Source organism: Bos javanicus, chromosome 2 (assembly GCF_032452875.1).
Source record: "Bos javanicus breed banteng chromosome 2, ARS-OSU_banteng_1.0, whole genome shotgun sequence".
Lineage (NCBI taxonomy): Eukaryota > Metazoa > Chordata > Mammalia > Artiodactyla > Bovidae > Bos > Bos javanicus.
In genome coordinates, this window is record NC_083869.1 from 103,611,843 (window position 1) to 103,756,021 (window position 144,179).

Genomic DNA, 144,179 nt, shown 5'->3' on the forward strand with positions numbered 1-144,179 from the left:
GTTTTACAATGAGAAACTAAATAGTAGGCTTAGTGTAAAGATTATGCCAAAATGAAACCATTTCTCTTCCTGGTAAAATGGGGGGAAAAGGTAGCATAGATATTGGCAACTTTGATATAATAAATGAGCAGATACAATAGCTCTTTCTAGACAGGAGCAATCTCCATTTAGATATGATTTAGACATGATTCAATGGAGAAGGAAATGGCAGCCCACTCCAGTATTCTTCCCTGGAAAATCCCAAGGACAGAGGAGCCTGGCAGGCTATATAGTCCATGGGGCTGCAAAAGAGTCAGACATGACTTAGTGACTAAACTGCCATCAACATATTAAAAATTAAGCAGAAATATAAAAACAATATGGAATTTGATGAGCTTTTGATAAAATCAAGGACTGCTGTATGATTTGGGCCATTTTCAGAGCCATAGTCTTTTTTATTCCCCAATAGGAAAAGCTTGATGTGTTATAACCCATGGCCCAACTTCTGATGGTTTGCATTATTGTGTATTTGATGCTATTAATTCAGCTCTCAGCTGTGTTTTACATACCATTTCGTCAGAGCTTCTGCTGAGAATACTTTTCAATTCAAACTTTATCAGTCATATTTGCTTTAATCCAGTTAAATAAGGGCATGTACATTGCCTCAAAGAAATACTTTATTAAGATGTTATGTATCAATTCATCTGCATGGGAGAAGCTCAGTAATATTCCTCCAGGGTCAAAATCCCATCTCTTGTACCCTCAACCCTAAATCTCTGAGCTGGCCTAGAAGCCAGAAGTGAAGAACAGTGAGCTCTCAGCATCAGGGGCAGAGGCGGAAGGCATATAGCTGGGTGTAAATTGGAGGCCATAAGCTTATAGGAGAGCAGATTTAAAAAGTACCACCAGGGACTTCCTGGTGGGCCAGTGGTTAGGACTCCATACTTTCACTGCAGGGGGCGCAGGTTTGATCCCTGGTCAGGGAAATAAGATCCTGCATGCCTGAAGGCCTGGCTAAAAAGTAAGAATAAATAAACAAAATAAAACCTCTGGTAAGGGGTGAAAAATATTTTTTTAAAAAGCACCACCTTTGACAACCTTACCTAAAGGCCTTCCATACTAGATATTTCACTAGAATATTTTGCAAAGCTTCTTTTAATATTTACCATTCATTCATTCATCATATTAAAAAGTTTTGTTTACTAGGTACCAGGCACTGTTCTATGCACTAAGGGTGCATCAGTGAGGAAAAACAGATATAGTTCTGCCTTATAGAAGTAGAGGCAAAGGGAAGAGACCAGAAACAATATAACCGAAAGGAGATAGCCAGGTAAGGAGGTCAGGAATTTAGGAATCGTAATTGACATTAGGGTCTTCCCTGGTGACACAGTGGTAAAGAACCTGCCTGCCAGTGCAGGAGACGCAGGTTCCATCCCTGGATCAGGAAGATGCCCTGGAATAGAAAATGCCAAACCATTCTTATTCTTGCCTGGGAAATCCCACGGACAAGGGACCCTAGAAGGCTACAGTCCATGGGGCTGCAAAAGAGTTAGACATGATTTAGTGACTAAATGACAACAACAGTTGACATTTAGTGACCTTTTTAATTAGACGACATTTGAAAAAAAACGGAGTTGAGGGAATGAGCCATGCATCTACCTCTTTCACACAGATCTATTGGGTCAATCAACATGTTAAAGTATCTCTGTCCAATGCAAGCACAGAGGTAATTTAAAATTTTGTGGTATCTACATTTTTAAAAGTCTAAAAAATAGGCAAAATTAATTTGAATAAAATATTAACTCTAACCAAATATATCCAGAATATTATTTTAGCATGTAATCAAGATCTAGAAAAACATACTAATTAGATACTTTTTATTCTTTTTTTTTCATAATAGGTCTTTGACATGGGGTATGTATTATAATTACAACACATCTCAAATTGGACTAGCCTATGTCAAGCGCTCAGTAACCACACATGGTCAATGGCTACTGTATCAGACAGTGCAACTGTTGAGTATGGAAAATTTGCCACTTTTAAAGAAAATACTTAAGGAGAGCATTAGGGCATTTCATTTCTTTTTTAGCCCAGTGATGCTGCTGCTGCTAAGTCCCTTCAGTCGTGTCCGACTCTGTGCGACCCCATAGACGGCAGCCCACCAGGCTCCCCTGTCCCTGGGATTCTCCAGGCAAGAACACTGGAGTGGGTTGCCATTTCCTTCTCCAATGCATGAAAGTGAAAAGTGAAAGTGAGAGTGACCCCTATTGTCCCCTTTGAATCAGCAACCCAACATAAGAGTCATGTTTAATCCTCAGATGTTCACATACATCTTTTGCCAAAACCTTCCTCTCTTTTAGAATTGTCCCACTGAGACACTGGTTTTGCTAGACTCTCAATTCAAGTACAAACTTTGGTGGTATTTTGTACATCTGTTGTGCTTTTGTGTGTTACATGTTTGTTGAATTCTGTATGTTTGTTAAAAAGGTAGCTGATAATGTTAAACTAGAAGTTAAGGATATAAATAGGGGTTTTAAGGATGCAATTGTATTCTAAATGCCTGCGTTCTAATACTGTGTTTATGAGGTATCAAGTTTAGTGTGAATAAGAAGAAATAAACCATACATAAATGCCATTTTTGTTTTCCCTAAAAATCAACTACCAGGGCAACTGTTTGATCCATTTCCCCTTCTTCAACTAGCCTGTAAGTCCCAAAGGATGGAAATCATATCTTTGTTCTTTTTCTTTTGTATCCTCCTTAGAATAGAGGGTTGTGCTGAGTACACAGTCTATATTTAATAAATATTTATAGGGGTCTGCAAACTTTTTTTGTGAGGACCACGTAATGATTATTTTAGTCTTTAATGGCTATAGAGTCTCTGCCACAACTACTCTCTCTATTTGCATCACAAAAACCACCCTAGAATAGCTTTTACATTTTTGTAAATGGTTGGAGAAAAATCAAAAGAAGAACAATGTTTTATGATACGTAAAATTGGTGTGTCCATACATAAAACTTTACCAGTTATATAGAAACTTGTGCTCATAAATAAAATCTTATTGGAACACACAATTATGTCCATTGTCACATGTTATCTAGGGAAGATACAAAAGAAAAAGAACACACACAGGAAATAGGCTGGATCTAGCTGTGGGCTGCGGAGAAGGCAATGGCACCCCACTCCAGTACTCTTGCCTGGAAAATCCCATGGACGGAGGAGCCTGGTAGGCCGCAGGCCATGGGGTCACTAAGAGTCGGACACGACTGAGCGACTTCTTTCACTTTTCACTTTCATGCATTGGAGAAGGAAATGGCAACCTACTCCAGTGTTCTTGCCTGGAGAATCCCAGGGATGGGGGAGCCTGGTGGGCTGCCGTCTATGGGGTCACACAGAGTTGGATACGACTGAAGCGACTTAGCAGCAGCAGCAGCAGCAGCAGCAGGTGTGGGCTGCAGTGGGCCAGTGTATGACTCATGTATCCTTATTTTTTGCTTCTTCCTTTTTCCTTTTTTTTTTTTTTTTGGTTTCTTCTCCTCTGTATTTCCTAATCATTCTCTCTCTCTCTTTTTGGCCTTCCTTCATTTCACTGTTATTCTATGTCCTCCCTTCTTCCTTATCTCTCTTTTCTTTCTTTAAAGATCATAGCCATTTTATTAGTTTAGCTAAATGCTTAGGTGGAACGATTTCTTGAAACACGGATTCAATCTTGGGGGGGGGGGGAATATATATATATATATATACATATATATGAGATTAAAACAATATTTGAAACATGGAGTCCTAAGTTATTATTTTATGGCCTGCTTCCTATTCCTTCATGGACAAAGTTCAACTGTAAAAGAGTAAAAATGACTTATAGGTTGGTATTGACAGAAGTCCCATTACTAATATGTGCAAGTATGTGGGTGGGTAATGGTTATTCCAGTCGGGCTATTTATTTTGCATTAATTTGTAATAATTGAGCCCCTCAGTTGTTTATTCTTTCACTCCTTCCTGCAAATTCAGACACCTACTTGCAAAAATTATCTTGACTCACTAACAATTTTGGCTATGCTGAATAATTTTTTTTTTCTAATTTCCAACCACTCCAATTCATAGCTGCTAATTTTAAAGATGGCTTTATTCAAGTCTTTTTATTTTCACAACACTCTCATAAACAATTTGCCTCAAATCTACCAGGTTTGAGCAATAGTCTTTAAAATTCAGTTACCAGGGGAATTTCTGAAAGTACAGACACTACAAAGACAAAAGTAGAGACACTACAAAAACAAAATAACCTCGACAAAAAAACCTCCTTTGGGCCTTGTCAACAAATGTTCAGAGCATGTTTTCTTTAAAACAAGCAGCATTTTCCCCCAATGCAGCACATTAGAGAAATTTCTACTTTTTCTTTCTTTCTTTACAAAATTACCAACTTAAAGAATATGATAGAATTTTACTATTGTCAGAAGTTGTATAGAATTATACCCATAAATCGAAAATGTTGTTGCTTTCTTTCTTTTTTTTTTTTTTTTGAGGTTCTCTGCTTAGGTGTTAGAATTAATGACCCTCCTTTTTAATAGATTTTTTTTTTTCTTCCACTAAGTAATGGTTTCTGAATTAAGAGCAGACAATGGTTTCTTCAGTTGGATTTACTCTTGTGTGAGTCACCTCATCTTCTTAAAACATTCCATGAATTTTTTTCCTCTTAATTCAGAATATTTGATAGAAAATGATATAGCTCAATCAGTGAAATCTAGATAAAAGCAAAATATTTACAAAAGGCATGGAAGCTTTGTAATTATCCTATCTTCAAATAAACACAGTATTGATTTGAAATACAGTCAACCCTCTTTACCAGTGGGTTCCACATCTATATGGATGAAATCCAGGATTGATTGAATCCACAGATTCAGAACCTGTAGATATGGAGGGCTGACTGAAATGAATTTGAGCGTACATGGATTTTTGGTAGCGATGAGATGGTTGGATGGCCTCACTGACTCAATGGAAATGGGTTTGGATGGACTCCGGGAGTTGGTGATGGACAGGGAGGCCTGGCATGCTGCGGTTCACGGGGTCGCAAAGAGTTGGACACGACTGAGCGACTGAACTGAACTGAACTGATGGGGGTTCTGGGACCAATCCTCTATGGATGACTGCATTGTTGGGGTTCTTGTGCTTTTTGGGAATCGACTGTCAATACACTGAATCTCATCAAATCATCTTAGTTGGTGTATATTGTCAACAAATGTTGACTATGGTAGAATCTGATTTATCACCTGCAAATTTAAAGATAAAATGATTATCCTCTAGTTGCAAAGGTTTTCTTTTAACTTTATCATATTTTCAACATTCCAAAGATATGAGGAAAAGGATAATAGCCATATTTCCAAACAAGAAAGCATAGGCATCCAGCAATTGTGTTTTGTAATATAATTTTCACAATATTATAAAGCTAATGAATCATATTAAAATTTATAACCTTTATTATAAATTTATATAACCCTCCATATAATGCTTCATATTTCCGCTTTAGTTCATTACAAAAATTATCTTAAAGACCACAGACATAAAATAAGATTTTATCTATAATACAAATAGCTGCCAAACATATTCCCTACAGTCTTTCAAATATTTTATATGGAGTTTTGCCAATGTTAGAGGAAGAGAAAAAGACTTAATCTTCTCTTTGAATCCAGAAAGGAGAAGAAAAAAGACTTTGATGGGCATCCTCAAAGCAGTAGAAACTGTGAAGCAAGTCTTCCTGAGAGTGGCATTGCTCTGATTGGGCGGACTCAAAAAAAGAGCAAAAAAACTAGTAGGCCTTTGTGGTTTATTTTTTCCAAAGACTGCTGCCAATGTATGTTCCATTCCATGTGCTCTTCTTACACTGGGGCATTGGCATTCCCCCTTTCAGAGGTGGGACCTACTTTTCCCCCCTGAACCTAGATGCATCTTTCTAACTGCCTCAGTCAGTAGAATGTGATGGATGTTACATTGCATGACTTCCAAGGTTAGGACAGAGAAGGAAATCCAGCCTCTGTCTGCTATCTCTCTCTGGCTCAGGGCACTTGCCTGTTTGGAATCAACCACCTTGTCTTGAGGAAGTCCAGGCCACATGAAGAAGCCACGTGTAGGTGTCTTGGTTAAAATTCTAGTTAATAGCTAGGCTGACAGCTCTCATCAATCACCACTTATGTGACTCAGTGAGTCTTCAGATGATTCCAAGCCCCCTTGCCTCTGAGGAGGCTAATGTCAAGTGGAGCAGAGATGAGCTATCCTTATTGAGCTCTGCCTACATTGCAGATTGGTGAGCAAAATAAATGTTATCATTGTTTAACCCTCTATATTTTGGAGTAGTTTAGTGTATACCCATAGAAAACTGTTACAGCCTTCAACAAGATAGTTGACACTGTAAGAATCACATTGCCATGTAATTTGAGTTCCATTGCATCATAAAAACTAATGCTTAGCCCTAACAATTCCTGGCATACTTAGAATGTCTCCCTTTTTATTAAATGTGGAGCTCCCTTTTTGTGATTGCTTTGAGAAGAGAAACTAGTGAGACCACTTCAGAACAGGAAGTGGCCAGAGAATTATTGTTTTATGATTTTTGTGAGTCCTTAGAACTAGAAAATAACTAATTAGCTTGTAGTAAAATGCTTCCTTTAGGTCTGCTCTTGGCAGAACATCTTGATAGTTAGTAACATAATGTCACCCCTGTGTACCTTTTATGAAGCAAGAATGAGCCAGATCTTACCTTTATCTATCCCTGTAATTCTAAAAAAATAATTTTTAGGGGGTAGATGAGTAAGCAATATACACAGACAGAGTATTAACTAAGTAATATTCTTATTTATTGAGCAAGTTCTCATGTGAGCTGAAAGCATATGGTTGCAGCAAGTTTAGAGTTATTTTCTCATTTGTAATGCAGTAGAATGGCTCATGCGGTTGACCTTGGAGTCACAGAATGAGCTGAAGAAATCCATCAGGATGTGTGGACTGACTCCTCAGATAAACATTTCAGTTAACTTATAGGTCAGCATCACCATTTCAGCTTGGCTTTCTCCAGTTTTGGCAGCTTGAGTAAGATTCCTGTCCACAAAAGCCCTTAAGCTTGATTAAGGTAAATTGTTTACAACAATCTATAGCAACTAGCTTATATGGCTGAAAGCTAATTCCAGGTGTTTTTAGAAGTCAACAACATAGTTCTTCCCCTAGTTTGGTCCTGAGAAATCCATAAGGACTACTGAGCAAAGATAATCCCTATAGGATAGAAGGAGGTTTGCATGCAGCAATGTAATCTACAATTGTAATATCTAAATCAATTTCAGGTCATCAGGCAAAACTTCAGGTCGAAGCTTTCAGGCAAATACTCTCTGAAAGTGCCCTAATAAGCTAGCCAAAACAACGTAATAACCATTTAGAAGAAATAGGCGTAGAGTAGACTATTTAATCGGAGAAGGCAATGGCACCCCACTCCAGTACTCTTGCCTGGAAAATCCCATGGATGGAGGAGTCTGGAAGGCTGCAGTCCATGGCGTCGCTGAGGGTCGGACATGACTGAGGGACTTCACTTTCACTTTTCACTTTCATGCATTGGAGAAGGAAATGGCAACCCACTCCAGTGTTCTTGCCTGGAGAATCCCAGGGATGGGGGAGCCTGGTGGGCTGCCGTCTATGGGGTCACACAGAGTCGGACACGACTGAGGTGACTTAGCAGCAGCAGACTATTTAATGGTATGGACTCTGGGACCAGTCTTCCTGGGTTCATTCCTGTATCTGACACTGGTTGTGTGATCCTAGGGCAAGTTTTTATTTCCTAGGATTAGAAAATTAATCTAGGGAATTCCTTGGCATCCCAGTGGTTAGGGATCTGTACTTTCACTACCAAGGGTGCAAGTTTGATCCCTGGTCAGGGAACTGAAATTTTATAAGCTGCACAGCACGGTCAAAAGAAAAAAAAGAAAGAAAATTTGTCTTTTATTGCCTTGGTTTCCTCGTTTCTTTAAAATGAAAATGATAGAGTTGCTGTAAGGTTTAAAAGTTAACTGATGTGCGGTGTATACAGCAGTTCTTAGTCTGCAGAACGTCCCCAAGAAAAAGAAATGCAAAAAAGCAAAATGGCTGTCTGGGGAGGCCTTACAAATAACTGTGGAAAGGAGAGAAGGGAAAAGCAAAGGAGAAAAGGAAAGATATACCCATTTGAATGCAAAGTTCCAAAGAATAACAAGGAGAGATAAGAAAGCCTTCCTCAGTAACCAGTGCAAAGAAATAAAAGAAAACAATAGAATGGGAAAGACTAGAGATGTCTTTAAGAAAATTAGAGATACCAAGGGAACATTTCATGCAAAGATGGTCTCAATAAGGACAGAAATGGTAGGGACCTAACAGAAGCAGAAGATATTAAGAGGAGGTGACACGAATACAGGGAACAACTATACAAAACAGATCTTCATGACCCAGATAATCATGATGGTGTGATCACTCACTTAGAGCCAGACATCCTGGATTGTGAAGTCAAGTGGGCCTTAGGAAGCATCACTATGAACAAAGCTAGTGGAGGTGATGGAATTCCAGTTGAGCTATTTCCAATCATAAAAGATGATGCTGTGAAAGTGCTGCACTCAATATACCAGCAAATTTGGAAAACTCAGCAGTGGCCACAGGACTGGAAAAGGTCAGTTTTCATTCCAATCCCAAAGAAAGGCAATGCCAAAGAATGCTTAAACTACTGCACAATTGCACTCATCTCACACGCTAGCGAAGTAATGCTTAAAATTCTCCAAGCCAGGCTTCAGCAATACGTGAACCGTGAACTTCCAGATGTTCAAGCTGGTTTTAGGAAAGGCAGAGGAACCAGAGATCAAATTGCCAACATCTGCTGGATCATTGAAAAAGCAAGAGAATTCCAGAAAAACATCTATTTCTGCTTTATTGACTATGCCAAAGACTTTGACAGTGTGGATCACAACAAACTGTGGAAAATTCTGAAAGAGATGGGAATACCAGACCGCCTGACCTGCCTCTTGAGAAATCTGTATGCAGGTCAGGAAGCAACAGTTAGAACTGGACATGGAACAACAGACTGGTTCCAAATAGAAAAAGGAGTACGTCAAGGCTGTATATTGTCACCCTGCTTATTTAACTTACATGCAGAGTACATCATGAGAAACGCTGGGCTGGAAGAAGCACAAGCTGGAATCAAGATTTCCCAGAGAAATATCAATAACCTCAGATATGCAGATGACACCACCCTTATGGCAGAAAGCCAAGAAGAGCTAAAGAGCCTCTTGATGAAAGTGAAAGAAGAGAATAAAAATGTTGGCTTAAAGCTCAACATTCAGAAAACTAAGATCATGGCATCTGGTCCCATCTTCATGGGAAAGAGATGGGGAAACAGTGGAAACAGTGTCAGACTTTATTTTTCTGGGCTCCAAAATCACTGCAGATGGTGATTGCAGCCATGAAATTAAAATACACTTACTCTTTGGAAGGAAAGTTATGACCAACCCAGATAGCATATTCAAAAGCAGAGACACTGCTTTGCCAACAAAGGTCCATCTGGTCAAGGCTATGGTTTTCCAGTGGTCATGTATGAATGTGAGAGTTGGACTATAAAGAAAGCTGAGTGCTGAAGAATTGATGCTTTTAAACTGTGTGTTGTATAAGACTCTTGAGAGTCCCTTGGACTGCAAGGAGATCCAACCAGTCCATCCTAAAGGAGATCAGTCCTGAGTGTTCATTGGAGGGACTGATGTTGAAGCTGAAGCTCCAGTGTTTTGGCCATCTGATGCTGACTCATTGGAAAAGACCCTGATTCTGGGAAAGATTGAAGACAGGAGGAGAAGGGGACAACGGAGGATGAGATGGTTGGATGGTATCACTGACTCAGTGGAGATGAGTTTGAGTAGACTCTGGGACTTGGTGATGGACAGGGAGGCCTGGTGTGCTATGGTTCATGGGGTCGCGAAGAGTAGGACACAGCTGAGCGATTGAATTGAACTGAACTGAAATGTTAACTGTAACTGTTATTTTGTGAATGAATGGTTGAGTGTCTTGAATTCTTCAAGAATTTCCCCTTTTTTACCATTGTAAAACATTTTAGGCTTCTGTGAAGTTAATCATGAAACTTGTTCAGGCAGAAGATATGCTTCAAGCACATTTTTATCATCAGCACCTTCTCTGGAAGTGTCACAGTCTCTCCAGGGATGTCCTGTGACAGCTGTGGACATTAAGATTCCATACTATTATTTTCGTTATACTCTAGGCAAGTAGAGAACACTTCATGACCACCAAGTATGTGTCTTCCACACTGTGTATATCGTGATAATGATAATCAAATTAGGTTTGTATTATATTTGTATTACTTCAAATGAGGTTTATATTGTGTTGGTGAAAAAAAGTAATCAAAAAATGGGCAGAAGACCTAAATAGACATTTTTCCAAAGAACACATACAGATGGCCGACAAACACATGAAGAGATGATCAACATCACTAATTATTAGAGAAATGCAAATCAAAGCTACAATAAGGTATCACCTCACACCAGTCAGAAAGGCCATCATCAAACACTCTACAAAAATAAATGCTGGAGAATGTGCGGAGAAAATGTATACTATTGGTGGGAATGTAAATTGGTGCAGTCACTGTGGAGAACAGTATGGAGGTACCTTAAAAACTGAAAATGGAGCTACAATATGACCCAGCAATCTCACTCTTAGGAGAAATCATAATTCGAAAGGATGCATGCACTCCAATGTTCGTTGCAGCACTATTTACAATAGCCAAGACATGGAAAAAACCTAAATATCCATCAACAGAGGAATGGATAAAGAAAATGTAGCACACATATACAACAAAATATTACTCAGCCGTGAAAAGGAAGAAAAGTGCCATTTGCAGAAACACAGGTGGACCTAGAGGCTGTCGTACAGAGTGCAGTAAGTCAGAAAGAGAACAACAAATGGTGTATGGTATTTCTTAAATGTGGAATCAGAAAAATGGTAGAGATGAGCTTATTTGCAATGCAGAAATAGAGTCACAGATATAGATAACAAGTGATGATTGCCAAGGAGGGTAAGAGGGGTGGGATGCATTGGTAGATTGGGACTGACATATATATTGCTATGTATAAAATAGATAACAAATGGTTAATTAGTTATTATCTATAATTATAGATAATTATATGTATCTATCATTATCTATAGATAATTATCAATAGATAATTATTATCTATCTAATTATCTATAGATAATTATTATCTATCTAATAATCTATAGATAATTACTATCATCTAATTATTTATAGATAATTATTATCTATCTAATTATCTATAGATAATTACTATCTATCTAATTATCTATAAATAATTATCATCTATCTAATTACCTATAAAATAGATAACTAATGTCCCTTGGAGTGTGAATATAATGTTCTGAGCACTCTGGGAAGAGTGCCAACAATAAAGCCCGCAGCGCTGGGGTCCCCGCTGGGGCCTGGCCCTACCTCCTCCTGGTTTTCTGCATCTTATCCCTGGTTATGCAGAGAGAGGGGAGATAATTCTCAACCTTAGAGAACAAGTGTTCATCATCAGTTACAAAGGCACTGGTTATCACTTTTATACCATCCTAGTGACTTTGCTTTTTAAATGAATGGACAACAATGTACAGTTTTTACTATGTGGCCACTGGTTTAAAAGATGCTGACTTTGTTTTTCATTCAGTTGCGGGAGAAGGGAACTTGTAAGTCTGGCTCCCTCAGAATCATGTCAAATGTGGCTAACAGTGTAGTTACAGAACTGTAGTTAGTTGTGCATTTGTGATTTTTATCACTCTGTTTTTGAGCACACACATTGAGCACACCACTCAATGCTCTATGGTGACCTAAATGCGAAGGAAATAGAAAAAAACGGACATATATGTATACCTATAACAGATTTAATCAAGAAACTAACACCACATTGTAAAGCAACTACACTTCAATAAAAATTAATAAAAATGAAAATAAATAAATAAAATAGCTTTATAATTTAAAAAAAAATCAGAAAAAGAAAAAAAGAAAATTGAGCAGCTGGGAGATTTTGACTTGTGGAATGAACTCATGATGTCAGTGGTATTCTTTGAAGCACTTCTCAAAGTTAGCCACCATTGTTATTATTTTTATGGTGCATAGCATCTTCACATAAGCTGAAGAATAATTAATAGGAAATTGTGGTTTATTCTTAACATAAGAGACCAATTTTGACTGGAAAGAGAATGATGATACAACATCCCAGAAAGCAACATTTTTCTGAGACCAGCCCCATAGAATGGTATTTCCAATAAGTTATGAAGCAACCCAGGAATGGCAGACTTGACGGTAGGAAGTATGGAGCCCCAGGGAAGGTCAGTTTTGCTTGGCTTTGGATCACATCTGGTGTTGCACATAATACTTCTCTCAGTTGGCAACATGCTGATAGCCGGATAGGGTAACCCAAGAAAGTGCCAATGGAAGTGCTCATTCCAAAAATTCCCTCATTATTTGGATGCCCACCATGCTCTCCTTTTATGAGATTATCAGCATTTTTTTCCCTTTCTTTAAAAGACATCAGAATTTTATCATTATCAGTGGTTATGGGAAACTGTGAAAACAAGATTCTTCTTCTCTACCTATTTATGAGTTTTTCTCTGAGTTCAGGCTTTCTGATTGAGCCCACGACTGACATATTGCTTAAATATTAGTGCCTTTCTCCAGTCATTTGTGTGTTTTGTTTTCAAATATATTCCCTGCCTTTCTACATACTGGAGGGAGTTCCACTTCTCAGATTCCTTTGCACTCTGCGACTGGAAGAGATTTAGCTGATAGAAAACACAAGTAAGAGACTGGAGATTAGGAGAAAGGGAGAAAATAAGATATTCTCTTCTCTCTCTGCTTTGAGCAACGTATCTGTCTCTTCTTTGTCTCTTCTATGGCGCTAGCTTCCATTGAGTTCCCCACCATGGTCCCACTGGGCACTGGGACTTGGCTTCGGAACTTCAGTAACACTGATATCTCCCTTTCTCCTTCTAGCGATTGTGGCTACTGCTTTTCTAACCTCTGGTTTTGTCACCATCCTTTACTTGCCTTCTGTGAGCTTCCATATACAGTGTGGCGATTCACTGTATTAAACTCCTCTTTTGGAAACATCTAGAGTAATTTCTGTGTTCTGATTGATATTTAGATATAGGGCCTTTGTAAGATCTCTGGGGAAAAAGCTCTAGAGTTCTAGGAAATTCAAGGATCTGAAAAACAACAGACATTCTAAAAAACAATTGAAACTACTTTTGGATCACTGATAATTTGTAATCTACAGCCACATTAATGATCAACTGTTAAAAGACAGGGCTTCCCTGGTGGCTCAGATGGTAAAGAATCTGCCTGCAGCATGGGAGACTGGGGTTTGATACCTAGGTTGGGAAGATCCCCTGGAGAAGGGAATGGCAACCCACTCCAGTATTCTTGCCTGGGAAATCTCATGGAGAGAGGAGCTTGGCAGGCTACAGTTACAGTCCATGGGGTTGCAAAGAGGCGGACATGACTGAGCAACTAACACACACGCACACACATTAATAAACAAGGCAAATTTTTGTTTATTATCTTAAAGATACTGAGAAGTTTATTAAGTACAAATACTACGTATGTGAACTTCTTAAGGTCTTTCTGCAGAGTCCTTTTATAATCTCTATAGAGTTGAACATGAAGCATTAGTAAGAGTAAAATTAGTCCATGCTGCTGCCAACAAGTGCTCAGTCATGTCTGACTCTTTGTAACCCCATGGCCTATAACCCACCAGGATCCTTTAAGCATGAGATTTTTCCAGGCAAGAATACTGGAGTGGGTTGCCATTTCTTTCTTCAGAGGATCTTCCCAACCCAGGGATTGAAATCAGGTCTCTTGCATCTGCTGCTTTGGCAGACAGATTCTTTACCACTGGCACGACCTGGGAAGCCGATAGTATGCACAATTTATTCAGTGGTACTAAGACCTCAAGTATCTCCTTTATATTTTTCTTTCGAGCAAAAGGTTCATCTCTAACTTGGAGTACTACAGTGACTGGACTGGATATAGGTAGAAAGACACATGCATACTTCTTAGTGCAATATTCAGAGATGTCATGAGAAATCCGTTACCATCTTATTGAAGCTGGACTTTTCCACAGCTTTGAATATCTCAGAAATTAACTCCCAATTTTATGAGATAGCATCTCTCCTCCACTATGTTTTAAGGAGAAATAGAAATATTTCTCTAAGCATAACATAGTTTCTGAGAATATAAATTATTCTGATCTCAAAGAATTATGATGAGTGGTTCTAGCGGTGATAGACCATTTCAATTTCTTTCAAGAAGAAATGCTTTTACAGCTTGTACATGATGCAAAGTCATTTCTTATTTCTTAAAAAGCATCTAAGTTTTGAACATCTCTCTCTTCTATTACTTACAGGATCAACTCCAGCCTCCTTAGCTTAGCATGCATAGCCCTTCACAGGCTACAGCTTCTTTTCAGTCTTAGCTTCTGTGCCATCATCCCAAATTCTGAAAGGACAAATGGGCTCGTTATTTTCTACACCTGACCCATCATTTATGCCTCTGTGTGTTTGCATATATAGCTCTCCATCGGTAATGTCCCTTGCCCTCCTGTCTGAGTGGCAGACTCCCAATTTATTCTTCAGAGTCCTATTCAAATACTATCCTCAAATACTATCTCCCAGTCCTTCGCCCTCATTCTAATAGGTTTTGAACAGCTTATGCTGTTTAAGTGGCTTCCCATTCTTGAAGATTCTGCCCTTCATATGCTAGAATTTGCAAACAAAGTGGAATCTGTCGCTCTACTACTTAGAGAGAGGTAGAAATATCTGAGATCCAAATTCCAAACCTCAAGCCCTTTCCTTCAGAACATTTTCTATAAGTTACCGTCCCCCCAAGTTGTCCTTATCCTGAACCCATCCTCCCCAGGCACCCTCTTATTTGGGGTTAGTGAACAAGGAGAGAAACAGGATTTTGGAGAAGGACAGTTGTCCCTTCTCACAACCTCTCCCTTTGATTTCCAAGGCAAATATTTATTCTAGATAGTAATGAAAATGTTGACTCCCAAACTGTTGGGGTGAGGGTAATCGTTTCTTTCTTTCTCTCTTCTTTCCTTCCATCCAGCCATCTACTCTACCATGTATCCAAGAGACACTGATTAGGATTCTACAAGTAGCTAGGCACCATGTCAGGTAACTTTATTTTTTGGTCCTCTATTTTTATTTGCTAACGATGCATGAAAGTTCTACTCTACGTGCATACCAGACTGCTGGTACCCAGGCAGAAATTCTTTCTATTTGTTCTAGAACAGTCACTTAAAACACAGGACCTGTTCCATTTCCAGAGCAGAGTTTATAACCTTTGCTTATTATTTTGTAGCACTGTCATTCTACAAAATAAGGTGATGGATGTACATCACCCAGTAGTCATTTTTTTCCACACACATTTCAAACCTCCCTTTCTCAAGTTCTGAAAAATTTGGAATAGCAATTTATAAAAAACTGAAGAAAAGTTGAGCAGGTCTACCACAGGGCAGTCAGCACTCTAAACATTGCAGTTTGGAAGCAGAAAGTCTCAGACTCTATCAGCCATAGTCAGCCTTTACCCACAACATATATGGGGATATATGTGGAGTCTCAGTGGGCTTCCCAGGTGGCGCAGTGTGTAAAGAACTGTCTGCCAAATCAGGAGCCGCAAAAGACATGGGTTCAATCCCTAGGTCAGGAAGATCCCCTGGAGAATGAAATGGCAACCCACTCCAGTATTCTTGCTTGGAAAATTCCATGGACATAGGAGCCTGGCGGGCTACAGTCCATGGAATCGCAAAGTCAGACACGACTGAGCACACGTGCTCAGTGAGCACAGGGTGTCTGAACCACTGACTTTGCCATCACATACCCGTCAGGCTGGCACCGTCTGGGTACCGAGTAGTAGTAGCAGTGATGTTGCTACAACAGGATGTGTGGTTGGTCTCTTTATCACTGGCTAACCCAAGCATGGCCTTCTACACTCATCAGAATCTGCGTTCACATTAGTTCACGGGCACCCTTTGTTCCCAAGTTTCTTAAGGAAAACATGTCTAGAACAAAAGTCCCAAAGAAGAAATTGGACCCACAACTCATTTTATCCTATAATTATACTGTAGTTAAAATTAGAAAAGTCACATTTATTGCCCTTCTCAGTTTATCAGATTGGGCAACAGGGGTTTTATTACATATGACCCCTTGGGTCATTAACATTTCATAATCATTAATGTTCATTACTCTCCCCCCCCACTCCTTTTTTTTTCTCAAAGCACAGAATGTTGCTAGAAACACCTGTGAAGTATTTAGGAATCTTGTATAAAATATATGAAAGAACACGAAACATATTTCTTTTTACTTTTAAGAGAAAAAAATCTATTAAAATGTCTTCTTAGTTTCCAAATACAATTTTAAACTCTTAAACCAGTCTTTCCTAGCAGAATGGAATTTGCCATCTTTCCTCCCCTATCTAGCATTCACCACCTCTTTATATTCTGGTATTTATGTGGTTGGCTGTGTCTGAGGAGCCAAGAGGATCAGGACATAAGATTTTATTGAATGTATTTGAGATTACCTGATCTCAAATAATCTGCATATTTGAGATTGCACTGTTTATTATATTAAGGCAAAGAACACTGGATTTTTCTAAATTGTCTGGAAAAATAGGTCAAACTCTTGAGGCATTTTTTGTGTCACACCCTCCTTTTTCCAGGAGACTGATTCAGGGACTTATTCACTCTATAGGTATGCTGATGGCCTCACTGAGTACACATCATAAGTTATATAGTCTGCAAAACATCACTTTTTATTCAGACCCAGGTCAGCAGGTTCATTGGCTTTATTTAGTACTGGCACTTGAAACAGAAATCACTGCCCTTTTACTGAAACATAATTGCTAGTGTATACTGGAAAAGAAATGTAAAAAAATTTTCTTTTCAGTCAGTATTTTCTGTTGGTGATAACTCTGACCATGCAGATAGAAATAAAAGTTTTCTGGATTTTCCTGGAAGTCCAGTGATTAAGGTTTCACCTTCTAATGCAGAAGGTGTGGGTTTGATCCCTGGTCAGGGGGCTAAGATCCCCCATGCCTTGTAGCCAGAAAACCAAAACATAAAACAGAAACAATGTTGTAACAAATTCAATAAAGACTTTAAAAATGATACACATTAAAAAAAAACTTAAAAAAAATTTTTTTTTTTCACAGAAGCTTTTTTTATATGACTAGTGAGTTCATTTTAAGGGAGTGCACTTTGAGCCTCAAATTAACCAGATGATGTTTGAGGCAAGTGTTAATGCCTAGTATCTGATGTTGAGGGATGGGAGAGACTTATGTCCAGTAGTTTATCCCCAAAAGGTCTGATTTTCCTCAATATCATTTTCTAATAACTGCTCAAAAAACCTTACACAAATCCCCTATTGGAGCTGAGAGACTAGAGTACAAATGATTGGCACTTTCTGGTAATGGTTTGCATTAAAGGGCAATGTTAATTCTCTTTCTATATCTTACACATTTTTTGATTATCTCTTTGTTCCCCTGAGATGAGAAGAAAGGTCTAGTCAGGAGAAGATGCACATTCATTTCTCCCTGTTACCTTTGACTGGTTTAAAAAAAAATGTGTTTGCAGTTCTCCTCAGAACCAAGCGGGCTTACTTTGGCTTATGTGTTTATTTGCTCTTTTTCTCCTCAGCTTTGCCTTCTTTGTGCCTGTTTTCCCCCTTTCCGCCTCTTCTGAGTCATATGTTGACATAACTTGGTGTGAAGCCTGGAGTTTGAAGAGACTTGGACACGGAGTCCAGGTACACAGAGATTTTTGTCTGATAACACCACAAACTCTCCGCCTGCAGTGCTTCCTATACTTGAGACATAATATTTTCAGACACCAGTTTGCCAAACAGGTTGGCTGTGAGTACCCAGCCTGCCCGTGGTTTGTCAGAGCTGAGGTGCCTCTCTCTCTTCTTCTGACTCTTGGGCTTAATTCTCACTTTCGCCACACTAATAAATAGAGCTTCTTTTTGAAGTGGAGAATCTAGGAGATTTTTCTCCCCCAGGCTGTGGAGAGAATTTCTTTCTTTTTCTTTTTAAATGGACTGCTTAATTCCAAACTTTATTTTTTATGAAGTACAACTCGACTCATCTTAGAAATATAAGCGTCTCAAATTTTGAACTGTTGGAAGATTGAGTCTGGGATTCTGTGACATTTTTTTGATGTCACAAAACTCCATTTCCTGTCTTCTCTGTTACTTCCTAATTATGTGCACTGAATACTAGCATCCTTATTTGACGTTTTCAAACGTAGACTGTGGCAACTCTCTATCTTCAACTAAAGCTCTCCTCCCCCACCCCACCCTCATATTTTTACCAGATCCTTTCATTCACAGTTGTTCTATGTGGATATTAGATACGATGAACGAGAGAGAGGGAAACTGAACAGGAATATAAAGGGACAGAGGGGAAAACGAAGTGAATGAGTTGAAAAGACAATTCAAAGGAGGTGAGCATCAAAGACAATGGGCAGAAAAATTAAAAGGAGAATGGAATAAAGTTCCTGCTTTAAAACATGGGAAATTTGGCTAGACAATTTGGCTACTTTTATGAAATAAAACAAATATGCCTGATATGTGTTCATAAGGAAACCATCTGCATTTTAAGACTGGCAAAGATAAACGAACAAGGAAGAACTATTTCAGTCTCTCCTTCTCTCTGTCTCTCCCTGTCTCACACACACACAATCCCCTGCCCAACAACCCCAACCCCTAGAGGAATTAGATAATCAGACTTTAACCATGTAAGAACAAGTGGTTTCAAAGATAATAATTCTGAGTCAGCAGAAAACCTCTGTCTTTGATTTAGACCAGACATTGTCTGCTATTTGGTTTTAGACTAGTCTTAAGGTCCCTTTTAGGAGTGGTCTTCACTGAAGCCAAGAGCTTAAGGCAAAAACAGGCAGGCTTTCTCGCCTTTGATGTTCCTGCTACTTGAGCGCCAAAATACACCCAGCCTATGGTGGCAGCCCCTCCACGATCACTTAACTTTAAATAGACAGATGGATAAATAGATGGTACTTTCTCTTCCTCAGCACTGGTCAGAAATTTATAAGAAAGTGCTTTCCAGTTTGGGGCCCCACAGCTTAAGAGAACTCTGACATTTTGAGAGGATTCAGAGATGTTGGTGATGGATGGAAGATGGATGTTGATGAAAGGGTTGGAAAATAGAACTTATAAGAAAGAGTTAAAGACATGGGACTTGCTTATCTTGGAAAAGGGAAGAAAGGTAACCTAATAACAGTCTTGCAGTGTTTGAAGGTATATAAATATATAATGGTTACCAGCTGTTTTCCATCTTCATCAAAGACAACCAGAGGCCAAGTTCTCACACTGCATAGATCAAATATAGGGAAATGCTTCTAGGCAGTGGTGATAAAAAGATAAAATGGTAACAGTTGAATTTGTAGAAACCTTTCTGGAGCCATTTAAATATAGAATTTTTTTTTTAATTAGGTCTTATATTTTCTGGGAATTGGAAGAGAAAATTTATATTATGGTTCCTAATGATGCATGATGATGTATAAATCTATAAGAATAGAGACTTATTTTAAGGAATAAGTATAGACAAAGGTCAAGAATCAGAATCTATGATCTACTGTCCACAGAACAAGGAGACATGATTTCCATAAGGATTTTAAATGTAAACTTTTTAGAATGATGCTCTATTTTCTCTGAAATATACTGCTGCGACCTTTATATAAGGAAAGGGAGTATCGGGAAACAGCAGAGATATAAAAATATACAATAGACAATAAAATTATGTAGGCACCAAGACCTTCAGAATTCTACTGGCCCAGAGAAGAAGCACAGACCTTCTTTTTCCTTTTTCATTCCAATTGGTTGATTCTTCTAATGGATTTACAAGTAGGCTTGCTGGTGCTGCTGCTAAGTCGCTTCAGTCGTGTCCGACTCTGTGCGACCCGATAGATGGCAGCCCACCAGGCTCCAGTGCGACCCGATAGATGGCAGCCCACCAGGCTCCACCGTCCCTGGGATTCTCCAGGCAAGAACACTGGAGTGGGTTGCCATTTCCTTCTCCAGTGCATGAAAGTGAAAAGTGAAAGTGAAGTCGCTCAGTCATGTCTGACTCCTAGCGACCCCATGGACTGCAGCCTACCAGGCCTCTCCATCCATGGGATTTTCCAGGCAAGAGTACTGGAGTGGGGTGCCATTGCCTTCACTTGCTTCTAAGCAAAATTTTCTGTGTGAACCAATATGATTTAAATATTTCTCCTTTTCCCAGGCCATAAGTGGCTAATCAATTCAATAATTAAAAAAACAAAAATGTCTACTTTATAGTAGCTTGTCATGTTGGTTATTTGATTATCTCCAGAAAGTCATAAAACTCACCCAATTCTTTGGAAATTTTCTATTTCTTTTTTGTACTAATCTCATAGAAACTTAGTTTCTGTTTATCTATATTTCAAACTGATAGAATGATCACATGACTTGGAATATCAATTTTCACATAATGCTAGCAAAAGTGGGATTAATTATTACACTTACCAAAAATAGTATTATACTTTTTCATCATGCAATGCAATATTTTTATGTTCTTCTGATTTTTATCATACAGATCCATTGCGTTCTGGTTTCACATGGTCTAATCTCATTGCTAGGAGTATTTCTTTATGCTAATAGAACCAAAAATGTTCACATAATTCTCTGTGAGTAGGCACAGAGAGTTTTGCTTTTCAAACTTAGTCAGAAAACAAGTCATCTGCTAGGAAAATGTGGTATTTATCATCTCCAGTGGAAGTATAACAATGCCAAAGGCTTCATATTAAATCACAAGAGAAAAGGTTTAGAGTTTTGCCTTTCACATTTCATTCTAAGAAAAGAAATAGAGAGTATTTGTTTAATATAGTACTGGCTTTGCTTATAGGGCTCCTTTTTAAAGTTATTTAATTTGGTGGAGGATGTAAAAATGTTTTTAAACTTGGTTATAAAGGTGTTTAAACATTCAGAAAAGTATATAGAATGGTATAATGAGCCCCATGTACCCGTCATCCACTATTCAACAGTTACCAATGGTCTACATCCTATTTCACAGTTACTGTCTCTCTTACCTGTTTTAAAATCTTTAATGGCATTTAAATGCACTAAACTTCCTTTGGGAATCAGCAATACTTTCGTCAGTACCTAAAATATATTTATTAGTCAGTATTCTTAAACATTTATACTCATTAACATTTTGTTTCAGAATACCGTTCTGTGAAAGTCGCTCAGTCGTGTCCGACTCTTTGCAACCCCATGGACTGTGCAGTCCATGAAATTCTCCGGGCCAGAATACTGGAGTGGGTAGCTTTTCCCTTCTCTAGGGGATCTTCCCAACCAAGGGATCAAACCAGTGTCTCCTGCATTGCAGGCAGATTCTTTACCAACTGAGTACCCCATTTTATTTATTTATTTTTTCACTTTTTATTTTGTATTGGGGCATGACTGATTAACAATGTTGTGATAGTTTTCAGGTGAGCAGCAAAGGGATTCAGCCATACATGTACCTGTATCTCCCCCAAATTCCCCTCCCATCCAGGCTGCCACATAACGCTGAGCAAAGTTCCATGTGCTGTACAGTAGGTTCTTCGTGTACTCTCCCATTTTATATAAGGGACTTGAGCATTCATATAAACATCTGAATGCAGAGTTCCAAAGAATAGCAAGAAGAGATAAGAAAGCCTTCTTCAGCAATCAGTGCAAAGAAATAGAGGAAAACAACAGAATGGGAAAGACTAGGGATCTCTTCAAGAAAATCAGAGATACCAAAGGAACATTTCATGCAAAGATGAGCTTGATAAAGGACAGAAATGGTATGGACCTAACAGAAGCAGAAGATATTAAGAAGAGATGGCAAGAATACACAGAAGAACTGTACAAAAAAGATCTTCATGACCAAGATAATCACGATGGTGTGATCACTGACCTAGAGCCAGACATCCTGGAATGTGAAGTCAAGTGGGCCTTAGAAAGCATCACTATGAACAAAGCTAGTGGAGGTGATGGAATTCCAGTTGAGCTATTTCAAATCCTGAAAGATGATGCTGTGAAAGTGCTGCACTCAATATGCCAGCAAATTTGGAAAACTCAGCAGTGGCCACAGGACTGGAAAAGGTCAGTTTTCATTCCAATCCCAAAGAAAGCCAATGCCAAAGAATGCTCAAACTACCACACAATTGCACTCATCTCACATGCTAGTAAAGTAATGCTCAAAATTCTCCAAGCCAAGCTTCAGCAATATGTGAACCGTGAACTTCCTGATGTTCAAGCTGGTTTTAGAAAAGGCAGAGGAACCAGAGATCAAATTGCCAACATCCGCTGGATCATAGAAAAAGCAAGAGAGTTCCAGAAAAACATCTATTTCTGCTTTATTGACTATGCCAAAGCCTTTGACTGTGTGAATCACAATAAACTGTGGAAAATTCTGAAAGAGATGGGAATACCAGACCACCTGATCTGCCTCTTAAGAAATTTGTATGTAGGTCAGGAAGCAACAGTTAGAACTGGACGTGGAACAACAGACTGGTTCCAAATAGGAAAAAGAGTACATCAAGGCTGCGTATTGTCACCCTGTTTATTTAACTTGTATGCAGAGTACATCATGAGAAACGCTGGACTGGAAGAAACACAAGCTGGAATCAAGATTGCCAGGAGAAATATCAGTAACCTCAGATATGCAGATGACACCACCCTTATGGCAGAAAGTGAAGAGGAACTCAAAAGCCTCTTGATGAAAGTGAAAGTGCAGAGTGAAAAAGTTGGCTTAAAGCTCAACATTCAGAAAACGAATATCATGGCATCCAGTCCCATCACTTCATGGGAAAGAGAGAGGGAAACAGTGGAAATAGTGTCAGACTTCATTTTTCTGGGCTCCAAAATCACTACAGATGGTGACTGCAGCCATGAAATTAAAAGACGCTTACTCCTTGGAAGGAAAGTTATGACAAACTAGATAGCATATTCAAAAGCAGAGACATCACTTTGCCAACAAAGGTTCGTCTAGTCAAGACTATGGTTTTTCCTGTGGTCATGTATGGATGTGAGAGTTGGACTGTGAAGAAGGCTGAGGGGTGAAGAATTGATGCTTTTGAACTGTGGTGTTGGAGAAGACTCTTGAGAGTCCCTTGGACTGCAAGGAGATCCAACCAGTCCATTCTGAAGGAGATCAGCCCTGGGATTTCTTTGGAAGGAATGATGCTAAAACTGAAATTCCAGTACTTTGGCCATCTCATGGGAAGAGTTGACTCATTGGAAAAGACTCTGTTGCTGGGAGGGATTGGGGGCAGGAGGAGAAGGGGACGACAGAGGATGAGATGGCTGGATGGCATCACTGACTCAATGGACGTGAGTCTGAGTGAACTCTGGGAGTTGGTGATGGACAGGGAGGCCTGGCGTGCTGTGATTCACGGGGTCGCAAAGAGTCGGACACGACTGAGCAACTGATCTGATCTGATCTGAGCATCCTCGAATTTTGGAATGCTCTGGAGCTCCTGGAACCAATCCTGCCTGGAATCAGAGGGAAGATTGTAGTAGGTATGTTAGTTTCCTTCTGCTACTGTTAAAAAAAAAAAAAAAAAAAAACCTGCAAACTTAGTTACTTGCAATAATGCAAATTTAATACTTTACAGCTCTGGAGGTCAGACATCTGAAATGGGTCTCACTGGGCTAAAAACTGGCTGTGTTATCTTCTGGAGACTCTAGTAAGAATCTGTAGATTTTTTTCCTTTTCTAGCTTTTAGAGACTGCCTTATGGCTCCTTTCCATCTTCAAAATCAGCTAGTGTCAATCGAGTCTTTCTCACTGCAACCCACTCTGACCCTCTCTCTTCTGTCTCCCTTTTTCTCTGATGAGGACCCTTGAGATTACATTGGGCCACCTGGTTAATCGCCATCTCTAGGTCAGCTGATCAGGAATTTTAACTCCTCTTGCCAATGCAACCTGATAACATTCACCAGTTCCAGGTATTAAGACATGAACATCTTTAGGGGCCATTGTTTTGTCTTGCACACTAGATATAATTTACACTGACTCATAAGTGTATACTTAAGTCTTTCATTTTAAGTAATGTAGATTTAACAGTCTTAGAGAAATAATAGAAGAAGTATTTTGCTCAATCCAGTGAGTTGCGCCTCTCTAATTCTGTGGATTGGTGATTTAACTCACTGTTGAATCTGAATAAACACGATGATGACTATTGTCTTGACCTTCCCTGGTGGCTCAGTGGTAAAAAATCCACCTGCAATGCAGGAGAAATGGATTTGATCCCTGGGTTGGGAAGATCCCCTGGAGAAGGAAATGGCAACCCACTCCAGTATTCTTGCCTGGGAAATCCCATGGACAGAGGAGCCTGGAGGGCTACAGTCCGTGGGGTCGCAAAGAGTCGGACACGACTTAGAAGCTAAGCAACAACAACAAAATTATCATCTCACAGGTAGTAGACTAAAGTTGAAAACAATAATAAAAACAGGGGGCTTCCCTGGTGGCGCAGTGGTTAAGAATCTGCCTGCCAATGCAGAGGGCATGGGTTCGATCCTTGGTCCAGGAAGATCCAACACTGCAGAGCAACTAAGCCCATGTGCCATGGCTAGGGAAGCCTATGTGCCTAGAGTCTGTGCTCCTCAACGAGAGAAGCCACTGCAGTGAGAAGCCTGAGCACTGCAATGAAGAGCAGCCACCACTCGTCGCAACTACAGAAAGCCCATGTTTAGCAACGATGACTCACCACAACCAAAAAATAAAAATAAATAAATCTTAAAAAACAAAAAACAATGAAAACAATCAACTATAGAACAGTTTATAGACAGATTGGGCCTTCTAACTTGAAATCTTAACATCACTATCTATAAATGTACTTATTCAGGGTATTTCTATAGCTCTGTTGCCTAGGATACCTCAACCATTTGAAATGTTAGGTACTCTCTGGATTTGCAATTTCTCTACTACAGACTGCCCTAGGCCTCCATGCCATATGCCCAAACACTCATTTTCCTTCCATTTTGTTCCCTAACACTATGCTCAGTGGGGAGGCCTCTCAGATTGGTCTAACAGTGGAGAGAGATGGTGTGATTTCACTGTGGCCACCAGCAGTAAAGTTGTAGACAGACTACAGATGTGGAGCAGATGTGTATAATCATTTAAAAAAGTCCGTCCATGTAGAGCTCTAATAAAAAAGGGACTGTGATAAACATTTATATGTTTGACGTTCATATTATTTAAACAAAATCATCGACTTGTTGCTCTTATGATTTCCCTTATATATTTCACTAAAAGCAATTTATTACTACATTTTTTTATTCTTTTGAGCTTTGGAGAATGATAGCTTTGCCCTCCTTCCAAAGTCATGATGAATTGGTTTCCCGTTTCCCTTTTCTGTTCTAGGTAGATTTTTTTTCCAAAAGGAAAGAAGAAACTTTCTTCGAAAGGGACATGTCCCAAGAAGGCAGCTTGAGCATTAGAATTAGATGAAATCTCAGCTCAGCCACTTGAGCTAGTTAATATTTCTGAGCCTTTGTTTCTCATATGCAGAATGGAGTTAACAATATCATTTATAAGATTGCTGTGAAGAAAGGTTGGGATAATGTATAGAAGGCAGCTAATGAGGTGTCTGGGGGCTTCCCTCATAGCTCAGTCAGTAAAGAGTGCCTGCAATGCAGGAGACCTGGGTTTGATTCCTGGGTCGGGAAGATGCCCCTGGAGAAGAAAATGGCAACCCACTCCAGTATTCTTGCCTGGAGAATCCCATGGACAGAGAAGCCTGGCAGGCTACAGTCCATGGGTTGCAAGAGTCGGACACAACTTAGCGAATAAGAGTGAGGTGTCTGTTGCATCAAATATCTGTTCTCTTCCTTTTCCTGAGAAGGTGAAGGTTATGTCACTGGAAAGAAACTGTTAGGACTACATAAACTTGTTTTCAAATAAAATTAGTTTTCTGTTTGTATCATGTGAAAATGCTTGCATAAGACTTTTATAAAAGTTATAGGATATTGTTTAGAAAGGTCTAATTTAAAACACATTATGGGGACTTCCCTGATGGTCCAGTGGTTAAGAATCCGCCTTGCAATGCAGGGGACATGGGTTTGATCCCTGGTATGGGAACTAGGATTTCACATGCTGGTGGAGCCCGTTCACTGCAACTAGAGAGCCCACGTATGGCAACCAAGACTTGAAAATTAAGTCTTGTTGTCGCAACTAAGACTTGACACAGCTAAATAAAAAACAAAACAAATCAAAACAGAAAAAAAAAATTACGTGGCATATAATGAAAATCCTTTTATTTGAGATGTCTTGCGACACAGCAAGTAAACAGGAAGTCTTCATCTAGGAGCTGAAAGTAGGGTTCTCCGAGGGTTCTAAATAATCATCATTTAGGAGAGCCCTCTTATATTTCAGTAATAAGCCATAGACAAGAGCCCTCTTATATTTCAGTAATAAGCCACTGTCCAAGAATCTGCCTGTCAATGCAGGAAAAGAAAGAGACGAGGATTCCATCCCTGGGTTGGGAAGATCCCTTGAAGTAGGAAATGGTGACCCACCCCAGTATTCTTGCCTGGAGAATCCCGTGAACAGAGGAGCCGGATGGACTACAGTCCCTCAGGTCACGAAAGAGTCAGACATAACTGAATGACTGAACACACACACACACACATAGATGAAAAATAATGAAGCACTGATTTCAAATAGGTCCTCTAAACGCAAAGTCACAGGATAGGTGTTCCGCCAAGCAGATTTGACTTGTGACCAAACAGCCTTTCAGGTGTGCCACTCTTTTGTGGATTTCTCTGGATAGAAGTAAAACGTGAATCTGCTTTTTTTTTTTTTTTAATGGATGATGATCTGTGAATGAAAGTCTTTCAAACAACCCTGGAAAACCGACATGAATTGTGTATTCTCTCTTTAATTTCTCCACCACCCATAGGTCATAACATTTACTGACTGAAAATGGTTATGGGCCATTGGGACCTTCCTCTGCACATGGGAAGAAATGTAGTCTTCTGGGGTGAGAGGAGATATAGAAACCGAAACTAAGAAAAATCTGATAACTAAGCCAGATGACAGAGAAGACAATGTTTACTGATAAGGTAAAGATAGTAACTTGGTAACAATTACACAAGCAGTTAAACAGTTGTTTCTGAGGCTAGGAAAAGACAGGCATTCTATGTGTTGGCAGGAATAGGAGTTTTAGATTTACTAACATGGATTTGAGAGCTTAGAGTTATTTGTGTTTGTGGTGAAGAGCTTGGACAGGAAGTCTTTGTATACTGACTGAAAATTCAATAAATCAATTTTCTTCTTGTCTTCTATCTCGCCCACAGACAATATCTTCTTAAATAGGATATTAGATTGCATGCATGAAGTTAAGCAAATATGGGGTAGGACAATTGCCTCATTGAAACAGATCTTAAGATGTCCTGAATTCACAAGAACATTAGGAAATTTTCAGAGTGCATCACCATTCGAGGAGATAAATATTTAAGGCAAGATTTCATGCTTTTCAAACCTCTGAGGCTGGAATAAATATTTTGAATTTGTGGCAAGTCCAGTAGAAGACCACCTCCCAAATCAAATCTGTACTGAGTGATAGAAAAAGAAAATGTGTTGAAGGACCTCAATAAATAGTGAATATTACAAAGACATCCTTGTGTAAATCAAAATTTAGTAACAGAGGTTTCTTCTGAATTTTACTTGGCTTTCAATAAAATACAAAACAAGGAAGAATGGGAAGCCTCTGTTACAGTAGGTAGGCAGGTTACAGTTTGGAAGATAAGACAATTTCACAAGCAAAGATTTTGAAAGAATATATGAGAGGAAACTGCAATAGTCAAAGAAGAAATGACTAAGGCATTTCCCAAGAATTTCAGAAAAAATGGAGTCAAAATACAGTTGCAGTCTGACAGCTTTCAGGAGGAGGTGGGGAGCAGATATAAAGTGGTAGGAAGAAAAAGAGGTCCAGGTCCAAGGTCCCCATCTGTTGTACAGACAAACCTTGCTTCTGGGTTGAGGGTGGGCTCCAGGCAGGGGCCATGAAGAGGGAGCATCTGTGTGAAACTGTTTTTAATTTCTATGGCCTGAAGCTGGATTTTTGGTGTAATTCAAGTCTGAGAGAATTCAGATAGAAAGCAAAGCAGCAATGACTCGTTCACCTCTTGTCTTAATCTGGCTTTAAAAATGAAATCTTATATTTGTCATTATTTTAAATGTATCCAAATGATTATTATATCCTTAATTCATATCTGTCAGTGATCCACTCTAACAAAGTTGTAAATGTGGCAGAAAGTGAGATGAGAGGAAGGCAGTGAATAGTCATAGACTGTGGTTCTATGGAGCAGGTGAATTTGGGGCTGAGTCTGGTGGGCAAGGTCAAAAGGAAATTTGGGCAGAGGCAACTCTTTCTGGAGAACAGTGACTATCTGTTGCCTACTCATACGCTACTTGATGATTAATATGTATTACGTCTGTAGTTCTAGAATGAGGTAATGTAACTGCCATTGATGATTGATACAACAAAGACTTGTAGGTGTTAATTTGCCGTTCAGTCAGTAGTGACGAAGCTAGAATTTGCATTTAGTTCTGTGTGATCCAAAATCCACATTTTCAAACTATGAACCCTGCCCACATTGCATTTTCATCATGTTCGAAGTGGTGGGTGTTATTGTTTACTTCATCCAAGTCAAGTGTAAGACAAAATTATATTTCAGTTTAATTTTTAGCTAATCTGCCATTTCACCTTAGTTATGTCACTGCTCCTTTCTACTTTTGAAAGTAATGGAGGTAAGTGTGAATCAGAGCGCCATTTATTTTGTTGTCTTTCATGAGTTCTGCAGTGCTGTTAGTGTATCAATAGAATGCCCTTTCATAGTTTGAAGGAGGTGAGCAGTATTGGAGAAAATCTAATGGCTGGGAATCCATCCCTGAAGCACTCCCTTTCTGCCAATTCCTGGACATAACATTAAGTTGGAAGAATTCCATGATAGAGAAAACTTTGAAAAATCAGAAACACTATTTAAAAATTCAAAGGATAAAACCTGCAGACGCTGTGATGGACCCATTCATTGGATGATTTGACTACACATGTGTTTGCTGCTGGGACAGATTTTTTGCCCTTTGAATGAAAACCCCTTTCTACTTTCTTGACTTTGATTACTTTGGTGTTAGGGTCTATGTGATTTAAACTTAGCAGTCATCTCTCAGTGTTTTCATAAGATAAGTCAGTTGCTCAAATCTATTGGGTAAATGGCATAAAGTTTTGGTTTTAGGCTATTACACACTTTAGTCAAAAATCCATGATACTAATGGAATAGGAAAAATCAGTGTTACATACTTTTACCATTTTTGATTAATCTTTCATCAGAGTGCATAAAACATTTTTGATATGTAATGAGAAACAAGAGCAAAAAGAGGCAAGAGACCTTTCAGTAATCTTTATACTCTGTTGAAATATTCATGACCAGCACTAGGATTAGGAGAGTAAGAGGTTTGTCCTTTGCACCTTCATTTGTCTTTTCCTCAGTCCCTCCCATCCAACCTTGTTGCTTTCTTGCTGTTGAGAGCCCCACCTTTTGGCTTGGCTACCAGAACTACCTGTTTTTTTTAGGGTAAACATCCCACACTCCAGAATTTGATCTTCTCCTTTTACTCTGCCAATTCTTAACTGTCCTGTTTTCTCAAAACCCAGTTAAGTGACTAATCTGTTAAATCATTCAATCTGTTAAACTAATTGTATAAACCTGTTTATGAGTAACAGGGACTATCAAGGGATCCTCCTTCCGGAAACCACACAGAAATGAATGACTCTTTAGCTAGAAGCCACCAGAGGAGAAGTTAGTGTATTTTCTTGGCACTATTTAAATCACAAATCTCTTGTCCCCATTACTCTGCCTGAGTATAGGTGGGAGAAACCATTCATAGCCCACAGAAACAGCAAATGAGCAATAAGGAAATTCGGGAAAGGGCTGCTGCTGCTGCTAAGTCACTTCAGTCGTGTCCAACTCCGTGTGACCCGAGACGGCAGCCCACCAGGCTCCCCTGTCCCTGGGATTCTCCAAGCAAGAACACTGGAGTGGGTTGCCATTTCCTTCTCCAATGCATGAAAGTGAAAAGTGAAAGTGAAGTCACACAGTCTTGTCTGACTCTTAGCGACCCCATGGACTGCAGCCCACCAGGCTCCTCTGTCCATGGGACTTTCCAGGCAAAAGTACTAGCGGAAAAGGGCTAGAGGGGCCCTTTTGGCCCTAAATCTACCTAGCACATGGGAGGGACCACTGATGCAGTCATCTAGAGAAGAAAGCAGAAGCTCAGAGCTCGCCCAGCCTTCAGGGGTGTAGTCATGATCTGACTTGCGGAGTGAGTTTACCCGTTTTGTTCATTCTTTCATTCCTTCATTATTTCACAGTTCCTGTGCAACTATTAGGGGTCAGTCATGACATATGGCTAAATGAATGAACAGCTCTGTCATTTTCATGGATGAAAAGATTAGTCAGTTAGCAACAGATTAAAACAAAATTAGGGATTCAGTTTTGTCTTAGATGAAGACATCCTAAGATGCTTTTTTCATCCAAGTGTGAATAATCTTCTATATTTATTTTCTTAAAACCAGGATAAAAGATAAAAAACCAAATTCTAAAAGCTGTATTTTTACAAATATACATCATTTGATTACCAGATAAATGATAGTCTTACATCATGAAGAGCTATCACAGATTTTGGGATAATGACAATAATCAGTATTAACATTTATTGAGTACTAATTATAAGTCAAGCAACTGTGCCGTTTGCTGAGCATGCATTTTTCACATTTACAACTCAAGAAAAAAATCCTATGAGACAGGTTCATTATTGCTTTCTTTTTCCAGGTGAGAAAAGAGATCTTAAAATGCTGATTTCCACACTTAGTATTTAGCGCCTGAATTTGAAGCCAGGAGCAGAGTCTGTAGTCTTTGATTGTCGTCAGCCTTCCTTACTCCAACTTTTATTTTAAAAATTGCAAACCATTTACTTATCATTTACCTAAATTCACTGAATGTTAACATTTTGTTATATTCTCTCTATATATGCACATATTGTTATTATTCAGTTCCCCAGTCATATCCGACTCCTTGTGACCCCATGGACTGTAGCTCACCAGGCCTCCCTGTCGCTTACCATTTCCCAGAGTTTGCCCAAGTTCATGTTCATTGCATCGGTGATGCCATCCAGCCATCTCATTCTCTGACACCCTCTTCTCCTTCTGCTCTCAATCTTTCCCAGAATCGGGGATTTTTCCAACGAGTCGTCTGTTTATATCACATGACCAAAATACTGGAGCTTCAGCTTCAGCATCAGTCCCTCCAGTGAATATTCAGAGTTGATCTCCCTTAAGATTGACTGGTTTGATCTCCTTGTTGTCCAAGGGACTTTCAGGAGTCTTCTCCAGCACCACAGTTCAAAGGTATCAGTTCTTTGGCTCTCTGCCTTCTTTACACTCCAGCTCTTACAACCATACCTGACCACTGGGAAGACCATAGCATTGACTATATGAATTTTGTCAGCAGAATAATGTCCTTGATTTTCAACACACTGTCTAAGTTTGTCATAGCTTTCTTGCCAAGAAGCAATTGTCTTCTCATTCCATGGCTGCGGTCATCATCTGCAGTGATTTTGGAGCCCAAGAAGAGGAAATCTGTCACTAGTTCCACATTTTCCTCTTCTATTTGTCATGCAGTAATGGGGCCAGATGCCATGATCTTAGGTTTTTTTAATATTTAGTTTTAAGCTGGCTCTTTCACTCTCCACCTTCACCCTCATCAAGAGGCTCTTTTGTTCCTCTTCGCTTTCTGCCATTAGAGAGGTATCATCCGTATATCTGAAGTTGTTGAAGTTTCTCCTGCTTATCTTGATTGCAGCTTGTAACTCATCCAGCCCAGCATTTCTCACAATGTACTCAGCATACAGGTTAAACAAACTGGGTGACAGCAGACAGCCCTATTGTACTCTTTTCCCAATCTTGAACCAATCAGTTGTTCCGTACAGGATTCTAACTGTTGCTTCTTGAACTGCATACAGGTTTCTCAGGAGACAGGTAAGATGGTTTGGTATGCCCATCTCTCCAAGAGCTTTCCACAGTTTGTCATGATCCACACAGTCAAAGGCTTTAGCGTAATTGATGAAACAGAGATAGATGTTTTTCAGAAATTCCCTTGCTTTCTCTCCAGCGAATGTTGGAAATTTATCTTTAGTTCCTTTTCCTTTTCTAAACCCAATGAGAACATCCGGAAGTTCTTGGTTCACATAATGCTAAAGCCTAGCATGAAAGATTTTAAGCATGACCTTACTAGCATGGGAGAAGAGTACAATTGTCTAATGGTTAGCATGTTCTTTGGTATTACCCATCTTGGGAATTGGGATGAGGACTGACCCCTTCCAGTCCTGTAGCCACGGTTGGGTCTCCCAGATTTGCTGACAAAATGAATGCAAAACCTTGATGTCATCATCCTTTAGGGATTTGAATAGTTCTGGAATTTCATCACATCCACTAGCTTTATTAACAGCAGTACTTTATAAGGCCCACTTGACTTTGTACTCCAGAATGTCTGGCTCTGGGTGACTAACCACACCATCATAAGTAATCTGGTTCATTAAGATATTTTTTTATACAGTTTTTCCATGTATTCTTTCCATCTCTTCTTGATCTCTTTAGTGCCTATTAGGTCTCTACCATTTTTATCCTTTACTGGGCCCTTCTTTGGGCAGAATGCTCCCTTGATATGTGTCTCTGTTTATAGATAATACATATATTATGTATATGTGTATTTTGGAAAAATCTTTTGACAATAACTTGCAGAAAAATTGTATCTTTAAGAATAATTGTATTCCTCTATCTAGGACCAAACGTTACATTTGGTTGCCATATTACTTTAGTTCTTTTAAGCTGAAAGAGTCTTCCTATCTTTCTTTGTTTTTTGAGATATTGATATTTTTGAAGATACTGAGCCATTTATCTTACAATATAAATTTATCTGATTGTTTTCTTATTATTAGAATCAAGTTAAACATTTTTATCAAGAATACTGTGTAGATAATGTGTACCTCCCATTACTTTTCTTTAAAAAGCAACATAATGCCAACTTATCTGGTTAACCTCAAGATCACTGGGTTGTAAAGATATCCTTTTCCCTCTTTCTTTGATCCTCAAACTGCACCAAATTTGGACAATGGAAACTCTTCCAAGCTAGTGCCTATGTTCATTTGAAACATATGTATTAGTGTTTGAGCATTTTGTTGCTTTTTTCCTCAACAATTATATTGTACTTTTCCTACCCTGGGCCTGTTATTAACCATTTCTTCAAGAAGTGTTCATTTGTTTTATCAGGAATGATATTAGAAACCAAGACTTGGGTTCCAATGTATTCTTTGACACAAGACAGTTACCAAAAACAGTTTTTTATTTCCTTTTAAAAAATTTATTTATTTTAAAGCACATAACATAAAGTTTACTATTGTAACTATTTTTAAGTGTGCAACAATTAGGGTTGTCATTGACTTTAGACCTTTTAAGAGGACCTAGAACATATATCGGAGAAGGCAATGGCACCCCACTCCAGTACTCTTGCCTGGGAAATCCCATGGACGGAGGAGCCTGGGAGGCTACAGTCCATGGAGTCGCCAAGAGTCAGACACAACTGAGCGACTTCACTTTCATTTTTCGCTTTCATGCATTGGAGAAGGAAATGGCAACCCACTCCAGTGTTCTTGCCTGGAGAATCCCAGGGACAGAGGAGCCTGGTGGGCTTCCGTCTACGGGGTCCCACAGAGTTGGACACGACTGATGCAACTTAGCAGCAGTAGCAGCAGTAGAACATATATGAATATAAATACAAATATGTGTGTATATGTATTATTTATATTATCTTAAATTATAAATTTATATGGCTTTTCCTCCCCTTCCCCCATCCATATTTGTAACTTACTTTTCTCACAATGAGAAGCTTGGTTGTGAACAATTTATTAATTGCTTTCTTCTATATTACACTTCCCAAGTGGGTCTGAGGTAAAGAATCCTCCTGACAATGCAGAAAATGTGGGTTTGATCCCTGGGTCAGCGAGGTTCCCTGGAGGAGGAAATGGCAACCCACTCCAGTATTCTTGCCTGAAAAATCCCATGGACAGAGAAGCCTGGCAGGGTACAGTCTGTGGGGTCACGAAGAGTCAGACACGACTGAGCACACACACATATTACACACAAAATAGTTTCAGTTACCACATCATATGTTTACCAACAAAAAATGTACTGTTTAACAGTTTTGCTTGTTTTTAGAATACATTTCACTAAAAAGGTGTAAAAACTAATTTCACTAAGAGTATACGGCCAGAGTACCATGTTCAAAAATTATTTAAATTATAAGCTCTGACTTTCATAATTGTCAACTGTTCATTTTCTTTTTTAATTTGATTTGATTTTTTGAACTGAAAAAACATTTTCATGATTCAAAAGTTATTCCCACAGAGCCTATATTGTGTAATTCATTCATTCATTAATTCACAATGAGGACCAGGTTTAGTTCTAGGCATTGAAACATAGCACTGAGTTGGGGAGCAAGATCTCTGCCTAGTTATGGATGGTCAACAGGAAACAAGGAAAGAAGTTGATTCCAGCAATTCTTACATTCAATGGAGAAAATCTGGAGAAAATCTGGATAAGTTGATAAGATAGAAACTAAGAATTGGAACAGAAAAAGCCTCTTCAGGTTGAGAAACTCAGAGATACCCTTTTGAAGTGGAGTAATCAGGCTTCCAAGCAGAGTAACTCAAAATACTCTAAGGCAACAGTGGTGAATGAGAGAAGAATAATGAGAGCGGTGAATGAGAGAAGGAGGAGAGCCAGGAAACTGTCCTGATGCCTCAGGGAGGGATGGAAAGGCTGTGGTAGACACTTAAGGTTTTATTCTGACAGTCACAGGAAGCCAGATAAATTGTGAAAGCAGAGGGGTGTAAGATCTGGCTAATTTTGAAAGGTCACTCTAGTCACTATGTGAAGAACAGATCACAAGTGTGCAGAGGTGGAAATATGTAGGCTTAGGTTCAACAGCAGGAGGCCCCTGGCTCAGACTGAGGCAGTAACAGAAAAGACTGAGAAAAGTGGCTAGAGGCAGGATATATTTATTACAGAGTGTCCTGGAGAGGAAAAAAAAAAACACATTATTTTGGCAATTTAATCAGAATGTTCTAGTTATAAGAAAATGAATTTTTTGTATTAAGATTTACGGAAGATAAATTTAAAAAGCTTTTCTGACTCGGAAACAATTATAAAGAATTTTTTTTTTCCTGCTCTGTACCAATTGGGAGAAAATTGGTGCCATGGTGTTTCATTGTGTATTTCCTACAAATAAGAATGTTCTCTTATATAACTATAATGTAATCATCAAATGAGGAACTAATATTGCTTTACTATGATACTCCAATTCTCAGACACCATTTAAGTTTTGCCCCAATAACATTCTTCTGTACAGAATATCCAAGTCAGAATTCCACGTTGGATCTAGTTGTCATATATCCACTGTGGTTGTTGTTCAGTTGCTAAGTCTTGTCTAACTCTATGCAACCCAATGGACTGCAGCACGCCAGGCTCCTCTGTCCTCGTCTGTCTCCTGGAGTTTGCTCAGATTCATGTCCATTGAGTTGGTGATGCTAGCTAACCATCTCATCCTCCGTCATCCCGTCCCCTTCTCCTCCTGCCTTCAATCTTCTCCAGCATTAGGGTTTTTTCCAGTGAGTTGGCTCTTTGCATCAGGTGGCCAAATTATTGGAGCTTCAGCTTCAGCAACAGTCCTTCCAAAGGATATTCAGGGTTGATTTCTTTTAGGATTGACTGGTTTGATCTCCTTGAAGTCCAAGGGACTCTCAAAAGTCTTCTCCAACATCACAGTTCAAAAGCATCAATTCTTTGGCACTCAGCTTTCTTTATGGTCCAACTCTCACGTTTATACATGACTACTGGAAAAACCGTAGCTTTGACTAGATGGACTTCTGTTGGTAAAGTAATATCTCTGCTTTTTAATATGCTGTCTAGGTTTGTCATAGCTTTTCTTCCAAAGAGCAAGCATCTTTTAATTTCATGGCCGCAATCACCATCTGCAGTGATTTTAGAGCCCAAGAAAATGAAGTCTGTCACTGTTTCCACTGTTTCCCCATATTTGCCATGAAATGATGGGACCAAACACCATGATCTTAATTTTTTGAACGTTGAGTTTTAAGCCAGCTTTTTCATTCTACTCTTTTACCTTTGTCAGGAGTCTCTTTAGTTCCTCTTCGCTTTCTGCCATAAGGGTGGTATCATCTGCATATCTGAGGTTATTGATATTTCTCTTGGCAATCTAGATTCCATCTTGAGCTTTATCCAGCCTGGCATTTCACATGATGTACTCTGCATATAAGTTAAATAAGCAGGGTGACAATATACAGCCTTTATGTACTCCTTTCCCAATTTGGAACCAGTCCATTGTTTCATGTTTGGTTCTGTTGCTTCTTGACTTGCATACAGATTTCTCAGGAGGCAGGTAAAGTGGTCTGGTATTCCCATCTCTTTAAGAATTTTCCACAGTTTGTTCCAGTTTGCTCCAGCATAGAAACTCCCATTTATATGATAATTTTATATTTGAAAAGGATGCCAAGAACACTCCATGGGAAAAGGATAGTCTCCTCAATAAATGTTGTTGGTAAAACTAGACAATCACCTACAAAAGAATGAAATTAGACCTTTGTCACAAAAATTAACAAAAACTAATGGACTCAAGACTTAAATTCAAGACCTGAAATTATAACTTGTAGAAGAAAATAGGGAAACAGTTCCTTAATATTGGCTTTAGCAACAATTTTTTTAATATGACAGCAAAAGCACAAAAGCAAAAATAAACAAATAGAATTACATAAAACCCAAACTATTTCTGTACAGCAAAAGAAACAAAAATAAAAAGGCAACCTATGAAATAGGGGAAAATATCTGCAAATCATCTGTATGACAAGGAGTTAAATGTTGAAAATATGTAAGGAATGCACAAAAAGGTGAAAGTGAAAGTCACTCACTCATGTCTGACTCTTTGCAATCCTATGGACTGTACCTGCCAGGCTTCTCTGTCCATGGAATTCTCCAGGCAAGAATACTGGAGTGGGTTGCCATTCCTTGCTCCAGGGGATCTTCCCCACCCAGGGATCCAATCTGGGTCTCTCACATTGCAGGCAGATTCATTGCCATCCGAGCCACTGGGAAGCCCTGAGCATTTGTTTACAAGTGAAAGTGAAACTTGATAACAAGAAAGCAAATCTATTTTAAGAATGACCAGAGAAACTGAATAGATATTTTCCTACAGATGTACAAATGACCAACATGTTCATGAAGAGATCTTCAACGTCACTAATCATCAGGGCAATGCAAATCAAAATCACAAGGAGACCACCTCACTGTTAGAATGGCTATCAATGAAAAGCTAAATGATAACTGTTGGCTAGAATGTGGAGAAAAGAGAAACTTGTGTACTATTTGTGAGAACAAATGGTGTTCTTAGATGCTTTTGATGACTATAAACTAATTATTTCATACAAAGTTGGTCAAAATAAGTTTGTCTGATGTTTTCTCATGATTAGATTTTCAGGTTTTGAGTTGTGGCATTAATATCATGAAAAAGAAGTCATTTGCTTTTCATTGCATTCTATCAGGAGGGGTGTAATTTTTATTTATCTAACTTCTAGTGCTACTTACATTAATCCTTCACTTCAGGTAGTATCTGCCAGACTTCTTTAGTGTAAATATAAGCTTACTATGGATGGAGAAATATAATCTCCATCCATGGGATTTTCCAGGCAAGAATACTGGAGCGGGTTGCCATTTCCTTCTCCAGGAGATCTTCCTGATCCAGGGATTGAACCCAATGTGTCTCCCTCATTATATGCAGACGCTTTACCGTCTGAGCCACCAGGGAAGTCATAAATATAACACAAGCAGATAACTTCTTCAACTCACTTGGATTCTATCACCTAGCTCTAGAAAACCACCCATTCTCCATATGGGTGCCCTCCTCCTTACCTGTTTGGATTCCAACACCCTGTAATGGGTTAGTCTTGTATGGACACCAACTCAGACTTTGATACTCTAAACGAAGTCAGTGATGCTAATCCCTCCAGCTTCTTCAGCTGTGAGCACCATATCCAACTTGACCAGACTCCATCACTATGAGTCAGTCATTCCCACCCTCCAGATCATGTAGGCACTGTCCTCCCTTGGGGCTCCATATGGAGTTGACCTCTTCATGGACATCCTTCTGACTCAGCTTAGGGTTTACTTCCCCGCTCTGGACTACCATTCCTCATGAGAACACACTGGTCACACTGCTCAGGCTCCTCTAAAATGCCCTAGAGGGCTCTGTATTTGCATAGGTGCCTCTCCCCGCACTCAGGCTCCAGCACCCTGTTGTGGGTAGTTGTACATGGGGATATCCTCATCTCCTTCTTAGGCTTTAGCAAGCTGCTCTGAGCCACCGTGGCTGCCACCTGCCCTAGAACACACAACTGCCTTGTTCGGCTTCACCTAATGCTGCTGCTGCTGCTAAGTCGCTTCAGTTGTGTCCAACTCTGTGCGACCCCATAGACGGCAGCCCACCAGGCTTCCCCGTCCCTGGGATTCTCCAGGCAAGAACACTGGAGTGCATTGCCATTTCCTTCTCCAATGCATGAAAGTGAAAAAATAAAGTGAAGTCACTCAGTCGTGTCCAACTCCTAGTGACTCCATGGACTGCAGCCCACCAGGTCCCTCCGTCCATGGGATTTTCCAGGCAGGAGTACTGGAGTGGGTTGCCATTGCCTTCTCTGGCTTCACCTAATAGTGCTCAGCTAAAATTGATCAGGAAGGAAAAAGGAGAGGGAAGGGAAGGGGAAGAATAAGAGAGAGAGATAGAGTATTTTGGAAAAATATTCTGAAGCTGGGTAATATCACACAGAGAAGGGCGATTTAAAAAAATCACATCCTAGAACAATCGAGTTCACAATGATTCCAAGGCTAATAACATAGAACAAAATGTGTGAAATTGAGGAGTATCATGATTTAACTGAGAAAAACCTCTGAAATTAAGCAAAAATCTTGGAGACAGTATATCTAATGCTTTCAATTAAACTTTAAAAGAGATTTTGTATAATTTAAAAAACACAATTTGCAAACTTTCAAAATAGTGTCTATTAAGCAATGAACATCTTTATTTTCTAACTAACGTGCTATGATTTTAAGAAAAAGTAGAAACACTTTTGGAATGCTTGCATTTTTCCAGAGGAAACCTAAGAGGAAAATAAATGTCAGTCTGATATAAAAACTGAGGAGTTTGGGCAACTGTTAAGGAGAAAAACACCAGAACCTATTACTTTTATTACCAATAAAATAAAGCATCATTTTTAGAATCAGAATACCCTCTCCATAATTGTAAATGTCACTTTTCTTTACTGTGTACTTTGTGTTTATACAAAGTCATTTGTAATGGCAGAAAGTGTCATTTCCGAATGTCCCAGCAATTCTAGGTACAAACATAACAAGATATATTTAAGAAAAGAGTTTCTTTCTGTATTCCAGAATTTTCTTTCACTCAATGAAATAATTAAGATTTGGGACATGACTAAAATGTGAAAGTAAAGAGAAAAAAAATACCACAATTTGGAAGTTATTTGTAAGTTGGCATAGAAAAGAATTAAACCAATAGTTTTGACTTGGAAAATTCTTTCTTGGTAATTAAATTCATATTCTCCAGGTCTGTCAAGCTCTGAGAGTAAAAAAAAATAGCATAAAATAAAACCAGCATGCAGAGCATTACTACAAATTTCAAAAGATTCTTATTTCAGATATATATAAGCCATATGAAGTAGAGAACTTAAAAAGTGATTTGAGGGACTTCCCTGGCAGTCCAGTGGTTAGAACTCAATGCTTTCACTGCCTGAGTTCAGTCCCTAGATAGGGAACTGAGATCTTGTGGCCTGGCCAAAAATAAATAAATAGATAAAATTAAAAAGTAAAAGAAGTGATTTGAATAATTTAAAACACATAACCTCAGATTTTTGGTATTTGTTCAGAATTCTACATTATTAGCGTAATCACCTTCTTAATTTTGCAGGCATTAGAAGTAACTCTGTTCCTAAAGCGTGATAGGCCTTCAGGGTCTTCAAACTACGCAGATGCTTCAGGGCTCATGGGCAAAATGCTCAATAGCATAAAGTGAACATCTCTTTCCTCTAGATACCTGTAAGATCCCAGTCTCAGAAAACTGCCATAATCTTCCTTAAAGTGTTAGCTGAGAGATGGGAGGCTTTAACAGAGTATCAGAGAGAAGGATAATAATTCAGGGTAAAAGGATATTTTTGATTAGCTTCCTTGATGACTCAGATGGTGAAAAAGCCACCTGCAATGTGGAAGACCTGGGTTCAATCCTGGGTTGGGAACATTCCCTGGCGGAGGAAATGGCAACCCACTCCAATATTCTTGCTTGGAGAATCCCCATGGACAGAGGAGCCTGGCAGGCTACAGTCCATGGGGTCCCAAAGAGTCAGACACAACTGAAGGACTAAGCACAAGCCCTCAGGGTTAACTAGAAAAGGGCCTGAGATGAGGATCCTTGTGCAGGGGGGAAAGCTAGAAGATCCAAGCCTTCCTTCCTGAGGGTCTTGCTCCTCTGGACATCAAGACTAACTAGGTCAGGGTCATGGCCGCTGACCACAGTAAAAGAGATGATTCAGTGACTCCCCTACACACATTCCCTTATGCCCCATTCTGTAGTGATAGCCTTACCTCCTCGCAATGTTCAGGGTTAACTTCCCTCACTGGTGTGTGATATTCTTTGGTCGCCTACTGACCTTCTGGCACAAGAAGTGTCCATGTAGCATCCAGTGCTTTAGGTTTAGAGTGAACCTTATGATGTCCTCCTGGTGGAAGCAATTCCCCTCCAGGAAGCAGAGACTAAAGTTGTTTGTTGATTACTGGGAGTGATGGCAAATGGGGTCATTCCTACTTCTATCCCTTAAGTGCTGGACCGATATTTTCTAGCTCCTAGGGACACAGAATCAATGCAGTAGCCAAAAATAGGTTATAGGTTAAATTCTTTTGCTGTGTCCTAAAGGATAGTGCCCCATTCTCACAAAATGTCATCTCCAGGCTGGTGTTTCAGCTATGTCTTTAAAAAGTCATTCTACTTCTTGTCCTACCTGTAGCTTCTGGATGGTGCAGTGTATGGCATGATCTGTAGACCCCAGGTCTATGTGTTCACCATTGCACCTCTTTGACTGTAAAGTACATCCCTTGATTCCAAGTAATGTTACGCAGGATTACTTAATGAACTAGACTGATGCTGGCCGAGGCACCGTAGATAGTAAAAGCAAGTCCATCTATGGAAGACATATCGATCCTGATCAGGGTAAATGATTGCTCCTTGCAGGATGGAGGTGTCCATCTTAGAATTTATTGCTGGTCTTGTCTTGGGAAGGAGGCAAATTCCTAGGCACTCCCAAGCCAAGTGGCTTCAAGTATTGTCCCAAGGATAGAACACTACTCCAGAAGAGGTTGCAATCGTGAGCTGTTACCAGCAACACCTACAGCAGCCAGTAAAAGAGATTTCCAAGCATCTGGACCTTTTAGCTCATCACATCATCTCATGATAAATAGGGGTAGTATTCTGAGATGGCCGCAGAGACCAGCCTGGTAAAGTAATTGAGTGAAGCATGGCCAACTTGAGAGCTAACGCCCAGTGGAAAAGGGAATTGCCAGTGTATTATTGCCAACACTGTTGCCAGATCTTCTAATTTCTCATGAGAATCTGAAAATCCAGATTTATTTTCATGCAAAATCTCTCAATTCTTAAATATTGATAATCATATCATCAGTTTTGCTAATAGAAAACAGATGGAATATCCAAATTAGCATAACTGGAGGAGGGAGAATGGTGGAGAGTGAATCTACAGGAGCATGTAGAAGATATCCAGGACAATGACCAATTCAGAATTTTAAAAAGCATTTTGGGTCAATAGCATGACGCACTCTCTTAGTCTGCTTGGGCTTCCATAACAAAATATCATAGACTGGTTGGCTTAAAAAATAGCAATTTATTTTCTCATGGGCTTGGAGGCTGCAAGTCTGAGATCATGGTGCTAGCATGGTTGGTTTCTGGTGAGGGGTGTATTCCTGGTTTGCAGTCAACCATCTTCTCACTGTATCTTTATTGGGTCTTTATTTCCTTGGGGTGTGCACATGAAGAAAGAGAGAGAACTAAAGGAGGGTGGGCTTTCTCATGTCTCTTTTGATAAGGAAAAGTTATGTTTTTCCTTATAAATGCATTTTTCCCAGAACATGCTAATTAATCTTACAGGATCAGAGCCCCACCCTTATGACTGCGTTTCTTCATTGGAGAAGGGAATGGCAGCCCACTCCAGTGTTCTTGCCTGGAGAATTCTATGGACAGAGGAGCCTGGCCAGCTACATCTGAGGGGTCACAGAGTCAGACATGACTGAGCAACTAACACATATACACTTCGTCACTTCTTCATCTCCAAATACAGCTACGTTGGGGGTTAGAGCTTTAACACATGAATTTGGGTAGCGAGGGGTACAGAAACATTCAGTCCATAACAGGTATCAAATAAAAAACTCAGATAAAATAAAACAAACAAAATGTGAATTCCAGCCAGCGTTAGAACACCAGTGTTTGATATAGTCATTGAACACCAGGGACCTCTGATATAACAGCAGCTAACTGCTTACATACAAGGTTGGCTCTAAGTCTGTTGCATTTGTGTGTGTCCCGAGCTGTGAGTCAGTTAAACAGTATGTGGATCACAACATTTGATTTACTGTTAAATTGATTACCCCAAGTTTTCACCTGTAAAAAGAAATAATGAGAAATCTGGGAAAATTGTAGAACTGAAATATGTTGCTGTGCTTTTCACTTGAGATGAATTTTCTGGTTCAACAAGTATTGACCTAGTAATTTTCTTGCTCTTTTTGATTTCAAATTGAGCTCCACATTCTAAAGCAATAAGCAGAGGAACAGAAAACTAAAAACAATGTAGAACTGAAAATAGATATCAGGCATGGTGTCTTGATCAGTGCCAGAATATGCTAAGATGTCTCCAAAATTTCTCTGTCCACAGTGGGTAGAAAAAGTGCACTGAAGAATCAGGAGAGGACTCCCTTGGCAGGCTAGTGGCTAATGCTCTGAGCTTCCACTGCAGTGGGCACAGTTTCCATCCCTGATGAAGGAACTAAGATCCAGCATGCTGCTCGAGGCTCACCTCAAAGAAAATAAATGAGTAAATAAATAAAAGGAGAATGTTTAAAAAAAAAAAAAAAGATGTCTTAGCTGCTGTATTTTAATATAACTCTCAACCAAAAACCACAAAGGGGCCAAAGAACTGAAAATGTCCTCCAGCAGCCAATACATGGATATCAAATTGTGGTCCACAGATAAACAACTTCAGCATCATCTGAGAACTTGCTAGAAACACAAAATTTAGCCCCATGAAGACACATGAATCAGAAACTCTGGGGATAAGGCTCAGTAGTTGTTTTAACAAGTCCTCCGGGTGATTCTGTTGCATCCAGCATTTAAAGAAATTTAGCTGTATATTGGGCTTCCAAGGGGGCTCAGTGGTAAAGAATCTGCCCACAATGTGGAAGACTTGGGTTCGATCCCTGGGTCAGGAAGATCCCCTGGAGGAGGTTATAGCAAACCACTCCAGTAATTTTTCCTGGAGAATCCTATAGACAGAGGAGCCTGGCAGGCTGCAGTCCATAGGGTCGCACAGAGTCAGACACGACTGAAGCAACTAAGCAACAGCAGCAGCAGCTCTATATTAACAAGTTGATGGAAGGAAGTGGACCTGGGAGGAGAAAGAGAAGGCATTGGCATTTCACTGTGTCTACAGTGTCCCAGGCATTGTATTAGGAGACCCAGTGACAGCATCAGAATATGAGACCAAGTCCATCCAACTCCAAAGACCATGTGCTGATTCCATTCACTCAAAATTTCTCCTTAAAATACATATTAACTATCTCTCTCTACTGGGCCAAGTTCTTCATAAGTGTTATCTTCTTTGATCTTTACAAAGATTCCTAAGAACTCTTGTATATTATTCCCATTTTACAGGCCAAGTAAATCAGGATACAGAAGTTAAATCATTTTCTCATTGTGGCATAGCTGGTCAGGGGCATAGATGAGATTTACACTCAATTCAGAATATCATAAAGCCCATGTTCTCAACTTACATTCCTATACCCAACTGTTTCCTTAGTTTGTTAAATCTTCCTTGGGTCGCCTCTGCCTACCTACTCATCATTTGTTCTCTGTGTTAGAAAATTCAATCTTTCTCAACTTGCTTGCCACATCTGAAGCACAAAACACAGGAAATTATTTGAGAGGATATTCTCTCAATTATTCAAAGGATGGCCCTTAACTAGTGCCAGGGGAGATGCATGGGTTGGGGCGGAAGAGCCAATTCATTACACACAATGGAAGCTTTTGGCATCAGCACACTTGATTCTCTCAACAAAACCCCGTTGGAGCAAGCCTAGAAGCCAGATGGAAAAGTATTATTATTAACCCATCTGGCAATTCACTTTACTCTTTTTCCCAAACTTCTCTTTGAATATCTTCCTTCAGTCAGAAAACTTGCCAAGAGAAAGCATGAAATAGTTGAGAAGAATTTCAAATGCAATACCTCTGGTAGATAGACATGCCTCACTTGATAATTCACTTCCATACCCTGGATTCTGTTTCTTCAACAGAAAGTGTTGTCTCTATTCATGAATGTTCAAGACCATTCTGTCCAGCTCTAACATTCTATGGTTTATGAAAAGAAATTAAGCACTTCTGTCCAATCACCCTTCTTAATTCCAAAGAGAGGGGGAAAAAAAAAAAAAAGGGAATATGCTTGTCTTTCTTGTAAGTATATGTGCATCTTTACATGTAATCACTTGGGACTTTTTGGATATCACTGTATGTGGTTTTCTTGATAGTGAGGGTTCAGGGCACATTATCCCTAAAGGTCCATATAGTCAAAGGTCCATATATGGTCTTTCTGGTAGTCATGTACGAATTTGGGATTTGGACCATAAAGAAGGCTGAGCATCCAAGGATTGATGTTTTTGAATTGTGTTGCTGGAGAAGACTCTTGAGAGTCCCTTGGATTGCAAGGAGATCAAATAAGTCAATCCAAAAGGAAATCAACCCTGAATATTTCATTGAGAGGACTGATGCTGAAGGTTCAATACTTTGGCCACTTGATGCAAAGAGCAGACTCATTGGAAAAGACTGATGCTGGGAAAGATTGAAATGGCAACCCACTCCAGTGTTCTTGCCTGGAGAATACCAGGGACGGGGGAGCCTGGTGGGTCTATGGGGTCGCACAGAGTCAGACATGACTGAAGCGACTTAGCAGCAGCAGGGAAAGATTGAAGGCAAAAGGAGAAGAGGATGGCAGAGGATGAGATGGTTAGATAGCATCACCAACTCAATGAACATGAATTTAAGCAAACTCTGGGAGATAGTGGAGGACAGAGGAGCCTGGCTTGCTGCAGTCCATGGGGGTCTCAAAGAGTTGGACACGACTTAGAGACTGACCAACAGCAACTCCCCAGATATGGCACCCTTGGCTTATTGAATATTTTAAGCTCAAAGTATATGAAAAAATAAGAGATGTAAGATAGTGACTCTGACTTCCCTTTCCTCCCCTTCTTCCCTGAAACAAAACCATCAGGTGAAGGATGGCCTCCAGGTGTCCAGAAGAAAGGAGCCACCTTACCTTTGAAGATAAGGGACCAGGAGGAATTCTAACAAGTTTCACTCTGTTACCCCCAATTCACTACATTCTCCTCATACATCTTAACCTATGTTATTCCTCTGCAACTGTCCTCTTTCTATAAAATCAGTATAAAAATATACAGGTTTAATTTTGAATCTTCATTTCCTTTTGAAAGCTCCCATGCCACATAAAACTCAAATAAATCTGTATGCTTTTCTCTTGTTCATCCTATCTTTTTTCAGTTTAATTTCAGACCCCGCCTACAACTCTGAGCATCAATGAAAACTTTTTCCTCTCCTAAAATATTCATGATTATTTCCTTGGACAAGTTTATGTAAAGATCTTTGTTTATGAAACATCTACATTTAGAATTCAAGTTAGGATTAAGGGTGAAGGTAAAGGTTACCCTAGTTCTTGAGAAGCCTTTATCATATCTTGAATCCAGCCTGTTTATGGTGACTCCTTTGATTCAGTTCAATTCAATATGATCTGTTTTAGTCTGCAGTGTTTTCCCATGTATATCCCCTGTAAACATTGCATTAACTCATGGAAAACTGGCTAGAAATTCTCTTCCAGTGGAAAAGTTAATGCCATGAGTGACTAGACCTGCTAATTAATAATTTTAGAGGTTATGATGGAATATTCCTTAGTAGGAAATTCCATTTTGTCTTGAGCAATATGTATGTTTAAAGCTTTTCATATCTCTAAAAATTAGATTTTGGGTTGACTTTTTAAAAAATATCTTCCCCAGAAACAGAATAGTTAGATATATTGCCTTTTATAATCTCATCATTTATCTAGTCCATACATCCATCAAATTAAAAAAAATTCTTTATAAAGAAAATCCAAAATATACTAATCAAGCAAATGTAGGCAAGTGTTGTAGAGGATTAGTCAAAGTAAGACCTGGAGAATACTCCAAATCTCTTTAACTGGGTTGTTTGTAGGTTCATCAGAAGGGAATTTAAATGGCCAAAGGGAGATGGCAGAGAAAAGTCCCCTAATGCTTAACTGCTTCCAGCTGCTATCTTAGCATCCAGCCAATAAAGATTTATAAACAGTACATTCTTTGTTTCATGCTGAGGTCCCTCAGTATGCAAAAAAAAAGATAAAATTCGACATGGTTGCTTTCAGCCTAAGACAAACTAATAATCTATGGAAGACAAAGAATGAGAAAGTACCACTCAGAAAGAATTAGTATCAGAATTAAATGGAGTAATCTCTTACAGCCATCCTGATGCTAATCAGCCATAATTTTGTTGTTGTTCAGTCCGACTCTTTGTGACCCCGTGCCTGCAGCACGCCAGCCAGGCTTTCCTGTCCTTCTCCATCTCCCAGAGTGTGCTTAAACTCATGTCCATTGAGTTGGTGATGCCATCCAACCATCTCATCCTCTGTCGTCCCCTTCTCCTCCTGCCTTCAATCTTTCCCAGCATCAGGGTCTTTTCCAGAGAGTCGGCTCTTCACATCAGGTGGCCAAAGTACTGGAGCTTCAGCCTCAGTGTCAGTCCCTCCGATAAATATTCAGAATTGATTTCCTTTAGGATTGATTGGGACTGATTGGTTTGATCTCCTTGCAGTCTAAGGAACTCTCAAGAGTCTTCTCCAACACCAGTTTGCTAACAAATACTTCTGCTAAAGCATTTAATCTGTACAAATATAATCAATAAAAGTATACTTTTTTTCCCCTAAAGTTGCAAATGTATTGATTTGCCAAAATTTGCTAAAGCTCTCCTAAATAAAATCAGTGCTCCTTCTCTTTTTAAGAATTGGGAGCAAACAACCTTTCAGACATGATTAACTGTGAGAGCCAAATTTTATAGATGTGAATACTAGGCATAGGCATATCATAGGTGTATACAGTTCCATTGTGATTAAGTAAAATCAGCAAAATTTGTTTCACATGTAGAAGATTAAGCTTCATTATAATTGGGTTAAATGATAGCTAGACATAAATAGCTACTTTTTAACTTTAATTACCACTGTTGGTATTTTACTATTGTTCTACATAAAGTCTGTTGTCTAATTTTGGCACTTGTTCCTTCATTTACTCACTCAGTAGTGTTTAACACTTTCCAAGTGCCATGCACTGTGTTAGACAATGAGAGTACAAACAATAGTGTAGTCAAGATCCCTGACTTCTGCATTTAAGTTGGGGAGACAAACAGAAAGACAAACACACTATTAACTAAGACTGCTGACTTTCAAACAGAGTTTCAGGATGAAAAGGAGTCAGCACTGTGATGAACTAAGGAAAGAACCTTTCAGGCAACCAGATATGACAAAGGCTCTTGTGACTAGACTTAGGTAAAGGAGGGAGGTGGGAGGAACGCTGTAAGATATGGGCAAGTTTCGATTTTACTGCAATACAATAGGCAGTCACTGAAAGGTTTCTATCCAAAGAGTATCTGGAGATAACCTCTGTTTAACCATGATTGTTTAGCAGCTATGTGGAGAATGGGTTTGAGAGACACTTTATTTCAAAAAAGTAATGATACAGATTCGATGAATATTTTAGTGATTCAGGTGGGGAATGTTGAAAAAGATAAATTTTGCAGATAGGAACACAGTATTTGTTCAGGATGGCCCCCAGATTTCTGACTTTAGTAATTAGATAGAAAATGATCCTACCAGGTCCCGAGGTTGTGACTATCAGGTCAAGATAAGGCAGATGAGAGTGGAGATATCTAGAATGCCATTTTGGATGAGTTATTCAACTTGAGATAACAGTAGGCAGTTGGTTGTTCAAGTCTGAGGCTCAGAATCAAAGTCCAGACTAGAGATATAAATGTAGAAATTGTCAGTATATAGATAATATTTAAATTTATGTGACTAGCAGAGATGAGCTAGGGTGAAAACACAACAAAGAGGAAAGAGGGAACAGAAAGGAGTCCAAATATTAATAAATGTCAGTATTTTTTAGGCCGAAAGAAGGGGGAGAGACCAGAGAATTAGACCAAGCAGGCTGAGCAAAGCTAGAACAGGAGGAGTTGTGAAGAAGTAGATTTGTGAGAGGAGAGTGTACACTTATTTAATATTAAACATGCTAGAAATTCTGGCAGATATAGTTGGAGCAGATACAGTTAGTGCCAACTAGGCCCAATCAAGTTTTTTTCTTCCCACTCATTTGTTATTTATGGTCACTATTAAAGCAAATAGCTTATCCTGTTTACATAGACTAATAAATTACCTGTATTGTCATCACACTTACACACATTCATACAAATCCATGCAGGTTCTGGGCCCTGCCATAATTCAGACTATTTTGCCTCTTCTTCACATACCTTCTCCAAAACTCAAACTCTTTGCTCTACTCATGTGTTCCACCCAGCCAATCTACTCCTTGTTTCGGTCATGATCCCAAATTATAAGACAGCATGCTATTTTTGCTGGCTGAGGAGATCTCTCAAGAGGTGAGGAACAGGTCAAGACTGATGGCATCAAATTTGGACTGCTACTGCTACTGCTAAGTCACTTCAGTCGTGTCCAACTCTGTGCGACCCCATAGACCGCAGCCCACCAGGCTCCGCCATCCCTGGGATTCTCCAGGCAAGAACACTGGAGTGGGTTGCCATTTCCTTCTCCAATGCATGAAAGTGAAAAGTGAAAGTGAAGTTGCTCAATCATGTCTGACTCTTAGCGACCCCATGGACTGCAGCCCACCAGGGTCCTCCATCCATGGGATTTTCCAGGCAAGAGTACTGGAGTGGGGTGCCATTGCCTTCTCCACCCAACTCCCCTTATCCCCTGCTAAAAAACAGCAAACATAAATGTTGCCAAAGAATAGGAGGAGAGACCATTTCAGGATGCATTTTAGTTTAGACTTTGTGTTCTCCCCAGCATGGATTAGAGAAGTCTGTAAAACTCCACCCAGCACAACAGAAAAGATAAAGAAGGCATTTTCACAGATTGGAAGAATGTAAAAGCTTCAGCTTTTGCAAGGATATGTGAAGCAGCAAGTGGGTGGGGGAGAAGACTAGTTCTTATAGAAACAGATGATGAAAACTCTGTATGTTATGTCTGAACTTTGAACAATTGGTTACAGACTGAGAATTCACATCTGTAACATGTCCAGTGTTGGCAAGGGAGTGATTATTTTTTTGTGGATTAGCACGAGAAATGGAAAAACACCAATAGATGACCCACAACTGGAGTGACCTCGGTAGAAGGTGACCTGAATAGGAGCCAGCATGGCCACACTGCCTTAATCACACTCTGCCAAGGACTTCATCAATACTTCAGCAAGAAGGGACAGGCACTGAACTCCAAAAGTAATGGGGAAGAGCTATGGAACAGCAATTCCCTGGGAACTGAAAAACAGTGGAAGCGAAAGGAGAAGCAGAAAAGGGAAGCTGGAGAAGTAAATGACAAAGTTCAAAGTTCAAAATCAGCATCATAATGTTATGTCTTAAAACCATGTTTTGCTGTTGCTTTGTGTGCTACATTTGTCCTAGTTCCAAAGAGATGTATTGTTCTTTAGTCACTAAGTTGTGTCTGACTCTTTTACAATCCCATGGACGATAGCCTGCCAGGCTCCTTGTCCATGGGATTTCCCAGGCAAGAATACTGGGGCAAGTTGCCATTTCCTTCTCCAGGGGATCTTCCTGACCCATGGATCGAAACTGCATCTCCTACATTGGCAGGAGGATTCTTTACTGCTGAGCCACCTGGGAAGCCCAAAGAGGTGTGTAGTTATTTCCAAATTGGGGGTAATGCTTCCTGCTTCTTTCCTTCTCCCCCATATAATCTATCCCTTACATCCTTTGAAGTCAAGGAGACCTAGAGAACCTATGTGGCTAAATACATGACTCAGGGGAAAAAATATAACTTAGCATTACAGTTTATCATTCAAGCACCCAAGCCAATTATATAAATTGATGCTAATGGACTGACTGAGGCTTATTCTCTCCAAGCTCTTGTAGCCACCATTATTACCAGTAATGGACATCCATGCCCTGGCTCTTTAGGGTGTCCTGTTTGAGGGCTTTATCCATAGGTTTGGGCTCCACCTCATCAGCTGTTAAGATGCCAGAGGTATTAGGCCTCCTGCTGGATTCTTCCTCAATCTTGTTCTCTAAAAGAGGAATCAAAAATACACATAAGGAGGATGAGGAGGAATCCAAGGTTAACATATGATAACCTGAGTGAATGACCCAAACCACAGATCCATTTATTATGTCCCTAGGTCCATAGAAAGGAAGTGTCTGGCAGGTCTACTTAAAAACTAGACCAGTGCAGGCTAGGAACAGTGCTTTGTTGGCATAAGATCATGTACTTAATAGAAGAAAGCCTCTCTTGAATAAAAAATAGAGAGTGACATCAACTATTTGTATTATCTAGCTACATTGCTTCAAGTTGAGATTTTTTTCTCCCAAAATCTTTTCTAAATTTTTTGGAATTAATTTGCATTATATTAACAAATGTTCTAACAATAAGCCAGCTCAGTTAAACAATCACATTGAACTATTAGGACAAATACAAACAAATGGAAAACATGTTGATCTTTTTATTAGCTACATAATTTTGTGGACTTTGCTCTTGGCTTTAGAAGGCTGTTAGTAATTTATATCTTAAATGAAGCCCACTGAACAAAGGGGAAAAGAATGGAAAAATGTCTCATGAAGTGAAGTGGTGTTCATAGTTTAGATTTCAAAACAACTTTCTGAATTCATTGTGTGTCTATACTATTTGAACACGTTAATCACGGACTGTCTTATATCTTGTTTTGTGATGTGTATGTGTGTTTGTGTATGTGCGTGTGTGTGTCTTTCTCCATAGCTCTTTCTTTCCCCCTCCCTCCCTCTCTTTCCTAAGCTGAATTCTTGTGATCTTTCTGATTTTGTCAAAACTATAAAAAAGGGAAATGCTCTAAAAGTATATACCTTTTATATAATTTTTTTTTTATTTTTACTAATGACTCAATAAGTATGTAGGTGGAGGATTTGGCTTTGTCTTTAATGATTCATATCTTTAGAATCAGCTGGTTCAGAGTGAAAATGATTGTGGGGGATTATTCTCATTTTCACATATTGAACCTACTATTCCAGAAGTTCTGGGTTAATTCCCAACTTGGCCGCTGACTCATTCAGCTCTATTTTCCCCCACAGGATGTGAGGAGGTGGTCTGTCTGGAGGCCGTGGACATCCCTAAGACATCACCCCACCTAACCCTAGGGCATAGATTGCATTTTCTGCAAAAGAGGATAAAGACTGACCCTTGTATTACTGCTACTCCCTGGAGAAGCTGAAACAATAAACCATTGTAGGAATGGGCATAATCTCTTCCTTCTCTTCAAGGTTGTACAGTTTGCTGCTAACTGGTCTCTCCTGCCCATGGTTCAGTTCATTTAATCACTCTTTCTACAATGAGAGTATTTCTAAAGTTTTATATGTTAGGATTATGCACCTGTGTAGATGAAGAAGTTTTTAGCCCTCGGAAAAGGCAAAAACCTGAGCTAAAAAAAAAGTATGTAGAAAATCTGTATTATAATCTTACAGAGTGACTATGACGGGCTAAATTGTGTCTCCCCCCAGCCACCCTGCAGATTAATATGTTCATGTCCTAATACCCAGTAATTCAGAATGTGACTGTATTTGGAAATAGGACCTTTAAAGAGGGCATTAAGGTCCTGCAGGTGGGCACTAATCCAATGTAACGGATGTCCTTATAAGAAGAGGAAATTTGAACACCCAGAGAGACACCAGAGATGTACCCACAGAGGAGAGGCCAGGTGGAAACAGTGTCAAGATGGCCATTTGTAAGTCAAGGAGAGAGGCCCCAGGGGCAACCTAACCTGCTGGCTCCTTGATCCTGGACCTCCCGCCTCCAGAGCTGGGAAAAGCTTAATTTCCATCGTTTAAGCCACATCAGCTGTAGAATTTGGTTATGACAGCCCTAGTAAACTAATACAGTAGTAGGAACATCTCAGCTTTGAAGTGCTGAAATCTGAGTAGACCTCTTAGCAGTAGTATGCTGCTGCTGCTGCTAAGCCGCTTCAGTTGTGTCCGACTCTGCAACCCCATAAACAGCAGCCCACCAGGCTCCCCCGTCCCTGGGATTCTCCAGGCAAGAACACTGGAGTGGGTTGCCATTTCCTTCTCCAATGCATGAAAGTGAAAAGTGAAAGTGAAGTCGCTCTGTTGTGTCCGACTCTTCTCGACCCCATGGACTGCAGCCCACCAGGCTCCTATGTCCATGGGATTTTCCAGGCAAGAGCACTGGAGTGGGGTGCCATTGCCTTCTCCGTAGCAATAGTGTAACCTTGGGACAATTGTTCAAACTCTCTTAACACCAGTTTTCACATTCGTAACTGAAGTGTAACAATAGCTACCCATTGAGGTTATCTTGAGGGTCAAATCAATGTACGTCAAGTGTCAGAAATAAAGCAGATAGTCAAGAAATATTTTAGGGAGGCTGCAACCTATTGGAGGAAAGGTATGTGGTTTTAGGAAACTAGACTTGTGTTTGAATCCAAGCTCTGCCATTTAGCTAGGCAACCTGAGGCACATTATTTAAAATCTCTAATCCACAGATCATGCATATGAAGCACTTGGAATATATTATCATATACATGTCAACAGATGTTAGTTCTCCTTGGAGATTCTCTTAAGGAGTCGTTATTCCAATTCTTTCTGATTATCAGGTGCTGCTGATGGTAAAGAATCCACCTGCCAGTGCAGGAAATGCAAGAGATGCAGGTTTGATCCCTGTGTCGGGACGATCCCCTGGAGTGGGAAATGGCAACCAGCTCTGGTATCCTGGCCTGGAATATCCTATGGATAGAGGAGCCTGGTGGGCTATAGTCCATGGGATTGGAAAGAGTCAGACCTGACTGAGCACGAACACACACACACACACACACACACACACACACATCAGAATCATATATCGACAGTATATTTGCCATGGGCAGATGAAAAGTGGAGAGTCTAACTGGAAGCATGAAGATGTGATTGCAATATTTCTTGTTTTGACCCTTTACTTACATTCACCACATGATGAACAAAAGCCTGTGGAATGGCCTTTCTGAGAGAAGAGCAATCATACTAGGGTGTAAAAGAGAAGGCTTTACCACCAGGTTGATAAAATGACTATTAATATCCTATCATCTAAGCACCCATGTGAAATTTTGTTAATAAACTCATAATTTCTACTTGAAAAAATGAGTAAGAGTGGGCTGAAATAAATAAATCTACTTCCGTAAGTTACATGTACTCTCTCCAAAAAAGGATAAAAGTTGTTATTAATTTCACCACTAAGAGATATTCTGAAGGAGATCAGCCCTGGGATTTCTTTGAAAGGAATGATGCTAAAGCTGAAACTCCAGTATTTTGGCCACCTCATGCGATGAATTGACTCATTGGAAAAGACTCTGATACTGGGAGGGATTGGGGGCAGGAGGAAAAGGGGACGACAGAGAATGAGATGGCTGGATGGCATCACTGACTCAATGGACGTGAGTCTGAGTGAACTCCGGGTGTTGGTGATGGACAGGGAGGCCTGGCGTGCTGCGATTCATGAGGTTGCAAAGAGTCGGTCACAACTGAGTGACTGAACTGAACTGAAACTGAAGAGATAATCACCATTAATTTGTTATAACTTTCCAGATCTCCGTATCTCTGTATGTATATTTCTATTTACAACTGTACAAATACATTCTATGCATAGTAGTTGGTAACTATTTTTTCCCGCCTGTCTCTGTGTCATTAACCTATTTCCATCTCATTAAATAGTGCACTTAATATTATTTTTCAAAAATGAATGCCGCTGCTGCTGCTAAGTCGCTTCAGTCGTGTCCAACTCTGTGTGACCCCATAGACGCCAGCCCACCAGGCTCCCCCATCCCCGGAATTCTCCAGGCAAGAACACTGGAGTGGGTTGCCATTTCCTTCTTCAATGCATGAAAGTGAAAAGTGAAAGTGAAGTCACTCAGTCGTGCCCGACTCTTATCGACCCCATGGACTGCAGCCCACCGGGCTCCTCTGTCCATGGGATTTTCCAGGCAAGAGTACTGGAGTGGGCTGCCATTGCCTTCTCTGAAATGAATGCTAGTCCATGGTTAAGTATACCAACATTTTAAAACAAATCATTCTCATCTGTCATTTAGACCTCTCAAACTTATTTTTAAAAATTATGATATTACACCTCTGGATGCCCATCTGATCAATAACTCAGAGGTGTGTATGGTAAGCTGAAATAGACTGAGTGTGCAACCACGAACTTGAGGAACGACTCGATGTCTACTATGGCTCTGGGTATTGGGCGGTGGGAGGGGAATTAAGGAAAGTGAAGCCTTGTGAGAAATGCATATCCACCTTAAACTTATTGAAATGGAAATATTTAGTCTTATGAAGCATCACTTACCTACACAAAGATCTATGTCCCACTTGGAACTGTGTTTTCAATATCGACTGATGATTACCATCTTGGGTTGTAGTTCACTGGAAATGGAGCAGAGTTTCAAGAGAATCTTTTTTAGCCTTAGCAATTGGACAGAGAAATGACTTGTGTACTTATGACCCATCGATGATTGTAAGAAAAGTGATCACAATTAAAAATAGGCATGTTAGTTCCTCATAGAATCATAGTGATCCTTTCTAAAGTTGATCTATATTTTACATACAGTATCTATTCATTAGATAAAAGATATCCATTTCATCTCTCACTCGTTCCTTATGCTTATGAAACAAAAGCACCTTCATAGAATCATATATATACCTAGCTAGGAAAATGTGTGACAATGACCAGTTCAGCTCAGAAATATGTAAAAGGTGAAGACTGCTTACCTTCTCAGAACTTTTCCTTTCCCTTATCCCCAGATCTGTGAGTCACTATTTTGTGTCAAATGTATTTGAAGTGACAGTTGTTCCTCAGCAAGTCATAGACATACTTCCCTATCTCCCTTATCTCTTTGTTTGTTGGAAGAATGCCTTGTAGAAGCACTTCATCTATTCCAGAATAATTTTTTATGCTTCTCAGGGATTGACTAAGCCTCTCTCAGGTGATTGTATAAATCCTACTACTTTATTTTCAAGAAAAGGGCTGCTGTTTATTTTCTTGGTTAGTTCATATTGGTAAATCCCATCAGTTTGGTTTTATAAAGAGAAACTCTTTATAAAGAGTCTGTAAAAACTTTATAAAGAGAGACTCTGACAAGCAATTTTATTAAGCAAATTGATTTAATATAAGGAGCCATGAAGAAAAATGCCTAGCTTAAAGTACTTAAAAAAAAATTGTAACCAGATAATATGCCATTTCACCAGGGAGTGTAAATACAGAATATCATAGTAATATCTTCTGAATCCATTGAGAAGATTAAAGCCATCAGTGAGAGAACTTTAGATTTTCTAATGATATGAAATGTTTTCATTAAGAATATATTCTTTATAAATATGCCCACTCATCTTTTTACATCCACATCTCCCTTCCCCTACCCTCCAGTGAACAATCAACTTTCTAACTAATATTTGCGTTTAAAATCCATTTGAATTTAAGGTAAGAACAGAGATTTTAAGTGGTTGTTAAAGTGGTGAAACCACCCTCACTCTTGCTCTAAGATTTAATGTTTATATTGCCACCGATCAGTTCAGTTCAGTTCAGTTGCTCGGTTGTGTCCAACTCCGTGACCCCATGACTGCAGCACGCCAGGCCTCCCTGTCCATCCCCAACTATTGCCACCATGAACTAGTATAATATTGGGGGAATTTTATTCTCTTTTTAAGTACCATCTTTATTCCATTTTTCCCCAGTTCTTAATGTCGAGGACACTTTTTATTTTAATTTGGTCCATTTTATTCAATAGATGTGTATTGTAGTTGTTTTGCATTATGTAGCATTTCAACAACAAACCTCTGTAGAAACCATTTTATTCTCAAGTGAAAGGAAAGTCGCTCAGTCATGTCTGACTCTTTGCGACCCCATGGACTGTAGCCTATCAGGCTCCTCCGTCCATGGGATTTTCCAGGCAAGAGTGTTGGAGTGGATTGCTATTTCCTTCTCCAGGGGATCTTCTTGACCTAGGAATCGAACCCCGGTCTCACGCATTACAGGGAGACACTTTACCATCTGAGCCACCAGGGAAGCCCTTTCATTCTCATGATGCTTCCAAATGACAAGATGATAATAAAATTATCATAGGTGCCCATAGCATCTGTTAACAATACATTTCATTGATGTGTTTGGGCAAACCCGCCCAGGATTCCTCTAATTAGCAATGATGACTAGTTAACAAGCAGACAAGGAAGGGTAAATAGTTCTATGTCCACATGCTTGCCTGAGGAAGTGGCTGAAGGGTGGAGTGTATATTTTGGTCAAGAGAATGTTTTAGTGATGCTTTCTTTTCCAAGTTGATTATAATTCAGTCATTCCAGAATCTAAATCTATTCAAGTTTTAAGTACTGTTGACTTTGAAAGATTGATATATATATATATTTTTTTTCCTGCTTATATAGCTAATAAACAGTACCTGGGTCTTCTTTTCTATTAAAAGAACCAAGGTTTATGCCAAAAAGAACTCCACTTGGGATTATCTATGTGTACTCAATATCAGGAGAAGAGAAAATTTATTTGTTTTAGGTAGTAAAATAATTTTGCATTCTGGGAAATTATTTTTCAAAATGCTTAATTTTCTAAACACATTGCCAAAAGATTCCAGGGATGGATATTGCAATATTGCTAATTACTGTTGTGTTTTCCTACTTAGGCTGAATGAAAGTCAAATTAATACATAGAAACTTATAGTGGTACTTGATAGCTTAAAACCACTTGCTACAGTTCACATTTAATTCATTTTTGTCATTGCAGGAGGAATACCTCTGACTCTTAACTGAAAATTTGCATGAAAGACCCATAGAATGTCCCAGGGGGTGTTGACTCACACCCCTTGGCTGACGATCCCTCCACATCTGCACTGGTATTCATGTAGCAGCAGGATGTGCAGGTGATTCGTGCTCTGTAGAACAATTTGAAGAACTGTCGGGTGTATAGCTGAAAAAGGAAAAAAAAATCACTCATTTTGGATGACATCCATGAAAGCATTGCCAATCTTGATGTCATGGTTTTTGTCAAGAAGAAAAAGGGGACACTAACAGACTGCTTTGTTAAAAAATATATATTATGGCAATAATAGATATTCATCAATTCAATACATTTGAAATTAAAATCAAAAGCACAAGTTCCCATTTTTCTTTGATCAACCTCATTTCCTAAAGGTAATTACTTTCAAGTTTGGCATATATATGTTTCTGAATATTTTGTATGACCTAAGAGAAAAGTATTCAGATTTAACAAAAGTGGGATTAAAAATGCATGCTTTTCTATAACTTAGTTTTTTTAAAAAATCATCTTAAGGGGTATATTATAGAAGTATTTGTCATGACATAGAGTCCTACCTCATTTTTTAATGTCTGCATGGTCTTTCATTTTAATGAATGTTTTACAAGGTGTGTAACATTTCATCTTGACAGACATTTAAATAATTAACTGGTTAGTTTCTGTTTGCCTGCCTCACAGATTATTCTCTGCCCTTACCTGATTTTCTCCAGGTCCCAGGAGGCTGAACCTTCCCTTCTGGCTGTATGTAGCCCATGGAAAGCTTGGCAGATTTGGGGTGTATGAAGAAGCCATGGCATTTTTCCTACTCCCTTTCTCTCTGAGCTGTATTATATAGAAATAACTGAGCTCTTCTGTAAAGATAGTTCCTGATGAATGGCTCCTCCACCATCTCTCCACTCCAGTTCTAGGGCCATACTGCTTTCCTTTAGAGTTGATAATGGCTTCCCACTGTTGCTAGCCTCTGTGTCTCACCATCCCTGTTTCCTCAAACCAGTGGTAGGCTGGTAAATTTTAGTATTTGGCAGTTCTAGGGGTGTGGGGACTCCCACAATGACTGATTTCAAGATACCAACCTGAAATGACTGAATGTAATACTGGGAAGAATTATGGACAGTCAACTCTTGAGAGGTGTTGTGAGCCAGCTCCAAAACAACACCACCCTTATCCATCCTGGCAACTATGTAAGTTAGTCACTTTATTAACTTGATCTAAGTGAGTTGATTTTGTTTCTTGCCATAAATTTGACTGCCACTGATGATTTCCTTTTTTCTTTCTTTTTTTATAACTATTAAAAATAACAGCACATTGGAACATAAAAATAATAATTACCAAGTCAAAAATATTAACAGCATGGCGGCAAGCATCCTTTCATATATATTTTTCATAATGTACAAATATTGTCTACATAGAATGAAATGTAGTCATAAAAAGAATGAAAATTTGTTGTTTGCTACAACATGGATGAATATTCATTGAAAGGACTGATGCTGAAGCTGAAGCTCCACTACTTTGGCCATCTGATGTGAAGAGCTGACTCGTTAGAAAAGACCCTGATGCTGGGAAAAATTGAAGACAGGAGGAGAAGGGGACGGCAGAGGATGAGATGGTTGGATGGCATCACCGACTCAACGGACATGAGTTTGAGCAGGCTCCAGGAGGTGTTGAAGGACAGGGAGGCCTGGTGTTCTGCAGTCCATGGGGCTGCAAAGAGTTAGACACGACTGAGCAACTCAACAGCAACAGCAACTTGGGTGGACCCAAAAGGCATTGCACTTAGTGAAATAATTCAGAGAAAGATAAATGTTGTAGCTTTTCGCTACTATGTGAAATCTAAGAAACAAAACAAATAAACAAATATCACAAAACAGAAACATACAGATAAAGAGAATTGGCTGATGGTTGCCCTCCTGTTCGTTTGGTTCCTTTCAGTTTATTCTCTTACACAGGAGTCAGATGATAAATTAAAGATCTAGTCGTGTCTCTTCCTTAAAACCCTTCTTTGTTTCCACGTGATCATGGGGTAAAGATCTCAATTCTGAGTGTGATTTATGAATTCCTGAATAACAAACACCTACCTACATCACCAACATCAACTTTTCCCATTCTCCTCATCATTCACTATGCTTCACCCTATGTCCTTCTTTCTGTCCCCAGAAAGCTCAAGTTCATTTTTATTTATTTATTTTTGGCTGTACTGCACAGCTTGTGGGATCTTGATTCCCTGACCAGGTATTGAACCATTCCCTCAGCAGTGAAAGCACAGAATCCTAACCACTGGTATGCTGGAGAATTCCCTCAAGCTCATTTTTAACTCAGACCTGTGAACATGTTCTCCCTGACACACTCTTCCCCTCCCTCTTTGCTATCATCAAGCTTCAGCTTAAATTCATTGTTTCACTGATTCCCCAAATTAGAATATATTCCCCTATTATGTGCTATAATTGTACTTTATTTTCCTTCCATTTTCATGACCCTTGTTGTCATTTAGTTGCCATTGCTCAGTCATGTCCAACTCTCTGAGACCTTATGGACCATAGCCCTCCAGGCTCCTCTGTCCGTGGGATTCTCCAGGCAAGGATACTGGAGTGGGTTGCCATTTCCTCCTCCAGGGGATCTTCCCGACTCAGGGATGGAACCTGCATCTCCTGGGTCTCCTGCATTGCAGGCGGATTCTTTATCTATTCACATCTAAGGTCTAGCAGAGATATTGGATTGCTTCTATCTAAAGCATCAATTAAGGGGTGGGAGTGGGGAAAAGCATATTAACATAATTATCTTTAAAAAGGCCCACATATATTTTAAACCCTAATATATAGTTGCATTAAAATGAGCTTGTTTACTTAATGGGTACCAAATAAATGGAGGTTTAATTTTGTATATAGAAAAACATTCACTTTGACTTTTACTTTTCAGTGTCTAGACCTCGTCTAGAAGCTTATAATAGAACCACTACAGTCCTTGCCCAAATATGGTGATACAGCACTTTAGGTTGAGGAAACTGGCTGAATTTATAGCCTGAAATCCAGACTGGATGTAACAAGATCCCAGTGAGTCAACATGTGTCATTGTTCTAAAGGTTTGGATGAAAGCCAGTTGTTCATAGTTTGCCATTTCAAATGAGATTTCAAAACATGAGTAATTCTAGCCTTGTCATTAAATAACAACAGAAAAAAAAAAGCTAAAACAACAGTAACAGATTCCAGTTAAATATATAAAATGTACATTCAGATGGCTTAAAATGCAATATCATCTACATCCACCTAGATTAGTTCTAATAGCGAAAATTCCATGTTATAAAATCTGACAGGACAGAATGCAAGGCAAAGTGTTGACTGTTAAAAGTAGGATATAGAGTCACAGCAACTTGTCAACATACTTAAAATTAGAATGTATATAGCTACCATTTATTTTTGGATTTTTTTCTCGAATGCCAGGCCAATATTTATAGAACCTGGGCTGAGCTGAGTGGCAGCCAATACCATGTGGTGTGTGGCTGTCTTAGATGGTGTTCCCAGGATGCTCTCCACACCAGCCCTTCCCCCCTAGCCGAAAGTCCAAGGCCTGGAATTTTACCATTATATATCAATATCTTTAAAGTCCTTCAGGTCAGATTATCCCGCCTACTATGAAAATCCAGACGTGGCCAGGAAAGGCAGTAACACATCAGTTTATTATCAATCCTGCCAAATACTTGGAAATAGACCAGAAGACTCATTCTCAATAATTCCTTCTTACCTACTCCAATTAAATTTTCTATTATTTAAAAATAAAGAGTATTTTTTTTCAGCCTACTTAATATTGATTGCTGTAGAATGCAAGTCACTTCTAAAGTGACTTGCAGTTTGTAAAGCACTTGAGCATGCTATCTTTTGAGACAGAGCACAGAATATTTTGAATGAAGGAAAGGAAGGAGACATGCCTGGGATAAGTTGCCAAAAGCCAAGAACAGTGATACAAGGACCTTGGGTGGTGGTCAGTCAGGGGCAAGGAATGAGGAAGAGAAAATGAAATGGAACATACAGAGGCCTCGAAATGGCCTTTGTCCATACTGTGGTTTTTCTTAAGAATTTTTCTGTTTTTTTTTTTTTTTCTTTGAATTTTTCTGTTTTTAACTGAAGCATTGTTGATTAAAAAAAAAATTCTTAGGAAAAATAGCAGTGTGGACAAAGGCTATTCATTTTTTTTTTTTAACTGAAATATAGTTGATTCTTGGGCTTCCCAGGTAGCTCAGGTATAAAGAATCTGCCTACCAATGCAGGAGACAAAGTTTGGATCCTGGGTTGGTAAGATCCCCTGGAGAAGGAAATAGCAACCCACTCTGGTATTTTTGCCTGGGAAATCCCATTGACAGAGAAGTCTGGTGGGCTATAGTCCATGGGGTTGCATAAAAGCTGGACATGACTTAAAGACCGAATAACAAAATAGTTGATTTACAATGTTTTGTTAGTTTCTGGTGTACAGCAAAGTGATTCAGTTTATACATATATATATTATGTATTATAGATAAATAACAAGGACCTACTGTATAGCACAAGGAACTATATTCAATATCTTATAATAAAGTAGGAGGAGAGGGATAAAGTAGGAATTTGAGATTAGCAAGTACAAACTAGCATCATTGATCACAAAGTTAAAAAATCTCACTAGGGTGCACATTGGAGATTGGCCAGTTTAATCATCCCTCAGTTGACTTATGCTCCCTTTAGCAGCAACTAATGGTGTTTTCACTTTGGATTATTCTTGTAGAGAATAAAAAGTAATATATCTATATTTTGATCAAACAATAATTTTCCAAACTGAAACTGATAGCTTAACCCTCTCAAGTTTCTGCTTATAAACTTTTATGTGATATCTCTAAAGAAGACTTATGCAATGATGTCATGTGTGCGTCTGGCTAAATTATGCTTTGTTACAACGGACCGGTTAGACCTAATTGATATCTGGCATTGTAGTTCTTAATTTTTGTTGTTGTTTAGTTTCTAAGTCATGTCTGACTCTTTGCAACCCCATGGACTATAGCCCACCAGGCACCTCTATCCATGGGATTGCCCAGGTAAGAATACTGGAGTGGGTTGCTAGTTCTTTCTCCAGGGGATCTCCCTGACCCAGGGATCAAATCCCTGTCTCCTGCATTGGCAGGCGGATTCTTTACCACTGAGCCACTTGGGAAGCCAGTTCTTAATTTTTAGTGAGCAATAGAATCATCTGGGATGTTCTTTTAAACACAGATTGCCAAGTTTACCATGGAGTTTCTGGTGCAGTGGGTGTAGGGTGGGACCTGAAATTTTATATTTCTCATAAGTTCCCAGGAGCTACTGATGCCAATGTCTACTGATGTAAATGATAGCTCACATTTTAAGAACCTCTGGTGTAGCAAGCTGTCATCTAGGGTGAAGGTCTGGGCAGAAAACTGGGAAAGGGTTTTAGAAAAGTAGAGAGAATATATGTCTTATATTGGCTGCAGGTGACAAGACAAAGAAACGAGTTGGTTCACTTTGGGTTTGTATCCAGCTATGAAGTGCTAATTAGGGTCTGTTATCATCTCATTATTTTAAGACATGTCCTTATCTTTGAATTTAAAGTCATGGGAAAAAAGTGCTAAATCATTTAGATGTTTATATGAATTTTTCTTATTTCATATTTTAGCACAAATTCTAAATACTTTTTCCTTTTTTCTGTTAGAAAAGAACTGGACACTTGACCCAATCATTTCATTCTCTCTAAAACAGATTAGCTATCTGTCTACAGACACCTCCTTGGTTTTTGATAGTGACTACCATCTGATACTGGGTAACTTCACTGTGACATTGGCTTCCTTTACCCTGAGTCAACCTAGAATATGTCTTCATTCTAGTCAAATTCCCTTTGTGAGGTTTGACATCTGATTGGAAGACAGAGATATATTAATATAAGTAAGGCTCTGTCCACACTTTCAAGAAAGTGTTTCTATGACTGCCACCCACTGCATGCACAGTACTTCCAGAAAAGAAGCAGCTTTCTCGTTACAAGTATTCAAGGGGCTAGGAAACTAGGCAGTCCCATACAGGCTATGTCTCCAATAAGAGCAGCTCTTGTTAGAGGCTTCAGAAGAGTTACCTGAAGGGATAGGGAGACTTTTAGAAAATTTGAATACACTTGACAGGTGATGGTGAGATAGTTCAGAATTATGAATTTCACAAAAGGTTACACTGCTTTTTTTAGTGCTGATGAATGGCAACGTTTAAACCCACCCTAACTACAACAGACATTTGGATGGATTTGACTTTGAGGTTCATTTTTTTTGCCACCCCTTTGAAACATAAAACAAAACATGTTCCTCTAAGATAAAGGATTCATTAAAGTGTGAAGGTTCACCCATGCAGCAGTAATTGATTGCTTTGTTTAAGATCTGAGAAGAAAAGGCAAAAATTGTTTTAGTCTTTATATAAAGGAGACTGTGATGAATGAAAATAAGCTTTTCCAAAACAAAACAAAACAACTTAGAAATGCTCTTGAAATAGAGCAAAACAGCTTAAAAAATAAAAAAGCATGGAAGACTGCATTAGAGTTACTCTGTCAAGCTGGTCCTGCTGGAAATTCACTGCTAACAAGTGGGAACAAAGTGTTATTTGACTTGGTCTGGTTATTAACCAGCATGTTTGGGAGCACAGGTTATAAGCAGTATGGTTATTTTTCTTTTTTGGAACACCCCACCTTTCATAATTCAAATTCAATAAAGGAAACACTTTCCCCTCTGCAGATGTCTTACAAAATGAGTCAACATTTTGCCCATTACAGCCACCTGACAAAAATAAACAAATGCACCCAATTAGAGGAAGAAGCTCAGAGACAAAATTAGTATGAATCCATGTGCCTGGAAAACAGGTGAGAATGGTCCTTCAGTCATGCTTGCAGCAGTTCTGCGGAAGACGTTCCAGCTGGGAATAAGATGATTAATTAGAGGTGTGCTTTTCACATCAGATGTACACACTTTTCTGGGAACAACTTGTCCTGGGTGCTTCTTGAAGGATGAGAAGAATTGCATGTCTGTCTCCAAAGACAGAATTCCAGTATCTCAGGCACAGCTTTTTGTTAGAACTCACGCCATCTTAAAGTAAAGCAGATGAATGAAAGTAACACAAGGTGAAGGCAAGTCTACAGTGCAATCAGTGCTGAAGAGTCTTGACTTTATCCGGTGGCTTTGCCTTTGGTATATAGGCGCTGAATAATATTGAGGCTCCAAATCTCAGATTGAAAATGGAAATCTTCCTTTTGAAGTGTATGATGCTATCAAATAAAAGGACTGAGTAGCAGAGGATTTTCAAATTTTAGTATGCCTGAGATTCTCTGGAGTCTGTAATTAAAGGGTAGATTGCCATGCCACCATCCCTAGAGATTATGGTTCAGAGCCCAAGACTCTGCTTTTTATCAGCTCTGCCCAGTGATTCTGATTCTGTTGGTTTAGGGCTATGTTTGGAGCCAAGTTAAGCACTACCACTGTTCATGCTTCTTCTAGGAAATAGAACCTGTCCACTGATAAATGTAGAAATCATTCATTTTATCCATTGGACAATATTCACTGAGTACCTAAGCCTGTGCTAGGCTACAGGCATGCAATAGTGAGCCAGACAATCAACCAATAATAACAGCTTAGAGCCAGGCATCTGATAGTCTCTTGTGGGGAGATAGCCATTCATCACAGTGTCAGACAAATAACAGTGAAATTACACCTTCGGTAAATTTTTATTAGAAGTGGTACACAATGTTATGAGAACCAATGTAACAGGATGCATCTGATTAACTCTACAAGGGTAAACAAAACTAGTTCTTAAGTTTAAATTCTGCAATGTTTTATTTCATGTCTTGCTCCTAGGAAAGCTTGTTTGTCAGCAAGTCACTCATGCCCTGCTGTGTTCCTTGATGCTAGAAGTGGCATTTATGTTCTACATGCCCACACTGAGATAATATCTAGGGCCCTATGCCACAGGCTGAAATCAGAAATCTTTCCTTTGAAGTGAATCATGAATCAAGTGAAAAAGCCCTGTGTTAGAATTCATAAGGCATCCAGCAAAGACTCACATATTTTGACCTTGAAGTATGATTTTCATGAAAAAATGATACACTTTAAAAGAACAGAATTGTGAGGACTTTGAAGCCTATTGCTAAATCCTTCTCACTCAGAAGGCCCAAAGTTGTTGGATATGCTGATGAGGAAGGAGGGCGGGAAAGTTGTCATGAATATTATGTCTGTCATGGGATGCAAACTGTGGAAATAGAAAAGCAGATTGCAGATGAAGGTGTTTTCAATCTAAACATTGTTGTAATGTTACTTAAAATCTGAAAAGTTGCCACACTAGACCAGCCCCCTAAAAAATTATCACATTGAAAATGGACAACACAAAATGGTTAAGATTTGAAAGAACTTGCAGCCTAGAGGCTGGTGATCCCAGAACTGATTCTTCAAACGTTAGCTGGGCACCTCTTCTCTGTCAGACCCTGGGTTAAGTGCTGAGAATGCAGTGGAAGGCAGAGCAGCAGGAAAACTCTCCCTCAGGAAGCTCATAGCTAGGGCCACATGAAATATCTACACCTCTCAGCAGTGACAAATGTCTTATTAAGCATTTATGATGTGCCAGGTGCTGTTAGGTTTTGAGGAGCAGAAGATGAGCTTAGTATGTGTATGTCAAAGTGTTAGTTGCTTAGTTGTGTCTGACTCTCTGTGACCCCATAGACTGTAGCTCTCCAGGTTCCTCTGTCTATAGAGCTCTCCAGGCAAGAATACTGGAGTGGATAGCCATTCCTTTCTCCCAGGGCTCTTCCCAACCCAGCAATTGAACCTGGATATCCTACATTGCAGGCAGATTCTTTACCATCTGAGCCACCAGGGAAGCTCAGTATATGAGACAGCATCTCTCAGTGATAGGAAATAGTCAGAAGAAAGAACATTGGATAGAAGCTGGAGAGAACTTGACTCAAATTTCAACTCTGCTGCTTGACCAGAAGGTGGTTCTGAGAGCACCATGAAGTTTTTCAAAGACCCAGACCATCTTCTCTGATATGGGGTCAATATTTGGCTTCAGAGGGGTAATCTATTAGCAGCAGTCCAGTGTATCATCCAGTCATGCTCAGGGTGCCAATTCAATCGCTCTTCACATTCACAATGAAGCCTGCACTCCAACCACACCATTTTAGTAGAGTGATTTTACTTAAAATTTGTATAGGAAATCGGAGGAGGGGCCACTGTATTTTATTTCCGTATTTTCCAAAATCATTTTTTTCTCTCTTGTTTCTTGCCAAGTATAGTTTGTAAATCTTCCCAGATCTTTACCATAGATTTTAGTCTCCCTCTTTTTAGTGCAAATTTATTTAACTTGGCCTGAGCCCCTCCAAGCTTGCCTACCCTCATCCTTCCATTGCCTTATTCCACCATCCATAGAAGAAGAAAAAAGAGAGTGATAAATATACAAGTGGTTATAAATAACAATTTTTCCTCTCCCAGAATGATTAGAAATAATGTACACAAAATACCAGAGTCTGCAGATGTTGGATAAATAATCCTGAAACTATCAGGACTTCAGTTGTCTCTCCTTGTTCTAAGGTTGTATGATCATGTATTTAGGAAATTATTCCATTTGGTTCAAAGCAATTCGTAACCTTTATGTTTATAATATAAAATAGATTCAGGAATAATTGTTTCATGGGCAAAAAAATTGTAGCACGGAAATATTAAAATTTTTAAGATCTGGTAATTAACTGCTCCAAGGGGAAGAATAAAGCACTATTTTGGTATCTGAGGAGGGTCATGAATAAGGAATGATAAGCTTCTATTAATAAATGAAAAATGAAATTCATATTAATTTTTAGGTGTTTATTCTCCATGATGTTAATTAGGCAGATATTTGGCTTCCTGAATCTACAGTCCAGATCTTTGCTTTAAACAGTTATTAAAATGATTTAATATTTTGAAGAGACCAATTACCTTCTTACTAACCTAAAAAAAATAAGTTTTTAAACTGATTACTATCAGTATGTAGTAATTAACTTCCTGTTTGTAAAAATTTCAGCAGTATAGCCCTTAGATCTTTAGTATATTTAGCATCAGATCCACCTTGAAAAAGTAATTATAGCTGTTCTTTCTGTAAAAACTAATTGTGATAAAAGAGAACAAATTTCTTCAATATCTTTTTGATGTGATCTGTTTGAGTGGTTCAAAATGCATGCGCTTGGTAAAGCAGATGAAAAAGAGAAAGAGAAAGAAAGAAGCTATTCAAGTTGAACCTTCACTCCTATAACTGTTTTTAAAAGCCCCTGATTAGCAACAAATCCTAGAATCTTATTTAATGAAAATAAGTCCTCTTTGATTTGATTCCCCTCCAGGATAGACCTTAAAATAATAAATACACAGCATGTGGTTTCTCTAATTTTATGAATTAGGGTCTTTCCCAAATGTATTTCCCCAAAGTTGGTGTTTTAGTCAATAGCCTCAGTCCCAAACAATCCTCCCATGGAAACTCCTTCGCAGTGGCTGTTTTCATGAAATTCAGCTTTGAGAAGGTACTGTGCCTCAGGCCCTGTGGAGGGGTAGTCTGAGGTTACTGTGTAAATGGTCCCCTGGAGACTGTTGGTGGCTACTGACAAACACTGTCCTTAATTGGCTTTATTTGTTGCTGTTGTTCAGTCGCTAAGTGATGAAGGTGTTTGCAACTCCATGAACTGCAGCACATCAGCCTTCCCTGTCCTTCACTATCTCCCAGAGTTTGCTTAAACTCATGTCCGTTGAAGGGGTGATGATGCTATCTAACTACCTCATCCTCTGTCACTCCCTTCTCCCCCTGCCTTCAATCTTTCCTGGCATCAGGGTCTTTTCCAATGAGTTGGCTCTTTGGATGTGGCCAACGTATTGGAGCTTCAGCTCCACATCAGTCCTTCCAGTGAAAATATTGAGGGTTGATTTCCTTTAGGACTGACTGGTTTTATCACTCCTTGGCCTTTTGGCTAAGATCAAGTGTAGGTCGGATCTCCTTGCAGTTCAAGGGACTCTCAAGAGTCTTCTCCAGCACAGTTCAAAAGCAACAATTCTTTTGCGCTCAGCCTTCTTTATGGTCCAATGCTCACATCAATACATAACTACTGGAAAAACCATAGGTTTGACTACATGGAACTTTGTTGGCAAAGTGATATCTCTGCTTTTTAATATGTTGTCTGGGTTTTTCATAGCTTTTCTTCCAAAGAGCAAGTGTCTTAATTTCATGGCAGAAGTCTCCCTCTGCAGTAATTGCTTTTATTACCTCCACTCTTTCTCTACCCAACTCTCCCTCATTAGAACTCCAATAATGATACCCTGTAGAATTTTTGCAAAATAAACATCATTGGGAAAGTCAGATGTAGAATATTTTAGAGTATAATTTGTAATCCATATGTAAATAGTTTTACATTAATGCAATAAGAAAAACAACCAGATAGTAAAATTCTTCATTAAACCTCAAATGTAAGACAAGTCATTAAATTACTTTTATCAATTAATTTTGTGTATGTGTAGCACCATGTGTTAGAAATTGTTCTAAACACTGTCCATGTGTTAATTCAGTTATTCACACAAACAGAAAAAAGAGTGTTAGGATTATCTCCATTTTACAGATAAAAAAATTGAGATATAAAGAAGTTAGATCAGCAAATAAGTGACAGGCTTATCCCCAGGTGGTTTGCCTATGAAGACCACATTCATCCTTTCAACAAGATGTCATCTCCATGGTTATTTTGTAATTTGTAGAAAAAAATATATAATGTTTAAAAAATATTTCAAAAGAATGAATGTTAACAGGTGAATCCAGTTAATTTTGCTTTCTGCTTTCATTATAGTAGCAAGCATTTCCCCCTGTGTTAAACTTAGACTTTCTAGTATAGACAAACTCTTTAAGACTAAACTTCAAGCCAGTAGAATACAATCCACAAATTCTTATGAATGGAAAAAACTCAACAAAGCAAGGTTGACTGGATAGAGTGCCTCCCATCCAGTAGGGCTTACTCTTCTCTGCCACCTACTCAGGGCATGAGCTGGCACATAGCTGTGTCCCATAATCAGTGGAAAAGTAGAAAAACAATACAAAAGGGTTTGAGGTGATATGCATTACTTTTAGTTGCTTGAATTTCTTATTTTCGGAATTTTTAAAAAAAACATTTAAAACTCGGTCCTTGAAGAATAACCAAACAAATGTCTGCATGGCTTTTAAAAGAAATTTAGATAGATTACCACTCAGGGCTAATTGAAGTAAGCCTGCCCCAAATCTACACCGTGTTTAGACCTTCTGGAGGTTAGCTTCATGATTCTAGTGTTTCAGTACAGCACAGCTCACACTAAAACCAAAACTGGCTTTCAGCATGATGAAAATAATATCTGTATAAAACACAAGACTGAATTAGCTGAATTTTCAAACAGATGAACCATGAATTCATTAAGGCATTTATACTTGGCAGTGATTGTGTGTTACAGTGATTCAGTGACTTTATGTTCACAATTCTCAACTGCTTCTCCTATACTTGGTTGTTCAATGAAACCAAAGGAAGAGAGAACTAGAAGATAATTGTTGGATTGAGTCCATTGGGTTTGGAGAAAGTGGGATAGTGCTTTAAATGAAAAAGGAGAAAATAAAACTAGTAAGAATGGGAAACTAAAACTAAGACATATTGTTATCCAATTTTTTGGCTTGGAAAATATTACTCAGGTTTAAAGAACGTTGTGTCTCTAGCCAGAATTTCTTGACTTCCTCCTGTGTGCTGAGGTGATTTATTATAAAGTTGCCTCCGATCAGATTTTTGTATCACAGCAAGATTTCAGGACAATGCATATAGGAAGACAGAGCCCCAGGAAAAAGTAGGTCCTTATGGGAAACACAAGTTAGAACTTGCAAACAGAGCTAACAGTGAGCGAGAGAGGACAGCATCTGCAAGTGAAGGAGAGGGCTTCAGAGGAAACCCAGCTAGCCCGCAACTTGATCTTGGATTTCTGACCTTCAGAAATGTGAAGGTTGTCTAAGCCACCTTCAGTTCAGTTCAGTTGCTCAGTCGTGTCCGACTCTTTGAGACCCCATGGACTGCAGCACGCCAGGCCTCCCTGTCTATCATCAATTCCTAGAGCTTACTCAAACTCATGTCCATCGAGTCAATGATGCCATCCAACCATCTCATCCTCTGTCATCCCCTTCTCCTCCTGCCTTCAATCCCTCCCAGCATCAGAGTCTTTTCCAATGAGTCAACTCTTCACATGAGGTGGCCAAAGTACTGGAGTTTCAGCTTTAGCATCATTCCTTCCAAAGAACACCCAGGGCTGATCTCCTTCAGAATGGACTGCTTGGATCTCCTTTCAGTCCAAGGGACTCTCAAGAGTCTTCTCCAGCACCACAGTTCAAAAGCATCAATTCTTTGGTGTTCAGCTTTCTTCACAGTCCAACTCTCACATCCATACATGACCAGTGGAAAAACCATGGCCTTGACTAGATGGACCTTTGTTGGCAAATTGATGTCTCTGCTTTTCAGTATACTAATCTAGGTTGGTCATAAGCCACCTAGTCTGTGGTATTTTGTTATGGCAGCCCCAGGAGACAATATCCAAAATAATCAAGTTCTAACACAGCATCTAATAACAGTATCCAAAGTAATTCTTACCAATTGAGAGCAGTCATCTTTTTTCTTCCAGAATTTATTTATCTTTAATTGCAGGATAAGCTCAGCCATTAAAAGGAACAGTCGCCTTTTTATATATCTCTATATAACCCCTGGGCTTCCCAAGTGGCTCAGTGGTAAAGAATCTACCTGCCAATGCAGGAGATGTGGGTTCAGTCCCTGGGTTGGGCAGATATCCTGGAGAAGGAAATGGCAACCCACTCCAGTATTCTTGCCTGGGAAATCTCATGGACAGAGGAGCCTGGCAGGCTACAGTCCATGGGGTCACAGAGTCAGACACGACTTTGCAACTAAACGACAGCTAAAATAACAAATATCATCCCTACTGCCTAGTTATACCTTTAATAGATGTTTCTTATAAAATATTTTATTTCCAATTTAATACTTTAGGGAGGAAATGTGAAATATTGATACGTTATAGGACTGTATTTTCATTGTATTGTACTTTTAGGAGTCACATTTCCTTTGAATCTTGGAAAAGTTGATGGAAAAAAGCACGAACTGGATGCTCCTGTCGTTTGTGTTGGTGGAATATCACCTTGTTGATTTGTTATTTAAAATATCTGGATAGATTGATTTCTTTTCTGAAGAGTGTATTGATTAATAACAGATCTCAGTTTAGTAGGGCAGCAGGGAGGGAGTAATCTTCAGTTTCGTAACACCAGCAAGGAAGACAGTGCCAAGTGAGAAGAGAGCAGTTTAGGAAGAGACCGTCTTCCTGGCTTGAATGTGCTCCCTCGAGAAATCAGACTAAAGGGACCAACCAACCAGTCTTGTCGATCGCCCTTAACTAGAAAAGTGAAGTGAGAGACCAACAGCCATTATACTCCATTTAATGTTCACCCAGCTCCTTTATAAGAGCTTCAAAAATGTGATGGTCAGGTCCAATTCCACTTTTAATAGCAGCATCATAGCCAGGACTTGAGGGCAAGACTAGGTTCAGTTTATTTGTTTCCTCTCCACTCAGAAGCATGAGAGACACTTGCTAACAGTTAGTACCCACTTGTCTGTGGAATTCAATCAAATATAAATAGGGAAATCCTTCCCATTGCAATGGTACTTCTTATTGATAAGTAGGTGTGTGTGTGTATGTGTGTAAATGCATAAATATGGGTATCCTAGGTATATTATTTCAGAGAAGGCAATGGCACCCCACTCCAGTACTCTTGCCTGGAAAATCCCATGGATGGAGGAGCCTGGTAGGCTGCAGTCCATGGGGTCGCTAAGAGTCAGACATGACTGAACGACTTCACTTTCACTTTTCACTTTCATGCTTTGGAGAAGGAAATGGCAACCCACTCCAGTGTTCTTGCCTGGAGAATCCCAGGGACGGGGAAGCCTGGTGGGTTGCCGTCTATGGGGTCGCACAGAGTCGGACACGACTGAAGTGACTTAGCAGTAGCAGCAGGTATATTATTTAAAACTCCCCATAAACAATGTACTTAGCATAGAGTTTCTTCTTAGTAAACTAAGCATTATATTATTATTTTGATCAGAAAGAAAGGAAAGAAGTAAACAGGACTTCAGAACCGAGTCATGTGATCAAATGGTTGCTCTGAGGCTCTTCCTACAGGCACTCATCAGTGACCCCCTGTCTTCCAGAGAGGCTGAATGACGGTGAGTTTCCAGCTAATTGCCTCCCGGTGTCTAGAGAATTAGGGCTGCATCACTGCCCTGGAATATAAATGAATGCTATTTCACCAAAGGACACCATAAACAGATGTTCTTCCTCCCCCTTGTTTAACTATAAAACACTTCTGCTGTTCTTCATGTTTTTAAAAAGGATTTGTAGTCATATTTCAAAGGAACTTTCATTACCTTTGGGGCAAGAGGATTAATATTTACTATGTGGTACTATTTGCCATGAACCTGGCATATGTTATCTCATTTAACTCTCCACGTAACCCGTCTAGCTTCCCAGGTGGCTCCGTGGTAAAGAATCTGCCTGCCAAGGTGGGAGACACTGAAGACGTGGGTTCGATCCCTGGGTTGGGAAGATCCCCTGGAGCAGGAAATGGCAACCCACTCCAGTACTCTTGCCTAGAAAATCCCATGGACAGAGGAGCCTGGCAGGCTATAGTCCATGGGGTTGCAAAGAGTTGGACATGACTGAGCACCCACCTATACTCCTTTGAGGCAGAAACTATAGTAGCCCTAGTGTAAAGATGAGACGTGGGAGGAATTTAAAACTAATTCAAGGCCACTGGAGGAGTAAGTACACTGTCAAATTTCAACCTGGGTCAGTAATCCTGCATAGTCCTTGCTCCTTCTACCTCATTCACTGCTTTCTAAATTCTCTAAGGCTGATTGTTAGAAGCTAAGCATAATCTATAAAAATTAAATTGCTTCTCTGTTTCACGTAACACATTGTGAAAAACTGGCTAGAGAAACTTTCATCAAATTTGGAGAGAATATATAGGATGGTCTGACTTTAAAAATAGACTATATGGCAATGGACCATATGGCAATCTGTGGAGGAAATGGAAGAACACCACAGGGATAACGTCGTAGGGCAAGTGGTGAAACAGGTTCTTTCCAGGATAAATAAAGGTGGCATCCAACAAAAAGGGCATCTGATGGTTTTCTAGAGGAGGGAGGCTTAATCAAGGGCAACTAAGAAGGATGCTGTGTTAATCTGCTTAGGCAAAAATAACAAAGGATCACACACGAGGTGGCTTAAACAACATAAATTCATTTTCTCACAGTTTTGGAGGTGAAAAGCCCAAGATCCAGGTGTTGGTGCATTGGGTTTCTTCTAAGATCTCTTTCCTCTGCTTGCAGATGGCCACCTTCTCACTGCGTCTGCCTGTGGTCTTCCCTTTGTGTGTGCACGTGGCCGTGTCCTAATCGCCTCATCTTATAAGGACACCAGTCATATTGGATCAGGGCTCACTTGTATGGCCCCATTTTACCTTAACTATGTCTTTAAAGACTCTATCTTCAAATATAATCACAGTCTGAGGTACCAGGCATTAAGACTTCAACAGATGAATTTTAGGGGAACACAATTCAGCCCATAACAGAAGTTCAAAGAACATCTGAGTGACAAAAAGGGAAGCAGTCAAGATTTCATCCAGAGCCTTTGAAAAGAAGGTTCAAAATATACCCATGCGAGGGCATGGAATGTTAAAAGGAGCCTGCTCTTTTCCAGAAAGGGAAACCAAAGCCTAGGACAACCATTTGGCCACCGAATGGGAAGGACATGCCACGTGTGTAAGATGTCATGGACAATGAACACAATGGTTTCAGTTACAAGTCCCAGATGAAATTATGCTAAGAAACCTAATTATCAGTTTGATGTCTGAAGTTTGTTACAGCTACTCAGACTGAAAGGGAGAGGTATTGTTAAGGATTATATTACTTGAGAGAAAGGTCCTATTGGAGCCTCAGCATGTCCACAATCTTCATCAATGAAACACGTGGGGTTCCGACACTATTAAAAATACACTTTCAGGAATTATAAGAGTGATTTTAATGTGGTGTGTTAAGAGGTAAGCAACTTAGAGCCCTGTGGATATCAAGGATTTCATTCAATTACTTTTTTACTCTGAGATCCCTAAGATTTTCTACAGTGTCTATTTCACCAAGAATAAATCACAAAGCCAACATCCCAAATTGCGGGTGCTCATTTCTAATTGATATGTTTCAGAAACTAACATAGAAGGATCCAAAGTAAGTGAGAGTAGAAGTTTTTCATATGTGCTCACCTTGTAATTAAAAATACAAGAGTTATTTAGATACACTTTCTTACACATTTGAAAAACACTTGAGGTTCTCTATCAGTCCTATCCAACAGAGATATAATGAACGTTGTGTATGTAACTTGAAATTTTCTAATAGCTACATTTAAAAAGTAAAGTGAAAGTGAAATTAATTGCAATAACATTTAATTCAACTCAATTTTTCCAAAATACTATCTTTTCAATGTATACTCAATATAAAAGCTATTTATGAGGTATTTAATGTTTTTTTGTGTGCTAAGCCTTTGAAATAATTTTTACTTACAGTACACTTCAATTGTCATTGGAAATACTTGATCTCCACTTAGGTTTCATAAAATTTACTGTTAGAAAAATAGATTCACATATCATTCTAAACCTAATTTTAAAATTCTTAATAATTTAATCAAGCATGTTTTAAATTTAAAAGAATAAAATTAAATCTTAAAAATTTAGTTCCTAGACACATTTCAAGTATATGTTAGCCTTATATCTCCGTGGCTACAGTATTTGACAGCCTAGCTTTGAATTTAATTGCATGAATATGATTAAAGAAATAACTATAATTAAGGAAAATCATTAATCTCAGCAGCATTTTTTTCTCATTTATATTATGCTTTAATGATGGTTAATGATTTTCCTGACCCAAACAACTCATAAGTAAGAAAGGAGGTAACACCGAGGCTCTGAATGACAGTCCTACCTGTGTCCCATCCTTAGCAGTGACCTTGAGCAAATCACCCCACTTCTCATACCCTCAGCTTACTCATCTGTGAAAAGACAGAGTTGGTCTAAATCTCTTCCAGCTGTGACTTTTTATAATCTAAAGTCACTGAGGAATTGGAGTTGGCTGGTATCAGAGTGAATCAGATTATGAGAAAAATATTTTGTTAACATTGTGAAAGCCTGTTTTCCTCTTGTTCATTACACTCACAACACACAGGATACTAGCAACATACTAAACTAAAATTTGTCAAGTTATCGATAGTTAAGCAACTGAAGAGCACATCACCAAGCAGCGTTAACATCCCCTGAGGCAGTAAGATATCAACCTGGTGAGTGGTGATTCCTTCCAGGGGAAACAAGCTGAGTTCTAGCCTCTTCCACGTCCCTTTCTGGAGGAGCCAACTGGAAGCCTGCTGTTTGGCTTGTTCTGAGTTAGGTGAGGCTTACCAAAGTGTCAAGATTAATTTGTTCCCGAGATAATGAATGACACTTTTCAATCTAATGCTTGCTTTAGCTGATAGCAGGTTTTATAGTAAGAGGTATCAATTAAGATACCTTAATTGGAGAAGACTCTTGAGAGTCCTTTCAACAGCAAGGAGATCAAACCAGTCAATCCTAAATGAAATCTACTCTGAATATTCATTGGAAGCACTGATGCTGAAGCTAAAGCTCCAATACTTTGGCCGCCTGATGCAAAGAGCTGACTCATTGGAAAAGATCCTGATGCTGGGAAAGATTGAAGGCAAGAGGAGAAGGGGTGACAGAGGATAAGATGACTGATGGCATCACTGACTCTCTGGACATGAATTTGAGCAAACTGCAGGAGATAGTGAAGGACAGGGAAACCTGGCATGCTGCATTCCATGGGGTCACAAAGAGTTGGTCTGGACTTAGCAGTTGAACAACAACAACAATCAATTAACTAAATATGCAGCAACTTATTCTTTATTAATCTTATGTTCTTGAGTATTATTTAATTTCTTGGCTTTAAAAAAATCCTATATTTTTCTGACTAAAATAGCAATATTGAGTGTTTTTAAAAATTTCTGAGAAAGGTATTCTTGTTCATAGTTGTATATGGTCTGCCTCATAGAACTTTCAATAACACTGACACTATCATAATTTTCAAGCAATTTTTTATTTGGCTGCACTGGGTCTTAATTGTGGCAGATGAGATCTTTGATCTTCGTTGCAGCATTTGGGACCTTTGGTTGAAGCATGTGAACTCTTAGTTGTGACATGTAGGATCTAGTTTCCTGACTAAGAATCAAATCTGGGCCCCCTGCATTGGGAACATGGAGTCTTAGCCGCTGGGCCACCGTAGAATTCTCTATCATAATTTTTAAACTTGCTCATTTAGTTAGGCAAAACAAGGACATCTTGTATTATTTCAATCTGTACTATGTAGGTGTATTGATGTGTGTATGTATATATGCACAGTATCTATAAAATATGTATATGCACATACATATATATGTATAAAATCACTAACTATCCTTTTTAAAATTTCAGGTGAAAATTTTCATAGTAGGCATGTCAGTCTGGGTTCCATCATGGAAACAGAACCAGTAGGAAGAATTTTCTTATTTACAGCTGGCCCTTCATATCCATGGTTTTCACAATTATGGATTCAACATATAATCACTGTTGTTCAGTTGCCAAGTTGTGTCCAAGTCTTTGTGACCCCATGGACTACAGCGTGTCAGGCTTCCCTGTCCTTCACTGTCTCCTGGAGCTGGCTCAAACTCATGGCTATCCAGCTGGTGATGCCATCCAACCATCTCATCCCCTATTGTCCCCTTCTCCTCCTGCCTTCATTTTTTCCAGGGTCAGGGTCTTTTTCCAATGAGTCAGCTCCTCACAATAGATGGCCAAAATATTGGAGCTTCAGCTTCAGCTTCAGCTTCAGCATCAGTTCAGGATTGATTTCCTTTACGATCGACTGGTTTGATCACCTTTCTGTCCAAAGTACTTTCAAGAGTCTTCTCCAACACCACAGTTTGAAAGCATTAATTCTTTGGTGCTCAGCCTTCTTTATGGTCCACTCTTACATCCATACATGATTATTGGAAAAACCATAGCCTTGACTATACAGACCTTTGTTGGCAAAGTGATCTCTGCTTTTTAATACATTTTATACTCTATGTTTTTTAAAGAACTTGAGCATTTGTAGATTTTAATATCTGTGAGGGCTACCAGAACAAACACCCCATGGATACTAAGGGACAACTGGTGTTTTCTTATCTATTTATTGCACAGAACTGGATTATACAGCTGTGGGAGCTGACCAGGCAAATCCCAGTTTCATAGACCAGCTCTCAGGAAGGGCAGGCAGGAACACAGAGCAGGAGTTGAAGTTGCTCTCTCCACAGATGAAATTTCTTCTTTGGGGGAACCTCAGTTCTGCTCTTAAAATCTTTCAACTGATTGAATCAGGCCCAACTATATTATTGAAGGTAAGTAATCTCCTTTACTTACAAGCAATTGATTATAGATGTTAGTCACATCTATTAATATTAAATATAGTCACACCTAGTGTTTAAATACCTGGATTAGATAATATCCTAGCCAAGTTGATGCAGGAAACTAACAATGGATTGGGTGAAATAACTTCACCCCCCGCCCCAAAACAAACTACATTCTTCATTGTAATTTTCAGTTTGATTTACAGTTATAACACTACTCTTCCAAATCTCAACTACCAGAAAGAGAAGATCTCAGTAGGTAAATGTAAAAATATTGTAGATGCAGAGCACCTGCACCTTGCAGTAATATTTTACTTGAAGCCTTCATTTCATCAAAATATGAGGAACATGTGCTTTGCCAAAAGCACCACGCTAGTAGGCTTTGTGGGGGATACCAAAATGAGAAAGCCACAAAGGAGATGTATGGTTTGTTATCAAAGAAGGGGAAAATGTGAAAGTATTCTGTTGAAACACAGTAAATTTAGTGGGTGTTCCAAAAGGGCAGTGGGTATATTTGACTGTGGCAGTGAGGCCAGGCTTCATGAAAGAGGAGACATTTCAAAAATTAGTATATTAGAGTTATTTGGCAGAGAAGGCAATGGCACCCCACTCCAGTACTCTTGCCTGGAAAATCCCATGGATAGAGGAGCCTGGTAGGCTGCAGTCCATGGCGTCACGAAGAGTTGGACACTGCTGAGTGACTTCACTTTCACTTTTCACTTTCATGCATTGTAGTAGGAAATGGCAACCCACTCCAGTATTCTTGCCTGGAGAATCCCAGGGACGGGGGAGCCTGGTGGTCTGCCATCTATGGGGTCACACAGAGTCGGACACGACTGAAGCGACTTAGCAGCAGCAGCAAAGATATATGGAGTTGGGCATTTCAGATGGAGGAAATATTAGTAAAAAACACAGAGCTAGAAACTTGTAAAAAACAGAAGCACATGGTACTGGAAGACAAATAGTGAGGAAAAAATAGAAAAGCTATCAGGACCAGATGTCAGAGTTTTAGATAATGCTAGGCTAAAAGAGGGGCTTCATTTCACAATCCACTGGGGAAGGCAGGGGTGCGGGCATTGGGGGAGGACTGGAGACTATGTTCACAGGGCTACAAAGTGCTGGGGACCACGGGGGTGGGCCCAGTGTCTGGGTCCTCAGGGTCCCATCTGGTACTGGAACTGGCTGGGAGCTTGGTTTTGTGGAAACCAGCCTGGATGCTAGCCCAGCGCTAGGGCGCCGAGCCTGGATCCTGGGGCTTCAAGAATCAATCTGTAACCTCAGTCCACAGAGCCAGTGTGGAGTCTAGGTCCATGACTGGTCAGGTGCTGGGATGGGCCCAGTGCCTGGGGCTGTGGGAGCCATCCTGGCAGCTCTAGAATTCCTGAGGTCTCCAAAGCATAACCAAAGTGCAAGAGTTCCATAGGCTATTGATGGACTCTTGTCACTTGGCCTTTGCCAGAAGAAAAGCTCTGTTGCTGCCCAGGGTCTTCTCAGGACAAGATCCCCCTTGGGAGGTTATAACTGTCTAGAACTGTGCTTTTTCCACCTGATGTACAGGCTCTGCTCTTGGAGATTCTAAATTGATGGGTGTGGTGGGGTCAGATGGACCACAAGCAGGAAAACTACTCCCCTAGCATCAGCCGAGTCCTAGAGTAGAAGACTGTTCCAAAGTAGAAGGCCAGAATAGACTTCTTGAGTCAGCCACCTAGAGGACCCTACCTTGAAACAGCTCTGGAAACTCAAATCAACATGGAATTTCAGGAGTGTGGCCTGAGGTCTGGGAGTATTTAGTCTGGGACTTTGGACACATACCTGTCTGGGGAAAAGGACAAAGTAGATTTGTGCTTGAACAACTTGGGTGTACTTGAGTTCATATTCTCAATTTGGGTATAGTTAAGATTTTAGGCATATCTTTTTATATTATTTGGTATATCCCCCACCCCTGGCTAGAAACCAGGTTTTTTTAAGCTACAGAGTGATTTTTCTCTAAGCATAATAGAAATTCATTGTTTATCATCTTGCAGGCTATAGACTAGATTCAAAACTACAGTGACAGAATTGACATAAAGGATTAAGAACCTTAGAACTCAGAGACATAGGTAAACTTTGATTAAGTAAATATGTCAGCAGCTTATAAGTGTCTTTTGGGGGGGAGGAACATAGATGAATGCAAAATGTATCTTGAATTGTAAATTAATGTGGTCTTTTTGAGCCCAGTAGAAACATATAATTGCTCTTGCTCAATAGTGTTTCTCAGTCTCATAACTGTTGATCTTTTGAACTGGATAACTCTCTGTAGTGGGGGCTTTCTTGTGTGTTGTAGGTTATTTAGCAATTCATGGTCTTTACCCATTAGATGCCAGCAGAACACTCATGCCTGAGTCATGAAAATAAAAAGATGCTTCCAGACATTGTCTAATGTCTTTTTGTGGGGCAAATTCACCCCCATTTGAGAAACTGTTGAGCTCCAGACTGCCTTTTCAGACTCCAGGTATCTGTTTGGGTTACTTAGAGGTGGCCACACTGAGGAAACCAAGGTAGCCCATCAGGTATATGTTGTGTTCTATTTCCAAATTTCATTTGATTAATAGGTGACTATTAAGACTTTTGGGCTTTCCAGGTGGCTTAGTGGTAAAGAATCTGCCTGCCAATAAAGGAGACACAGATTCAGTCCCTGGTCTGGGAAGATCCCCTGAAGAAGGAAATGGCAACCCACTCCAGTATTCTTGCCTGGGAAATCCCATGGACAGAAGAGCCTGGAGGGGTATAGACCATGAGGATTTCAAGAGTCACATACCCACTAAACTTAGCTATGACTAGCTTAGACTTAGCCACTAAACAACAGCAAAATCAAGACTTCCACTAGTCTGTGACATAGAGTATTGAGTAGGCTTTGGGCTATGCAAACACTCAGAAAATGTATACAACATTGAGTATAATTCCAAATACTGTCTTCCACCCCACCCTCAGTAGAAAATTGACAGCCTTATCAGCTTTTTACAGAGTTTCAAGACCCAAATGAGATCTAGAACTTGTGCTGTGGTGATTCAAATAAGCTAAAGTGTCTCAGAAAAGAATGAGAAAGGTAGGACTTATTAGAGATTGAATGCCAAATTCATGATAATATTTTGCTTGTAAAAAATAAGCTTCATACGTTTAAAAAATTATGTCAATGGTTAGTGGACATGCAGAAAGAATCACTGGTTAAATAATACCTCATGTATAAAGTCTTATTTTCATCTTTGTACAGAATAATACTCTCCATTTTAGAAGTGGGATATGATAAAATATAACCAACATTTGGTGTAAGACATTCTGCTAGGTGTTGAAAGGCATTATAAAGGTATCTCTATTGTCACATAGGCATTTTTCTGGAACTCTCTTGATGTTCCGATGATCCAGCGGATGTTGGCAATTTGATCTTTGGTTCCTCTGCCTTTTCTAAAACCAGCTTGAACATCTGGAAGTTCATGGTTCACATATTGCTGAAGCCTGACTTGGAGAATTTTGAGCATTACTTTACTAGTGTGTGAGATGAGTTCAATTGTGCAGTAGTTTGAGCATTGTTTGGCATTGCCTTTCTTTGGGATTGGAATGAAAGCTGACATTTTCCAGTCTTGTGGCCACTGCTGAGTTTTCCAAATTTGCTGACATATTGAGTGCAGCACTTTAACAGCATCATCTTTCAGGATTTGAAGTAGCTCAACTGGAATTCCATCACCTCCACTAGCTTTGTTCATAGTGATGCTTCCTAAGGCCCACTTGACTTCACATTCCAGGATGTCTGACTCTAGGTCAGTGATCACACCATCGTGATTATCTGGGTCGTGAAGATCTTTTTTGTGCAGTTCTGTGTATTCTTGCCACTTCTTTTTAATATCTTCTGCTTCTGTTAGGTCCATACCATTTCTGTCCTTTATTGTGCCCACCTTTGTATGAAATGTTCCCTTGGTATCTCTGATTTTCTTGAAGAGATCTCTAGTCTTCCCTATTCTATTGTTTTTCTTTATTTCTTTGCATTGATTGCTGAGGAAGGCTTTCTTATCTCTCCTTGCTATTCTTTGGAACTCTGCATTCAAATGGGTATATCTTTCCTTTTCTCCTTTGCTTTTCATTACTCTTCTTTCCACAGCTATTTGTAAGGCTTCCTCAGGCAGCCATTTTGCTTTTTTGCATTTCTTTTCCATGGGGATGGTCTTGATCCCTGTCTTCTGTACAATGTCACGAACCTCCTTCCATAGTTCATCAGGCACTCTGTCTATCAGATCTAGTCTCTTAAATATATTTCTCACTTCCACTGTATAATCATAAGAGATTTGATTAAGCTCATACCTGAATGGTCTAGTGGTTTTTTCTACTTTCTTCAATTGAAGTCTAAATTTGGCAATAAGGATTTCATGATCTGAGCCACAGTCAGCTCCCAGTCTTGTTTTTGTTGACTATATAGAGTTTCTCCATCTTTGGCTGCAAAGAATAGAATTAATCTGATTTCGGTGTTGACCATCTGGTGATGTTGATATGTAGAGTCTTCTCTTGTGTTGTTGGAAGAGGGTATTTGCTATGACCAGTGCGTTCTCTTGGCAAAACTCTATTAGCCTTTGCCCTGCTTCATTCTGTACTCCAAGGCCAAATTTACCTGTTACTCCAAGTATTTCTTGACTTCCTACTTTTGCATTCCAGTCCCCTGTAACGAAAAGGACATCTTTTTGGGTGTTAGTTCTAAAAGGTTTTGTAGGTCTTCATAGAACCGTTCAACTTCAGCTTTTTCTGCATAACTGGTTGGTGCATAGATTTGGATGACCATGATATTGAATGGTTTGCCTTGGAAACAAACAGAGATCATTCTGCCATTTTTGAGATTGCATCTAAGTACTGCATTTTGGACCCTTTTGTTGACTATGATGGCTACTCCATTTCTTCTAAGGGATTCCTGCCCACAGTAGTAGATATAATGGTCACCTGAGTTAAATTCACCCATTCCAGTCCATTTTAGTTCTCTGATTCCTAAAATGTCAATGTTCACTCTTGCCATCTCCTGTTTGACCACTTCCAATTTGCCTTGATTCATGGACCTGATATTCCAGGTTCCTATGCAGTATTGCTCTTTATAGCATCGGATCTTGCTTCTATCACCAGTCACACCCACAACTGAATATTGTTTTTGCTTTGGCTCCATCCCTTCATTCTTTCTGGAGTTATCTCCAGTAGCAAATTGGGCACTTACTCACCTGGGGAATTCATCTTTAAGTGTCCTATATTTTTGTCTTTTCATACTGTTCATGGGGTTCTCAAGGCAAGAATACTGGTTTGCCATTCCCTTCTCCAGTGGACCACATTCTGTCAGACCTCTCCACCATGACCCATCTGTCTTGGGTGGCCCCACATGACATGGCTCAGTTGCATTGAGTTAGACAAGCTGTGGTCCATGTGATCAGATTGGCTAGTATGCAGATCAGGAAGTAACAGTTAGAACTGGACATGGAACTACAGACTGGTTCCAAATAGGAAAAGGAGTATGTCAAGGCTGTATATTGTCACCCTGCTTATTTAACTCATATGCAGAGTACATCATGAGAAATGCTGGGCTGGAGGAAGCACAAGCTGGAATCAAGATTTCTGGGAGAAATATCAATAACCTCAGATATGCAGATGACTCCACCCTTATGGCAGAAAGTGAAGAAGAACTAAAGAGCCTCTTGATGAAAGTGAAAGAGGAGAGTGAGAAAGTTGGCCTAAAGCTCAACATTCAGAAAACAAAGATCATGACATCTGGTCCCATCACTTCATGGCAAATAGATGGGGAAACAGTGGAAACAGTGGCTGACTTTATTTTTCTGGGCTCCAAAATCACTGCGGATGGTGACTGCAGCCATGAAATTAAAAGATGCTTATTCCCTTGGAAGGAGAGTTATGACCAACCTAGACCGCATATTAAAAAGCAGAGACATTACTTTGTCAACAAAGGTCCATCTAGTCAAGGCTGTGGTTTTTCCAGGAGTCATGTATGGATGTGAGGTTTGGAGTATAAAGAAATCTGAGTGCAGAAGAATTGATGCTTTTGAGCTGTGGTTTGGAGAAGGCTCTTGAGAGTCCCTTGGACTGCAAGGAGATCCAACCAGTCCATCCTAAAGATCAGTCCTGGGTGTTCATTGGAAGGACTGATGTTGAAGCTGAAACTCCAATACTTTGGTCCCCTGATGTGAAGAGGTGACTCACTGGAAAAGACCCTGATGCTGGGAGGGATTGGGGGCAGGAGGAGAAGGGGACAACAGAGGATGAGATGGTTGAATGGCATCACCAACTCAATGGGCATGAGTTTGAGTAAACTCCGGGAGTTGGTGATGGACAGAGAGGCCTGGCATGCTGTGCTTCATGGGGTCACAAAGAGTTGGACAAGACTGAGCGACTGAATTGATTGTCACATAGCTTTTTTTTTAATCCTGAAACTGTAGTGACAGATTATTTGCCTGTTTGTTCTCCTGTTCTTCTCTGTATTGTAGGAAGCTACGTTTTTTAGCCTCTCTTGTCAACTGATTTCCAGGTAGATTTGACTAAAGGAAGGCATTGGAAACCTTTGAGTGGGAAAACAACTGTTCACCTGCATGGCAATTCTGGCTACAGCTGAGTCTCTTCTATTTCTACAGCTTCAGAGAGACAGCTATTTTCCCCATGACTCCAGATCCTATTGGATAACTTCCAACCATGCTTCTGGTCCTATGATTCTGGATTCTAGATTCTAACAATACTGCCTTTACCACCTTCTTTCATTGTCTCACAAGCTCCAAGTATGGGAAGGGCTTTCTGCTATTGTTAGTCTCTAGTTTGCCTCATTAAACCTATTTGTTTTATTAACTCTCTCATCACCTATGTAATAAAGTCCCTCTATTAAATTCCCTCTATTTGAAATACCTAAGTGGTTTGGTTTTCTTTAATGAATACTAACATACAACAGTATAGAATAAGTGTATAAATAATTTTAATATAAGGCAGGCTAAATGAGATGCAAGGAAAGACAAATTGTCTTGAGTTTTTAAAAGAAGGAGTGAGTATATCTACATATAGTGAGAAGATCCTTAGAAAAGCTTCCTGAAAGAGCTGGCCTCTGAAATAGTTTTGAAAGGATGGAGAAAAAATTGACAGTAGAACTTGGGGGTGAGTAATCGGAGAGGAGAAGCACAATTTCATGCCAAGAGAACAAAATAAGGAGAGGGATACAAACAGAAAACCAGAATTATTTTGTGGGGAGACAGGAATAATGTAGGTTTGCTGGAATAAAAGAAATATGTAATGGAACTGTACCAAGGAGGGTTTAAATACCAGGGGAATGAGAATGTGCTTTCTAAGTTCAGTATACTCTGGATTTTAATAAAAGATGAAATATTTTAAATTATGTCAACATATTTTTGTCAACATTTGTTTGCTCATTATTTCAATGACTATTTACTGAGTGTCTAGGTTCTGGAGCACCCAGTGAAATAAAAACAGATAAAAATCCCTTACTGAGATTGTATTCTACTAGATATATTTAATATTTGTGAATAATTTTGATCATCTATAGTTTTAATTTAAATGTAGATTAGGAAAGGCATGAGGAGATATTGGATGGATGCTAACTGGATGCCAGCTGAACAGGCAAGAAAGGCAGGACAGTACAGCACACTTACGTAGATGTATCCCTCTTTTGGAATCCCACTCTGAAATAATTACTAGCCTCAACTGGACCACTTTGTTTTAAATTACAGATGTTGCCTCCTGTAATAATCAAAGCCTCTCATGAAAGAAAGGTTCTGACAGGAGTCAGATCAAAGACAAGACTGAAATAAAATGAAAAGTTGTTCAATCTAAATAAATGCAGCTTTCCTTAATCAAAAATGTTGGTTGCAATTTTTGTCAAGATAGGAAACTGCTCTTTTTTTTCCATAGGGTGATAAATAATAGTACCAACTTCAGCCAAAGTTGAACAATAGGCAAGCTTTTCTCCCTAACACTCCAACTTCCAAATATTATATGACTTTACCTGCAGCTAGGTATTTTGGTTTCCCTACCGTCTCACCTCTGCTCAAGGTCCCTAGGGTCCCTAATTTATCTCAGAGAAAAATCAAGCCTTTCTAAAATGTCTTGGGGTGGAATTTTATGCATCTAGACTAAGCCAGGAGCATACCTCATTGAGATTTCTACAAAAGCCTTCTCACAGATTTTTCCATATCTAATTAACTTCATTTCCTTCTTGTATTTTTCCCAACTGTACTATCTTTAAATATATTTATAATTGCATCATACCCACCACCCCTTTAAATTCCTTTCATAGTTTCCCACAGCCCCTCTTGTTCTTCCAGAATCATCCTGCACCCTCTCCATCTCTTTCTCTTTCAACCCTTTTTTCTGACTAACTCAAACTTCAGCCTTCATTTAAGAGTTCTTTCCTTCCTTGGGGATATCTACCTTCCCCAACCCTTTGCTGGTTTATATCTCCTGGCCTTTCCATTATCACATATACTGCATCAAGTGTTAATCATTATTGTATGTCATCTCGCATTAAACCCTGTGCTCCATGATAGCTGTGATTGCATTTGTTTGATTCAAATCTATATTTGAATGTCAAGTAGAGCTATAGGGCATGGTAAATTCCAAATAAAGATATATTTAATTAATAACTACTACTTATTAATGAAAAAATGGGATTTTGTTTTAGGAATAGGGTTTGTGGGTCTCTTCCCCATATCTTGTATATTTCACACAGTAGGTGGTCTCCTACCAGGTTATAAAACAAGTTCAGGGAATAAAGATGGAACCTGAAACCACAGCTGAGAATTCTGTCTTAAGCATCTTTCTGAGCTGAGTTAGGATTCTGTATTTTCAGAGAAAATTGTTTAAATAATGTACAGTATTTTGAAAAATGAATATGTTTCACATTCTAAGTAGAAAAATTTCCTTTAAGTTAGACATTATTGGAGTCTTCTGTAAGTTTTTTTTTTCTTGAATGGCTGCATACAGGGCAAATGGAAGACATTCCTTGATTCTGTTTGGTTAGCCAGCCAGTCGTCTCAGCAGGGGTTGGTTAGCAAGAAATTTCTGCTGCGTTCTCATAATCTAACTAGTGCAGCGATGCTGAAAGGCTTTCAGTGTCTGAGAATTTTTCTCACCTCCCCTAAAGCATCTGAGTTTCCATCACAAACAGCATAACAACAGTGACTATTGCCTTTATATCTCAGCATTCTTATGTCCTGCTTTCTCTAAGGAAGGCTAAATTTTGTTTCACCTTGCAAAAAGCAGGTCAGATGTGTTAATAAATCAAGAGTAAAGTAAGATGATAATAAGATTCCTTCTTTGAATCAAGTAACATCCAGATACTGAAATCAGAACAAAATAATCCAGGATAGGAGTTATGCCTATAACACGTACATTGGATTTAAAACATAATATTGTTAATATCATTCTTTGGGGATGGGACTGGCCAATCAGTCATGATGCTCAAAGTTGTTTAAGAATCCCTTTCCTTCACATATCCTAAGGTGTAATCCTGTCACAGAGGGACTTTATACTCTGCGAGGCACACATAAGTAAAGACACTATTCTGAGTTGTGAAATTTTACACAGAGGAAATTTACAGGTTGAATGCGGTCAGACATAGAGTTTGGGGTTAAAACCCCAGGAATCTCTTTGGTTTTGGTGCCAGACAGCACTCTCTCCTTTCCTCTAAGGAAATCAGCCTTGGGAAAATCCAACAAGAAGGCCAGTGTGGCATCTCACTGTGGCTTTTAGAAGGATCCTCTTAAGTGGCATTTACAAAAGTGGCATTCATTTAAAGGTTACATCCTCAAGTGAACAGGTCTGCTAAAGAGGCCTTCAGTGATTTCACAGTGAAGGGAAGCTTTGGACTTTGCTCAGAGGTAATGGAATTTGAGCTGATTAGAACACTCTCAGCTGATCAAAATCAAACTGTGTTATTTGTGATTTTTGATGGTTTTCACAGAAGGAAGTTCACACTAAAATTACTTTAGAGGTTGAATTTCATAGCCATTATTGTTTTAATTATGGGTCGGCTGTCCACTGTCTCTCCATTAAGTCTTTTTGGAATTCACATCAAAGAGATGTAAAAATGGCACGTTGGAAATATTTTGACTGAGAAGTGGATAGTTTTAACTTGTTAGACCTAGTAAGTTTATTCTTTTATTCCCTCTTATTTTCTAAATGACTCAAATGTTCAACCAAAGGTATTGAGATATCCTTAAATTCAGACCACAAATTGATTTTTTTACTCTTTGTTCCTGCTTCAAATACATTTTATTTATTTATTTTTAGATTTTCGTTTCATCAGATACATTTTAATACCAGGGCTTATTTTTTTCTCCCCGTAGCTTTACATCTTTAAGTTACTTTGTTATAATTTTAGTGCTAAGAAAACTTACTCCAGAGACATAGTGAAATCAACCCTAAGGATGAGATTTGATCTCATTGTAGAAATATTAACATCATAGTGAAAGCAAAAAAAAAAAAAAGCTAAAACTGTATTACTTTTTCACTTTTCTATATGATTTAAGATACATGTTTTACAGAATGAGGTAACATATAACATAGGGTTTGGTAAATTTAAAAATAAAACTACCGTGATAAAAATGTAACTGTGTGATAAGTCGCTTCAGTCTTGTCTGACTCTTTGTGACCCTGTGGACTGTAGCCCGCCAGGCTCCTCTGTCCATGGGATTTTCCAGGCAAGAATACTGGAGTGGCTTGCCGTGTTGTCCTCCAGGGGATCTTCCCAACCCAGGGATCAAACCCAGATCTCCCGCATTTCAGGTGGATTCTTTACCATCTGAGCCACCAGGGAGCATCACTATTTCTTTTATAATATTAGTTTATTATGATATTAGTTTAACCATTAATTTTAATGTTGCATATTTAATATTAAAATTTAGGTGAGTCTGTCTTTTGGCATATATATATATGTATATATATATATATACTCACATGTATAATTTGCTCAGATTTGAGACCAGACTTTACAATAAAGGGGGAGCAAAAAGATATTTAGCCAAACCTAAAACTTTGTTTTAAAACTTCTTTGTACAAGTTCATAAAACTTCTCAAACCTAAAGAAGCACTTTATGGATTTATTGAGCATCAGCACAAACCAAATAGTAATGAGCTCATTTTCATAGAATGAAGCTTATTATGACTCCAGCTGTTGAGAACTTGCACAGCTGGATACTGGCTGCAACATAGAACTGTCATCTGTTAGTGAAAAAAAATTCTAGTTTAAGCTTAAAACAAAAGCCCCTTTCTATGACTTTGAGGAAACCATTTTCCACTGAAATACATGGTGTGACTTAGTATAAAGCTAAAACATGTCCAACTCTTCTTTTAATACATTTGTACCCATTTATTTTAAGAAAATTAAAGTCAGAAACAGCTTGACAACGCAGCTTATTTTGGTTAGAATATAGAGTTCTCCAGAAGGAAACCATATTTCATAGCCAAACCCTAGACATGGCAGATTTGGAGTAAATCACCTTGCACAAGACACTGAAGAGAGGGGGCTTGGGGCTACTATTTCAAGGATATTTGATGCTATGGAAACTTAAAGCAGGGAAAAGAAGGCATTCTGCTGCTGCTGCTGCTAAGTCACTTCAGTTGTGTCCGACTCTGTGCGACCCCACAGATGGCAGCCCACCAGGCTCCCCCACCCCTGGAACTCTCCAGGCAAGAACACTGGAGTGGGTTGTCATTTCCTTCTCCAGTGCATGAAAGTGAAAAGTCAAAGTGAAGTCGCTCAGTCGTGTCCAACTCTTAGCAACCCCATGGACTGCAGCCTACCAGGCTCCTCTGTCCATGGGATTTTCCAGGCAAGAGTACTGGAGTTAGGTGCCATTGCCTTCTCCGGAAGGCATAATGGGCACCTATTAAAGAAAGATTCATTCAATAGTATGAGACCTATTCTTACAATTGGAGTTCCCTGGTGGCTCAGATGATAAAGAATCTGCCTGTAATGTGGGAGACCCAACTTAAATCCCTGGTTCAGGAAGATCTCCTGGAGAAGGGAAAGGCTACTCACTCCAGTATTCTTGCCTGAAGAATTCCATGAACAGAGGGAGCCTGGTAGGCTATCGTCCACGGGGTTGCAAAGAGTTGGACATGACTGAGTGACTAACTCTGTCTTTACAAATTAGGTAAATCTGACAACCAGCCACAGCTCTTATTCATTCACTCATTCAGTCTCTCATTTATCCTGCATTTATTGAGCATCCACTGGTGTACGTAACATCTCGCATCTTGCTTTCACACTGCTTTCTGTGTTTTTATTCACTGTCAATGATAAGTGCTCACTCTGGAGGTCATCCTCAATTCCTGTTTTCTCCTACATTCTGAATCAATTAATAACACAACACCCAATCCTGTCAATCAGGTTTTCCTGCGACCTCTACCATGACCCCTTGGTCCACGCCACCAACCATCATGTTCCATGTGGAATACTACAACAGCCCTCCCTGGTCTCTCTACTCACCTTGCTGTAGCTAATTATGTAGTAGCAGCAGTGTTGCTTCCAAAAGCTTAATAGGAATATTTCAATTCATTGCCCCAAACTCTCCAATGGCTTCTTCAAACACAGGCATACGATTCAAAATTCTTACGGAGGCCTCTAAGGTCCTACTTTGGCCCTGGTTGTTTTGTCTCCCTGACCTCATCTCTAGCTACTCTCCCTTTCATTCTCAAGGTCCAGTCACACTGAACGTCTTGGCACTCCTCCAATAGATCAAGCCCCGAAAAACGTGTACATGCTCTTTCTTCTGCCTGGAATGTTCTTTCTCCCTATACCCTACCTCATATGGCCTTTCTGTGGTCTTCTAGCTAAACTTTTGAATTAGCTGAGGTCCTTTTGTGATTTTTTTTTTCCTTTTTCTTTATTGCCCTTTCACCGTCCAATCTGTCCTCTGCCTATTGTCACCAGAGTGACCTGTCAAAAGCTGGATTCTGACCGGGCCCCTTCCCTGCTTTACAATCTTTCGAGGTCTATCATGACTGTAAGAGGACTTAGACTCTTACATCCTTAACAACCTGATCCTGATTCTTTTTACTGACGGCTCTTCCTTCACTTCTCAACTTCTACTTATAATCCAGCCACACCACCCCATTTATCCTTCCCCTTACCTGCCACATGATCTTGCCTCTCTTCCTTGATTCATGCTGTGTATCCTGGCTGCTACGCCCTTCCTCCTCTCCTATGAAAGTTCTGCACAAGAAATTCTTAGCAAAAAGATGAGGAGAATAGCATTCTACTCTATTGAAGGTGGAAGAAGAAAGACTTAAATCAGATGTTGGGAGGGGAAGACATTGGATAGGTAAGAGGAAGGAAGGAAGGCTGAGACAGAGTGACACGTGACAAGGCAGAGCACATGCAGGGTAGTTCCTGAAGGCATCCTTCCTTGAAATCTCTGAGGCAATCGAAGAATGAAAAATAGAGAGATGTGACAGTAAGAATAGGAAGCGGTGTGGATGAAGTCCAATTAGAGAAACCAGACAGAGGCGTGGGAGAAGGGCTTGAAATGCTTCAAGTTCTACAGAATAGTATAAGTATTAAGTAAAATGGTGTACGTAAAATCCCTAGAAATATATCAGGTTCATAAAGTGCCTCAATTTGCAGGAATTGTTATGAGCAATAAAGATTTGTAGTAAGTTTGTGATCAGAGCAACCATGAAAGCAGAGTTTTCCAACTAGAACAGCTGGGAAATGTCTGTCCCAACCCCAAAGGCAAGGCATGTTTATGGATTGTTGACAATGCTTCTGAAAATATATTTTTTCAAATATGTCTGGTTCTAGTTTTAGTTAAACTAAAACACTTTTAGGGATTGTCTTACAAATTTTCTTCTTTCTGGGATAGTTTTAGGTTTGCAAGCATACCATATAAGTGATGATATTTAACATCATTTGTAATTTGCTTGAAATAGATTCATGACCCAATGAATGAGCTTAACTATGTCATATGCCCTTTCACTACCAACCAAAACAGATTATTAGTCCAACCTTAAATCTTCTGACAGAGGAATGAAGATGGACATTTAACCCCCAACTACCACATTGTAAATGTCTTTAAGATTTAAATGTAAGAAGTGGCAATATTCCTTGAGCAACAAAATCCTAAGTATAAAGAGCTCAAGTCATGGCAAATGGTATGTCTTAATGGATTGAAGGACATTTTCTGTGAACCTAGTAGTATACAGGTAGTATAATACAAGTGCTGGCAATGTGTCTGGAATGCTGACATCTCCTTAGAGTCTCACTACAGCCTTCAGACTTCTGAGACTGTAAATCCCCAGTATGTGACTTTCATTTTTTTAAAGAAGTTGACTTTACAGTTCTTTTGAGTACTGTGATTTCTGAATTACAAAGAGTGACCTCCCAAGTAAAATCAGAATCTTTTAAAATGTTTAGTGGGGTGGGTGCATGGTTCCTGAGAACTGCAAAAGTAAAACTTACCCTGCTTAGGAGAGTTACTGGGACTTTGTTTTTATTGTTGTTATTTAGTTGCTAAGTCAAGTCCAGCTCTTTAGCAACCCTACAGACAGTAGCCCACCAGGGTCCTCTTTCCATGGAATTTTCCAGGCAAGAACACTAAAGTGGTTTGCCATTTCCTCCTCCAGGGGATCTTCCTGACCCAGAATCGAATGCAGGCAGCTTCTTTATCACTTGCACCACCCAGGAAGGAATTCAATTATGATTTTCTCAACTAAAAAGTCAAAGATGATAGATGCACAGTGATAGCTCAAGTCCTCACATAGAAGTTTTTTTAGGGACAATTGAAGCCTAAAAAATAAGAGAGGTTGATATTATTTGGAGCTCTCTCTTATTAAAAAATTTTGGAGGATATGAGTTCAGTTCAGTCGCTCAGTTGTGTCCGACTCTTTGCGATCCCATGAACCACAGCACACCAGGTCTCCCTGTCCATCACCAACTCCCAGAGTCTACCCAAACCCGTGTCCATTGAGTCAGTGATGCCATCCAACCATCTCACCCTCTGTCGTCCCCTTCTCCTCCTGCCTTCAATCTTTCCCAGCATCAGGGTCTTTTCAAATGAGTCAGCTCTTCACATCAGGGGGCCAAAGCATTGGAGTTTCAGCTTCATCAGTCCTTCCAATGAACACCCAGGACTGATCTCCTTTAGGATGGGCTGGTTGGATCTCCTTGCAGTCCAAGGGACTCTCAAGAGTCTTCTCCAACACCACAGTTCAAAAGCATCAATTCTTTGGCGCTCAGCTTTCTTCACAGTCCAACTCTCACATCCATACATGACCACTGGAAAAACCATAGCCTTGACTAGACGGACCTTTGTTGGCAACGTAATGTCTTTGCTTTTTAATTTGTGGTCTAGGTTGGTCATAACTTTCCTTCCAAGGAGTAAGTGTCTTTTAATTTCATGGCTGCAGTCACCATCTGCAGTGTTTTTGGAGCCCAGAAAAATAAAGTCAGCCACTGTTTCCCCATCTATTTGCCATGAAGTGATGGGACCAGATGCCAGGGTCTAAGTTTTCTGAATGTTGAGCTTTAAGCCAACTTTTTCATTCTCCTCTTTCACATTCATCAAGAGGCTCTTTAGTTCCTCTTCACTTTCTGCCATAAGGGTGGTGTCATCTGCATATCTGAGGTTATTGATATTTCTCCCAGCAATCTTGATTCCAGCTTGTGCTTCCTCCACCTCAGCGTTTCTCATGATGTACTCTGCATATAAGTTAAATAAGCAGGGTGACAATATACAGCCTTGATGTACTCCTTTTCCTATTTGGAACCAGTCTGTTGTTCCATGCCCAGTTCTAACTGTTGCTTCCTGACCTGCATACAGTTTTCTCAGGAGGTGTATAGGTTCTCATTTAGTCCCTCCTAATCTGTCTTCTGGAAAATCCCATGGGCGGAGAAGCCTGGTAGGCTGCAGTCCATGCGATCGCTAGGAGTTGGACACGACGGAGCGACTTCACTTTCACTTTTCACTTTCATGCATTGGAGAAGGAAATGGCAACCCACTCCAGTGTTCTTGCCTGGAGAATCCCAGGGACGGGGGAGCCTGGTGGGCTGCCATCTGTGGGGTCACACAGAGTTGGACACGACTGAAGCGACTTAGTAGCAGCAGCAGCAATCTGTCTTCTATGTGTTAGACTACTGGTCATTCATAGAGCATCCTTCTCTTATTGACTCAGCATTTATAGAAACTCTGCAGCAGGACTGGCTGCATAATTTCAGGACCCAGCATAGTACAAAATTGTATGTTCCCTTGTTCATAGGATAGACATTTCAAAAGGGCAACAGTAGAGAATTAATCCAAGCATGGAATCCTTCTCATCATGGCACCCTGTGCAAAGGTGTAGGTTGTGTGCCCTGAAAACTGACTCTGATCTACAGTCAAACAGCAGTAAGAAAGGACCCAGCCTCACCATCATACACACTTTTTGCCAAAGTATATTCAGTAGTTTAATTAAGCTACAGAGTAGTACTTAACCAATACCACTTCCTGAATTCCTTAAACCTCATTCCAGTTTCTTCCAGCCAATAAACACTGCTTTTCCCCCCTAATTATAAACACTAATTAAACCACATTTAGGGGAGCAAAAGCGTGCTCTTTATTACTTCTGTGTAAGGGAGGACTGCCATAAAGATTTTATATTTGCTGAAAAATATTCCTGGAGAAGGAAATGGCAACCCACTCCAGTATTCTTGCCTGGAAAATCCCATGGATGGAAGAGCCTGGTAGGCTACAGTCCATGGGGTCGCAAAGAGTTGGACAAGACTGAATAACTTCACTTTCACTTTGAGAAATATTCTAGATATTAGTGATACAGTAGTGAACAAAGTAATGGCTTTGCTTTTATTCTAATGAGGAATTTTCATACTTCAGCAAAGACCTCTGTAATTATTATTTTTTTTGAAGAATCTGTAACTGAAAGAGCTTTTTCTTGAAATAACTGTTTTTTATTTTCAATGAGCTTATTTTATTTGGGCAAAAATAAAAGTAATTTTTTAAAGAAAAAAGTATGATGAGTTAAGTTAATATGACTTAGTAAATATCCTTTAATTAGTTTATATCATTTAGTGAGTTTAATTCAAGAAAAGAAGGAAACTATTGACCAGAAAATACATGAGGACCAGGGAACTCCATTAACATTTCAATTTAAACGTGTCAATAACTATTTAAAAATTATCAGCCTTTGATAGTTTTCTTCCTATGCTTTGTATCCAAGTGTTGGGTACTTTTTCTGAAGTTTTCATTATGTCTCTCTTTGATAGTGACCATATACAAAGAAGCAAGAATCAAACAACAAAGAGATAAAGGTATAATTCTTCCTTTTTTCTTCTTTCTTCTCTTTTCTCTCTTCACTAGTTCTTCCTTTTCATAGAACATTACTTCACTGTTTCTTTTGCTGCTCAATTTGGGAATATGTCCACCCATAATTTTTCATTTAGGATTTTCCGTAGGTACATATGGATTCTTGAGAATCACTCTGGCTTTGTAAGTATTTTATAATACAGAAAGGCTCTTCCAGAGTCAAGTGGGATTTCTTTTCCTATCATATATCCTCTGCATATGGCAAATATCCCTTGCAGGACATTTGGTCCTGTACAAAAGATCCATCAGACATTTGGTCCATAAGACATTTGGCTTATGCTGAAAGGTCCTTAATATTTGCAGAACCATTTAGTTCTATCCAAAATACCCATAAAACATTTGGTCCTCACCAAAAGGTCTTTGATATTTGGTCTTGAATAAAGTGCCCACAAAACATCTGGTCCATAAGACACTTGGTTTATGCCAAAGGGTCCTTGGTATTTTCAGAACAATTTGGTCCTGTCCAAAATGTCCATAAAACCTTTGGTTTATGTCAAAAGGTACTTGGTATTTGATCCTGTCCAAAACAATTTGGCATAGACCAAACATGCTCATGGAAGTTTTGGAGAGAACCAAATTTCAAGGACATTTTGGCAAGGACCAAATGTCTTATGAAGGTTTTGGACGGTACCAAATGTCTGCTAATCGCGGCCGGCCTACTGATTTCAGTCAACAGTAAAGTACTGAATCTATCAAAATAATAACTTTATTTCAGATATGCATTCTGCATTTAAACTTCACTCCCTTAGAAATATTGTATCTTCTTCCTCATTATCAAATTCTATATTCTGTGTTGCTGAGAGCATTACTTGAATATTAAGATTTGACAGAAATGTTACAGTTTTATTTTTGCCTTCTAAAAGTGGTTTGGAGTCTTGAAGTCTATAAAAGCAAAGGAATACCTGTCTGGCTATTTTTATGCTCATTTCAGTAAATAGTCTGTTCTTATAATTTGCAGCATTTCTTATCAGAAGGTGTAAGAAACAACCTCAATTTCTATAGCATTTTACTTCAAAACTGACTTTGTGGCTTATGACCATCTTGTTTCCTGCAAGGATAATCCAGGAATTCATTTTTAATAAAGGATCTATTCAACTTTTAGTTAAGAAGCTACAAATAGTCCCCCGTAAAACCTGCTGACCACAGTCTGAAAATATGAAATGTTCTTTGGAGGGTTTTGGGTGTGGATTGAAAGACACATTTTCGTAATATTCAGTGTGTCATCATCAAGTAATGTTTACGAATCCCAGTGCCCTGGGGATGTGTGCAAGGTTTAGCAAGCAGATGTTAGCAGTCAAGGAAAAATTATGACTGCTGCCTAAAAATATTCCCTCTTGTCTATCAGTTACACACAAGATTGTCAAGATCTCTTTTTTTTCGTGTGTGTAATTTGCCTGGCTTATAAGACAGTTAATATAAAAACAAATTTGAAAATTGCTGAAAGAAATCCTCTATAAATGACCATTCAAGAACCTCTTGTCCATTTTTGTGAGTTTTTTCTATTGAAAAAAACCTAGCTATGGGCACTCTAATGATACTGTTTTAATGATTACCTTATAATTAATTTTATATACACTAAATCTAGATTTTCCACTCTGCTTCTCCACTTCTTTGAAAATTAAGTTACTGAAACACTAATTGTATTACATGGCAACTGCAAAAATATATTAATTTCAAATTCTTAGAACTAAAAAATCTTTCAGTGGGAAAACAAGAAATAAGATGAGTGTTTTGCCTTGATGTACTGATATTTAGCAAATCTTTCCTTCTCTAGATAGAGTATAAGGGTTTTTGAGGCAAGTTGAAGTGGTGTTTTCAGAAAGACTAGTTAGAGCTATTGGATTATTTCAAGTGAGCAAACAAATTTTTAAAAATAACTTTAGTGATATTACTTTTGAACTTACCTTTTCCTAATAGAAAATCTAACTCAATAAAAATAAGTGAACAATTATTAAGATCTTTCACTTCTGAAAGAGCTTCATTGTACAGTAATTTTAATTGAATCTTAATAATTTACTTTCTTGGGTCATTATTTATATATGAGAAAATATCAGGGACAGAGTAATTATCAGCAGATCTAAGGATTTGAATAAGAATTATTCCATGCTGAAAAATCACCATTGCTTTCAATGGTGAGATGTGTATTGATGAAGCATGTGAGTAGTGATGGCTTTTTCTTTTTCATACTTTCTTTTGTAAAAAATTGTGAATCATTAGTCTCTGTAACAGGAAGGGAAGTTGAGGAAGAGAGAAATCAAATTCAAATCACTCAGATATATCAATAGACTAGGATAAGAAACCTAGAAACATACTTGATTACACATGAATATTTACGTATTATATTATATAATATACCCATATACTATAATATGTAAATATTCATGTGTAATCCCACTTCTAACACAAGCAGAAGATATTAAGAAGAGGTGGCACAAATACACAGAAGAACTGTACAAAAAAGATCTTCACGACCAAGATAATCACGATGGTGTGATCACTCACCTAGAGCCAGACATCCTGGAATGTGAAGTCCAGTGGGCCTTAGAAAGCATCACTATGAACAAAGCTAGTGGAGGTGATGGAATTCCAGTTGAGCTGTTTCAAGTTCTGAAAGATGATGCTGTGAAAGTGCTGCACTCAATATGCCAGCAAATTTGGAAAACTCAGCAGTGGCTACAGGACTGGGAAAAGTCAGTTTTCATTCCAATCCCAAAGAAAGGCAATGCCAAAGAATGCTCAAACTACCGCCCAATTGGACTCATCTCACACGCTAGTAAAGTAATGCTCAAAATTCTCCAAGCCGGGCTTCAGCAATATGTGAACTGTGAACTTCCAGATGTTCAAGCTGGTTTTAGAAAAGGCAGAGGAACCAGAGATCAAATTGCCAACATCCACTGGATGCATATGGAAAAAGCAAGAGAGTTCCAGAAAAACATCTATTTCTGCTTTATTGACTATGCCAACGCCTTTGACTGTGTGGATCGCAATAAACTGTGGAAAATTCTGAAAGAGATGGGAATACCAGACCACCTGACCTGCCTCTTGAGAAATCTGTATGCAGGTCAGGAAGCAACAGTTAGAACTGGACATGGAACAACAGACTGGTTCCAAATAGGAAAAGGAGTTCGTCAAGGCTGTATATTGTCACCCTGTTTATTTAACTTCTATGCAGAGTACATCATGAGAAACGCTGGGCTGGAAGAAGCACAAGCTGGAATCAAGATTGCTGGGAGAAATATCAATAACCTCAGATATGCAGATGACACCACCCTTATGGCAGAAAGTGAAGAGGAATTCAAAAGCCTCTTGATGAAAGTGAAAGAGGAGAGTGAAAAAGTTGGCTTAAAGCTCAACATTCAGAAAACGAAGATCATGGCATCTGGTCCCATCACTTCATGGGAAATAGATGGGGAAACAGTGTCAGACTTTATTTTTGGGGGCTCCAAAAACACTGCAGATGGTGACTGCAGCCATGAAATTAAAAGACACTTACTCCTTGGAAGAAAAGTTATGAGCAACCTAGATAGCATATTCAAAAGCAGAGACATTACTTTGCCAACAAAGGTCCATCTACTCAAGGCTATAGTTTTTCCTGTGGTCATGTATGGATGTGAGAGTTGGACTATGAAGAAAGCTGAGCACCAAAGAATTGATGCTTTTGAACTGTGGTGTTGGAGAAGACTCTTGAGAGTCCCTTGGACTGCAAGGAGATCCAACCAGTCCATTCTGAAGGAGATCAGCCCTGGGATTTCTTTGGAGGGAATGATGCTAAAGCTGAAACTCCAGTACTTTGGCCACCTCATGCGAAGAGTTGACTCATTGGAAAAGACTCTGATGCTGGGAGGGATTGGGGGCAGGAGGAGAAGGGGACGACAGAGGATGAGATGGCTGGATGGCATCACTGACTCAATGGACGTGGGTTTGAGTGAACTCCGGGAGTTGGTGATGGACAGGGAGGCCTGGCGTGCTGCGATTCATGGGGTCGCAAAGAGTCGGACATGACTGAGTGACTGAACTGAACTGAACTGAACTTACCCACGCCAGTGTTCTTGCCTGGAGAATCCCAGGGACTGGGGAGCCTGGTGGGCTGCTTGCTGTCTATAGGGTCGCACAGAGTCAGACACAACTGAAGCGACTTAGCAGCAGCAGTAGCAGCAGTATATAATATATAACACTACATGAAAAAAGTGACATTTCAAATAAATGGGAGAAAGAAGTTTTTGGTAGATGATTGGTTAGCCAAATCTAAAAGAGAAAATTGAATACTTTCCTCATACCATACATAAGGGTAAATTTCTTAGTAATCTAAATGTAAAAAATGAAATTATACATATCTTTGGATAAAACTTAAATGAATCCCTTAAAACTTTTTTACTATGATTTGAAAACAAAACAGTAAAAATTAATGGTAAATTTGACTGCATTAAAAATTTTTTGTCCAAAAATACCACAGGCAATATAAGAAGACAAATTATAAAAATTGTTTTTGTAATTTATATCACAGATAAAAATTTAATGTCCCTAACATATTCAGATCACTTAAGTTTTGAGGAAAAAAAGACCAACCATTTGGTTGAAAATGAGTGAAAAATTTGAACAGAACTTTCACTGATAAAAGAAACACATCTGACCTTTAAACATAAGAAGGACACTCAGTCACACTCATAGTAGGAGAAATAAAAATTTACAATACTTAGATATACCATTTCTCATCTATCAGACTGATCAGAAAGTAAAATATTTGATAAAACACACTACTGATGGCAGTAGGAAGATAGATGTTCCCACACACTGGTACATTGGAAAAAATATAAAATGAAGTATGGACAAGGCCTTTATTACATGAGAGCTTTTAAGAGGAAAAAAGGCTTAGAAGGAATCCAAACATTCATCAGCAGTGTACAGCTTGAATAAACTCTGGTACTTTCATACAATCATGAAGAAGTGAAGTCGCCCAGTCGTGTCTGACTCTGTGCGACCCCAAGGACTATAGCCTATCAGGCTCCTCCGTCCAAGGGATCCTCCAGGCGAGAGTACTGGAGTGGGTTGCCATTTCCTTCTCCAGGGGATCCTCCCTACCCAGGGATCAAACCTGGGTCTCCCACATTGTGGGCAGACGCTTTATCCACTAAGCCACCAGGGAGTCCTTTGTAAATAGATATTAAAAGGAAAGAGAAAGATCTCTGTATACTGCTAGAGATCATTCTCCAGGATATTTATATTAAGAAAGCTAGGTATAGAAGATTATGAATGGTATGCTTTCTTTTGTATTAGAAAAGGGGTTATAAATAATGTATATATTATTATTTTTAAGATTTCAAAGAGAAGCAATTGAGTAACAGATCAAAAATTAATTAAAATGTTTACTGACATAGGAGGAAGAAAATGAGTGGGCTTAATGAGCAGTCTTATTATAGTGATATGATGTAATGTCATAATTTTGACTTTGAATTATGTGTTTTATAAAATTAAACAAAAAAGGAATTTCTATAAAAAATAAAAAAGCAAATAGAAACAAATTTGATTTCATGTCAAGTTGGTAGCATTATTTTACAGATAAAGAATATTTCAAATCCCTTTAAAACATAGTTTCTGACTGTTCTAGGTAGGGTATATGCGAGGGCAAAAAGATTTGCATTCAGGAGTCTTATTAGTAAAAACATTGGTATCTTTCTTGAAACTCTCATGATAAAGAGAATAAGCAACTAAAATAAATGTCGTGAGCATAGGTGAAAAGAGGTATAAATATCAAATAAAAATTAAAAAACAAACCTTGTGATTTCCGATTTTGGTTGTGAAATACTCCTATGAAATCATTTTTTAATAAAAATAGACATTTCTGTGTTTTGTACATGTAAAAGTCCTGGAAAGAGTGCCAGTTCAGGAGCAATGACTCCCTCTTGCACCTAGATTATGCTCTCGCTATACTCTTTTCTACTCAAAGGAATCAGAGCTCCTTAGGGAAATGCTTGATTTCAAGTCTGGGACAGGAATGTATTCTCTATTCTGGTACGTGTGACAGAAGTCAAGGAAGCTACTGAAGACTGCAGGATTTTGTCAAAAAAAAATAGGACTTAGACTTTCTTAGTGGTCCAATAGTTAAGAATCCCCTTTCCAACTGAGGGGACGCAGGTTTGATCCCTGATCTGAGAACCAAGATCCCTCATGCTGCAGGACAATTAAGTCCACACACCACAGCTACTGAGCCCGTGCGCTCTAGAGCCCATGCTGCCCTAGAAGAAGACCCTGCTTGCTGCTACTAAGACCCAGTGCAGCCAAATAAGTAAATTTGCTGTTCAGTCCCTGAGTCATGTATGACTCTTTGCAACTCCATGGACTGTAGTCTGCCAGGTTTCTCTGTCCTTGGGATTTTGCAGGCAAGAATACTGGAGTGGGTTGCCATTTCCTTCTCCAAAACAAATCTTTTTTTTTTTTTTTTTAAATTTTAACACAATACAGAACTCAATGCAAAAGGATTCCCACTGCCTCAAGTTGGAACAGTTTGAGCATTATAAAGATATTGACTGAAAATGACTGGAATACTTCAAATATTTTAAAATTCAATGAGTTTTTAGTGATATGAGCAAAACAACACATTGGTCAGTGGTAGTGGCTAGAACACCAACTCATTCTGGAAAATAAAAAAATTAAGCATTTATCTCATCCTTCCTGTGCTCACTCTTATGTCAGGATGACTAAATAGCTGATGAGGAAAAAAATCCTTTTATAAAAATTCCAGTCAACAAAATACAAAAGAAATAATAAATAAAATGAGATAATCATCATTCGGAACAGCTAAGGAAATAATGGATTGAGGCAGTGATTATCCAGAATCCTTAAAACCATTAATTGAAAAGTTGATGGGAAATTTTATAAAGGATGGACCAGTCTGAAACCTGGAACCAGCTGTTGAGTATGGATAACTTTAGGAAGGGGACAGTCAGGCATTCAGTCCCTACTGATACGATGCAGTAGTAAGTGTAGAGTGCAACCTGCAAGATGCTCTGACCTAAAGGTGCATGTACATCTATTAAGTCACTAGGTCCAATTACCAGGTAAGAGGAAATAGAAGACATTTGGGAACATATTAGATGGCACCATAAGTACACAATCAGATGGAGTCCTACACAACACATGATACAATACAAAAGGTGACCAAGAGCCCCATGGCTGGTTGGTTGTATAACATGTTTGCTTGTTTAATAAATTAACGGCATATGCAATGTAAGATAAAGAAAGGGAAAGTAGCATGGATAAGATTCTTAAAGTTATATCAGCCAAATGCAACACATTGCTTGTTTAGGTTTGGTATAAATAAGTCAACCCTAAAAACACACTTTTGAACAACAGAGGAAAACTAAGCATAGACTATGCCCCGACCAGTAATGCTGAAGAAGCTGAAGTTGAATGGTTCTATGAAGACTGACAAGACCTTTTAGAACTAACACTCCAAAAAGATGTCCTTTTCATTACAGGGGACTGGAATGCAAAAGTAGGAAGTCAAGAAACACCTTGAGTAACAGGCAAATTTGGCCTTGGAGTACAGAATGAAGCAGGGCAAAGGCTAATAGAGTTTTGCCAAGAGAACGCACTGGTCATAGCAAATACCCTCTTCCAAAAACACAAGAGAAGACACTACATATCAACATCACCAGATGGCCAACACTGAAATCAGATTAATTCTATTCTTTGCAGCCCAAAATGGAGAAGCTCTATACGGTCAGCAAAAATAAGACTGGAAGCTGACTGTGGCTCAGATCATGAACTCCTTATTGCCAAATTCAGACTGAAATTTAAGAAAGTGGGGAAAACCACTACACCATTCAGGTATGACCTAAATCAAATCCCTCATAATTATACAGTGGAAGTGAGAAATAGATTTAAGGGACTAGATCTGACAGATAGAGTGCCTGATGAACTATGGGCGGAGGTTCATGACATTGTACAGGAAACAGGGATCAAGACCATCCCCAAGAAAAAGAAATGCAAAAAAGCAAAATGGCTGCCCGAGGAGGCCTTACAAATAGCTGTGAAAAGAAGAGAAGCCAAAAGGAAAGGAAAAAGGAAATATATACCCAGTTGAATGCAGGGTTCCAAAGAATAGCAAAGAAAGCCTTCCTCAGTGATCAATGCAAAGAAATAGAGGAAAACAACAGAATGGGAAAGACTAGAGATCTCTTCAAGAAAATTAGAGATACCAGGGGAACATTTCATGCAAAGATGGGCACAATAAAGGACAGAAATGGTATGGACCTAACAGAAACAGAAGATATTAAGAAGAGATGGCAAGAATACACAGAACAACTGTACAAAAAAGATCTTCATGACCCAGATAATCACGATGGTGTGATCACTCACCTAGAGCCAGACATCCTGGAAGGTGAAGTCAAGTGGGCCTTAAGAATCATCACTACAAACAAAGCTAGTGTAGGTTATGGAATTCCAGTTGAGCTATTTCAAATTCTAAAAGATGATGCTATGAAAGTGCTGCACTCAATATGTCATCAAATTTGGAAAAGTCAGCAGAGGCCATAGGACTAGAAAGGTCAGTTTTCATTCCAATCCCAAAGAAAAGCAATGCCAAAGAATGCTCAAACTACCGCCCAATTGCACTCATCTCACACGCTAGTAAAGTAATGCTCAAAATTCTCCAAGCCAGGCTTCAGCAATATATGAACTGTGAACTTCCAAATGTTCAAGCTGGATTTAGAAAAGGCAGAGGAACCAGAGATCAAATTGCTAACATCTGCTGGATCATCGAAAAAGCAAGAGAGTTCCAGAAAAACATCTATTTCTGCTTTACTGACTACGCCAAAGCCTTTGACTGTGTGGATCACAATAAACTGGAAAATTCTGAAAGAGATGGGAATACCAGACCACCTGACCTGCTTCCTGAGAAACCTGTGTGCAGTCCAGGAAGCAAGAGTTAGAACTGGACATGGAACAAGAGATTGGTTCCAAATAGGAAAAGGAGTACGTCAAGGCTGTATATTGCCACCCTGCTTATTTAACTTATATGCAGAGCACATCATGAGAAATGCTGGGCTGGATGAAGCACAAGCTGGAATTAAGATTGCCGGGAGAAATATCAGTAACCTCAGATACGCAGATGACACCACCCTTATGGCAGAGAGTGAAGAGGAACTAAAAAGCCTCTTGATGAAAGTGAAAGTGGAGAGTGAAAAAGTTGGCTTCAAGCTCAACATTCAGAAAACGAAGATCATGGCATCTGGTCCCACACTTCATGGCAAATAGATGGAGAGACAGTGGAAACAGTGGCTGACTATTTTTTTGGGCTCCAAAATCACTGCAGATGGTGACTGCAGTCATGAAATTAAAAGATGCTTATTCCTTAGAAGAAAAGTTGTGACCAACCCAGACAGCATATTCAAAAGCAGAGACATTACTTTGTTAACAAAGTTCTGTCTAGTCAAGGCTATGGTTTTTCCAGTGATCATGTATGGATGTGAGCGTTGGACTATGAAGAAAGCTGAGCACTGAAAAATTGATGCTTTTGGACTGTAGTGTTGGAGAAGACTCTTGAGAGTCCCTTGGACTGCAAGGAGATTCCAACCAGTCATCCCAAAGGAGATCAGTTCTGGGTGTTCATTGGAAGGACTGATATTGAAGCTGAAACTCCAATACTTTGGCCCCCTGATGCGAAGAGCTGACTCATTTGAAAAGACCCTGATGCTGGGAAAGATTGAGGGCAGGAGGAGAAGGGGATGACAGAGGATGAGATGGTTGCATGGCATCACCTACTCAATGGACATGAGTTTGGGTATACTCTGGGAGTTGGCGATGGACATGGAGGCCTGGCGTGCTGTGGTTCATGGGGTTGTAAAGAGTTGGACATGACTGAGCGACTGAACTTAACTGACACATAGACTGAGCCCTAAATAATATTAATGAATTATTGTTATTTTTGTTGAGCATAACGTCACTGTGATTATGTTTTTAAAAAGGAAGTTGTTAATGGCACTAGGTACCCATAAATGGGATTTTCTTAAATACCAAGAAAAGCTGTTGGAGTTGCTGGGATAACGGAAATAAAATGGCAGAAGATTGTTAATTATTGAAGCTGGGAGATGGTCAAGCACAGATCCCTTATGTTACTTGTATTTATTCTTGTATCAACATTAATATTAATATATTTATAATATTTGTTGTTTGGTCACTCAGTCATGTCGACTCTCTGCAACTCCATGGACTTCAACAGGCCAGGTATCCCTGTCCTTCACCATCTCCCAGAGCTTGCTCAAACTCATGTCCATCGAGTCGGTGATACCATCCAACCAACTTATCCTCTGTCGTTCCCTTCTCCTCCTGCCTGCAATCTTTCCCATCACCAGGGTCTTTTCCAATAAGTCAGTCCTTTGCATCAGGTGGCCAAAGTATTGGAGTTTCAGCTTCAGCATCAGTCCTTCCAATGATGCCTCCAAGACAATTTCCTTTAGGAAATGGTGTTGGAGGAGACTCTTGAGAGTCCCTTGGACTGCATGGAGATCAAACCAGTCCATCCTAAAGGAAATCAGTCCTGGATATTCATTGGAAGGACTGATGCTGAAGCTGAAACTCCAATACTTTGGCCACCTGATGTGAAGAACTGACTCATTTGAAAAGACCCTGATGATGGGAAAGATTGAAGGCAAGAGGAGAAGGGGATGACAGAGGATGAAATGGTTGGATGACATCACTGATTCAATGGATATGAATTTGAGTAAATTCTAGGAGTTGGTGATGGATAGGGAAGCCTGGCATGCTGCAGTCCATGGAGTCACAAAGAATCAGACATGACTGAGGGACTGAAGTGAACTGAACTGGTGTGGTCCACACAGTCAAAGATTTTAGCGTAATCAATGAAGCAGAAATACACGCTTTTCTGGAATTCTCCTGCTCTTTCTATGATCCAATAGATGTTGGCAATTTGATCTCTGGTTCCTCTGCCATTTCTAATTCCGTCTTAAATATCTGAAAGTTCTTGGTTTGCATACTGTTGAAGCCTAGCTTGGAGAATTTTGAGCATTACTCTGCTAGCATGTGAAACGAGTGCAATTGTGCTGTAGTTTAAACATTCTTTGGCTTTGCCCTTCTTTGGGATTGGAATTAAACCTGACCTTTCCAGTCCTGTGACCACTGCTGAGTTTCCCAAATCATTACTATATATATATATAATAGTTATGCATTTGTACTTGTATTTAAACACTTCAAAGCATACGTGTATAAGTTTGAAAAGATTCACAGTAAATAATTAAATCAGTTAATTCTTTTATTTTGCTATATAATAAAATTTGGAGACAGCTAATCTAGAGTCACTGATCTCTTTTCCTTTAAAAGGAAGGATAAGAACGTACGTCCCCTCCGTTCTTATGAAAGCATAAACATGAATTTCAGAAAGATTTTCAGCAGAGAACTAAAGCTGAAAGTTGAAATTTGAACTTTCCAACAATTAGGAAGTTCATCTCATTAGAACACCGCCTGACATTCTCTACTTTGTAGTTAAACATTCTGTAGCTTTTTAATTAGATTTGTCTTGCAAGAAAGGAAAGTCATTTCTCATGTAGTTTTATCACATGTACTTGCTCACAGAAAGGCATTTCCTGTGTAGTTAAACTTTGTCCATACTGGAGTGGGTAGCTGTTCCCATCCCCAGGTCTTCTGAACACAGGGATCGAATTGGTGTCTCCTGCATTGCATGCAAATTCTTTACCAGCTGAGCTACCAGGAAAGCCCAATTAAACTTCAACCATCCTTCAAGACTTTTCTTTTCTCTTCTCTGGTATCAGTTCTGAATGCATACATATATGATGGCATAGTTGAGAAAGGGAGGGAAATGTGATTTTACTGAAGAAATTAAAATTTTGCTAAACCAAGAAGAGAAAGTGTTAGGTTTATAGAACTCCCTTCCTTTTGAAGTAAACCTTGAAGGGTTCATATTGGTTTACCTTTGGCATAATTTCACTTAAGCCTAACAAACTTACAAGTATAAATGCTTCTTTGATATTATGACCCACACTAAACTGAGAGTGATGAATCTGAATGAATGTAAAATAGATAGATAGAAATGCTAATTAAATACACTATTCATACATTAATCACTAGTGGTTAGAAAAAAATGTTTTACCTTTCAGGTGCTTGGAGGAAAAAAAATGTGTGAATGTTAAGTTATTACATATGGGTGGGGGGAAGTTTATGAAATCCAAAACATTTCCAAAACTCAAATTTATGCAGATTATAAATAAGTTCCTTTGGAATCCAAAATAACTGGGTTTCAAAAGTTAAGTGATTCTGGTGGGCAAAAGTAAACATTCCAAGGAATGTGGTCACATGCTTGTTGATGCTCAGACTGTGATTTCAACGACAACCTGATCTAAAGGAAGAGGATGGATTTTTTTAGTAATGAAATCCTTCTTATGTATGACTTGCCAGGAGGGCTGTACATCTCTGATTTGTGTAAGAACACAGTTATCTAAGACTTGCCCCCTTCAGAGCAAGTCAGGGACTGCTGGTAGACCACCAGAAGTCTTGGCTGCTTTGTAGGTTGGCATCAGAGCAGAGGTTATGACTACCTGTCCATTCAGTAGGACACCTTGGAACCAGGCTCTTTTGCTCTGGCTTGTGACTAGGAGGTGCAAGTCAGGCTCTTGAAAGCCATTCAGGGCTGCTTCCTGAGCCACAGTCTCTTTCCTTGTACCTATTGATTTATATCCACCTGCTTATGAGTGGATAAATAAATTGGTATGGCCTTGGCCAGGATATTTTTAGATACCTGAATGCAAAAATGGGGCATGCACACAAGGTTTCAGAAAAAGTATAGCTAGGTAGTGGAGGAGGAAATGGCAGCACACTCCAGTATTCTTGCCTGAGAAATCCCACCAACCGGGAAGTAATCCAGAAATTCCACTGACAGGGGAGCCTGACAGGCTACAGTCCATGGGGTCGCAGAAGAGTAGGATATGACTGAGAACACAGATCACATACATGTGGTCAGAAGATCAGTGTGAGTACCACTAGCCAGGTGGTAACATGTTCAGAAGTCAGTATGGTAAAAACAGGAGTCCTAAGAAACTCCCGTTTTCCTGATTCTGGCCTTTCTTTCTTTCCTTTCCTATGATTAGAAGGGCTTTACTACTGTGCTTAAACCTACATTTTCCTCTGCCTGGCATGCATGTGGAAATTCAATTAATAAAAATTAGTTTGATGGAGGAAAATGGTTTCATGCTTAAAAATGGAAAAAAAATGTAAACGTAAGGATACAAACTTATAGAAAAAACATTTTAGCTCTGCTGCAATGCGCACTGGAAACTATGATGAGCTGGATCATTCAAGGAAAAATTCCAAGCCAATTTTTAAAAAGTAGACAGTAACTGAGAAGATTGGTTTCTGGTTAACAATGTCAGAGATTGTTTTCAAAGTACCTGTGGATCAACAGAGCATTATGTTTAAAAATCACTCAAACATCAGATTGACACAGCAGGCATCTTGATGGCCTAAAGAACGCTAAATATGTTCTTTCCTTGAGAGTACAGATAGCATAATTACTGTATATTTGGAGTAGCTAAGATGGCCTCTAGTCTCTTTCAATTTAGTATGGTGACTTTATTTTAAACGTTACCTGAATTGCTTCAGTCATCAAGCCCAGCCTCAGGAGTAGACACAATAGGTAATTAGCAATGTTAAGTAATTCTAGAATTATCTAAAAGGATTCCAATTTGCCATTGCTTCTTCCTGCCCCCCTCCAGATGCCTGAAATTCCATCATCTAAGCTTCATTCTGTTGGCTTAAAGCTTTGATCTTTGTCAACATTCAAATAACCACTGAAAGATTAACACAAAGCTGTCATCAATCATGTGTACTGGTGTTTCTCAAACAGAGGTCCACAGACCCATAGGAATTCTCATATATATTCTTTACATACTGTAGTTTTACTTCTGAAATCATATAATAGTTTTTTGAGTTATAAAGTCAAAACTCTTTTGCTCTGGTGCATGTTGTTCCTTCAGTCATTTCCAACTCTTTGCAACCCTGTGGACTGTAGCCTGCCAGCCTCCTCTGTCCATAGGATTCTCCAGGCAAGAATACTGGAGTGGGTTACCATTTCCTTCTTCAGGGAGGTCTTCCCAACCCAGGGATCGAACCTGCATCTCCTGTGTCTCATGCATTGCAGACGGATTATTTCTTTACCCACCGAGCCACTGGGGGAGCCCTCTTTTGCTCTGGTAATTGGCATCTATTTTTTTGGAAATGGCAATTTTTTTCTTTTAAAGAGATTTTTTTTTTTTTTTAATGGTTTTTGAATTTAGAAACACAGGGCTGTATGCCAGTATCCATGGATGGTCTGATGGCAGGTTTTATTAGAAGGGCGGGGGAAGTCCCAGGGAGAAAGTCAGTGGGGTAAGAATAAGGAAGATACTGAAGGCCGATGTCCCTTCTTCAGTGCTGCATGCAGGCTGGCCTCATGAAGAAGAGCTAGGTTCTCTGACGACTGCAGACAGTGGGCTAACAGCAAATGGAAAGCTGAGTTAAGAGTGCAATCAAGAATAAATGTAGGACACAGGGTGGGCCCTGAAGCCAGGCATGGGACCATAATCCATTCATCATGGATGAATGGACCATCCTTTCCTGTTTGGAAGTGGATCCTTGGCATTCTTTCCTTTAAGAAAATGATCTGTGCTGTCTCTCAGCAAAGCATTCATCTTGGGACTTCTGTGTAGCCAGCTGAATGGAACGTGGGGCCAAGAAAACAGAAAAGCTGAGTCACCAAAGGTCATGTCACTTGCCTGGGATCACACACGAAGTTTCGGCAGTGTCAGAGTTGACAGACCACAGGGTTGTCCTGGCTTCCTGCTCACAGTTTTGGCTCTCAAACGTTTCATTGTCCTCGGCTGCATCTCAGACGTGTGCACCGTGACCCAGGACTATCCCATCTGACCTCAAAGGAAAGGTTTCATGCCTTTCAGTGGTTTTTCTGTTCTTCCTCCTCCTCATTTCCTTCAGGGTTTAGGTTCTTAATGTTTTTATTTATTTCTCTTTTTTTCCTCCTGAGGGTAGAAGTATTGTATAAATCACCTTTGTCTTCACAGTTTCAGTGAGATTATAACTGAACCTTCTTTTTTTCCTTTCTGACGTACAAGAAGGATGGACTTCAGGCAAGATGCGCTGCTGTCCCTCTTCACCTCCATCTCCACTGATTCTTAACCTCTTCTGTGCCACTGACACCTTTGACCTTCTAAGGAAGCCTGTGGATGCCGTCTCTAGATAATGTTTTGACATGCTTAAAGTAAAAGACATAGAGTTACATAGAATCACAAAGCAAACTGAGTAACAGTTTCTAACACATTAAAACACCAAAAGAAAACAACAGAAATAGAAAAACCCCACTAAAACACTAAATTTTTGATATAGCAATATATGTGCTTCTTTATTAATTCTTAAATAACAAGAGTGGCAAGTTTAATAAATGTCATAATTTCAAATTGGTGATAAGAGTAAGTGGGTTGTGAAGATATCTACAACTACTGCAGTGTGATAGAAAAGTATCTGTGATTTCTATTACCTACGATCATAGTAATGAGAGAGTCAGTTCCTAGGCAGGTTGATAGGGAGTCTAGGGGTCCCCAAGGAGAGAGGGGTCTGGAATTCTCAAGGAGGAAGAAAGGACAAACTTTTTTTCTTTCTCCACATTCCTTAGGATTATATAACAATAATGTATCCTGCCTGAGGACAGTCTCTGGATTAAGGACAGTCTTTGGATTAAACCTTCTGGCTAATTCTGTTATCTTAAAATGTAAATTATGGGAGTAGGTCTGATGAGGTCTTTACAACCTCCAGACATTCTTTGGATTCACTGGAGAGTATATAACTTCATTGTTAACACTAGCAAGCGGGTACTCTTTCTACCCCCTTCTGATGCCTATGTCAGAAGCTTTCTCTATCTCCTTTATACTTTAATAAAACTTTATTACACAAAAGCTCCGAGCGATCAAGGCTCGTCTCTGAAATTCTTCTCCTCTGGGGGCCAAGAATCCCGGTGTATTCGTGTGATTCAACAACAACCTTTCAGTAACGGTCACTGTACTGGTTGCTTAACTTCATAATTGAAGGAAATAATAAATTGCAATTCAGGGTTAGTGAAAATAAAGACGTCTTTTTTTTCCCCTATGATTCTACCAATCAGTCTTATTTTTATTGTTTGACTGCACCATAGGGCATGTGGGATCTCAGTTCCCTGAGCAAGGATTGAACCCACGCCCCCTACAGTGAAAGCACAGAGTCTTAAATGTTAGACCTCCGGGGAAGTCCCCAGGATGTCTCTTTTTAAAGTCCCAAGTTTACAGACTCTGAATTCTATCCAAGGACCTTAGCTAGAGAATCTCTGGCCAAGAAGATTTGATGGATTCTTGGATCTGATCATTTTTTTATTGTATAATTATGAGAACAGGTTTTGGTATGGAAGATTCAACTGAATTTCCAAACACTTCCTCCCAAATTTTCCCCTCAAATTTAATTTTTTTATATGCAAAGGTAGACCCAAGCAAGCTCTGATGGAACGCCAGAGAACTGGCAAGGTTGATGCCAGTCATAACCTTGTTTTCCTCCATTCTCTTGATGTGTTAAACATCAGAGAGGCTGGAATTGGTGCTGCTGCCTTAGCCAAGGCAACTGAATGGCCTCTGTCTTGGGAGCTGGATTCCCTACTTCCTTTGGCAACTCTAAGCAAGGGAGTATATATACCACGCTGTTCCCACATGTTTATATAGTTTTTCTTCAAAGGACTTCTTAAAACAGATGTTGCCTTTCCATGAGAGAAGCCTCTGGATTCTGCTTCACAGAGAACAGATCATGCTGTTTCTGACACTGTGTTTTGGGGGGAGAAAATCCAATTCTACTGATGTTGGTTTTTCCACTGGAATTTTTGACCACAGTGTACATAGACATAGGTATCTATCCACCTAATTTTATCTTTGGTCTTTCCAAGAATCTATTTTGAATAAATTTACTCTACATTTCTATTCTAACCATTCCTATTAATCCAAATGTGGTTTCACTTATTCACTCTTGGTTTATATGGACAGTTCTCTTATTAGCTAGGTACTATTCTTGACACCTGTGTGAATCAGAAGCAAAGGAAAATACAGGCAAATATATTCTTGGGTTTTATGACAATGCAAAGTTGTTCCTAGGGAATTGAGGAACAGTTACTGTGATGATATATCAAGAAGTAGATCGATCAATCAAAACATATACCTTGAGTATAAATTGGGTTTTGTTCATTTAAAGAATTTAAATTATTTAAATTCTAAATTATTTAAATTAATTTTGTTTAATTTGAAGAGCTAGCACATTTCTTTTTTTTTTTTTACTTCTCTCATATTTTTACTGGAGTATAAGTGCTTTGCAATTTTGTGTTGGTACAGTTTCTGCTGTACAACGAAATGAATCAGCTATGTGCTGTGCTTACTTGCTCAGTCGTGTCCAACTCTTTGCAACCTCATGAACTGTAGCTCCCCAGGCTCCTCTGTCTATGGGGATTCTCCAGGCAAGAATACTGGAGTGGGCTGCTGTGCCCTCCTCCAGAGGATCTTCCCAACCCAAGCATCGAACATAGGTCTCCTGCATTGCAGGTGGATTCTTTACCATCTGAGCCACCAAGGAAGCCCAAGAATCCTGAAGTGGGTAGCCTATCCCTTCTCCAGGGGATCTTCCTAACCCAGGAATCAAACCAGGGTCTCCTGTACTGCAGGCAGATCCTTTACCAGCTGAGCTACCAAGGAAGCCCAAAGCAGCTATATATATACATATATCCCCTCCCTCATGGATCTCCCACCCTATCCATCTAGGTCATCACAGAGCGCTGAACTCAGCTCCCTGTGCTATTCAGCAGCTTCTCACATATTAAAGCATGTATGTGGAATCAAAATGTATTGTTTTAACCATTTTTAAGTATATAGTTCAGTAGTGGTAAGTATATTCAAATCTAGCACATTTTCTTTTAAGCTTGACTCTTAGCAGTGCTGTTCTTTGCTGTGAATGTGGATGTTGCTTCATATAGTGTGTATTATTACAACTCCCATCTTGGCATCTTTGTGTCACAACTTGCATGTTGTGGACATTCAAAGATATGTTCTCTTCACCACACTGCTTTAGCTGGCCAGCACTGAGAGACTTGCCAGGGGTGTGCTGGTAAATGCTTGACAACTGGCTCTCCAGAGGAAACGAAGGCCAGGTTTGTAACATTTGCCAGTTTTCATGGTGTAAATCTTCCCACCAAAAATGAGTTCAGGCCACTCAAATGACTTCACTGAACAACAGTGTTGGGAAAAGATGAGCATCAGTGGCTTTTGTAAGCCAGTGCAAACCAGCTCTAGCATCTCATTCCAGACTCACTATTCCTAATGACAAAGAGCTATAGTTTTCTATATCTGGGTTGTTTTTTTCTCTTTTTGTTCATACTCAATTATCCAGCAGTGTTAGAGATAGAGACAGGGGATGCGAGGGAGGTAGGGAGAGGGAAACACACACATCCAGATAAAAACTGTTCCTCTGACACTTCCTCTCCAAGTTGATCTCTGGGATTTCAGTTTTGGTGATAGCATTATATGGCCTCATTATAGGCAAATTTATGTTCTGCTTTAATACTACTCATTATTACTGATGTCACCTACTAAATGATTCCAGAAGCTAAATGTGACATGTTAGAGATTCAAGTCTTACACCTACATCGGTCCAAGTCTCACACCAGCTTTTTACAGGCCACACATATTCCACTTAACTAAGGAAGCCATAAAAATTTCATCTGATGAAGCAGGTTCTGTGGTTCTTTTTCAGTATTCACTTAAGTATTATCTAGAATGAGATAGTCTTCAAGCAGAAACATTTCATCTTTAAAATACTTTTAGTGTACTGAATCCTCTTAGTTGAAATCAGGGTACATTATGTCTACAGAACTCCCCCAACTGACCAAATCTGGCAAAAAGGAACTGGTTGATATAGCATGGATTTCCACTGGCTCTTAAAGCTTACCACAAACTTTCCTAAATGTCTGTAAACTCTTTATTCTGGAAGTATAAAAAGGATGCTGAGTAATGGCTTCTAGAATCCAACTCTTTACTCTTTCTTTGAAAATTAGGACTTTTTGAGGTGACATGGTTAAGTTGCCCAATTGTATTCAGTTTTTCCTCATTTATAGAACACTGCTTCAGACTCTAAGAGGGTAATTGTATATCTGGATGCAATTTATACACCACACAATTCATTTATTCAAAGCGTGCAATTCAGTGGTTTCTAATGTATCACAGAATTGTGTAACCATTAGCACCATCAATTACAGAATATTTTCATCACTGAAAAGAAGCTCTGTATTCATTAGTAGTCATTTCCCATTCCCTCCATCTTGTGGGCCAAGGAAACCACTAATCTACTTCTGTCTCTGTAATCTGGCTATTCTGCATGTTTCATAGTAATGAAATAATACAATGCATAGTCTTTTGTGACTGGTTTCTTTCTCTTAGCATATTTCAAAGTTTACCTAAGTAGTAACATATATTAGAACTTCATATATTCTCCAGTATAATTTGTAAAAATTTTCTCCCATACTATGGCTTGTGTTTCCTCTTCCTTGATAGTATCCTTTGCAGAATAAATAATTTTAATTTTGATGAAGTCCAGTTTTTTAAAAAAATTTTCTTTTGTACATGTCCATCCCAAACTCCTAATCTATCCCTTCCCCTCATCCTTCCCTCCAACTATTTAAAATAGATAGCCAACAAGGACCTACTGTATTGCACATTGAACCCTGCTCAATGCTATGTGGCAGCCTGGAAGGGAGCAGAGTTTGGGGAAGAATGGATATATGTATATGCATGGATGAGTCCCTTCACTGTTCACCTGAAACTATCACAATATTGTTAACTGGCCATACCCCATACAAAATAAAAAAAAATTTGTTTTAATAAATTAAAATATTTTCTTTCATTGCTTGTGCTTTTGTGTCATTTCTAAGAATCCATTACCTAATTCGAGGTCATGAAGACTTCAGCTTTTTTTTTTTTTCTAAAAGTTTTATAGACTTAGCTCTTACATTTAGGCCTCTGATTCATCTTGTATTAATTTTTTTTAACATAGTGTAATTGTGATCCAACTTCATTCTTTTGTATATAAATATCCAGCTGTCTCAGCACTATATGTTAAAAAGATGGTTCTTTCTCCATTAAATTGTCTTGGCATTCTTGTTGAAAATAAATTGAGTAAAATCTTGATTTAACTAAGTGGAAGTCTTAAGGAACACTGGATCATCACTCAGGTGACTAATAGCAAGTTACTTTACTTCCATTTCTCTAAATATCATTAGGTTAATTTGAATCCACATACCACAAAGTGAGGAGTTGTGTGTCCCTGTCAGCCAGCGAGAAAGTTCTAATGAAGTGCCTGGGACATTGCTCTTGACTTTGTTCTATTTAGCATTTTGCTGATGATTTGAATGGGAACACATGTTTACTAAGCTTTCAGAAAACTCAAAGCTTAAAAGAGGATAATTCAATACTGCACGTGATAAAAAGGAATGCATTTGAGTCAGTTCTAATGAGGTGGATGACCATAGAGCCTATTATAGAGTTAAGTGGGCTTCCCTAGTAGCTCAGTTGGTAAAGAATCTGCCTGCAGTGCAGGAGACCCAGGTTCGATCCCTGGGAAGGAAAGATCCCCTGAAGAAGGGAATGGCAACCGACTCCAGTACTCATGCCTGGAGAATTCCATGGACAGGGGACCTGGTGGACTACAGTCTGTGGAATCACAAAGAATCGGGCACAACTGTGCGACTAACTTTCCTTTTCCTTTATAGAGTTAAGTAAGTCAGAAAAGAAAAAAAAATTGTATATTAATGCATATTTATGGAATCTAGAAAGATGGTACTGAAGAACCTATTTGCAGGGCAGACTTGTGAACACAGTGCGGGAAGGAGAGGCGAGATGAATTGAGAGAGAAGCTTGGAAACATATATTACCATATGTAAAATAGACAGTCAGTGGGAATGTGCTGTATGACTCAGGGAGCTCAAACTGGTGCTCTGTGACAACAAAGAGGGGTGGGATGGGGTGGGAGGTAGGAGGGGTATTCAAGAGGGAGGGGACATATATATACCTGTGATTCATATGATTCATGCTGATGTATGACCATTCATGCTGAAACCAACACAATATTGTAAAGCAATCATCCTCCAATTAAAAATAAATTAATTAAAAAATGCTACATGTGATAGAATCAAAATTCAAAATACTCTTCATGGGTCAGAAAACTAGATCACAATGAACAAAAAGAAGGCAGCCTGAGATAAATAGGAACACTTAATTTCAAGAATTAATTGCTGAAGTATTGGGTATTAGACACTTGCCTGGAGGCTTTAGTTAGTAGAATCATAGTTCCTAGATTTGGGGGTTAATAGTCCCATCGTACTCTGCATTACTTTCTCCATATATTCAAGCAGACCTTTATGCAAGCCCCAGAATCCACTTGATATCCTGTCATAACTTGGGAAGAAGCTTATGTAGCTAATAGGTTTCTAACTATTATTTCTGGGTAAGGTGTACCAACAAAAGTGTCTGTGAGAGACATTATGGAAGCATGTCTCAAACATGGGGAATGTTTGAAAAAAAGATGAAATGGTCTAGCCTGGAAAAGAAAAGATTAAATAAGATATGGTAGGTATATTCAAATATTAAAACAGCTACATGCTTCATAGAGGAATACATAATTTTTTAACTTTATGTTTCTGAACATCAATACTAGGAACAATGGATGTATTGTATTTTTACTCAGGTGGGAAAAAAACTTTCTTACAACTGCAACTCTATGACCCAAGAAAGGTCTGACTTGTGAGGGATGAATACAATGTCTATGTCCTCTAAAGCAAAAATGGAAAGTTTACCTATTGGGGATACTATGAAAAAGATGGGGAAAATGGCAGGGTAAGAGCCCTTTCAAATAGTGATGTGAATAATTGTCTCCATCCATTGTTGCCTTAAAGCTGTAGACACCTGGCTCTGAACACAGATTTCTTTCTTCACAGAAATTCAATGGACCCAATGATAGCATTACATTCTGCTCTGCCATAGGATATACAACAGGGCATCTCTTTCCTAATTCAGCCACAATCCATACATGTATGGTTTCTCTCCACAATGAAGCTTAGTCATCTTCACCAAAACCATTTTTTTTTTCAATCAGTTGAACATTTGGTCTTAGTTTAGAAAAAACTTCGCCTAAGTTTCTTTTGCACATTAGTTCATTGAAGAAAGCCCATTCCATTTCATAAAAAATTGAGCAATCTAGATCAGGTGCTCCGTTAGTGAAAATTTGTCCTCTTTTTTTCTTCCATTTATAAGGTGCCTTCTGGCGACCACTTCTTGGAGGCCGGGTGATCAGTCTACAAACACTGCGTCCTGATGTTAAGTTCTCCATTGCTGCTCCCGCTTTAAATGTGCAGTCAAGCCTATATATGGGAATACTGGTCCCCAACAAGCTGATGGTAGAAGCTGCACAAGCAAAATACCTGCTTCTTCCCGAAATATGTTACCGGATGAGAGCGAAATGCCACAGTAGAACATCTATTTGGGGGAATTATGCCTCAATTGATCTAGACCAACAATGCCACATCTAGGAGTAACACTTATATCAAAACTTTCATGTTCTGATCTGACCAGTCTCATGTCATCTGATTGTGAACAGAGTATAAAGGAGAATACCTCTATTCTTTCTTGTTCCTAGGCTTGTTTTCATTTTGAATAAGGAATTCTGTAAGTCTAGAATAATCAAGTACAAGTGGTAGTCTACAGATACACACACACACACACACACAGACACTAGCAACTCAGTAACAGTGTGGCTTTTTTGTTATTGTTTTTTAAAATTTGAGATGTCAGATGTCATATATTGATTAATTTTATTATAAATATTTAGTTATTTATTTGGCTGTGTCGGGTCTTAGCTGTGGCACGCGGGATCTTCACTGCATCATGCAGGAGGTTTCAAGGCGGCGCCCTGACTCTAGCTGTGGTGCAGTCTCAGTAGTTCTAGCACATGGGCTTAGTTGCTCCAAGCCATGTGGGCTCTTAGCTCCCTCACTAGGGATGGAACCCCCATACCCTGCATTGTAAGGTATATTCTTAACCACTGGAGCACCAGGGAAGTCCCATATACTGATAAACTTTAAAATAACTCTTCTAAACTTTTTCTTTCTTTCAGGTACCCCCAATCCTTCTCTCTTAAACATGCTACATAAAATACTAGTAACAGATTAACAGCTGAAAAGAAAAACTCTACCAATATTCCAGTGCTATTATCATGTAACTATAATGAAACGTGTTGTATTGGAGGAATCAATATTCCCACATGCCTTTCAGTTGATTTGGTTGAAAGGAAAATGGCCAATTCTCACATTTCTCCCTCCTTCTACTATCACAAAAAAAGCATTGAGTAAGAGACATTTCAACATCTTTCAGTTGCAAGGAGGAAAGTTGGCATGTCCTAGGCAGTTAATCTCAAAGGATGGGTAAAGTTTAGATAAAAGGCCCAAATGATTTCCTCCTTCAATCTTAAAACAGCCTCTGCTGAAATAAATATTTCCAAAATTCATAGGGCATGAACCAGAAAGGAGATAATGCTTTGAAATATGGGAGTGTAAATATGCATCATCAGTTTAATGGTTCCTCTTAAAAAAGAAAATATTTTGAAAACTCTTGGTGAGATTCAAAGAGTTTTAAATTCTCTGCCCAGCACTGCTAATTCCTAGCTCTGTGTTATGGTACAGGTAACTCAGCCTCACAGAGTCTTAGTTTTTTCATCTGTACAATGAAATGTCATTCTAAATGTCACAGCATCATAGTATTGAAAAGATTCAATAAATTAACATGTATGAAGTGTTGAGCATCATATTGGACTCTGTAGGTATTCATCTATATTCAGCTAATAGAAATGTCTGTAATTTTTTTAAAAAGTAAATTGGAACTAGTCTGTTAATTTTTAAACATTTTCATGATTGAATATATCATTTTAAAGGCAGTGCATGCATTTTTTGAGACAAAAATAATACTGTACAGTTGCATGAGTGTATGTATTTATGGACATACCCACATATTCATATGTACACATATAATTCATTTAGTAATCAGGAAAATAGTGACACCCAATAATTATTGAAGGCCTTCCCATGATTGACTTTTAATTTCTCCAAATTATCACATCATAAACTGTGAAGTGTAAAATTTCACCCCATAAGCTCTCTAGTCCCACTGGGAAGTCCCATCTGATACTGGCCATTAGGAAGTTTTGCTTTGCTGACAGGTAGCATATGTGGGTGAGTTTCAGTTTTAAGTGACCGCAAATTAGTCCATCAGATCTAAAAAGCTGGTGAGTAGTCAGTGAATAATTCTTTGTAGAAAGAATTTTGGAATCAGACACAGCTGGTTTGGGAAACTGGGGGTCTTATTAGTTGTTTAATCTTGAAGGTATTGCTTAATTTTTCTGAATTTCCATTCTCTTATTTGGCATGCTGCAGTCCGTGGGGTCACAAAGAGTTGGACATGACTTAATGACTGAACAACAGCAACAACATCTATCAACAAATGCCAGGTCATTTGCCTAAAATAAAAACAATAGTTATCTCTGAACAATTTCATACTTGCTGTTTCTACTTCAACTTCACAGGTCTTCTTTAAGCTCTTTAAATATACGGAGCTATTTTTCCACCTCAGGACCTTTGCACACACTTCACATTAAGTCAAGAACTTCATAGGTAAGAGATAAAATTACCTGACCTCCCTTACGACTTTCCTGTCTCATACCACATATTATCATTTACAATCATTTCATTTGTTTGGTTTAACTATAACTTGCTGAACTACCTTACTGATATACAGGTTCTTTGAAGGACCTGTCTTGTTTATTACCATATTCTGAGTGTCCAGTAAAGTGCCTGATAGGATTCAGTGAAAAGTGTTGCCTGAATAACTTAGCATTTGCAGGGTTGTTGAATGAATTAAATCATTTATGGCATAGTCTACTTTTTTGATAGTAAAACTTTAAAAAACTAAATTTTAGGGCCACAGTTGGCACAAGATGTATCTAGTTCATTTGTTAAAGTAGTTTTACTTGAATGCCAGAGCCCCTGTCTGTGTGGAGTTAAAGTCATTGCTGATCCACTGAGGGCCAGCTTCTAGAGGAAAATCCCCATCAGACAAAGTGTGATTTAAAAAACAAAAAGAAGTAGAAAAAAACAAATTTGAAAAAGCAGACAAGGTGTCTCCCATGGAAGATATTCTCAGCTTGAGAAGCACCAGGAGGAATTTCCAACACTTTCATTTTCTGGATGCCAGTAAAGACTTTCGCATTTACTCAAAGATAAGGTTTTCTTCACCCCACTTAAAGCATGGTGATGTTGTCATTACAAATCTGGTTGTGCACCCCTAACCTGAGTTTGAAATATGTGGGCTTCTCTTCTCACTTTTTCTTAGAGCAAAAGAAAGCTGCTTCAGTGAGCCGCATCTGTATTTTAAATAAAACTGTAATTTAAAACCCACTGGAAAAGATTAGTTAAGCTATTGAAGGGTGCTTCTACTCTATTTTTCCAACTGATGACTTAAGTCCAGGTCTCTTTAAATGAATCCAAGCAGATCATGGGAGAAAGGAGGGGTCTCCAGATGCCTTCTTAAAATCGGACAAAAGCCAGTAAAAACGAATGATCTAACAACAAACAACTGCCAATTCTGTGTCACTGAGTCATCTTCTGTTGGGAAGTGTTTGTATTTCATTAGGCTTTTAAGTACCGAAAGCTGATTTATCATCTTCATCTTTATTTTCTTAGCGGGTTGTCATGAAACTTCACATCATTAATGTGAAGAATAAAGTGCCAAATAAGCTATAATTTCCTAGATGAGTACAGTAATGATGATAATAATCACTGAAGGCTCTCACATTTATTTATATCAACTGAACTCCAAGATGGTACAAAAGTCACCCTTCAGAATATTTAATCACCTCCTTCCTACTCCATCTTCCCATCTCTGTTCTCATTCTGATCTCTAGCAGGTTTTGCTTTTTTTTTTTTTTTCTCATGATACTCAACCCACATCTAATCTCTAGGCTTGGCCTTCTTTCTAACATTGCTCATCATCCTTATATTCTGTCCCCCTTTTTTTTTTGTTGTTGGGAGTTTTCTGTGCAATATTTATTGTGCCATCTCTAAAGATACCATCAAGAAAATGACAAGTAACTTCTGACAGGGAATTAAATAAAATCACATAGAGAAAATAAAATAAATTTCCTTATTTCAAGGCACTACTCAAAATGGAAAGTTTTAAATATTACTTGAGTTTTTGTATGTTTTTTTCTAATTAAGAAAGTTATTCCCTCCTGTATGTCTTCAATTAATATGTGCTACTAGCTCTCCAGATGGCCATGCCTTTATGTTAGTGTATGCCTACTTTCTTAGTGATGAAAGATGCTAAATTGTTACATGGTTTGGGAGAAATTATTTGTAAAGTTCTTTTACCCAATAAATAAAGACTCCAAGAGAAATGTACCATGTCCAGTAATCTAAACAGCCTAATTAATTATAACCTCATGCCTCAGAAATTGAAACACTTAGATTGGTGTACAATAAGATTACAGATATTGGATAGGTTGCTGTGTTATTGTTGTTCAGTCACTAAGTCATGTCTGACTCTTTGTGACCCTATGAACTGCAGCATGCCACGCTTCCCTGTCCTCTATCTCCCAGAGTTTGCTCAAACTCATGTCCATTAAATTACTGCAGAGAATATTGAAACATAAATTCAGGGAATTTTCAATCCTTCACCAGCAAGGGTGATCTGATTCAAGTGAATGTCCAGGCAAGCATTTTTATAATTTTTTTGAAACTATGACCCAAAGTAAGAAATTGATATTATATATCGACCCCAACACACACAGCACACACATCATAGCTACAACTAAGTTCTCATGAAATTATAGCCTCTTTGTATATGACAGGTGAGTGTGCTTGTTCTCTTCCAGGTGTAATAAAGAGTCAACGTGGTCAAAGCAGAGTGAAAGAATGGTGTAGGGGATGAGCGCAGAAGCATGCAGGAACCAGGTGATGGGAGGTGGGCCATTCTAAGCATGTGATGGGAGACTTCTGGCAGATTTCTATAGAGAAGGGACATCTTATGACTTGGTTTCAACAGGATCATCCTGTCTGCTGAATCATCAACAGGTTGTAAAAGGTCAATATGGAAGCTGGAGACCAGCTAGGAGCCTCTTCTGATAATGAAGGTGAAGAACAATGGAGATGGGACCAGGGCAGTAGTGGTGAAATAGGTAAAAACGAAACAGTTAATTTCTGGATAGATTGTAAAGGTAGAGGTATCTTGAGAAACTAGATGTATGATGTGATAGAAAAGCATAAGAATAGGGATGACTCCCAGGTTTAACCTGAGTAACTTGAAAGATGGGGATAAGGAGAAAAAAAACAATTAAAGGAATAAGAGTGTATTTATAAGCTGGTAACCACTGTTACCTAAAAGATGATGCTCTGAAAGTGCTGCACTCAGTATGCCAGCAAATTTAGGAAACTCAACAGTGGCCACAGGACTGGAAAAGGTCAATTTATTCCAATCCCAAAGAAAGGCAATGCTGAAGAGTGCTCAAACTACTGCACAATTGCACTCCTCTCACACACTAGTAAAGTAATGCTCAAAATTCTCCAAGCCAGGCTTCAACAGTACGTGAACCATGAACTACCAGATGTTCAAGCCAGATTTAGAAAAGGCAGAGGAACCAGAGATCAAATTGCCAACATCCACTGGATCATAGAAAAAGCAAGAGAGTTCCAGAAAAACATCTACTTCTGCTTTATTGACTATGCCAAAGCCTTCGACTGTGTAGATCACAACAAACTGTGGAAAATTTTTCAAGAGATGAGTACCAGACTACCTGATTTGCCTCCTGAGAAATCTGTATGCAGGTCAGGAAGCAACAGTTAGAACTGAACATGGAATAACAGAGTGATTCCAAATAGGAAAAGGAGTATGTCAAGGCTGTATATTGTCACCCTGCTTATATAACTTATATACAGAGTACATCATGAGAAATGCTGGGCTGGATGAAGCACAAGCTGGAATCAAGATTGCTGGGAGAAATATCAATAACCTCAGATATGCAGATGACACCACCCTTATGGCAGAAAGTGAAGAGGAACTAAAGAGCCTCTTGATGAAAGTGAAAGAGGAGAGTGAAAAGTTGGCTTAAAGCTCAACATTCAGAAAATGAAGATCATGGCATCTGGTCCCATCACTTCATGGCAAATAGATGGGGAAACAGTGAAACAATGTCAGACTTTATTTTTCTGGGCTCCCAAATCACTGCAGATGGTGACTGCAGCCATGAAATTAAAAGATGCTTACTCCTTGGAATAAAAGTTATGACCAACCTAGACAGCATATTAAAAAACAGAGACATACTTTGCTAACAAAGGTCCATCTAGTCAAAGCTATGGTTTTTCCAGTAGTCATGTATGGATGTGAAAGTTGGACTATAAAGAAAGCTGAGCCCCAAAGAATTGATGCTTTTGAACTGTGCTGTTGGAAATGACTGTTGAGAGTCCCTTGGACTACAGGGTGATCCAACCAGTCCATCCTAAAGGAAGTCAGTCCTGAATATTCATTGGAAGGACTGATGTTGAAGCTGAAACTCCAATAATTTGGCCACCTGATGCGAAGTGCTGACTCATTTGAAAAGACCTTGATGCTGGGATAGATTGAGGGCAGGAGGAGAAGGGGACAACAGAGGATGAGATGGTTGGATGACATCACTGACTCAATGGACATGAGTTTTGAGTAAACTCTGGGAGTTGGTGATGGACAGGGAGGCCTGGTGTGCTGCAGTTCATGGGGTTGCAAAGAGTCGGACATAACTGAGCGAATGAATTGAACTGAGCTGAACCATCGAGGACAATTGAGATTGGAGGTCAGTTCTACCTGGGATTCTCTGAGGGACCGTATAGAACACATTTCCTAATTTTCCTGCCAAGTAGTGGGAATCCATAGTATCTATTCTGAAATTCCTGTCTTCATAAGCTGAAGAATTCTTCTGAGGGCTTAAGTCCCTAACTGCTTGAGGTCCAAGGAACTGGAGAAAGTCCTTAGGCAGAGAAACAGAGAGATGGGCCTGAGGACATAGGACAGGACACCCACAGGTGTGAAGACTGAGCCCTGCTTGGTGATTCAGAAGATGAGGAACCTGAGAAGGAGTGGCCAGTGTAATGGGAGGAAAAATAGAATAATTTGGTGGCTGGGAGTTGAGAAAAGTAATTCCAGAAGGGAATGGTACCAAACAGTAGTTAGAAGACTTTGCACCATAGAATTTGAGAACCCTTTCATTGCAGTAGGTCAGGATGGAAATTTAGTAGCATTAAGTTCAAGAGGAAGAGAAAAGTTGGAGACAGTTTGAGAAACTTACCAGAGCTTTACTGTAAAGAGGAGCAGAGGAAAAGGAGGCTGGAGAGGCAGCAGGATGTTCTTACTGTGAAAGCCATACTAGGGTGGGATGAAAAGCAGAGATCTGATAGACATGTCTGAGGCTTCTGGCATCATTCAGAGGAAGGACCCTTTGGTTTGGCAGAACCAGTGATAAATGACTCTACCTTTAGGGTCTAGGATTATTGACCTTAGCATGAGTCGCACTGGTGACCTTCTCTCTTTCTAAATCTAGAGGATGAATAGGTTCAAAATCAGATTTAAAACTAGTCTTAAAGATTTGATAAAAATGTCATATTAAGGTGTAGTAACACTGCAGAAAATTCTGAAAGAGAAGGAAATACCAGACCACCTGACCTGCCTCCTAAGAAACCTGTATGCAGGTCAGGAAGCAACAGTTAGAACTTGACATGGAACAACAGACTGGTTCTAAATAGGAAAAGGAGTATGTCAAGGCTGTATATTGTCACCCTGCTTATTTAACTTCTATGCTGAGTACATCATGAGAAACGCTGGACTGGAAGAAGCAAAGCTGGAATTAAGATTGCTGGGAGAAATATCAATAACCTCAGATATGCAGATGACCCCACCCTCATGGCAGACAGTGAAAGTGAACTGAAGTGAAGTTGCTCAGGCATGTCCGACTCTTTGTGACCCCATGGACGGTAGCCTACCAGGCTCTGCCGTACATGGGATTTTCTAGGCAAGAATACTGGCATGGGCTGCCATTTTCTTCTCCAGGGGATCTTCCCAAACCAGGGATCAAACCCGGGTCTCCTGCATTGCAGAGAGACGCTTTACCGTCTGAGCCACCAGGGAAACCACCGGCAGACACCAAAGAGAAACTAAAAAGCCTCTTGATGAAAGTGAAAGAGGAGAGTGAAAAAGTTGGCTTAAAGCTCAACATTCAGAAAATGAAGATCATGGCATCTGGTCCCATCACTTCATGGGAAATAGATGGGGAAACAGTGGAAACAGTGTCAGACTTTATTTTGGGGGCTCCCAAATCACTGCAGATGGTGACTGCAGCCATGAAATTAAAAGACGCTTTCTCCTTGGAAGGAAAGTTATAACCAACCTAGATAGCATATTCAAAAGCAGAGACATTACTTTGCCAACAAAGGTTCGTCTAGTCAAGGCTATGGTTTTTCCTGTGGTCATGTATAGATGTGAGAGTTGGACTGTGAAGAAAGCTGAGCGCTGAAGAATTGATGCTTTTGAACTGTGGTGTTGGAGAAGACTCTTGAGAGTCCCTTGGACCGCAAGGAGATCCAACCAGTTCATCCTAAAGGAGATCAGTCCTGGGTGTTCATTGGAAGGACTGATGTTGAAGCTGAAACTCCAGTACTTTGGCCATCTCATGCGAAGAGTTGACTCATTGGAAAAGACTCTGATGCTGGGAGGGATTGGGGGCAGGAGGAGAAGGGGACGACAGAGGATGAGATGGCTGGATGGCATCACCGACCTGATGGACATGAGTTTGGGTGAACTCCAGGAATTGGTGATGGACAGGGCGGCCTGGCATGCTGTGATTCATGGGGTCGCAAAGAGTCGGACATGACTGAGCGACTGAAGTGAACTGAACTTAAGAATTTGATAACAATGGTTGTATTTTAAACTAACTTAGCAAAGGTTTTTCAGGCTATATTAAAAGAACATGGAGCATTTCATAGAACTTAAAGCCAGTCTGTGTATATGTATATTTACGTGTGTGCATGTATATGAAAGAAAAACTTCAAATACAGTTAAATAAATTCTGAAAGGCATTTAGTATGATTAGACCATTCAGGTATGACTTAAATCAAATCCCTTATGACTATACAGTGGAAGTGAGAAATAGATTTAATGGACTAGATCTGATGGACAGAGTGCCTGATGAACTAGACAGAGGTTCGTGACAGGAGGCAGGAATCAAGACTATCCTCAAGAAAAAGAAATGCAAAAAAGCAAAATGCTGTCTGAGGAGGCCTTACAAATAGCTGTGAAAAGAAGAGAAGCGAAAAGCAAAGGAGAAAAGGAAAGATATACCCATTTAAATGCAGAATTCTGAAGAATAGCAAGGAGAGATAGAAAGCCTTCCTCAGAGATCAATGCAAAGAAATAGAGGAAAACAATAGAATGGGAAAGACTAGAGATCTCTTCAAGAAAATTAGAGATACCAAGGGAACATTTCATGCAAAGATGGGCTCAATAAAGGACAAAAATGGTATGGACGTAACAGAAGCAGAAGATATTAAGAAGAGGTGGCAAGAATACACAGAAGAACTGCACAAAAAACATCTTCATGACCCAGATAATCATGATGGTGTGATCACCCACACTCACCTAGAGCCAGACATTCTGGAATGTGAAGTCAAGTGGACCTTAAGAAGCATCACAACGAACAAAGCTAGTGGAGGTGATGGAATTCCAGTTGAGCTATTTCAAATCCTCAAAAATGATGCTGTGAAAGTGCTGCACTCAATATGCCAGCAAATTTAGAAAACTCAGCAGTGGCCACAGGACTGGAAAAGGTCAGTTTTCATTCCAATCCCAAAGAAAGGCAATGCAAAGAATGCTAATACTACCACACAATTGCACTCATCTCACACACATGGAAAGTAACGCTCAAAATTCTCCAAGCCAGGCTTCAGCACTATGTGATTCGTGAACTTCCAGATGTTCAAGCTGGTTTTAGAAAAGGCAGAGGAATCAGAGATCAAATTACCAACATCCACTGGATCATCGAAAAAGCAAGAGAGTTCCAGCAAACACCTATTTCTGTTTTATTGACTATGCCAAAGCCTTTGACTGTGTGGATCACAATAAACTGTGGAAAATTCTTAAAGAGATAGGAATACCGACCACCTCACCTGTCTCTTGAGAAACCTGTATGCAGGTCAGGAAGCAACAGTTAGAACTGGACATGGAATAACAGACTGGTTCCAAATAGGAAAAGGAGTATGTCAAGGCTGTATATTGTCACCCTGTTTATTTAACTTCTATGCAGAGTATATCATGAGAAACGCTGGACTGGAAGAAACACAAGCTGGAATCAAGATTGCTGGGAGAAATATCAATAACCTCAGATATGCAGATGACACCACCCTTATGGCAGAAAGTGAAGAGGAACTAAAGAGCCTCTTGATGAAAGTGAAAGAGGAGAGTGAAAAAGTTGGCTTAAAGCTCAATGTTCAGAAAATGAAGATCATGGCATCTGGTCCCATCACTTCATGGCAAATAGATGGGGAAGCAGTGGAAACAGTGTCAGACTTTATTTCTGGGGGCTCCCAAATCACTGCAGATGGTGACTGCAGCCATAAAATTAAAAGACACTTACTCCTTGGAAGGAAATTTATGACCAACCTAGACAGCATATTAAAAATCAGAGACATTACTTTGTTAATAAAGGTCTGTCTAGTCAAGGCTATGGTTTTTCCAGTAGTCATGTATGGATGCGAGATTTGGAGTATAAAAAAAGCTGAGCGTCGATGGGTTGATGCTTTTGAACTATGGTGTTGGAGAAGACTCTTGAGAGTCCCTTGGACTGCAAGGATATCCAACCAGTCCATCCTAATGGAGATCAGTCCTGGGTGTTCATCGGAAAGACTGATGTTGAAGCTGAAACTCCAATAATTTGGCCACCTGATGTGAAGAACTGACTCTTTTGAAAAGATACTGATGCTGAGAAAGATTGAGGGCAGGAGGAGAAGGGAACGACAGAGGATGAGATGGTTTTTGGCATCACCAACTCAATGGACATTGGTTTGGGTGGACTCTGGGAGTTGGTGATGAACAGGAAAGCCTGGCGTGCTGCGGTTCTTGGGATTGCAAAGAGTTGGACACGACTGAGTGACTGAACTGAACTGAACCTTTTATTCCCCCCATGGGATTCAATGTTTCTGTTTTTTGTGTCTGTTAATTGACTTTACAGGCTAACTATCTCTTTTGACTCAAAAGTTGCTTAACAGCAATTTGTCATATCAGAAAGAAATTCTGCTCACCAGCCCTTGATGATAAGGCCGCACTGGGATTTGGTTATTTACGCTGTAGAAGAAATGGAATGTGGTGGCATTACAAATCTCACAGATTGGAACAAAATTGTTATGAGCTGGTGCAAAACAGAAAAGGAGAAGAAATTGTTCAGAAGAAAAGCTGTCAAGACCCTCTTCATTTAAAACCTAACTTCCATGTAGTTTTTTCTCTTATACTATATCTGAATGAGGAACTAAGTTTATTTCACAAATGCCTAGGTTTTATGAAAGGCAATAGTCATGCCCTACTTTCAAATGCCATTCATAGACACTGTTCAGATATATGTATAGATAATATTTAACACCAATCATAGTCTAACAAAGTGATTTGAGTTCTCCTTTGGAACACAAAGAGTCACAAATATGAGTCAGTTCACTGTTCAGTTTGAAATCTAATGGAGCTAGTTATGCAGAAAAATACAACAAAATTGAAGTTGTGGGCACACCACAAATGAGTGCCTTCCAGTATAATGTTCATATTAAAAATTAAACATTAGCCAGATCCAGATGTTAGGCACCAACCTGGGTGTGTGTGTCCATGCAAAACGAGTTGGAATGGCATATGATAAATAGCCGTTTCCAGAAAACAAATCACTGTAAGGTGTTAAAAGAAACAGCAGATCAATTTAAACTTCAATTCCATTTTCCTTGAAAAATATTTTGGTAGTACTGGAAGTAGTTTTTCCCTCTGGGTAGTTAAACAGCTCCCTGTCAAAAGTCTGACTTTCATTTGCCACCTTCTCCAGTTGTAGTTGGTTCAAGACCCAATCAGGAGATGTGCATGCGTGAGGACAGCTGGGCGGGAGGGCATGCGCAGACATTGTGTCGGTATAGCGCCTGTTTCCTCTGCTGGTGTCAAGAGGGCAGCCCCTCCCAGCTCCAGGCGATTTCTTCTGAGGGGGAACACATAGTTGCTCGTTTTTAAAGAGAAACCCTGTCCCCCATTCAAATTTGGATTTTCAGGTGAAATGCCTTAATTTTAAATATAGTTTGATTGTTAAAAGACATTTTGCTGTCCATTCAAACTACATTGGAAGAGCAGATTTTACCCACAAGCAGCCAGTTTGCGGACTATGCAGACAACACAAAGGCAACAAAACAAGCTTTGGGCCAGTGTTTACATTCCACCTTCTCTGTGAATTGCCACAGATTCTTACGTGTACAGAAGGCATTCTTTGTCTGCAGGGTTAGGAAAAATAATGAGGTTGATTAAAAGTCACACGTGTAAAGATGTGGGGAAGAACACAAGGGAATCTTCTAGGGTGTTGGAAATGTTTTAGATCGCGGTGATCTGGGCAATGACATGAATGTATCCATCCATATGTAAAAGATCATCCAGCTCCATATTTAAGGTTCATGAACTTCATACATGACGGTATAGATAAGTGTATCTCCCAACCAACAAATTACCAAATTTGGAACTTTAATCAGATGATAACTTCAGTGTAGGAGTAGACAGGGCAATGACCTCGTTCTTGGGGTGAGCTTATGCTCACTGTGTTTTATTTAGTGGGAAAATAACTTCATAAAACAAAACGAAAAAAACTTGTCCTGTCTACCCTATTCCCCTGAATCTTTCCTTCCCAGCATAGTGCTGGCATGCATGCTCAGTCGCTTTAGTGTTATCCAATTCTTTGTGACCTCATGGACTGTAGCCTGCCAGGCTCCTCTATCCATGGGATTTTCCAGGCAAGAATACTGGGGTGGGTTGCCATGCCCTCTTCCAGGGAATCTTCCCCACCCAAGGACAGAACTGGTGTCTCTTACATTGCTGGCAGATTCTTTACCACTGAGCCATCAGGAAAGCCCCCAGCCTAGTAGGCTCCTTCTAAGGGGAGGCCCCTCTGGGACAGGCTGCATTAAATTTTTCTCATGAGTCACAGAGAACCAGGGATATGATCGCCGATCCACTCAGGCAAAGGTTACAGATTCCTTTAATAGAGGTAAAAGGTACATCTTATTCCACACACACATCTACAAGAACTGAAGGAGGTGAGCTTCCCAAGCCCAGGTGTCCTTGTGAAACATCCTGCAGTGGATGCTTCAGGCCATCAGATAAGCCTCCCATCTGGTCCATTAAGACACTTCTTTATGGTCTTCTTTCAGGGTGGAGTAGGGAATCTGTAGGTTCTCTTGAATCCCATAGATTCTCTTACCACGTGCCTGTGTTTTCATTAGATGCAAGCAACAGGGGTCAACTCCAGCACATTCTCAAGAGCCTATCTCAAGACTGGGAGACAATTTTGCAAGGTCCCATTTCCAGGCATCTCATCACCCTAGATGGCTCAAGCTTTAGGTCCGCTAGGGTCTATGATTACAACTTCAGCTCAGCCAATGTTCTTGAGTGCCTGTGAGGCACACAATCATGAAAGAGCCATCATCTTTGCTGTATTGTTAGTTGGGGCTGCCATAGCAAAGTGCCACAAACTGGATGGTAGCTTAGGAAAACAGGAATTTATTGTCTTAGTTCTAGGGCCAGAGTCTGAAATAAAGGTGTCTGCAGGCTGACACTCCCTCTGAAGGTGTTATAGTGAAAGTGAAAGTCTCTCAGTTGTGTCCAACTCTTTGCAACCCCTGGACTCTACAATCCATGGAATTCTCCAGGCCAGAATACTGGAGTGGGTAGTCATTCTCTTCTCCACTGCAGGTTTTGGGGGAGGGAAAAAATCCATTCCAGGTCTCTCTCCCAGCTTCTGGAAGTTCCTTGGCTTCTGGCAGCATAATTCCAATCTACACATGGTATCCTTGCTAAATGCATGTCTGTGTTCAAATTTCTCCCCTTTTTTTAAGGACACGTGTTATATTGGATTAAAGGCCCACCCTAACATGAAATGATCTCATCTTAACTGGTTACATTTGCAGTGACCGTATTTTCAAGTAAGGTCACATTCTGAGGGGGTACGGCTTCAATATGGGCTTCCCTGGTGGCTCAGTGGTAAAGAATCTGCCTCCAATGCAGGAAATGTGGGTTCAATCCCTGGGTCAGGAAGATCCCCTGAAGGAGGAAATGGCAACCCACGCCAGTATTCTTGCCTGGAAACTCCCATGGTCGGAGGAGCCTGGGTAGGCTATAGTCCATGGGGTCCCAAAGAGTCGGGCACCACTGAGCAACTGAGCAACAAGCACAGTGCAAGAACTTCAATATGAATATGAATTTGGATGGCGGGGACACAACTCAACCCATAACACCTGCCCTCCAAGGGTTTATGATCCAGTTATGGAGAGGCATACATGTTACTGGAGTCTGTTAAACATTACTAGTTACTAGGATGGAATCCTACTGGAATTTGTTCCCATAGCAAGAATTTTTTTGCTGAGATCTACCTGTCCGCTGCTTCAGTTTGTCAGCACGGCAATAAATAAAGCTGGTTTATAGACATGTCAGTATTGTACACATATTTCAACCCTAACAAAAAGGTGAATAACAGTACTTCTCTAGAGAAATATTATGTGCTTTTTTTTAGTATGAGGCAGAGGGAAATAAAAGTGGTATTGATGAAGGCATTGCATTTCAATTTATCACAGCCAAGAGAGAAGAGCATTTAACCACTTAAACAGAATGGGCCTTTGGTCATTATCTGGTTAATCTAATCAGCTTGGACATCCATTTGGATAATTCAGGCTCCAAGGGCATAGGGCCAGTGAATTCAAAGATTTAAGCAGAACATTAAAAACGGGGTTCCAAGAAGGGGAACTAGAAAGTAGAGGTCAATAAAGAAGTAAAGGGTCAGTAAAGAGGTCAGTAAAGTCAGTAAAGTAAAGAGGTCAGTAAAGAAGACTGACCTGAGACTTTTGTCCTGGATTTTTCAGGATGATAATGATCATCACAAAAATGTAAACATCATAAAAAGCTGTAGATGAAGTTCAACAGATGAAATAGAGAATCCCAGGTATGGTGGAGGAGTCTTACCAGGGTCATTTCAGTGACCCCTCCATCTGCAGCTGTGAGCACTGGGCACATTATTTAACTAGTTCCATTGTGATGGTTTTCTACTAAGATAGAATCAAGTAGGATGTTACTTTACATCCACATGTTACTTTATGTTCTATAGACATATTTCCTTGGATATAGCATGTTATACACTTTCCTTCCACTTGTACTCAAATAATAAATATCATAAGAATTGTGTCTGGCTGGTGGTGGGGGGCGGGGCTGTCATCTCAGGTTTTTTAGCCCACACAAAAATATCAAAACAAAGTTGTCTTTCAAATACTTTTTCTTCCCATACTTTTATTCTCTCTTTTTAGGTACTACTTTAAAACAAATACCAATCTGATGATGACAGTTCTTTGCTGAAAATAGGTTCATGGCTTCCCATTGCCCTTGAAGCCAAATCCAAACTCTGAAACACAGTGTGCAAAGTCCGGCAAGATTTGATGCCAGCTCACTTGTCTAGTCATCAGGAGTGTTTTGCTTTTATTCTTTCAGTTCCCCAACTACCCAAAGCTTTTTTTAAACTCTGAGCATTTGTTCCTGCTGTTCCCTCTGCTTCTGTTTCCTCATCACTGTCTGATTAGTCCTTACTCATCCATCAGTCTCAGACCAGATGTCACTTGTCCCAGGAGTCACCTCTGATCCCTGGGTCCACATCCCACACTTTTTTCTGGGCACCGGGCACTTCATGTTTTTGTTTTAGTAGCATTTATCACACTGTGACATAAATGCCTGCTTACTTCTGTGTATTCACCCATAAACAATAGAATGGGAAAGATGAGAGATATCTTCAAGAAAATTAGAGATACCAAGGGAACATTTCATGCAAAGATGGGAAAAATAAAGGACAGAAATGGTATGGACCTAACACAAGCAGAAGATATTAAGAAGAGGTGGCACAAATACACAGAAGAACTGTACAAAAAAGATCTCCATGACCCAGATAATCACGATGGTGTGATCACTCACCTAGAGCCAGATATCTTGGAATGCAAAATCAAGTGGGCCTTAGGAAGATCACTATGAACAAAGCTAGTGGAGGTGATGAAATTCCAGTTGAGCTATTTCAAATCCTAAAAGATGATGTGTGAAAGTGCTGCACTCAATATGTCAGCAAATTTAGAAAACTCAGCTGTTGGCACAGGACTGGAAAAGGTCAGTTTTCATTCCAATCCCAAAGAAATGCAATGCTAAAGAATGCTCAAACTAGCACACAATTGCACTCATCTCACACGCTAGCAAAGTAATGCTCAAAATTCTTCAAGCCAGGCTTCAACAGTACATGAACCATGAATTTCCAGATATTCAAGCTGGATTTAGAAAAGGCATAGGAACCAGGAATCAAATTGCCAACATCTGCTGGATCATGGAAAAAACAAGAGAGTTCCAGAAAAACATCTATTTCTGCTTTATTGACTATGCCAAAGCCTTTGACTGTATGGATCACAATAAACTGTGCAAAATTCTGAAAGGGATGGGAATACCAGACCACCTGACCTGCCTCCTGAGAAATCTGTATGCAGGTCAGGAAGCAACAGTTAGAACTATGTAGACATAGAACAAGAGATTGGTTCCAAATAGGAAAAGGAGTATGTTAAGGCTGTATATTGTCACCCTGCTTATTTAACTTCTATGCAGAGTACATCATGAGGAATGCTGGACTGGATGAAGCACAAGTTGGAATCAAGACAGCAGGGAGAAATATCAATAACCTTAGGTATGCAGATGACACCACCCTTATGACAGAAAGCAAAGAAGAACTAAAGAGCCTCTTGATGAAAGTGAAAGAGAAGAGTGAAAAGTTGGCTTAAAACTCAACATTCAGAAAACTAAGAGCATGGCATCCGGTCCCATCACTTCAAGGCAAATAGATGGGGAAACAGTGGAAACAATGACAGGCATTATTTTGGGGGGCTCCAAAATCACTGCAGATGGTGACTGCAGCCATGAAATTAAAAGACACTTACTCCTTGGAAGGGAAGTTATGACCAACCTAGACAGCATATTCAAAAGCAGAGACATTACTTTGCCAACAAAGGTCTGTCTAGTCAACGCTAAGGTTTTCCAGTAGTCATGTATGGATGTGAGAGTTGGACTATAAAGAAAGCTGAGCCCTGAAGAATTGATGCTTTTGAATTGTGGTGTTGGAGAAGACTCTTGAGAATCCCTTGCACTGCAAGGAGATCCAACCAGTCCATCCTAAAGGAAGTCAGTCCTGAATATTCATTGGAAGGGCTGATGCTAAAGCTAAAGCTCCAATACTTTGGCCCCCTGATGGGAAGATCTGACTCATTTGAAAAGACCCTGATGCTGGGAAAGATTGGGTGTGGGAAAAGGGGACGACAGAGGATGAGATGGTTGGATGGCATCACTGACTCAATGGACATGAGTTTGGGTAAACTCCAGGAGTTGGTGATGGACAGGGAGTCCGGGCGTGCTATAGTGCATGGAGTCTCAAAGAGTCAGACAAGACTGAGCAGCTGAACTGAACCCATATACCTAATTTTTCCTGAGGACAGTCACCAGTTGTTTTCTTGTTCAATTTCTTATTATCAATGCCTTGTGGACAAAGTTGGTCCTACACAGGGTTTTGAACAAATGAATAAATGAATGAAGGAAGAAAGAAATATACTATCTGTAATATCTCTGGGATATAAGTAACTACTAATACTTATGTTAAATATTCTTTCTGTTACAAAACAAGTAAAAATATTTGGTAGCAGTGAAGATCAGAAATGTGGTCACCTTTGGGAGCACTGACTGGGAAGAGGCACATAGGAAGCCCAGATGAACAGAAAATTTTCCGTCTTGATCTGGATATTAGTTTCATGGGCTTCGGCAAATGTACAAATTCGTTGAGCTATACACTTAGGATTTACACAGTTTACTGCATAAGTTAATTTAAAAAATAATTTTAATTCTTTTTACCTCACTCTAACGCCAAGGATATACTTTACCTTATATTAGCTCAAGAAAGTCTGGGTTCTGTTTTCAAAAGTAGTCTTATAATTCTATTTAAGACTGCAACAGTTTGATAAATTGCCCCAGACTTCCAAACACAGGTAGGGTGGGCCAGTGCAGGCTTTTCTTTCTACCTCTGGAGCCCAGAGAAACTTCAAACCAGCTAGGAGGCTAGGGTTGGTCTTGACTAAGCACGCTTTGGGCATCAGTTCTCTTCCAGGCCTGCCCAAAAGAAGAAGTCCACTCTATCATGATTCTAACCCTATAAGCACCAACCAGCCTATACTCCCACAGCCTCTTCTCAAATGGATCTCAGCAAAGGCAGGGAAACTTCACCCCAAGCTGAACCCACCTCCAGAAGTAATGGAAGATCCCCTCTGACCAATAATGGAATTCCCCAGTTCTCAAACTGACTTCTGCAAGGGGACTTCCAATGAACTAAGTGGAATGAATCCTTGTATAATTAAGCCATCATTCCAGCATATTATCGTTTAAGATCACTTCAAGAAATTATACTTCAAAGGGAATGGAACTAATTTTCCTCTTGTAAACTGATTCAAATTTATATGCATGATTATAGAATTCTCAAATTACCTTGATTTATAATGACATTTGCTTTAAATATAACTAATAAAAATTTTTGCAAATATATTCTTTATTCATTCTGGGGTCATGCTTGAGACCAATTTTAACATTTCTAAATTAACTTTATTCTAACTGTTATAGAATAACAGTTTTTTTTTTTTTTTTTTTTTAATGTACTTTATCTGATGTACTTCAGCCTTGCAGTGCTTAAAATCCTATCTGTGTTTTCAGCCTTTTGGAGGGTTAAATAGGCTATGCAAATTAAGTGCAAATTGCTTTTGCATACTGGTCTTTTGCATTTTCTGGCCTTGTTGCCTCCTGCAGTTATTCAATCTGGAATAATTGCCAGAATCTAGTGCAAACTTGTAGTTGTCTTTCACTTAGGAATATTTGTTATTGTTATAAATGATGTACAGACTATCGGTGCACTATTTATGGAGTCAGGAGCACGCTTCTCTCTGAACAGTTTATCTTTTAAAGGGCACATACAATTTTTAGACTTGCATTTCAGCCTTGCAAATACACATATAGTTGCATAGAGTTAACATAGATCATTCATCAGTAGAGCTTCTTTTGGTTCAAGAAACCATGAAGCTAAATCCCGTACAACATATATAGGCTTGTGTATTTAAATCAACTTTAATGGGGAAAAAAGTTCAACTGCTTGATAATTCAAGACAAGGAAATTTTGTAACTTGAATTTAACAATATTTGCAACAAAATTATGTACCCTAGGAAAAGTGAGTCAACTTTAGCTTTTCTTCATCACTATATTATTAAAAATAATATTAAATAGTATATAAATGTAATAATATTAAATAGTATTAAAAATGTTAAACATTTTCCAGAAGTTTTAAAGTCTAATCTGAAGCTGTGTTAATGAGGATTCTTAATTTTAACTTTTGAAAATTAAGGCATAACAGAATACTGTAGAAATACAGATACACATACAGTCATAACATAGGATCAGTATTGGACAATATAGGTATGTAAGAAATTACTCTAGAATTTAATAGCATTTTTGCCTTAATAATAATTTTCTCTCTTTCTCTGTTTATTCCCATTGGTCTTCCTCCCTCCACTGTTCAAACATGTAGCCCAGTTCTGAGTTCATAATGCCAGGAAAACAAAACTGGAAAACAGAAATGGCCAGAGAATCTCTAACTTTTGTGTTTTCAGCTGCTTGAATCCTTTAAGGAGCTCCTGCCAAATGTTTGGGATACAAACATCACTTAAAGAGAGATCCCATCTGAGGGAAAAACGTCAAGGTTATGTGAAAAAAGAATCCCTCTCCTGTATATGAGTCCTATGAGGAAAGCCTAAATCTCACAGGTATTTCAACAGAGTGGGTTTAATTTCCAAATTGACCCTCCAGGTGCCAAAGGGCTAAGAGACCAAGAGGAGGCCTCTGTTGTGATGCTCCAGAGATAAGAACAGCAGGGAGCAGGGACCTCCAGGTTGCTTGAGGGGCTCAGATCTTGGAGGATTGGCAGTGCCCAGCTACTTTCGTCTATTCAGAGGGGCCCAAGGGGCAGATTGTGGGAGGACTGACACACGCTGAGGCCCAGGCCTCGGCCAGCTGCCGCTGGCGGAACAAATCACTAGTCCTGGGCAACACTGGCAGGACCAGTCCTACACGGGGAAGAAGCCACTTGTCTTTCCCTCTCCCTGCCTTCACCTCTGCTGCTGCCAACTGGCAGGATGAGCAGAAAAGCAGCTGGCAAAGAAGTCTGGGAAATAAAGTTTCCAGAATCCTAGGCCCAGCATCACAGAGCAGGTTGTAAACAGGGTGAATTTGGAGTTGAGTGACAAGTATATAACCAGCAATAGGTATATAACCAGCATACTCTTGTACCTGAAGGAAAAAAGGTACTACTGGATTTAAAACAGAAGAAATTGAGAGTTGATAAGACCTAGAATTTGATGGGTCCTGGGATGTATGGATGTGAGAGTTGGACTATAAAGAAAGCTGAGTGCCAAAGAATTGATGCTTTTGAACTATGGTGTTGGAGAAGACTCTTGAGAGTCCCTTGGACTGCAAGGAGATCCAACCAGTCCATCCTAAAGGAAATCAGTCCTGGGTGTTCATTGGAAGGACTGATGCTGAAGCTGAAACTCCAATACTTTGGCCACCTGATGTGAAGAACTGACTCATTTGAAAAGACCCTGATGCTGGGAAAGATTGAAGGCAGGAGGAGAAGGGGATGACAGAGGATGAGATGGTTGGATGGTATCACCGACTCAATGAACATGAGTTTGAGTAAACTCCAGGAGTTGGTGATGGACAGACAGGCCTGGCGTGCTGCAGTTCATGGGGTCGCAAAGAGTCGGACATGACTGAGCTACTGAACAGAACTGAGTTTTGCAATTATTGTTTCAGTTATTATTTCTCGAGTCTAACATTACAACTGGTGTTTTTTCTTCTTTGTATCTCATTATTTTCTATGTATCTCATAATTTTCTACAATAAATATGTATTATTTTTCCAATACAAATTATTTCTTAAAAGCTTGTTGATGTAAATGTTCTATTGTGACTTACTATTACATCGTGCCTCAATTACATTTCTGAATTGCCTGATAAAAATCTGAATTTCCCTTTTTATTCTCATACTTTGTCTTAGGAAGATTAGAAACTAGCAGATTCTGTGAATTCCATTCCTTGATGTGCCCTCCTAAAGCCCGTGTACCTTCTGAATAAAAAGAGAAGTGTAGTCTTCATTTTCTATTTCATTTTGACAAGAGAGTATAAATTCCAATCATTTTCTAGTTTAAATTTTTATAAACCCTTTCTATTGTCCATTCGCACCAGAGTCTGGCTCTATTACAATAGCATATGGTTGATCTTAAAAATATGGCATAAATGATTTGCCGAAAATTTTGGAAAACAGTTCCGGAAGTTCAGAGTTCTGTTTTTGTTAGTAAAATGTGGGCAATGGAACAATGTCTGGGAGATAAATATGATTTAAAAAAAAAAAAAAGAAACAGAAAAGAAAGGTCAGACTCTTTATTTTCCCAAAAATCCCTTTTTACATAATATTTAGAGCATGCAAAACTCTTTTCCATTAAAAAGAAAAGAGAGAAAGACCTTTTGGAGAGGCTTGACTCTCCGGACAAACAATGACCTGGGGATTTAAAATTACATCTGCCTTGAGGCATTGCCTTGAAATGTGTTGTAAATTCCTGGTGTTATTAGAAGTGCAGGAGATTTTACCAGGAGCAAGATTCCTGAAGAAAGAAAAGACACCTGTTTAGAGATGCATTCCAGTTAGCATCTGTAAACAAGCTAACATCTGAAAGTGAATTTTAGAAGGAAATAAAAACAGGTAAAGAAGAATGAATGCAAATCTGTGATCATCATTAGAATCAGATATCAATATCATCAATTCCAGGAAAATTTTCTCTCTCTCAGCTGGAGTGCTTATTGGACGGCACTATCCTAACCTTTCTGGGATCAGGTTTGGCCAAGAAAATGTGTACTGGCCAAGGAAATGACAATGGAATAGGTCTGTGTCACTTCTGGCTTCTAAGACGATTATGACCCAATATATAACCCTCCCAATTTTCACCTTCCAGTCCGTAATTTGCCTCAGTCTGGGTTCTAAGCAGACTCCAATAAATAAAGTAGCTCTTTTGATCCTTGATGGACATGTAGGATGAGCAAAATATAATCTCAGTTGTTTAGGTCACTGAGATTTTTGGGGTTGTTTGTTATTGCATCATAACCTAGCCCATCGAAGTTACAATATTCATCCTCCAAAGTATTTTAAAGAATCTATGTTTGTTGTTTTCCATTGAATGGGAAAGAGCTGCTGTGGGTTATCATTTCAGTGATTCAGGGTAGGATTTAGATACTTTATAATTGTTCCTATTTAAAATAGATAACATTATATTCTGCCTCCATTTAGGATAGAACACTTCTGCCATACCTTTTGAAAAACATTTTTAAATACTGTGTTCTCATATGTGCCTTTACTGCTATAGTTATTTCTTAGAATCTTTTTTGATGAATGTCTAATGTACATTGCCATGAATATAGCAGATTGATTTCTGCTTTTTCAACTCTCATATTTTAAAAATGTAGGTGTCTGCACCTATGTAATGAATAGAAGCAAATTTTTCATTTTCATTTAGGTATTTTATCTGGCAACCACGTAATAACCAGAAGATTATACTCTTCTTCCCTTTAGTAAATCCCACAAGGAACAGAACTAGCAACAGGAAATTAGTGTTTGAAAAAACTGTGAAAAATAAAGAAGTTCTCCAAGGATAAGATTATTATGGCTATGAATTAATGAAAAAATATGCAACTATTTTCTTTAAGTCAATCTTTCCTCAAAATCTTGTGAGATGTTCTTCTGGGCTGCTAACGGTCTTCTTTATTTAAACCTGCTATTGGGCTTTTTAAAAGAAAAATAAAATCACTCCATTTTTTCAGGTGCTCTCATCAGTAGGGTGAATTTGAAATTATTTCTGCTGGGTGTGGATCTTTTTGAGAGAATTGGCAAAGCAGGCACCTTTGAAGTTGCTGTTTTTTCATCAGCTGGGGGCAGGAACCTAGACCCTGCTTTGTGACCAGATCTGACCTAAGTGAACACAGCTTGCCTCTCAGGATCGGATTGGAAAGAAGAGCTGGGCTTCAGGTCCCCAGCTGAGAAAACGGGAAGGCAGGGAAAGATAAGAACTGTGGTTTCAAATATCCTTAATAGGAATTCTCCACAGTCATTTGTCACCGGAGCTGGGTGCTGTCAGAGCTCTGATTACTGCCTGCTTTTCCCTGGAAATCCTTTTATTTGATCCCTCTAGCGTTTAGATTTGGGCCAGAACTTTTGGTTTTCCAGGTAACTCAGCGTCTGTCTCAGTACAGCTTTAGAGTAATTCATACCTCTGTAACTGAAAGACCACTGTCTGATTTTTAGCAATCCAAGTTTTCCTCAATATCCACGCCCTGACAGGCAATGGTGAGATTTCTTTTTTTTTTAGTTTGTTTTCTTAACTGTTACCTTGATGTCTCAGAAAGTCTAAAATATATTCAAGCCATGGAACTGGGCATTTTTTTCAGCATTTTTCTTTTTTCTTGTTTGACATTTATTTATTTTTTAAATTTATTTTTCATAGAAATATAGTTGATTTACAAAGTTAATTTCTGCTGTACAGCAGAGTAACTCAGTTATACACATATATACATCCTTTCTTATATTCTTTTCCATTTAGTTGATCCCAGGATACTGCATATAGTTCCCTGAGATATAGGCTTCCCAGGTGGCTCAGTGGTGAAGAATCTGCCTGCCAACATAGGAGACATAAGAGAGTCAGGTTCTGTCCCTGGACAGAGAAGATCCCCCGAAGTAGAGAATGGCAACCCACTCCAGTATTCTTGGCTGGAAAATTCCATGGACAGACGAATCTGGCAGGCTACATTGCATGGAGTCACAAAGAGTCAGAGGCAACTGAGCACATACCTCCCCCCCCGACACACACACCCTGTGCTATATGGTAGGACTTTACCGTGTATTCATTCTGTATGTACTCCTTTCCAATATCAGTATTTTTATGGGTTTGTATTTTGGGGTTATGCATAATGAAATTCAATCAACACGTTAAAAAGGAGCAGGCGATCGGAAAAGGAATGACGGTTGTTAGCGGTTTCCAGTGAATGAGTCTGAAGGGGTTGTCACATGGAGCCTGGAATGACTTTAATTAGCTGTGAGACTGAAACACTCTGGTCCCTGCCATTAGAGCCCTGCCATCTGAGGCCAGCTGCGGAGGGTAGAAAGACGTGCTAAGGCGGGCTGCAGACACAGGCCATGCCACTAATTTTTGCCTGCACCTCTACACAGCTAATAAAAAGTAATTTACCCAGACACATTTTCCAATTCTTGGTTTGTAAAAGCCTCTGTGAATATTAATGAGACCCCACCCAATTTTCCGCCTGTTGCTAATGCAGTGGCTGAAAGGGAGAGATAGGGGAAACAGAACCAGTTTTTTCCATGAACCATGAAGGGGATTCTTTGAGGAATTGCAAGTCACCTGTAAGCAGAGCAGATGTGTCCTGCTGGTGGCCTCAGACCCACACAGGACCTGCATCCCTTTTACAGGAACGGAACTTAGCAGGTCATGCACTGGCGCTGAGTGATCACGGTCAAAAAACCCAGAACTTTCAGGAATATTCATGACCCAGTCTGTACAGGGACCACGAGCCCAGTGCGGTGTCTGTACCTCCATTTCTATGGTCACATAGGTGTCTTCTCCCATAAGATTCTCAGGTGTGACCTTTTGCTGTGGCCAGAAAGGCCAAACAATGCATGGTGTTGTCAGGAAGGCTACTGAAACTCTAAGAAAAGCAGGCTTATGTGTGTATGTAAGCATGTATGTATCTCTCTCTCTCTCTTTTATTAATTTTAAATTCTTTATACAATTTTAAAGGTTACTTTCCATTTACAGTTATTACCAAATTACTGGCTATATTCCTTGTCTTGGATAATACATCCTTTGATCCCTGTGTCTAGAGGATCCCCTGAAGGAGGAAATGGCAACCCACTCCAGTATTCTTGCCTGGAGAATCCTGTGGACAGAGGAGTCTGGTGGGTTACAGTCCATGGGGTCACAAAGAGATATTACTGAGCATCAGTAACAGAGCACTGAGCAAGCTTATCTTACACCTCTGTATTACCCCCTACACACACACACACACACACACAGACCCTGGTAAATACAAGTTTGTTCCCTTTATCTGTGAGTCAAAGCAGACTTACTCTTTCTTTTTTTTTTTTTTTTTGGCTTCATTGGGTCTTAGTTGTGGCACACGGGATCTTGCATCTTCACTGTGACATGCAGGATCTAGTTTGCCGACCATGGATCAAACCTAGACCCTGTGCATTGGGAGTAAGGAGTCTTAGCCACTGGACCGCCAGGGAAGTCACCCCATGCTATGTTTTTATTCCAACCCTGGGAATATGATGAGCTGCTCTGAGTGCCAAGATCCAGGTGCTGTTCTGGGCAAGCAAAATGAGGGTGGCTTGTGAAAGTCAGTCAGGAAAAGACCACAGCTTTTCAATCTGAGGAGGCAAAAACTCAAATAAGACTTTCTGGATGTCCCTAAAACAGCACAGTCTAGCACAAATAAGAGATCATGGGTTTTTGTTACTGATGGCCTGGGAACTTGGCCGGCTGTATCTCCCACTCCTTTCCGACTGAGAAACTCCCCTCAAGCCAAGAGAGTTTGCTTTCAGAAACATGAGCTGCCTCCCCTGTGGTCATGCTCACACCCTCACCCACTGTCATTTCCCCTCATGTATATGTCCCTGTTCTCTGCTGGTAATTTTAATCGAATTGCATATATGAAAAGCACAGTAAGGTGGCTGCACATAGCAAAAACTTCTCTGTTGCTGTTCAATCACTATTTTGTGACTGACTGTTTAGGACCCCATGGACTGTAGCCCACCAGGCTCCTCTGTCCTTGGGATTGTTCAGACAAGAATACTGAAGTGGGTTGCCATTCCCTTCTCCAGGAGATCTTGCTGACCCAGGGATCAAAGCTGCATCTCCTACAC